A 134,604-nucleotide genomic window follows, 5' to 3' on the forward strand; every position below is an offset into this window, starting at 1 on the left:
GCACCTGAAGAGGCTTTGTAAAGACTACTGATGTGAATTTGTCTGTATGGGAAGTCTTCATATTGTCACTCCTCCTTCAGGTTATTTCACTGCAGTCAAGGCCATAGTTTTGCTGATCCTATTTATCAGCAACAACTAAAAAATCGTGCAAGAATGAAAGAGGATATGTGTGACGTAAGACTACTGCCCAGAGCGGCCTGGGAAGCTGGAAAGGCCAGCCTGTCTTCACCACCTTCCTAAAGCTACTCCCTGTTCAAGGCCTGACTAATTTAGATGTACTTCACAGTTAAGCAGAAGTCCTGAAATTATTTCTTAAAGCCTTGGCACTTGTATTCATGGGCTGCATGAATATCCACCTTCTTATGACCATGGAGGAAGTGTAAAAAAGTGGTCAAATACCAGAAATTTATAATTGTTTTCTAATCTTTAGGGGTTTTTGCACCAGTCTTCTGATTTTGGAAGCCTTATTTCATACAACTGTATGCTTGCTGTTGGCAGTACTGTACAGTGCAAGGAAACCTTGCAAATATTCGCTAGTGCTAGTCCTATTTTAAGTTAAATCTGCTTACTGTACTAGGGCATTATGTTTGGTCATGTTTGTAGAGTCAGACTCTAAAGATGTATCTTGCTCCTTGCCTGTCTTTGCTTGCTTCAAGTTTCCACTTCTCATTCAACTCAAGTCCCCTTTCGATAGGAAGATACTTAGACTGCCTTCCTAACTTTGCTGGTCTCCAGATATTCACAGGTTCTGCTTCTGCTCCATTTGCACCGTATTCACCACTGACTCTTGCATTGTGTATTGCTCTTCACCTCTGAGTATTTTGCCAGGTACGGGCCTTGCTTTGTGCTTTAACTGGACTGCTGCTATTCACAGTTCCAGCAAGAAGAGAACATGTTAAAGCCATTGTAAAATAATAAGCACCACATGAAATGGAGAAGGTGGGATCCAATAATCTGAAACCCAGATGGTCTCTGGCAGTGAGAAGTAGGAGAGCTGTCATGCTGAAAAGGACCCAGAAGTCAGCAAATGAGCTGAGTTAATGATGTGACACAAGAAAATGAAAGGCAGAGTGATTCTGAGCAATATATGTAGGAGTGTCCCACTCAAGAGATTGAACTCTCTGTATGTTATCTATGCCAGCATTCTCCACAGAGGTATTACAGCTATTGGGGCGGGAGCAATGATGGATACTAACTGTAAATTAACAAGGTGATAGATCTAGCAATGTTGAACCATCTCTCTGAGGAGAGATTATAAATTGGGATTAGCAAATATAATTGGACAACACTTTGCTGAGACTAGCATGCGTGTCAGATGGGAGGGGCTGAGGAAGCCTTATTTCTCTGTATGTGAAATAACAGTCATGTAAAATGTGAAATAACCTGTGGGCATATCATTGTTGGCTTTTTTCACCCTCCACAGGAATATGCTTGTAGAATCTGGGTGCTGGTCCTGAGTGCCTTGATTTCAAGTAGGAGCCCATGTACTCTTTGGACTCTGACAGGCTGGCTAGCTGTTGGTGTTGAACAACACTGCCTGCTCGACCAGTTAATGTTTATAATACATGTTGCAATGGTGGGGGTAGGCTTTTACTATTAAATGTCTGAGCTGGTATCATGTGACACTGAGTCACTGTCCTCTGAATATTCCCTGTGCTGCTACAGCAAATAAATTCACCAGCTTCCGTCTTAATAGCTTGCTTTAGAGCCAGTGTCACACTTGACACCCTATTCTGGACACTCTCCAACAAGTTAATGTCTTTCACTGAGGAAGGTGAGTAAAACTGATGAGAGTATCCTTAACTAAAGAGCCATAAAATTCTAATAGAGCAGTAATGTTCCCAGCGAGCCTGAAGGGAATCTGATCAATAGTTATGAAGTTGAGGCACAATTTATGACTTTAATTCATCAAGCATAGTCATTCTCCATTTTTGTACAGGATGCTTTTGTGGTTCCTGCTGAGCAAAGAAGTTTGCACAAGCCTTTTCTCTACAATTCCCCAGGCTTTGTCATTTAAGAAGAGGTGACTCTACAGAGGTAGTGATCAGGGTCCTATGATCTATTTGAAATCAATTTTTCATTGTATAGGACTGGGCTTGGAGTGGTTTCACAGTGAGTAAAAAAGGAAGCTATTTTGGGTCTCTTCAAAACTGCACACTGCAGTTACTCATTTGCCTGCAAACCACTCCATAATCAGGAACGGTTCAGTAGCACATTCTCCAAAAATCCTTTTACTGCCTTTTGTAGACCACTTGCAATAGAATTTACAAGGGGCAGATGGGGCTGGGCTATTTCTATGTTTCTAAGCTGCCTCTGTGGTAGAATGAAGTTTTCCCAGTGGCTCCTGACACAGGTTTGATCTCTTTAAGTTTCCAAAATGGTATATCAGCATAGAGGCAGACAATGGAATTTCATCCAAAGGTTTTATTAAAAACAGTTTTTTTTATTAAAACCTTTATGTAAAAAGTCAGACTTTTGGAAAGACTGAAGTAAAATGGAAGGTCAATGTAGCAGCCTCCCGCCAGTGGCACAAGCATGAATTAGACAGAAGCATTTCAAATAAAATGGAAAAACCTCGGTTAAAGTCATCTCGGTAATCTCTGTGTCTACTTGTCCTTCCTGCATACACAGGTCAGCAGAAGTAAGTTCTGAGTATCTGAAGTGACAGGAGTGTCTTGTCAGTATACAACAAAGTCCTAACTGGAGAGGGCTCTCAATTAACACCTGACCAAAAATGTTCTGTGACATTCATTCAGCTGTAATTTCTTAAGTATGCTTTTAAAATTACCGTCTCTCGCACCATGTACAGGCTAACAGCCTAGACCTGCACATGACCTTCAGTGTACAGATTCCTTCCTGCTTTGGCTCCCTGTCAGTGATTTTTAATGTGAACTACTCCCTGGTACAACCTCTGACTTTAAAGGATGCCTATAAATATTTCCACTGGTTGGGGAGGAAAAAAACCAAAAAGGTTGGACATTTTCAGAGAACCGTAAGAACTGCAGGGAGCTGCTTTCCTGGGAAGCCAGGGCGGCTGGCTGGTTTTCAGCCCTCGCTGAGGAGCAGCGCTTTGTCCCCATGCCCGCGCTGCGCAGGGAGGCAGAGGAGCTGGGGAAGGCCGTGCCGTTAGCCGAGCCGACAGCGACATCCAGGGCTTCCTTCGCACAGATAATCCAGCCCTTTGGTAACCCACTCCCCGCCGCCCGGGAAATTTTCCAAGGTTTAGCCCTTTTCTGTTCCTGAATGACTACACTGATTGAGAAAGAAACAATATTTTACTGTAGTAATCTTATCAATATAACTCCTGCACACTGGTGAACTGAGAGTAAATTATATCAGCCACAGGCACATCTATATTCAAGCTACTGCATTCACGTGATCTGGATTATACTTTTTCATCTCCATCAAAATAGTTAAGATGGTATCGTTTGCAGCTAAGGTCAAGACAGACAGCTTATACAACCTCCTATTGCTGTTTCCCCACAGCAGCAAAAAACTCACTGAGACCATAATGAAATTATTTTGGTAAGTTTTCGTTGAATAAAACTATAAACCAAGTCGAACAGTGCACTCAAGCAGTATGTTACCATCGAAATAATAGGTGCGGGTTCTACAACAGTGAACACTGAGTCAGACTTTTATTAAAATGACCCTGAACAACCCCCTGAAGACATATGCCTGAACAAACAGTGGTAAAATGATTAGAGAAGTAAGAGAGTACCAGGCATGAATGACTCTAGAAAAATATTCCAACAGAAGCAGAAAAACACCTCAGAATTTATCAGGAAGCAGGATGTACAGAGAACAACCCCAATTACACACCAGTTGTCTGTACTTTCCATTCCCAGAATGTGAAAGCTCTCTGGCAGTCACTGGGCTAGCGGCCGTGTCACCGGTGCACAGCCCGCACGGCTGCTGAGGTAGTTTCTTGTTTGCTTTTCAAGCCCAGGCTTGCTTCAGATCTGCAGCGGATACCTGTTCCTCTCTGCGGGGCAGGAGGCAGCTCAACTGAAAAAGCACCAGGCTGAGAGAGCAGCAAATGAAGTAGACCAGTGACCACAGTTTTACCACCAAGCAGACAAGTTGTGGCGGGGAAGGGGATGAATGAAGTTCAAGTTGAGAAGCTGAGGCTGAGTAGAAAACAAAGAAATGAAATCAGTGTTACACCAATTTAAAGCATAAAGGTGCAAAGCAGTGATTCTACTTTTAAACAGAGCATGGAAAGTTGCAGAGTTCAGAAAGCGCAGAAGTAATCCATGAACCCGATGGTCAGGCCAGGACATACATGAAAGTACACTTGGTCACTCCTGTGTGGTACCATGGGCTCTTTTTAAAAAAAACAACCATGGGCATCCTTCTCCAGCTGAAACAGACCTGTAAATAAGTAGTACTCCGAAAATCAGGACTAAAGTATCGGAAGCTGAGCATCCAAAATATGAACCATCTGTGATTCATTTAATTCTTCTGAAAATGTGTATCATAGTCCATAAAATAATTGGTCTTTCATACATTTGCTGGTTGTTTTCCACAGGTTTCCAGATTTAGTAGGATTTATACTGAAATAGTTACCTTTCTACCTGCTTTTTAAGAAAAGAGGAAGCAAACTTCTGTTTATTCCTGCCATGGTACAGCTGCAATTGGGATATTTAGAAAGCCAGCAACCCACACACTATGAACTTGAGACTGTTGCTACAGTCTGCAGCTCTATACCACTGGCTTTCCTTTGCACTTTTTTTTCCTTCAGAATTTGGCAAGAAAGGTTATCTAAAAACCAGTCTACATCTTGATAATCTTCAGGCCACCGCAAATACTGACTCCTTTGTAAAAAGTTTCGAATTGGTTTATGTTTCATCAGTTGATATTGAGAAAGTGACCCAACCACTACCATAATGAGGACATCTTTAAGATCACAAAAGTACCTGCTTTGGGCAAAATTAAAGGCTTCCACACACCACCCATCTTTGAGAAACTGCCTGGTCACAATGCAAATTGTTTTCCTGCTGTTGCAAATGGCATCACGAATATTGTTGATATGTTCTTCCCCAGGCAAGAAATCTCTTTCCTCAAAGCACAAGGTAAATCTGTTTTTATCAAAATACTGTGAATCCAGATGCTTTAGCAAAGAATTCTGGACCCATTCAAAGTCATTTTTGCTGTAGCACAAATATGCATCATATCTGTATTCACTTTTGTCTGCTACTTGTGGATGGCTGTCTATCATTTTTTTGATGATCGTTTTATACCAGACAAAACAAATCCCCCGACAGCGAGTAAAAATGACGACTGCCATCAGAAACATTAGAAGAGTGACAGAGGTGAAGATGAATACTGAGAACCTGAGTGTCTGCTGGAGTTCATCTTCACTGCAACCATCAAATGCCAGCGATGACAGCGGTACCCCTGCAAATGCAGGTGGGTATACGCAGTACCTGTCAGATTGTGAGCCAGCTAGAGTTACGTTGGTTTCATTTAGCCACACTAGCAGGCTCTTTAAGGTACAATCACAGACATACGTATTATGTGTTATATCCAGAATACTCAAAGTCATAAAGACTTCAGGCTCAGGGGAAAAAAGCTGGTTTCCAGATAAGTTTAGGTTTGTTAGGCTTTGTGGAAAAAGCCCAGGAGAAAGATGAGACAATAGGTTGGAAGCTAGATTAAGTCTTTTTAGAGATATTAGACCTTGAAAAATCTCCTGTGGAAGAGCAGTGAGGTAGTTGTTATTCAGATGTAGAACCTGAAGTTTGGAGAGTGCCCCGAACACATCCAAACACAAGTCTCTCTCCCACACAAGCTGTAACATATTTTCACCTAGATCCATATAGATTAACTGATTGTTTTCTATAACACTATCCCTTTTCACACAGTAAGATAAGCGATTCTGTTTTAAGAAGATATACTGCACATCTGGAACTTGGAAAAGAATATACAGGTCACCCAGGTTTGCCAGCCAATTTCTTTCCAATTCAAGGTGTGTAGCTGCTATTGTGGTGCCAACTACAGACATTAGCTTATTGTCTCCTAGAAAGGCAGAGGTCAGATGTGGAAAGGAAGGGAGTTTTTTAATGGCGTTGTCTCTGAGATCAATTATTTTCAGACTTACTAAATTACTGAATGATTTTTCACCAATCATCCCGATGTGGTTTTTCTGTAAATCAATATACATTACACTATGTAGGCCCTCAAAAGTATAATCATACAACTCACCTAAAAGATTACTTGAGAGATTGAGAATTTTTAGGTTTCCCAAGCCAAAAAATGCTTGCCTTTGGATTTGATTTATCTTGTTTTCGAAAAGGTTCAGTAATTCCAGATTACCAAGGCTTTGAAAGATTAAGGAATTGAGAGAGAAAATGTAACCATGTGAAATATCAAGCAAACGAAGATCACTTCTTGCTAGTCCTGCAAATGTATCATTATCTGGATTTTTTAAGTTATTAAAGCCAAATCCTGAACCCATTGTATGAGAACTAAATATTAAAGAACTGATTAGAGTCCCTTTAATGGCTCTGCAGAAATATTGGACTTTCTCTGTGCTCCAGCCATTTTCACTAAGGTCTAGTGAGTTAAACGTCATATTTCTGAAAGGATTTGGGCATTTGGCCCAGGCCATTTCATCTGTCTTGTACAAATTATTAGAGCTGAGGCTAAAAAATAAAAAGTGTTTTCCTCGGAAGCTAGTAAGATCGCTTTCACACAGGTTGGATATCTTGTTGAATTTCAGGTTCACAGTTTTCAAGACTGTCAGATTATAAAATAAGGGATGAGGCTGAAGTTTTGTGATTTCATTCCCTGAAAGATCCAATTCTTCTAATGAGCTCAAATCTTGAAAGTAATGTTCCTCCAGGATGGAATCTCCAAGGTAGTTCTGAAACAGACGGAGTACAGTCAGACTTGGCAAGCCCACGAAAGCATCAAGATCCAGTCGAAGAATCCTATTGTATCCCAAGTCTAAGACACGAAGGTTTGGCAGGTTCTTGAAAGCTCCTTTTCCTATGGTAACAGGATAGACATATTGCATTCCGATTTCCAACAACAGCAAGTGCTCCAGCAGTGGAAACGAAGTCGCAGTCACTTGACTGATATAGTTGAAAGTTAGCAAAAGCTTCACTGTATCCTTCGGCACAGGTGGAATATCTGTGAGGTTGCAGAAATAATACACGGAGACTTGGCCTTCTGAATAACAGCTTCTAGATGCAGCTATATCACTAGCTAGTGATATTCCAAAGACAAGTACTAGCTGTTGACGTAACATCACGAATCTGTGTAAAAAAAGTGAAAATAGTAAGCATTAATTCTGTAGTTGGCTATCTATGCAGTAAGCTTTTAACACTTGTAGAATAAAAGACCAATGTCACACTAAAAATTACTAGTGATTGGGATTTATCCTTTCTCTGAAGTCTAACAGTCATCATCTGATAGGCTGGCTGGTCAGAAGATGGGTCCCAAAGAGATGCAAGCACCTCCTACAACCTGGAAAGTAACCTCCCTTCACGTACCTTATGGGCAGCATCAAAATCCCACTAGGTAAGTGTGAAAATCTTGGCCTAGCTATTTAATTTCCATCATGGAACTCATAATGCTGGCGTATTAGCTTAATTCCTTGATCAGTTATTCAAACAGGTTTAAACAGTTTGGGTTACCAAAGGGAAATGCAGTCATCCAGTCATCTCAACAGAGCAGGCAAACGCTGCCCTTTGCCTGAGCGTTCTCCTGGTGAGGGCATTCACACTATTTGGAATTCAGATTGCTGTCACACAGAAGTGCCCAACAGCCATGAATTTTTAAAAGGGGGACTTCTTTAGGGCTCCTTGAGCCTCAGATTAACCCTGCAATGTGAAATTGTTCTTGAAAGGGTTGTAAAATAGTTTCAAAAGTATAGGCAGGAACAAGGCTAAAAGTGAATGAAAAGAAAAAAACACAGTAGTCAGAGTGTGTGCCGCAAGATTTCACATTTTGTGAAAAACTAAATTGCCTGAACTGCAAATCCCTAAGTTATACAAAAAGGTGCATAACATAATTTATGCAGCTCACGGATGAATCCATTTATTAATTTATTCCCACTCTGGATTTTCCTTGCATTACACCATCTGTCTGCCTGTCTCTGTTTATCTGAGACAAAAACCTCTTCAAAGCAAGGAAGGTCTTTTTTATTGAGCATGGTAAAGAACAGAGCAAATTATTAGCCCTAAAGTGGTTGTTTATGTACTGTAGTTTAAAAAAAACTTTTAACTAAGAATGCAACCATCTGCCTCCCCTTTAAAAAAGCATTTATTGAAATGAAATGACAACCCAATGGAAGAATTTTTTGTGACCTCCAGCACAATCTTCTTAAAAATTGGTAAGTGTAAATCCTTGTGGAACCGAATCCCCAATGGCCGTCTAATGGCTGCAAAGTAAATGCACTTCAGGGAGGAAAAAAGTTGGTCTTTGAGCCTGTAATTAAAAAGAGGTAAACCCCACTAATTATTATTATGATTCAAGCACACTGCTTCTTTCAAGCACAAGTACAAAATTCTATGCAGAATATTGCACTGAACTAAAATCATCTTATGCTTGTTGCCATCATACAAAGTGATTTCTGGGAAATGAAAAAGTATGTCAGTAGAAACCACTATGATATTCCCATTGCAAATGCCCAGTGAAAGAGCTAGCCATTTTTTAGAGACTATCTGCTAATTAGGAAGTACAAGGATATTACAGTACCATTGAATCTCATAAATGACACAATCTCACGGTACCTAACATTTTTGGTGACGTTCTCAAAGTCATCTGATTATACTAAAACCTCAACTTGTAACAACTGTGACTACCAGGGTGAGTCTGCAAATTTCCATCCTAGAGGCTCAAACACCAAGTGGGAAACACACACACCTTGCAACTTAAAATACTAATTTGCAACTAAAATACTAATTTGGGACTGGAACATCTCCCCTACGAGGAGAGGTTGAGGGAGCTGGGCTTCTTCAGCCTGAAGAAGAGAAGGCTGTGAGGGGACCTTATAAATGCTTACAAATATCTGAAGGGTGGGTGTCAGGAGGATGGGGCCAAGCTCTTTTCAGTGGTGCCCAGTGACAGGACAAGGGGCAATGGGCACAAACTGAGGCACAGGAAGTTCCAGCTGAACATGAGGAAGAACTTCTTCCCTCTGAGGGTGATGGAGCACTGGAACAGGCTGCCCAGGGAGGCTGTGGAGTCTCCTTCTCTGGAGATATTCAAGACCCGCCTGGACAAGGTCCTGTGCAGCTTGCTGTAGGTGACCCTGCTTCGGCAGGAGGGTTGGACTAGATGACCCACAGAGGTCCCTTCCAACCCCTACTATTCTGTGATTCTGTGATTCTTGTTGTGTTTTTTTCAGACAATTTCATGGTTTCAGGACAAGATCTGATTCTGGAAGGTAAAAGAGATTATGAATATAGGATAGAGTGCTGAATTCTGAAGTCCTGGTGTTCACATTTCATTCACATTTTGTCTCACTAAGGAATTTAGGATGTGTTGCAAAGAAAAGCAAATTGCAGGCAGTGAGTATCAAAATTCTGTTAACAGATTCTAACTGCATCTATGGGAAATAATCCTTAGTACTAGAAAATAATTGTGTTTTCTACCCTCTTTTCTTGACCTAGCACGCATTGTTAAAAGGAGACATTATAAACAGTAAACTATATAACATTTGTCTTTATGACTACAAAATGTTGTAGGTTATTAAAAAAGACACAACTAAACATACAGCAGATCATTCAAGATCTTGTTTACTTTTTACTTTTCTCTTTGCTTGAGCCATGAAAACAAAACACGAAGTTTCCCTTTTATTATTTCTTAACTATTACACTGGTTCTTGTTGACATCATAATATGTTTAGCACAAATAGTTCTAAATTACATTTATCTTTCAGACATTTTCTTTTCCATTCCTTGTATTTGCCCAAATGCTATGGCTGGTTTTTAAAGTAGGGGCAAAATCACAGCACCGCCAAAAGCAGTGACAAATAGAAAGTACTTTTAATAGATGTGTATCAACATACTACAAGAAAAAGCTCAAAATGTTTAGAGCTGAAGAATCAGAAAACATTCTTGTTGGTTTGGAATTTAAAACTGTAGTTTTATTTTTACTATTAGAATGTAAGAAAATGATGAAAAATTTCTAGCCATCTTTGCTTTTACACTTGTCTGTTTTTCCACATTCTTGTAAGTTAAAGAAGTCTCTAACAATCTTTTAACAGTTGTTACACTCCACCTCTGCTCTGGTTTGGTGACAGGGAAGGTTTTGTTTGTAAACTCTTTGTTCACTCAATTTTTTCTGCATAAAAGTTACTACCTTTTCCCCTGAATCTTGGCCCTCCATGAGTAGAAGGAGGATGCTGGCAGTAAGTAATGCCTCTTACCGCTCTCATGAGGACAGCAAAGATTTTTACTGTAACAGAATCCCTCCATGTAGCATTTTTATACAACCCTTCACCATTGTACATTAGCACCTAAAACCTTTTGGGAATAATATTCTTTCCACAAAATGACCATCATCCCATTCAGTTACATGCCTGTGCATGGGCATGGAGATGAAGGGATGTGTAAATGCTGCATTTGTTATTGCAAACTGGTGCAACGAAGTCTGGAGAAGCAGCGGTCAGTCTGTGCAATTTTGTTTCCTTCTACTGTGTTGATGTCAGAAGGGGTACACGGCAAAGGGAAGGGGAAAAGTAGGAGGGGGAGGAAAAACGCAGCCACTGCTTTTGGGATGGGAAGTCCTAAGCAGGGTATGTTTCTAAGCAATGGAAAGAACTTTTACTATTCTACCTGGATCTGAAGGTGGCAAGCGAGCGCATACAGACTGCAAATACCCTAGCTCTGGTCTCAGCCCCCTCAGGAAGCGTGCGTCTGGGTGAGGAAAGGCCAATGCAGATACTTTGAGTAGTCTGGAACTGACCTGCCCTGTTGTATTAATTTTTCTTAAAGCTCTGTTTTATTAACTCGGTTTTAAATCACCCAGAAACTTTCACTAGCACAGCAAAAAAGGAAGGGAACTGACAGTACCTGAGAGTGGATATTTTGGTAGTGCCTGTCCATCTCAGCACAGCGGCGTACACCTTAGGACATCCACAGAGGCTGTCAGTAAGCAGGGCCTGACGTACAGCTGAAGAGGAGGACTAAGACGGTCTCCTTTTCGCTGTACACAAGCCAGGAAAGAAGTCTGAGTAACAGCTCTCCCATAGAGAGTTAGTACAGGACTTGCCGTTCCCTTTTCCACACCCCCAACAAAAATGCACTGGAATCCATGTAAATAAAGAACGGGTTACATTCCCTACTTTTGTCCTTGCTGGTGGCCAAGAGTATTTGCTTGCTTTTTAAAAGAGTGATCTGAAAGGAAAACTTCGGTCTCAGAAGTGGTTTTGTGCAGCGTTCAGTAGCATGCTTACTCTCTTCAGCAGCCTCCCCTGCTTTGACCACAGAATCCAGGGTTAAATATGAACCAGCCCTCGCCCATGGAAGTGAAGAGACGGGTATCCTATCAGCTTATCAAAATGAGCAGGAGGCCTAAATGCTTCTCAGCTGTCAGCCATAGGTTTTGGGGAACCAACCAGCAGAGGCGCTGGCTGTCTGGGTGGACTCTAGAGAAGACCGGTCTGATACAATCATCAGCAAGATTTAAAGAGTTTAGAAATCTTTTCAATAATCTATCACAGTGACTATGATATCCTCATGAGGAGAATTTTCCTAGATGAAAACTCAAGTCAGTCAGAGGAATTGTGTGCTCAGCACAGGCACAGATTGCTTGAAATAATTCCACAAAGATGAAGTCCTGCGAACAAGAATACTGGTCATTTAGGTGTTTAAGATGTGGTCGGTGGATAAAAAGGTAAAGACAGAGGTAAAGCTGGTAAATTTTTCATTATCTGCACCAAAAAAAAAAAAAGTCAATTTTTTTCTCATGATAATTTTCACAAAAACATCCAGGCCATTTTCTGTAGGTGACTGAATCACAGATGAGTAGGGTATATATATAATAAAGGCAGCAGTATCTTTTCAGGAGTGTGTGAGAATCCCATCTCTAATTGCCGCAAGCCTGTTTTAGGATTAAGGATTAAGGGATAAACATTAATCCTACTGCCAAATTGGAAGGCTTTTTTCCCCTTTAGCTCCTTAGCTAAGGTCCTTGTTGTTTAGACAGCAAGATGCGAGAGCTCACTTGGAGCCTGCACGAGTGCTGCTGTTACCCTGATGTCTTTCTGTGAACACCACCAGTTGTCACAGGGAGCACAAAAGCTCCCCAGAGACAGGGAAGAAAGAAAGATAGGACTAAACAACTGCAGAGTGTGTTTCTTGCCTATAAAATCAATGCATAGAACATAGTCCTCTTTTCTCCCCCCTGTATGCAAAAAAATGAGGTACTGAAGAGACAAAGACCATCTTAATCGACCCTTACTGTTTTTTTCTATAGTGAGATAGGTTAGTGTGTAAAATTACACCAATTCAACTTAGACTTTGATATGTACACTGCTTTCATCATCAGTGTACAACTTCGCTTGCGAATGTTTTGAAAACATATTTAAGACAACTTCTATATGTATTTGTTCAGAGTCCAGCTAACTGAACAGAGACTCTTTTATATTCACCTACCTAAACTACACAGAGTTTGCATCAGTGTTTATGAATAAGCTTCTAGACAGACTGGTGCCACACTTCTTTCTGGCAAATTCTGAGATTTGAAAGAAGTCTCCAGTTTCAAATCTAATCAGCAATGGATGTTTCTGTGTAGAAACTCATACAATTTCAAATGTTTTGCTTCTGATTGTTAGATACAAATACATTCTTGCCAACTTTTGTCCCTCTCTTACATTCACCAGAGTAGCTGTCCTGACTGATAGGGATGGACACATTTACAGCTGTGATACAATGAATTGTGGTCCTGCCCATATAGAGCTTCTGAATTCCGCTTGAAGTAGCTATGCTCTTAGTATGAAATTGTTCTGCCATACTGTGCCTCTACTTGGCACCCAGCATTACTGACAAAGGTTGCCGTATGTCTTTCCCAGACCAGAAACAACAGTCAGTTGTTAAATCCTTTTGGGACAAGGGATTAATCAATTCCTAAAAGAGTTAGTTAACCCCAGATCTTTCTGTCAGAAGCTGGCAAAGGGCAGCACTCACAAACAGTATCAATAAAGAAATCAGCTGCAAGTATAAAGCACATGTGCGTGGAAGAGCCACTGGGAAAGGGAAACAATGAACAGGAAGCGTTTGGCCATGTCGCATACAAGGTGCTTGGAACGGCTTCCAGGAAAGGGGTTATGGCAGCTACAACAATCTATTACCACTCAGCCATGCTGCAGGACAAAGCTGAGCTGTGAGATACAACAAAGCACACATGCAGCTTGTTGGCAGTTAGGGCTGAAATGGTCTCTCCCAGTTCAGCAGCATGGGACAGCTGAGCCAACCCAGAAGTGCTGCAGAGCCCTGTGCAACACTCCTGACCTGAGACTCGAGATGTCTATGAATGATTTCAGTTCCCATCTCCATCTTCTTTTCTTCAGTCCCTTTCTCTTTTCACTGTATTTCAGCTTAGGCATGGACCAAGTGCACCAGTGTATAAAGCGGGTTTAACTCCTCCATTAGTCTGACCTACTGCATCTGTCCTCTTTCCACATTGCTATTTAGTCTGGATATCTGCCAAGGGAATTTTGCATGTTAGCTACCCACTCAGAAAAGTAACTCCCAATCAAAGTCCAGAATGAAGACGAGAAAACATGCACAAACCTAATGAAGCCCACACACAATTATGTACCCTATCCCTGGTACATGACTAGTGCAGCTCCTATCTTATTTGGATTGCATTGACCCTCATATGGAAACACCCAAACAGAATGAAGCAGACTTGGAGGGGAAAAAAAAAAGATAAGAATAACAAGCAAACCCCACTGCAAACACTGCAAACTTGTCTCTCGTTTTATGTATCATGGGGCTGAGACTTCCTCTAAAGTATGTAGAACAATTGGGCTGGTTACCTATGACTTGCAAGTTTTCTGAGAACGGGCCAAAGCTATTGAGGCTAGAGGCTGTACCTTTGGAAACTGGTACCTCAAAGTGGAGGAGATGCTAAAAGAAGAACTGAGGAGTTAACTATAGTTCTCCAATTCTGCAAAACTAGAGTAATTTTGACTGGATGCAACATCATGCCAGAGGCATGTACTGACAAAGGGAAGTAGAGGACAGTAACGTCAGTTGCTAATTCTGTACTCCGTGCTGGGCTTTAAAGATGAAGTCTGGTTATGGATTTTAGCTAAACTAGCGTTTTGGATTAACAACCGAAGTCAAGCAACCAATATTTTATTCCAAAATAATTCAAGGAGTTTATCTTCCAACCCCTGCTCAGCAAAAAAATCCTCACAACTCTTGCATTCTTGTTTGCACAGCCAAGCTTCTGCAGGAGGGATAAAACGTACTGTTACCTAACATACATGCTTACAGCCTCATGGTTAAAGCAGTTTCCTTGAGAGAGAACCACAGTGGAGCTTCTCAGACTGAGGAAGGGTAAGCACTCAGGTCTTCCAGTTCCTTTAATGGTCTAACTGGGTCATAAGATCAGAGACCTCTCCGTTCCATGGCTTAAGTGTGAAGGACAATATCCATGGCTAGTAAGTCCTGCGCTAGAACCAAAGCTGCTGTTCTGCTAGAAGTGCTTCATGCAGGCTCCCCCGAGGAGGCCTGCCTGGGGCCATATTCTTCATATTGATCTCCACAACATCTGCAATCGCTGTGCAAGGCTTCTCACCCCAGGGTGCTCCTGTGCAATGGCGTACACGTACTGGGAGCAGTAGCAGAAATGGTGGTGCCATGTGGGTTTTGACTGAAGGGCAAGCTTTTTGGATCAGATTTTGGGGACTTGGCTGCCTAAAATCTACTGAAATACACCTGAATAGTCAGATATGTCTTCATTTCTTTCTTCAATTCTTGTGTTCCTTCCTGCCATCCAAATGAAGGAGCATCGCTGTTCAGTGTTCCCTATATATTGACACATCACAATTCTGTAGGGAACTGAGAGTCATTCCTACTTCTTGGAGAAAGTGCAGAACAAGTAAAATATCCTCGTCTAATACTCTAATATCATTAGTCTTTTCTTCACTCACGGCAACAATTGTGGGCATCTTTCCCAGAGGCTGGTGATACACGCCGACTGTGAAGGACTATTTGTCTTTGGCACTTGGTAAAATTTCTCTGAAAAAAACCCCAAAGACCTTCAAAGAGCACCTTCTTTCTTTTAATCTAACAGAAAGCCTACTGACCAGGAGTTTGTTTGTAATATTTATCTAGGCCATAAGAAAGATCTTGGAAGATATATCATGAACAGTAAGCCTTTGTACTTGGGCTGGCCAGATAAAGGCCAGCTTCTCTTGTGAACATTTGTATTGCTGCTGTTACCTGATTAGATCAAATCTACTTACTGAAAGAACAATAAAGCTCCAAGCTTTTGCTCAGGCTCTAAGACATCATAATACATCCATTTGTGCTCATAAAAAGCTGTGCAGTGTAAACACACTTTTCTTCATGGGGCCCCTCTAGCCAATTACAGTCTAAAAATGAAACAATTTAATTCATCAGATGATTAATGAATGTGCCCCTTCCCACCCCCTCAGCCTCTCCCTTAAGTTGCTAGGATGCTTAACTCAAACACAGCATTTTCCAACTTAAAATCAGGAAGCATGTTACAAGGCAAGTGAGTGCTGTGACAGCTCCTATCACTGATGGGGAAAACCAAAGACAAAATAAGCCATTTAATGACCTGACAGAGCAGAAGGACTGTAAAAAAATAGCCACTGGTTTGGGTAATCAGAAGCTACCTATGAAATGTAATGATCTAGTTCCTGTTCATCATCTAGATTTATTTGTTTTGATATCCCCCCAGATTATATGACAAGATGCGGACACACAAAGACAGTGTGATTCCTCTATTATTGTCACAGTCCTTTAAAAGAAAGCGGTGTCCAGAAGCATGCAAAAATGAACTTGAAAGTATAGACTAAAACATGTTCTGGGCTATGTCTCTGGGGGACAGCATTAAACTGGATAGGCACAGGGAGGGTGCTGTAGCCCCAGGCTCCAAACTCTGGCCCCAGCTCAGCTGGGTTTAGCCACTAGCGCTGTTTCGAGCGTCTCCTTCCTGAGCAGAGCCAGCCTGCTCTTTTCCCTGCCCAAGCAGCCAGCTTGGCTGGTTGTTCCAGTGAAGTGCCCCAGTGCTGGGCACTGGTTCATCTGCCAGCCCCTGGCAGCCCAGGCTCCTCTGCCCTTGTGTCTGACAGGGGATGAGGAAGGCAGAGAGCGCCTCAGCTAGGCTTGAGAAGAGGACCAACAAGGCTTCTCATGGTCTTCCAGGTCCTAAGGAATTATCTTCTTGAGGCTTCAGGGAGGACAGTTAAGATTTCTGTGAGTTTTGTTTGTTTTTTTTTTTCTCCAGCACGGTGCTACAGCTGTTTCCCAGCAGAGACGCTTGTTCAAAGCTGCACAAACCACTTGCGGGCCGTCACAGTCACCGCTCAGGTATTCTTGCCTCACACCCTGAATCCATGTTGACTTTCTTTTTCTTTGAAAACTGTCATGTGATAAGTGCCTGGTCTAGACTAGAAGCCACTCCACAGCAGTAGCATTTCCCTCCTGTTAGTTTCCCCTCCTTCTTCACTATCATTTTGGACTGTGTTTTTCACAAAGCGGATTTAGCAAAATCAAAAAGGACAAAATACCCTTTTTTGTGCTTGCAGGATCATTAGAAGCAGCCAGGAGTAAAACTCTCACCTGCAAAAGATCAAAGTGATAATAGGAAACAGACTCTCAAGAATGACAGTCAAGTTTTCAACTTACAGCTATCACAGGTGGGACAGAAATTCTTGAGGAAGCAGCAGTAAGTGGAGAAGCAGCATTTAGACTGTAACTCCTCAGGTCACAAGCAGAGCTCTGTACAGGCTCACCTGCAAAGCTAACCTTTTTATAAAGCTCATCAGCACTGTCATGCCTGTGAACTAGTGGTCAGGCATAAAATAATGGTAATGGTTTGGTAGCTGAAGTCAGCAAGGATGACTAAATGGTGAGCCAGAGGGGAAACAGGATGGCTGGCACACCTGCACTCCTGGGACACAATCGTGGCACTTCGTTTATTACGGAACTATTAAAAGAGTATGGAGACAGTCGGCTAAATACGTAGAGCCAAACGGAACAACTGATAACAATCTTTGCTTTTACAAATATGCTGTTTGCATGTTCTAAGAAAAGCAATCAAAAGATAACAAGTGCAACTGCCCAGTGACAGAAGGACCATAAATACAGTACAAAAGAGAGACAGAGAGCCAATCTGCCCAACATTTAAATGAAGTTAGAAATCTGCTCCACTCTTCCCTGGAATGGAGACTTTGAAACGACACCTTCTGAATTTCCTTGAAATAGGCTTTGGATCAGAATAAATTTGAGTTAGCTCTAACTTGTTGGTGGAGGAGAAAAATTACACTCACAAGTATAGCTGACATAACTTTGTACTGCAGAACCTGTTGTGCAAAGGAGACCTAACAAGTGAAAAAGGTAGAAAAGCAGCTTGCAGCCTTTCTGAAAGAGTTCCTGCATGAGACTGTTAGTGAGTTAGCTATTTCATTGACTGACAGTATGCCAGTAAGAGTCCTGGGGCTCATGTGCATTTATATCCCAGGGTAAGTGCTTATCTACTGATTATCCTTACACAAGATGGTCCCAACCTGACCAAAATGACTAGCTGTCGCACAGGCTAACCTGCATGAAAGGCATTCAGAGTGGAAGCAGGAGACTGATACACTCCAGGCAGCGCCATGTAGAAAGATATGCACCTGATTTCTGAACCCATTAAAGACCTGCAGGCTGACACCTAGGGACTGCCAAACCAGAAATCCCCATGCAGGTTATGTTTTAAATTCTGTCCCTACCCAGCTGCTTCTGGAGAGAAAGCTAGAAATGTCTTTATTTAGCACATTAATCTATCAATCATCTAAAATAGCTACACTCAGTTCTGTTCTCTGCACAATGCAATACCAAACCCTTTCATCTCACAAATACCCATGAACTGTGGAAGCATTGGTTATTTTGGACTAGAGGCACTCTCCTCCTCTTCTGTTACAGCTCTTCCAACTGAGCAAATAACGTTCACGATTCACTAAATCAAAAACATGCTTCAGCCTAATGAGGGGTTGGGGGATGCTTTGCTTGGGGACCAAAGGAGGGGAGGGAGGAAATGTGCTCTGGGCAGTTTCCATATTCTGACTACCCACATGTTCAACCCAGAAACCATCCTTAGAGAACAGCTTGGAGGCCCTGCTTGCCCACCCCTCTACTTTGGCCTCTCACCATCTCAATCAACTTCTAGAAGTTCTTGCACAATGACACAGCTCCAGACCGAAGCTGCAGAGTGCCAGAAGGAGTTTGTGGCCAAGGAGGATGAAGATGTACGTCTCATTTGCCCTCAGGCAGACACTGGAGTTGCGTGAACTCTCCCATGACCTGGGTGAATGCGCCTAGCCATAAGCCACCAAATCAAAGGTGTACAGTAACAGTGCACCGCTCCATTTTAAAACAAAGCAGCAGCCGCTGCTGCCGTTTGGGCTGGGTCTGGGCGAGAAGCATGCCCACACCGCCGCGCCCGCGCACCTACCCGGGTCAGGCGCTGGCTGCTCAGCCCGGTCGGCCGCGGGCATTGCTGGTACCTGCAGAAAGGACACGTTTCGTGCTCAGACACCGAAGCGAGGGGTGGGGAACCTGGCGGACAACCCGCAGGCTGGACTCTTCCAAGACCAGGCGCGGCTGTGCCTCGCCAAGTCCCACCTCGTGTGTTCTTCTGCCTTTTATTAACTTTATACCCTACGTATCTATTTTTTTTCCCATAAAATGAGTGTCGCAATCCTCGCCTGCCTCGGGGTGAAGAAAAATGAATGCTAAACAACACGCTGCGATGAAAAGCATGAATTGCAGCCCAGGTGCCAGAAACTCTCCGGGGGGTCTCGTTCCTCGACGTGAGGAACGCGCCTTGCTCCGCAGCGGCTCGAAGAGCAAAGGCAGAGCCTGGCGGGAACGGAGGGAGAAGGTCGGCACAACGGGAGGCTGCCGGGGTCCCGGACGGAGCTGCCGCTCCGTTCTCGCCCGCTGCTCCGTCCCCCGGCCCCCGCCCGCAGCCCGGCGTCCCGCCGCCGCCCCTCGGGAAGCGCCGCAGCGGAGCCCCCCGCGCGCCGCCCCGCCGCCCGCGCTCACCTCCGCCGGCCCGGCCCGGCCCGGCCCGACCCCCGCCGCCGCTGAGGGCACCACGCCCCGGGGGCGGAGCGGCCGTTAACGGAAAACCGGCGGGCGGCGGGCCTGCCCCAGCGGCCGCGGGGGCGGCGCAGCGGGGGCGCGCGTAGCCGGGAGAGCAGCGACCCCCGGCCCCGTGCACCGGCTGAAGCGGGAGCCCGCGTGAAATGGTGGGGGTGCTGAGCGGGGCGCGGAGCCCGCCTGACGGACACCCCCTCACGGACCCCCCCTCACGGGGAGCGGCTGTCCGGCGGCCGGCAGCGAGAGTCGTGCCTAAGCGCAACGGTGCAACGCCAGGCCAGCACAGCGCAGGGGTAAAGAATGGCGGGAAACGGTGATGATGTGGATACGGAATGGAGGAGGATTCTACAAGAGGAAAGGTAAAGTCAGCAGCGAAGAGCCGCTGGCGGGTGCATCCCCCGGCAGGGTGGAAACCCTCCCCGGCTTTCCAAGACCGGCCGCTGCGCCCCGAGAAGGGTCAGGGCAGGGGAGAGCCGGGCTGAGGGGTGCAGCCGGGCCGCAGGAGCCAGCCTTCGCGGGCTGTGCTCGGTGTGAGGGTTGTAACCTGTGGAAGACGATCACATCGACTCAGCTGGGTCTAAGCGATATAAGGATTTGTGTGTGCTGGCCGCTTGGCGCTTGAGCTGTTCCTTCTGGTGTTCTGCAGGTGAAAAGAGCCGCCGGCTCGTCTGTGCCTCTTACGGGCAGCGTGGCTGACCCTCTGACACGCTTAATCCGACCCACGCTCACCGTCAGCGGCTGATCCTCTGCTCCCGTTCTTACCCTATTTCTGATGGTCATTATATTCCATTTTCTACATTACCTTATACTAAGTAGAACACTTGGGCTTGCTAAGGAAGTTAAGACTGATAGATAGATCAGTAGCTGAAGTGATTTATTTGCCTGTTACTGTAATTCTTAAAGAGGAATCCAGGAATGAAAAGGCACAGTAAAAGAGAGGACAGGGTAATTTTTATTTTAAAAAATTATAGTAATTTGAATTTTCATTTTGCATTTAAATACAATTCCTGGAAATGGATGCTGTTTGAAAAAGTGGGCACTTCTGAGCTAACTCTTCAGCACACTGCTGCCTGGCCATATCTGCAGCGGTGAGCTGGGGATTTAGTAACATTGCATGGGAGACATAGCTGCCCAAAGCATTGGATCTACAATCCGATCCGATCTACGTCATGTTAACCAAAGAATGACCTGATCTGGACAGTTGGAAATGCAGAACTGAAGGTCATGTCTTAAGTTTCATCTGTTAAATAAAATGAGGCTCCACTCTGCTGGGGTTGCGCAACTCTCAGCCTCTTTTGGAATCAAATCATAGAATGGTTTGGGTTGGCAGGGACCTTAAAGATCATCTAGTTCCAACCATGAGCAGGGACACCTTCCACTAGACCAGGTTGCTCAAAGCCCCATCCAACCTGGCCTTGAACAATTCCAGGGAGGGGGCAGCCACAGCTTCTCTGGGCAACCTGTGCCAGCGCCTCACCACCCTCATGGTGAAGAATTTCTCTCTTATATCTAATCTAAATCTTCCCTCTTTCAGCTTGAAGCCATTACCCTTTGTGCTATCACTGCATGCCCTTGTCAAAAGTCCCTCTCCAGCTTTCTTGTCAGCCCCGTTCAGGTACTGAAAGGCTGATGTAAGGTCTCCCTGCAGCCTTCTCTTCTCCAGGCCAAACAGCCCCAACTGTCTCAGCCTTTCCTCATAGAAGAGGTGCTCCAGCCTTCTGACCATTTTTGTGGCCTCCCCTGGACCTGCTTCAACAGGTCTATGTGTCTTCTGTGCTGGGGGCTACAGAGCTGGACACAGGACTCCAGGTGGGCTCTCACCAGAGCAGAGCAGAGGGGCAGAATCACCTCCCTCGACCTACTGGCCACGCTGCTTTTGATGCAGTGCAGGATACAGTTGGCTTTCTGGGCTGTGAGTGCATATTGCCAGGTCGTGTTGAGCTTACAGAATCACAGAGGGAAGAAGTTCTTCCTCATGTTCAGACAGGACTTCCTATGCTGCAGTTTGTGCCCATTGCCCCTTGTCCTGTCGCTGGGCACCAATGAAAAGAGTCTGGCCCCATCCTCCTGACACCCACCCTTCAGATATTTCTAGGCATATATTAGGTGCCCTCGCAGCCTTCTCTTCTTCAGGCTGAACAAGCCCAGCTCCCTCAGTCTCTCCTCGTAGCAGAGATGCTCCATTCCCCTCATCATCCTCGTAGCCCTCCACTGGACTGTCTCCAGTAGCTCTTCATCTTTCTTGAACTGGGGAGCCCAGAACTGGACAGAGTACTCCAGATGAGGCCTCACTAGGGCAGTGTAGAGGGGAAGGAGAACCTCCCTCGACCTGCTGGCCACACTCCTAATGCATCCTAGGATCCCATTAGCTTTCTTGGCAGCCAGGGCACACTGCTGGCTCATGGTCAACCTGTCGTCCACCAGGACGCCCAGGTCCCTCTCCACAGAGCTGCTCTCCAGAAATGTCCAAGGCAGCTCTTTCTTGCAACTCCCAGCAAGTTGACCCTTTTCCTATACCTCCATGCGATGGTCAGATCACTCCTTCCAGAGCCTAATAGGATCTGAACTCTGCTTCTGTCCCTGATGTCCCCCGACATCCCACCAGACTGTGAGAATATCTAGATAGAAAATTCTCACTCTTTCATGCTTAAGCTGTTCTGCTTTGTACGGAATCGGTGGTGCCAGAGGTGACACCAGAGTGCTTGCCTTCTTGCTAAAATGGGTTCTGTACCTTTAATTACTGACATGTCACTCTTGTATTAAGTACTTACAAGTGATTGCATATGTATGTGTTTTAATAGTATTAATGCACCTCTCTGGTCACCTGTGATATATTCTATTTACGTTAAATCAGGTGAGAGATTACAACACACTCAGGCACTGAAACAGCAGTTCTAAGGCCACTGAAAACCGGACCTGTGTATCTGGAGAGGAGTAATTTTACTAAATTTGGAATACTGTGTTTAAACAAAACATGGGGAATCAGACAAAGCCAAATAAACCACTTTAGGAAAAGTACTACAGAATTCTGTCAGGTCACATGAGATATTAAAGAAGTATCTGGAAGCACCTGTTCTGTGCAAATTTACAATGTGAGGAAATGGTTATGATACTTATGCTCAAATATGTAACACTTCTGTTTGGTCCTGCTTCTCTCTGTTACTTATAATTTAATAGATGGAACTGGATACCTGAAGTTCTAAATATTTTAAGGATTACTGTCAGCTGTTATTAGTAGGAAAAGACAGTAAGTCATAGCAAGTCTCATTTCTACTGAGCCTACCTCCACAGCACCTCTTTCCAGGTGGTGACAATAAGAACCAGCATCAGGATTTTGATATGTTTGCCCCCAGTTTACACAGGTCTCAACCTGTGTCTAATGTAGATACTTCACTTATAATCCTGTCGTTGTGGCTTGTTGATGCAGTAGGAAACGTCTAGGTTTTTGTGAATCCTGTCAGCTTGGGCTTCTGTTTGCCTGTATACGTAAAAGGCGGAGATATTTTATATTGAGGTTACTGAAGCAAGGCCCGGAACCCAGTGATAGTTTAGGTGCCAGCTAAGCCAGTTTCAGATTGTGAATAAAAACTTTATAAGTAGCTGAAGCAGCCAGTAAGCAGGACTGCTGTCCTTTCATGGCTGTAGTCTTTGAGCATCTTTTTGTTTAATATATGATGTACATTTCCTCATGGAAGCAAGGTATTCACTGCTGCTTGTTGTATGGTCAGTTGCTGCCAGCAAGTGGTCACAAATTTATGGAAGTGTTTTTTGCAAACGCTCTTGCCAAGTTATGGCTGAAAATCCAAGCTGGAACTTTTTTTAGTTCGGTGCATTGACTTTGATTTATCATCGAACAACGCTCACACACGATTATTACAACTGCAGACTTGCGTCTGGATGAAATCTTTTTGATTTGGCTATTAAAAACCTCCAAATTTAAAATGCATAAATAACAGGACTCTATAAAAGATGCCAATATATTCAGCTACTGTGCATGGTTAACTCAGAGAGAAAAGAAACAGCTAAGTTGTCTATTAATGCAGCCATAGTTTCTGTAGCACGGTGCTGACATCTTTTAGTGCCCTCTTGCACAGAGGAAGTAATGTAATTACAAATGATGCAGATGAGCACATTATATTTTGATGACAAAAGGCACACCTACACAACATCTCATGTTCTGTCACTTGTAAGAAATGATGGAAACTAAAACAAAAGTTGTCTTTCTGCCAAGGTGTCTGTGTTAAGCAGAGACATGTTTCACACTCCTCCATTGTCTTATGCGAGTCACATACTCACAGCGAGCTAGATGCCTAGCAGGCACCATAAGGGATTAGGACAGAGGGAAAAAGAAAAGATGTCTTCTCCACTGTACACATGAAAACACCAAAAATTAGGAACAATTACTTGCAGAATTTTACTGTGTCCTGCAGCTTCTTGAAATTAAGCACTGAGATACCTAATTTTAAGTATATTACTAATTTCAAGAAAATATCATATATGAAAGGTTATTTATAAAAGGTCAGTAAATGCTGTAACAGATTTTGCAACAAATAGTCATTTGTCTCATATTTTGATAATGACTGCAGCAGGTTAATAGGCTGTTTATTGCCATGGTTTATCACCAGCTATGATGTCTTCTACCGATGTGCTTGTAATATTTCCCGTGTATCCCACTCCGTTTTAAATGTGCTAATAAAATACATTAATAATGTGCAATCTTTATAAGCCCTCTTAAAATGCAACTAGGATATAATCTTTATTGAAATAAGACCCAAACAGGTGCTCTCTCTTGTATTTAATGGAGTGGATTTAATACTGGAAAAAATGTGCTTCCAGCCAAAGAACAGGCCCTTGTGTGTGCTGGTTGTGCAAACGACATTTGCCAGTTGTAATGAACTCAGACTATGAAATTCTAATAGCCACTGAAGGTTATCTATGGCGAATGACTAATACCTTCTAAATTAAGGTTTATGATTGCACTCTAGTGATTAATACATTAAATCACTGATTTCTTACATGTAAGACACTTACCAAATGTGTATCTTATTGTACCTCTGGGCTCACCTATAATGTACAATAGGCAGGTGAAATACATGGTCATTTCTCACAGGCTTCTTCTAAAGCAGGCTTCCACACACACAAGATCAATGCTGTAATAAGGTCATTATTTCTGGAGACGCACGTTTTCCTATCTTGCCTAGTTAATGACACTAAGTTCCTTTACCTTATGAGTCTCAGTTAGAATTATCATATTTAATACAAAGAATTTTTTGATTTTTTCCCACCTGGATTTCACAACAAGCATAGGAAAATCTGTGATCTTCTTAATAAACCTCCAGATTTAAAAAAAAAAAAAAAAAAAAAGCCAGTGTGCGTTGTGTTGATTGTTTGGGGAATTATTAGAGGGTTTTTAGAAAGCTTTTATCAAAGCAGTAAACTCAACAGTTTGTCCACAGAATGGGCAGAATAAAAAAAGAAAAATTTATACATGTACAAAGATAATTACTCTCCCTTTATGCGTATAGAAGGATCCAAAACGAGCCTCTGCAAGTGAATTTTTTTCCTGGTTTAGGCAGCATTGATTTTGATCTGATGTGCTTCTGTAAGCTTCATGTGAGACTGAAGACTTTGGAGAGACAGGTTTTTGCATTTATACGCCTTTATAGCCTTGGCTACCACAGAGTTCAATTACAAACATGACTGTGTTAATTTGAGCAAAGAAGAGAAAAGCGAGACCAGTAAAGTCTAACTGAGCAAAGTCTGATCAGTTGAAGAAAGTGCTCTATCAGTCGCACCATAAGAATAATTGAACATATTCCATTTTTGCTTGAAAATGCCAATATTTTCATTTTAACACATGCTGAAACCAAAGTTTCATCTGTTGAAATTAGTGTGCTCTGAGCTGTGCTTACTCTGCTTTGGATTCTTAAAAATAATGTAAAAACATGCAAAAGGGTAGCGTTTGAGGAATGGATTCAGGCCACTCCGCTTTTCCGCAAGGTCCAAGTAGGTTGTAGGAGAAAAATGTACTCTCACCCTTCAAATATATATATATGTATAAAAAATACAGCCCCGAATTGTCTGACCTCCACAGCTGTACAGGGCAAATCGCTGTTTTGGGCCCTGCTGCCAGGCCAGCCAGACGCAGCAGCGGCTTCCCCCGAGGCCACGCAGAGCAGAAGCAGACCTTTGTCCAGGCAGCGCCCGCCGGCGGGGCAGCTGTTCTCCATGTTCTGCAAAGAAAAGCTCACCGGAGCTGAAACCTGGTTTTATGCTAACCTAGATACCTTTCAAACATTGGGACTGTAGTAAATTGGCCTCTGGCAGATTTCTTGTTATTGAATTGTGTGGCATTTGTATATGAGTGTAGATATGCATGGAGCTGTGCAAGCTCAGGTCTCTGCCCACAGAAACCCCCCAGGAATCGCACAGTGCACGCAGTATCAGGTAAGACAGGAGAGAGCCCCAAGAAATAATTCCTGCAGTGTTAACAGAAAGGGAAGATGAAGGTAAAACAAAATCCACTGGTAACACCAAAAGAAATGTCCCGTGAAATTGAAAATTGTACGTGCTGACAACATGCCAAGTTTCTGCATGCAGTTGGGATTTAAAAGTCAGCACCTCCACGACAGCCTCATGACTCCTGTTGCACTTGAGACCTCTGTCCGTTAACAACAGCGTGTTCAGCTGAGATGGCTGTATTGCTCCATTCTCACCACTTCCCCAAATGTGAAAATGACAGATGAATGGCAACATGTCATGCTGTGCCACTCGGAAACACAAAGAGTGAGGAGAGTGTAAAAGCAGCACATCACTTGTTGTACTTCCAGGAACATTATTCCTTTAAAGATCTCCAAAGTGGTTTATTAGCAAAACACGTAATATCCTAGAGAAAAAGTCCCTAACACTTTTTTTTTTTCACCTGGAAGGATGTGTGCAGGCATCAGAATAATAATCTGAAGTCTCAATACTAAATCACATTTTTACAAAAATCAGAAGGAAGCCATCTTCCACCCAGATTCAAGAGGGAGGACCACCGGGCGGCCACGTTAGTTCCCAGGCTGGCCAGCAGCTCCTCTGCTGCTGCTGCTGCCTCTGGCACCCCAGGACCCGGAGACGGAGAGCCCCCAGAGCGGTGCCGATAGCGGGACCAGCGGACCACAGAGCCGTGCCGGAGGCCATGCTTCCCAGCAGCACCCTGCCACCGCAGCCCCTTCCGGGGAGGTGAGCTGCCACTCAGCCCCCTGCCCCGCCGCCGGCTGTCACATCGACCGGGGTCTCGCCTGCCAGGAGTTGTGCTGCACCTCGTTCCACCTCAGTCTGTGCCCAGATTAGCCAAGCTCCAACCAGTGCTGGTTGTGCTCCTGCTTTTACACCGATTGCAGCCACTGGCCAGGAGTAGCTGGAGAAAGTGCTTGGAGCAGGAGGTGACTCAGCACGTGTCACAACGCTTCTGACTTCACCCACATCTGAGAGTCCAACCTTTCCGACATGAAATGTGTTTCACATTTGTATGGTGCCTTCCTCTATTTTTCCTACATGTTTTGACTTGACAGCAGCTTCTGCTCATTTTGTGCTATCGGCACAAGCCCTAAAACAGTGCTCTTACCTACACCTGTCCCTACCATGGAAAGTGCTGCCTAAGGAAAAGAGAGACATGCAGAGGCTAAGCTGCTGTGACTCACTGCCTGTGAAGCAGTGTTTGCCTGAAAACAACATGCTTGCCATTTTCAGTAACCCCACAGATCACTGATATTTTCTATTTACTTTGTACATTTGAGAGAATTTTGTCTCTAGTCACCTTTGCTACTGGTTTTCCTGGCCAATGCACCAGTATTTGTACTGATGGAGCTGTGTGGGTCAAGGTCCAGTACAGATGGGCTACAACTGCATAAACTTGTGTCTCTTTCGCACTAGTGTATATGGGGCAAATCCAGAAACAGCCTTCAGCAGCGAACAGCTGGTGTTTTTAAGACAGCAGCATCAATTCTCCACGATCGTGCCAAGGGGTAAAGCAGTTGCTCAAGTAGCGCATCTCCCAGTTATCGCAAATTCGTGCTTGGGAATTTTTTTGCATTTCCTACCGTCTTAGAATTATATAGAAACAGTTGTGTTTGGCATCTGCACATCTGAGTCCATCTACATTTGGAATTTAAAATCTATCACAATCTGCTTGGCATGGGTTTCCCTGTAAGCTTTCAGCGTATACTTACTGCTCTCCACAGCCATTCTTCATTTCTTTCTCTGTGGCCCCACTAATTAAAGCCTCAGCTCATTTTCCTTCTGAGGTCCAAACTCTGTTCACTCTGTAAACAAGAAAAATACTAATCAAATGTCAAAGGTCTTCAAACTGTTGTATTTGTGTTCCAGCCTGTGATGATTACACAGGACTCTCTCTGACAGCAGCCTGGGGTATGTGCCTTTCTCATTCAGTAAACAAATCTCTTCCACAGAACTTAGATATGTAATTGCATGGCAGAGACTGTTTCTTTCCAGCAAAAGCACTTATGAACATGTCTTGCATTAAGCTTTGAGATTTTAATGCAATCATGGGCTACGATTTTTCTGGTTTACATGCTGGTTTTTCCTTCCAGGGTCCTAATTCTGAACATGAGATTTGGCTGCCTTGTTTTGAACTTCCTATTCTTCAAGTGCATGACTAATCTGAACAGAAAAATAGATGCACAGGGACAACACAACAATGAGGCTGCTCCTGAGCTTGAATTTTTTTGTTTAAGGCTTTTTTAATTTGTTTAGTTTTCAATGGCACTCACTTTGGAACTGATGTGACCTGAAAATACTCACTACCTCATACAGCTGGGCCTGAGAAACACGCTGATACAACAATCCGATAGTGCTGAATGCTGCTGATGCAAAAACCTAAGAGGACAAACCAAGGAAAAGCAATTACAAAGCACTGCCCCAGGGGGAGGCCTGTTCTGCCACGGACTGTAAATGTACCAGGTTCAGTGGGGGCTGCAGCGCCCAGCATACCCCAGCAAGTAGGAGCATCAACGTGGGCGGCACAAGACAGCATGGGGGGCAGAGCGCTACTTTCTCCCCATTGCGTGCAAAGGCTTTGGCCTCCCAGTTCTTGTGTCATCCACAGATGTGGCTACAGGATATGCAGATGTTATGTGCTGCAAAGACGGGTGCTCTCAGAGACCCAAGGCCCACTGTAATTTCTTGCTGATTATTTGGGAAAAAAAGTCTCCTTTCTACTTACTGCACGTTCAGCCTTGGAAGTAAAGTGCATGGGATTCAGTCTTCTCTTGAGATAATTAAATTATCATTTAATTTCTGAAATTGAGAAAGGATACCCACTACCTTTCCTTCTGAAGAAATCCAAAATCTAAATTTATCTTGGGTGTTGGGGTTTTTTTCTAAATTATGTATAGTTTTTAAACTACGTAGTGAAAAAGAAGCTTTTAGAAGATGAAAGAGTGGCAGGTTGTTGTTCTTGCCAGTGCTGGAAACAAACTGAAGCAATGCCCCTTGTGCTGAAAATCAACAGGCAGACCTGTGAGGATGAAATTGTATTTTAAAACTGAATTTGGAAGGCAGAAAATCCTCTCAAGAAAATCTGACTGCGTTAACGGATGGAAGTAATTTCCTGCCTTGTTAGATATTCTAGAGCAGGCAGATACTGATTTACATCTGCTGTCTCCTAGTGACATAAAATATGGTTTGGTGACACAGTCTCAATGAAGAAGCTGAAGGTCAGGGAACAATTCATCAGTTTCTCACTCATAATTTAATATGAAGATATTTAGGCCTATTTAGGACACTTAGGCATCCAAAGATGAAGACAGCACCGTGCAGGATTTAAAAAGTGTCTAAGAGGGAACTGTCTTGCTTTCACTCGCTTGTCAGTGCCTAGAGGAGCCAAAGGCTATTGATGACCCGTTGCACTGCCCTGTGTTGTGAAGGCTTAAATAAATGCAGAGTACCACAATGCACCCAGCCAGCCTCAGTCTGCTGCAAATAGTGTAATGCAGGTAAAATCAGAGAGCTGGGTGGAGTTTCCAGCGTCCCGTTTTGCTCTGAAGGAGTGTAATGTTAAACCCCACCTTGCCTTGGATGGAAGCACTTGGCCTTTCTTCTGCTTCTCGGAATCAGGAGATCGGGACTGCCGACTGCACAGTCAGAAAAAGTTTGTTGCTGAAAGAGGTCCCAGTTCCCATCCATTTCACTAGAAACTGAGAGCAGTGCATATATCCAGAGCCTTCTGTCTGTAACAGCTCCTAGATTCAAAATCTCAGGGAAGAGGAAACTGCCAGACCAGATAAAACTGACTGGAGAGGCATCGTTACCTTTAATGATGCTGCTTCTCGGCAATTTTCCCCCCACTTTTTCCATGAAACAGAAAGAACATTATCATCTGATCTTGTCGTAGGTATGTCTATCTCCAGCAAGATGTATTTGTGGCAGATCAGCCCAGCACTGTAAGCCCAATTGAAATGCTGGACTCTTTACAGCTGCCATGATGTCCTTTTTCATGCCAGGCTTCAGCACTTCTGAAGCTGTACCTATGCTGCACACTGCAGCAGTGTGAATGGCTGCGTAAGAACCTGGCAAGTTACTGTGGCAATTCTCTTCTCAAGTGGTTGCCCAGAATCCAATGGAAAACCAAGCAGTGGGTGTACAAGCAGACAGCTGACTTCACCAGTTGGACTAACCCTGATTTTTGCTTCAGCACTTCAGTAAAAGCCAATTATACCAAACTCCAGTAACGTCTGTATCAGTGACAGACTGCAGACATTTATAGCCTTCATCAATGAACAGGCTAAGCGAATCTAAATTGTTCTGCTAAACTTTTTAGTGAGTAATTAACCCTGAATTATCAACGACAGACAGCTATGGTAATGGTTATGAAAGAAATAAGAACCGGTTGCACAGTTATTAACACAAGAGCACCGAACAAGGCAGACGAACAGTGTGTGCTGCCATGGAATTAATAGAAGGGGCAACGGTGGCAAGTGCCATCTCCCACAGGGTGGTACGGTTCCAGGAGGCTGAGATAGCTGCTGAGAGACACTTACGTTGGCAAGAGCAGCATGTACTCAGCAGTAGATGGATGGAAGTCAGAAGCGGATGGTAATAAGGAGCATTAAAAATAAATCTAGTGTAATTAGGTTAAAAAAAAAAAGAGATGTGAACCTGACAGCTCAGCAACTGGCAACTGTTTAGTTCGAGCAGTTATCTTGGGGACAGGAAATTCATACTGGAGCACCAGCAAGCGGACAGATGAAGCGACCTGCTGTGCACCCTGTGCTCCCTAACTGGACCGTATCAGGGCCCATTTTCTGAAGCTGTGAGCATGCCAGTTTCAGAAAGGAGGGTGTCTTTAAAATGTCTTACCTTGAAACACCCTAAAATATTAGCTACTTCTTAAAAATCTTGGCTGCTGTGTTTGTATTGAAGCATTCATGTGCACCTGTGATTTCAGGGCCAGTGAAAGATCATGAGCTGATGGGCCTGGGACCAAGGCAGATAGATATGTCATGCATGTAGCAATGTGGGCTCCCCTCAGTGTCCCTCTCTAACCATTTCCACGGACCATTTGTCAGCAGAGTGAGGAGCTGCATGTCCCTTCTTGTCCTCTCTGCTGAGAATGTAAATGAGGAAGACAAGTAAGAGCAGCCTCTTACGAAAGGGAGGCCATGTCCTGCTGGGTACTGCACTGCAATTAAGCAACTTGTTTCACTTCCCAGCATGCCTGAGATGGCAGGATGAAACTGGAACAACAGTATTAGTTACAAAAAAAAGAAGGAGAAAGAGAGTAGAAGGATGAGCAGAGGGGAAATGGAAAGCAAACAGAGTAAAATGGAAGAAGTGGATCCAAACCAAAACTAAGGCCCTTATTCCAAGCAGAACCAGTTTGACCACTGAAATGCAGAGGTGATGGAAAAGAGGTGCTGGATCCCCTAACTAGGAAGTTTGTCTTCCCTCCCTGCCTCTTGCCTTTCTTTTGAACCAGTTGCATTAAGAAAACAGCTTCCTCTGTCCTTACTGGAGAACATGGGGAACTTATCCATGTAGCTCCTGGACTTTTATTAAAATTTAAGTGGCTTTTCTTCCTTCTCCAAGTTTCTGTTTGATATATTTTATCAGGTGAATCCAGTTTTCCTGGGTTACAAAACGTCCCCACGTAGCAGCTCCCTGTGCCCTGCAGGACAGTCCCTTTGCCTTGCTGAGGAAAGCTGCCTCAAGAATCCCAGTCAGCCTTATCCATCCAATTTCTGTATCGGGTCTATGTGAATTATTAAAAATCTACTCTGATGCCTGGACAGCAAATAATTTAATCTCAAGATAACACCCTTTCTGTTATTGTTAAATAACGTATCTTACTGTCCTGGAAAAGGCAGAGCTGGAAGAATGGGCTGTATGCTACTATATAATGGTGGTGACAAGAGAAATCTAGAAGGTATGAAGAAAGTTATATACATTATTCTGGGGGAGAAGGATTTGTCTGTCCATTCTGGCTACACACTCTGGCCTGGGAGAGCAATAGGCAAAGCAAAGCCTACCTCCCCCCTGCAGTAGTGCAATTACTTTGGGAACTGTGTCAAAGGGGCTGGATGTGCCCTTGACAATGTGAGATCCTCCTGGGTTTGGGGCAGATGTTTACTTGCTTTCTAGTTCTTCCTGCTCCCGAGTCCTTCCTGGGAATCCACTGGAGACGAAGAACAGGAGCTTGAGATGTGCTTCTCTCATCTGTGCTACTCTTCCTCTGACAGCTGATACGGTAAGCTGTGCTACCGTCTGCAGCACAGCACAGAGAGGAACAAACAGCTTCTGGGGCATGGGAAGCAAGTTTTGCATAACCATGACAATGGTCTCTGCGCTCCAGTGCCTGAGCTGCTGTTTTTCCTTGAACTCAGTAGGTGTCTCCAGATAATTGCTGAGAGAGGATTTATTTCACCTAGTGCACAGGGAGTAGTAGATGGGCTGCATTCATTTAACTGCTGAAGATAGACATAAAGACCAGAAAATCCCAAATTTGGATTTGTCACAGAACAAAATTGTGAAATCAATGTCACTCTAATGCAACAGGGTTTAATTCACAGGATTTTACTGGAGTTCAGCCCACGCTACATGAAAAGCTGTTGGTGGACTAGAGAGTATTTCTGGCTGTGATTTTGACGACTGCTGACCAGTTTGCCCAGTACCATTAGTTTGCAATTAGTCTATATAGGGAAAATCGTGCATCAGCCAAGTGTAGTTCTCATAAGCTGGGAATCACACAGAAAAAGAATGGGAGGGGGCCCCAGAGCTCACATAGTGCATCCCGGCCCAGTGTTTTCCTGTCCGCTATTTATTTAAGTCTTTAAAAAGCTCTCAGAGGTTTTTGACAGCTTCCTCAGATCATCTCTCCTTGCTTGTAACCATCACTGTGGCTAGAAGGTTTTTCCTAATAGCTAACCTAATTCTCTTAAGCTGCAATTAAGCCTATTATTCTTGTCCTACTTATATGGATAAATTCCTTCTTCTTTGCAAAATATGCTTCTTGCAGAAAACCAGATTTCTGTGTCCCCTTTGGTCTTCTGTTGTTCACACTGAATACAACATGCTCTCTAATGTGACCTGTGAGGACAGGCTCTTCCAAACTTCTAATAATTCTTGATTCTCTCTGCTTGGCTTCTCTCCAGCTACTTCACATTTCTCTTTGTGCTGGTTTTGGCTGGGGTAGATTTAGTTTTCTTCATAGTAGCTAGTATGAGGCTATGTTTTTGATTTGTGCTGAAAACAGTGTTGATAATACAGGGATTTTTTAGTTATTGCTGAGCAGTGCTTGCACAGAGTCAAGGCCTTTCCTGCTTCTCACCCCACCCCACCAGTGAGCAGACTGAGGTTACACAAGCTGTGAGCGGACGCGTGGGGACAGCTGACCCCAACTGACCAAAGGGATATCCCACACTGAACAATGCTGTGCTCAGCAATAAAGCTGGGGTAAGAAGAAGGAAGGGGGGGATGTTCGGAGTGATGGCATTTGTCTCCCCAAGTAACCGTTATGCGTGATGGAGCCCTGCTTTCCTGGAGGTGGCTGAACACCTGCCCGCCCGTGGGAAGTAGTGAATGAATTCCTTGCTTTGCTTTGCTTACGTGCGTGGCTTTTGCTTTACCTATTAAACTCTCTTTATCTCAACCCATGAGTTTTCTCACTGTAACTCTTTTGATTCTCTCCCCCATCCCACCAGGGATGGGAGTGAGCAAGTGGCTATATGGTGCTTAGTTGCCAGCTGGGATTAAACCACAACACCCTAGAAGAGGACAAAATGTCCTCAACATTTGGCACACTGCTCTAGCTGAGGCTATACTAGTGCTGAGTGGAGCTGAAGGATTGTTTCATGCATTTTAGAAGTTACAGTCCTGTATAAACATCCTCATATTGACATTTAACATTTTCACAACAGCCAGGTCCTGTTGACTCATGCTCAGGTTGTGATTCACACCCTGCAGAGCTGCTGTGAGACCTTGGATCCACACCCTTCTCCCAGCACTCTGCAGGTCAAGCCCTCATTCATAAATCAGTGTTGAAGGCTGACACATTGCTCATCTCTCCTCCTCCTTTTTCATTTTTAGGAATATTGGCAGGGTGAAGCCAGTTCTTGTTTTTCTTTCCTGGAGTTCTCAGCACGTACCCTTTGCTCCCTCTGCCAAAAGCACACAGCTTGTCCGTCTTCACTAAAATGCTGCTTCTCCCCTCACCAACAAGGGCTTTCCTGGGTTTGTTTTTATTCACATCCAGTTAGCTCAAGCGAAAACAGCTTATGATCTGCATAAGATGCGCTCATCCTCCCATCTGGTTTCATTTCTACGGCAAACATACTGCCATGATCTTACCAGCTCTCCAGTCTCTCGGGACCCTAAGAGCATCTGCGCTCCTGAAGGTTTGGCTGCTGGGGCTCCGGGAGTGCTCGAGGTTGACCTGAGGTCTTTGGCCACGGAGCTGTGGGGTTCTCCAGGCTGGCAAGGTGGCCAGGGAGCTGGGCAGGCGGGGGGGCACCTCAGCCCAGGGCATCAGCTTGTGGGTCAGGGCACGGGTGCGGATCCGGGGGTAGGCAGACTTCTCATGAGAATTCAAGCCATATGTGGGGAAAGAAAAAAAAGCAGCAGGAACAGTCCTTTCTTTCCCCCCAAATCTTCAAGCATCCAAAAATCCCAAACTCAACACAAGTAATCCCCCCAAAACACCCTTTCAGGAAGTCTTATGTATCATAAGCAAAAAATGCTAAAAAACTCTCTTTTACCTTTGCAAGTTATATTTAGTACTGTGCTATCAAAGGACTATCAAGCAATATTAATACATCAACTTTTTCTAGTGTATTTCCAGTTCTGCACTTTTTAAAATAAAAATGGTCTAATAAGCATAAATTTACATTTTTTCGTTACCCTGACTGGCTCCCTTAAAATAACCACAATACAATACATACAGCAGTGTAAATCTTAAAACCGTAGAGCTCCAAATATTAATCAGAAGCTTTCATAATAGAAATTAATAAATGAAAGTCCAGAAGTTTAATAAGGAATGAAATTTCACAAGCTGTTAAAAGACCAGCAAAGACAGATTTAATAATATTTTATAGTGCGTCTAAAGTAAGTTCAATACTTTTCAATGACATTATGAAACAAAAATCACTTAACTGACTGTAGGCTTGAGACATGCTCCAGTTCAAGGCTGGTGTTACAGCACTCGTCTTTTTTGCTGGGGTGACAATCCTGAACTTCAGTTGCTAGTGCAAACACCTCTGGAAAGCACATGACCTAAAAAGGAAGGGGTAGCAAAGACAGCACCAATACCTGACAGATAGGGCTCTGGGATAAACCTGAAGATACCATTGCAATTGAGACAATTTCAGCAGAAAAAAAATGCAAATCTTACAGAATTATAGAATCATTAAGGTTGGAAAAGACCTCTAAGATCATCAAGTCCAACCGTCCTATGTAAGAAAGAATGGAGGATAATGTGTATGTCTTATCTTTCAATACCAATCACTACGTTCTTATCAATGATACTGTAGAATAATTGAGATTATTGTAAGGATTACCACTCCATTACACATTTTTTTTGTCTCCATTTGCTTCTTGCTGTCACATACAGTTGCTGACAGGATGCTAATAAACACTTTCTTGAATGACTGCAGCACATCTCTCATTCTACTAGCCTGACTCATGAGTTGGGGCCACTGGATGCTACCACAGTTCAAATAAATAATGAAACAATCTTGAAAAAAATAACAGAGCAACTTGTAGCAATCCTCTGTTTAGGGCAATAGAGGTGTTACTGGTTTACTTTGTACATAAAATCAGAACTCAGTCTCATTTTTTCCTTTGGTTTGGATTAGCCCACATGATGGCAAGCTCTATTACTAACATGCGGTGAATTCTTCCTTCAGACACTGCCAGTTTAACATATGTTTCATTTGCTCAATCCCAAAAATAAGATGAGAAAATCCACTTGGTTTTCAATAACCATATGAAACAGCCAGGAATTTTCCTGACAAATGACGACTAGCCTGTAACACCACAAAGGTGAATCATTCACACAGGCTTTAGCACAATGCTCTGGCGTAACATGCAGAGGAGAGAAAAGCCTCTGCAGAAGCTGTGTAGCATCTACAGAAGCTGTGCCACTGCTGCACCCATTTCATGTGCTCTGCGTAACCAAGACCACTCGCTCCATTTGTAGCTGGATAAAGAACATGAAGCTGAAAATGCCACAGAGCAGGCATTCTGCTGCCATCTCAGCCTTCAGGTGGGAGCTAGTGAAAGAAGTGAGGGAGGGAAAAAAAGGCCAACTACACACAGCTGGATAAGTCAAAAGAACTGAAATGGAACTTTATTATTTTTTTAAAAAGTATTCTACAATAATGGCTCAGAATACTACCACAATGTACAGGGACAAGGCAGTGCTCTGGGCTATGACTGTAGATTACTCTAGTATCTATATATTTGTAAGAGCTTGAGAAAGGTTGAAGCAGGGCAGTTCAACATTTCTTAGGCACATATTTCTTAATTGTAACATTTTCTAGATCTCTCATATTATAGCAGGATTTATCAAATGCAATGTAGTCACGGAAGTCTTGCATAAATACAAATATCAATACTTTACCTTGAATATTGTATATGATATAAATTCTGCCTTACCTTTAAAAAAATCTCCAGATCATTAGGTGACCTGAGAGTCTTTCCTTTTCTTTCTCTTTAAGAGCTTTTAAATATATATATATATATATTTATATATATTTGCTATCATACATCAAAGTATATATGAATCCCATCGTTTCTGTTATATTTTCTGCAGACATGGTCTGAAACAAAATCACCAACAACTAAATCAAAAGCTTCCTGGTTATCACAGGAAAGCCAAAGAGGAACTTGTAAGGATTCTTCATAAACTAGAGGTCCATAGATCATTTAAAGCAGTCTTTATAAGCAAATTTACACACTTTGACATGCTTTTGTGAGGCAGTTAGTATCAAAATCCAATAGCATTTCTTACAGAACTATATGACTTTCTGCGATGCAGATATACATTTCATTTCTAAAAAGCCACAGTTCTTTTTCTACATCTGCTCTCATCAAATCCCCAGGATTCATTCATAAAACTGCTGCTGTTCCAAATGCTGATGCTGTTATCCCCGCTGTGGATTAAGATGTACACCCAATCTGGTGACATTATCGCGTGGAAGATTGGTAAGTAGGAAAATACCCTCCCCAAGTCTGCAGATAGTCTTTTCTATCTCTAAATCCTCATGATTCATGTCACCCAACAGTGCAATGCGACGAAGACACATCTCTGTGCAGGCTAAGGGTCTTCTGCCATCAAAGGAATCTCTAGGGGAAAAACAGAAATAGCATTGACTGCTGATTGTAACTTCCCTTTACACTTTCACAGAGTGTTAGCATTAGCAACTCTACAAAAATAGAAACGGACATTGCAAAAACCTGAACAAGACATACGGTATCGCCAATTCTAGACCCACTTACACTTTAACACCTCTAAGAAAATTAACCTACTAAAACTACCCAGATTTGCTAAAACAAGTTAGGCCCACAAAAACCTAAATGCAAACGTCCCTTCTACTACATTAATCACTGACGCAGCATTCAGAGTAGGCAGGGACTTTTACTGGCATTGTCATAATTTCTCCCTCCTCCTCCTCACTGTCTTCCCCTTGTGATACCGTTACAAGTTAGCCCCAACCCTATGAAGCAGGAAGACTTCCTCTACCCAGACCTTCACCCACGCTGAATTTAGGACACTGGGATTCAGCTGTTTGCCTACTGGCTCTCAGTGACTCTGGAGAGCAGGATCAGAGCCACTCCTTCTAAGTGTCTCCAAGGGAAGGTATCTAATTTCCTTAACATGCTGAGCAGCACACCATACAGCTCCACTGGAACTCAATGAAATGTTATCAGTGCATGCCTGTGTTTGATTTAGATGTAGACAATAATATATGGCAATCTCCCTTCTCATATGTGGTCCTGTAGGTATGTTCCCCTTATGCTGTGACTCCCATGTCCACAGCTTAATGTGTACATGCCTCAGACTGAATGGTTTGCGGTATGCACAGACACAATGAGTTTGTTAATAAAGGCTGCAAATTTTGGCTGAGTATGAAAACATGATTGGCTTTCCATTTTAAAGAGAAAATCCTGTTCTCTGCTGTGAAAGCCATGGCATGTGAGGGAGTTGTGAGCATAGGAGCTGAGGAGCAGATGAACAGACCAACACAGGCAAGATGATGGCTGGCTTCGCTGCTGTACAAAGGCACTTGCTGACATCCCTGCTGATGAGACTGCTGTTACGGGGTCTGGACAGGAAGCTTCTGGCCTGGGATTCAAATCCCTTCCACCACAGCTAGCAAGGACACATCACAGACATGAAGCTCTGTGACTACGAAGTAGTATGGTTTAAAAAATGTCCAAATTAAGATGTGGACAAAAACATAGAGAAAGTACGAGCAAGTCATCTGGGTTTGTTGCTGCTCTGACAGTGCAAACCAATGGTGGCTCGTGTTTACAGACTCACCTATTGCACCTGTGCAAAACTCACCATCTGCAATATCGATCTGTGGACTCGTGGACACAGCCTCCCCAGCAGTGCTACGGGATACGTCAGTTCGATCTGAGCAGGGAAGCGCTGCCGCTTGGCATGCCAGGGATGGGTACAAATTTTGGAGCAGTTCAGAGGAGACCAACCTACTGTCACAGGTCTCAAATTCACTAGGCAGCGTGTCTGTAATCCTGGGGCCGGGGTAAGCGGGAGGATTCTGATCTTCTGTCTGCAAAATATGCCCCTGGTCTGCGGTAGCTGAGTATCCAGGTGCCAGAGCAGTCAAGCCGCTGCTTACAGCTTCATCGTAGGAAGGCAGCATGACAGGAACGCCATCCACCACCACGAAGTCAGGGTCACCCATGGAGCCCTCCTGGTTGCCTCTATGGCAAACATACATGAGTTATCACAGAGAGCTGGAGCATGTCAGAAGAACCTCAGAGCAATCGCTGAACTTAAGTAAACACAGCACTTTCTAGTTATGCAAAATGAAGATACAGGGTCATTAACATTCACAGAAATGTTTGCTTCATGGGTTTACAAAACTCTGTTCAGGTTGACAGGTGGAATCTGTTACAATCAGAAAAATGAAACCACTAACACACAGAACAATTTCAAGAAGGGAAGGAAAACGGGTGCTTGGAAGAGATAAGGAGCACCATTTGCTGTGCTGTGGACAGTAGATATTGTGGATAGAAGATCACAGATGTAGTTCACCAGTCAAAAGCATCTGAACCCCTGGGAAGATGTGTGCTAGAGCACAAAAGTGTTTACAGCCCATGTACACAGGCACTGAGATGACTACTGCTACATGACAGGGCTTTGGTGGCCAGATCTGTGGCCTCCTTCAGGTCTTAATTTCAAAGGATGAAGGCTTCCTTAACCAGTACTAAGCTGGTTTCTTTCTTAAGCAAAACATTTGTATTAATTGGGAAGGTCTGCTAAACCCTAAAGTATCTGTTTAGTAGCCAATTAAACCACAGTATAGTCCTAGCGGGAGGGAATTGGTCGCAGGTACACTTGGGACATGAAAATGTCTGAAAAGGACAGAAAACCATTTTAATAAGTTAGACAAGTACGGGCTATAAAGCTGTCCATAGTACATCCCATTACCCCAAAGATCTTCCTAGTTGTATATGTATATGTATGTGTATGTGTATATGTATATGTATATGTATACGTATGTGTATGTGTATATGTATATGTATACGTATGTGTATGTGTATATGTATATGTATATGTATACTACTCCCCATATAATGTATATAAGCACATATATATATATTTACACATTACTTATATAACCTGTAGACTTTTATGTACACACATTTATTTAACATTAAGATCTCTCAGTCCTTTTTGCTACATTGGCATGGGGACATATTTACTGACATACAGCTTTTTCACCTCTCCTTTCTGCACGTGGTATAAAGAACAAGAAAAAACAAGTGCAGGAGAGGAGAAGTCACACAGCCAAGGTCCATAGCAAACTGAGCAGGCTGAAAACTATAAACAAATCTAAGCCCCAATACAGTACTAGCTTTGCCTAAAACGCAGCATGCCTGCCTTTTTTTTCCAGTTGTAAGGTGATAATGATAATAATAATAATACCGACCTACCTGTCTCATGAAGAGTGCTGTGAAAATCAATGACAAATGCTCATAGCTGCATGGTATTTTATGGAAATAAAGGAAGAGGTAGGAGATGTTTATGAATCATGATGAAAATAATGCTCAGGAGGGGAAAGCAAACTTTTAATATAAATTTGTCCATAGAGAAAAAAGAAATTATTTCTTAAAACTTACATTACTAAGTCTACAGTAGTTAAAAAACTAATTCCCTCAGCATCAGAAAATGGGTATTTAAAAATATTGTCAGCTATTTTTACATGCAGAAGCAGCAATTCTCAGTAGCAGAGCTGTAATTACTCCCAAAGCGAATCTGGAAAACCTGGCCTTGTATCTTAGTTGCAGAAAGGACTGCTGCGGGTTTGTGGGGGTGCCTTTCCACACCAGCGGTTCAGAGGTTTCTGCTCAGAGCAGAAGAAGGAGGTATCTGCGAGGCTCATGAGCCGCTCTGTGTCCTCAGCAAGGGGTGCTGAATGTGAAAACTGAATAAAGGCCCTCAGTTTTCAAAAGAAAAGAAAACAGTACAAACCTTGGAAGGAAGTGTGTCTTAAATTTGGTCTGGAACATCCTGGCTAAAATAACCAGTAGCAGTACCAATAAAACGCTGGTAGCAGTAAACGCCACTATTTTCCACGTAGTGAGGAGGGTCTCCTGTGTATTTGGCCAGGTTTGTTCTGTAACAAAAAGTCAATACAAGAGTTCTGCTTGATTATCACCACTGTTATTTTGTATTAATACTTACAATACTCAGAAGTGCCAGTTAGGACAAGACATCTTTTATAAGTATGTTGTAAAAACACACATGAACCCAATGCCATAGACAAAAAGCAGCCTTAACATGAAGCTGCCACAGAGGCTGGACCTTGCTTTTTCTCCTTGACTTTTATTTGTACATGCAATCATGACCTTAGCTTATATATACAAAAAAATATCCAGAAGATGTTAAAAAGTACATCTGAATAGCTAATGATTGAAATGGTTTAGTATCACTGAAGATCTTGGAAATGTACTATATTTAATAGCATCTTAAAATCAATGTTCATCACTTAACCATGAAACAGATGTTCACCAGGCTCTACAGACCAACAAATTTCCTCTAAAAAAGAGGGACTATAAGAGGATAGGAGTAATGCCATTGCTGCTCCCTTACCTGTTTTGACACAGTATACTTGGTAGGAGGGGAACCACTCTCCGTACTGGCAGGTGATGTACTTGTAGTCATTGGTGAGGGTGTACCCAGGATCACAGTAAAACTCCACCACCGTCCCATGGTTGTAACGCTCGCAAGGCCGTGGGTGGCAGATGTAGTCTCCATGACTCACCATTGGAGGTAGTGGACAAACTTGGGCAGATGAACAAAGAGAAAAGCAGAAAAACATTAATGCCGGCAACCCACTGCTGGGTAGCTTTAGTGTGTCAAAATGCACAGGGCAGGCTTCAGGCTCCCTTTCAGGCTCCCTGCAGTTTTGGGTTTGTCTCTGTGGTACCCGAGCACTGCTGCCGGGAGGCCAGCCACCCACCCACACTGGCGGATGGATGCACACACCTCCTGCGGGACATTGCTTTCGGCTCTTACCGACACCAGGGAGCTCTGCTGTCATCTGCTTGTTTAAAGGCCTGAGAGATGGGATCTTGGAAGCTTCCCATCCTCTGGGGGAAGGGGAGGGCAAGAGGAAGACAAAAGGGGACATCTATACCTATAAAATGGCTATATGGGTATGGAGGGGGACAGTCACAATAAGAAGAATCTCTCTCCTTATGAAGCATCTCAAATTCAGCTGTAACATCCTATTTATTGTTTCACTAACATAATTAAATGGTTATATGCACTAATTAAATTCCTAAATATTCACTTTTAAATATAAGTTTGCCATCAGCTGTGCTGCAAGAGGTGTACAGCACACAACGTTGCCAATGGTGACAGTTGGTAAAGCACTTACAGTCTGTACCACTGTAATAATATTAAGTTGAGCTTGAACTCTACCAGTGTTATTTGTGTTTTATTATCTCTGAACAGCCCATCTGATCTCAGTGGGACCGCTGGTGGAGTGAGTTCTTAATATAACACAAGCTGAGCCTGTGTTAATTAAGTACAGTGGTTTACATAGGGTAAGGTAAATAAGAGAGAATTGCAATAAAAACATGGGGAACTTTTACTGTAGGTCCTGAAACTAAAAGAAACGTCCTCTCACATGGCTGGGCAGATGAACTCAATGGAGAACCTAGTGAGCACTCTCTAGGGATGAGTGGCAGGCAAATCAGCTCGCAAGCAGTATTTTTGTACAAGAGGAAACTTTTCCACTGAGTAAGTGTTAGTTGATTACTATTTTCTTAAGTGATTCTAACGCAGAGGAAAAAAACCCCTACAAAGTGTAATGATGTCTCAAAAGGCTACATACTGACCCAAAAAGGGCTTAAATCGCTCGATGACCTGGTTTATTTCCCTTCAGAGGCTGCAACTAACTGGCTCAGTGCCCCATCTACAGGCTGTTCCCTTCACTTCATGCCTCCCTCATGCAGGCAAGACCATACTGCATTGATTTAAATAATGAAAATGCCATCTCTTGGAAGAAGAATCTTCCCAGAAATTACAATTCAACTGCTTCTCTCTGTGAATCTTGTTACATGAATAATGCATTTCATAAAAAAATACACAAGATATAAATGAATCTTCAAGAGAGGCTGATTACAATGTGCAGCAATGTCTGTTCCTCATCCCCTGGAGACATGGTTTTGTTTGCATTTTCACTGGCAAGGCTTAATAATAACTTGAAATCAGAGCAAGTAATTCATATAAAAATTCTAATCCTTAATACTCTGCATACTTTCAAAGTCTCTGGGCCCGTAAGAAAGAGGAATGCTTTACTGGGAAGGCAAGTCAAGATTGAAAACAATTTTTTTAAGACTAGGGCAAAGGTGTCAGACTTAAATAGTAGGAAAGCACTTTTTGTCTATATCAGGTACAATGCTTCTATTAGAAAGAAAATCATCAGTGAAAGAAATGATTCTGGCCTGCCGTAAGGAAACCTGGTATATTTTTATTACCTACGCTTAGAGCATGAGAACAAAGGACGACAGCCATTTAAGCCTCTTTGCAACTGAGTTTTGCAAGCTACCGCAGGCTGCAAGAGGTGTGTAGATGTCCAGTCCCTTTCTAGCAACCAGCAAGTAGAGCACACCTTATGACAAAGAGTAACACTCAGAGAAACAAGTTTTCCTCTTCAGCAATGTACCTGCTGCCTCATCCTTAACCTCTTACTGTCATTAGGAGCCAAAGCAGCCTGCTGAGTAAAAAAAGCCTCAGAGTTCGTGTCCCAGCAATGTGGATCAGCTCAGGAATGACACATTTCCATGCAGATTAAAAACAATACACTGTAGGGACAACCCAGATATGGAACCATCTGTCTGCTTACAAATAGAGATGTACTTTATACAACCTGAAACAAGAGCATCACTCTTTGTGTAGGATATGTCCCCAGTGCTAGAAAACAGTGCCACCCCTGCCACTGACATCCTCCATGTTTCAAAGGGAATGCTCATGTATTGGTGCTGCCTGGAAACTTCTGCAAACATTTCTTTAATGCACTGCTGAGCATTAGTCATGAAGTAGAGTCAAGTTTTAAGCTGTCGTACCTGCCAACAGCTCTTGCATTAAACACTCTTACAACCAGCAGATGCAATGAAGCGGGTCTGAAAATCAGGGCATTTAGGTCAATTGAAACAGTGCTTCATTCTTATGTCAACTGGACTGCCAGAGTCAGGGGTTCTCATTCACTTGGGGTATCCCTCACCACCTCCTGAGAAAAGGTGTTGATGTTCATCAACTTTCAGGATTGCTCAACATTTGCGTGGGCAAACTGGCCCCCATGTACAGTCAGTAACACTTAAGTTCAGAGCCTCTTTTTCCAAATGAGGACAAATGAGATACATCACAAACAACCAGAAATGAACTCTCTTTGAGCTCTGGGCAGGTAATCGTACACCCAGACCCTTTCTCAACTCGCTCTATTCCCATGAGCTTCCTGGCCCAAGATCCTTTAAAATCAGTGGAAGGACAGCCATGAAGTAGCCTTAGTTTTGATGACAGAAAAGCAAGATTATGGAAGTCTGGAGGGTGGCTGAACACTCTTGGCTCCCAGAGACAGAAGACTTTTAGTGCAGAGCTAGTTGTCTTATAGGGTCAGATCCCTTATTTATGCTGGATACCAGTGTACGATACTGGTTATACAGATTAAAGGAATGTGCCAGATCAAATATGGAGGAAAACTCAGATGGCAACCCTAAGCCCACTGAAGTTTTCTAGAAAAGTTAAAATTCTAGCATTCCTAGTGATCAACCCTAATTGTATTTGGAAATTACAGGTCAAGTGTAACTCTACTTCAGGAAGTTCTCACAGCTTAAAAAAAGCCCTAGGTGCTGTTCTTAAATATGACACCAAATCTTTACTACCAATAGCTCTGAGCATCTTCACCTCATAAGGCTTTTGAGACTTTAATGTGCTAATTACAACATCCAGCATGAATAATCCAGTAGGACCTTCTAATGACCAACATTAAAAAACCACATGCGTCTGTCCTTAACTTTGGAGCTTGTCAGAAGGATGCACATACTTCAGGCAGTGTCTGCTGGTGGTTCTGTAGCACATGATCCTGGGTCTCCAAAACTGTCTTTGTAGAGCAATTGGCCACAGACTGTAAGGGGACTTACAGGAACTTTACAGCTCAGCATTCTCAGCTGAAAAGCTGAATCGTTCATCAAAAAGAAAGAACAAGTGTGTTTATATGGCAGAGAAATCCCTTCTGGGATGCTCAGGACGCCTATTACTCAAGGAAGTTGAAGGGAGGAATTCCTAATTTGATTTGACGGACTTCCCCGCCTGCTCTTAGGAGCTGCTGGAGCTGAGGGCTCTCCTCTGAGATTAGCTATGGGCTTTCTGCTCTGATTTTTATGACAGATTAGTGCTCTCAGGAAGAGCTTAAAAAGAGGGGAGTCGAGCCTTGTGTTACAAACGCTGTCACATGCTGGCTTGGAGCAGAGGCACAGGCAGGTCGGCTCCATAGCGTGCCCCCTCCACTGTGCAACAGCTACATCCCTTGGACCAGGGTCACAGCGAGGGTGACACAGGCTGAGGGCGCTTACTGCCCAGACAATGAAGGAATAAATGGGGTTCACTCCATGATTTTTTCCTACCCATTACGGTCAAGAAGCTTTTTAAACTCTACCCAAAGGATGCTGTGGTAATTCTGCACTGTTGACACTGGAACTGTAGGAGGAAGGGAAGATTTTTTGGCATTAGCATATTTTCAATTAACATTGATGGCACAGAATAAAAATGTCACATCACTTTTTAAAAGGTAGAGAGATAACAGTGGAGTTACAGATATTTACAGTGCTCAGAACCATCTTTTTAGTCAATCAGTTCAATGGCTAGTTGGTTTAGTCTTTGGTCAAAGTAGGCGGGCGGTAAATTATTCAGGCTTTCCCCAGCTGTTGTACGTGAGCCAAAAAAAATAAAAGCAAAAATGTCTTGAAATACAGGGCACTTACTTATAGAAAAGGGATAGGAATAGCAAGAAGCTTATTTTCCGCCTTTGATTTTTTGCATAGTATGTTTTTTCTCTAGCTACTAATCTGTCTTTCATGTAGGCCATTAGTTGCTTGGTCAGCTGGGTTAGCAGAAAAACCCAGTGTAAGGCCAGCCATTTTCTGTTTGACACAAGGATGGACAGGGTTAGTGACATTTGCACCTAATCAAAAACAAACGCTTCTTCCACACATGCTGTGAATGCCTGCTCATGATGTAAAGAGTGGGAAAAGATTAAGATGAAACTTCATTGTGAGAAAGACACAGATAAAAACCTGCCAGTTCCAATGCGCGCAGAAAACGCTGGTGTTTCTCACTACATAGTAATCAGGGATGTGGACACACTATCTGGTTTGTGCACAAACTGGAAGAGAACAAGAGCTTCTCCTGACCCTGACTTGTCATTCCTGTACATATCAGGACACTAATTAACACCAGAAATCTGGACACCTGTCATCTGGCTACTGCATTCAAACGAATGTTTAATTCGAGCCATGACTTACTCCATGAGACCACAGCACTATATGTCCCAGCAAGTCTGACTCCATCTAGGTGGCCTGGTCCCCACCAGGCTTTACCGGCTGGCTTCTGGGGCCCCAGTAAACATCGTTTTCTATATACTGCCTACGTACAAACACATGTTTGGGTATGAAAAGCATGGGTATCTGAAAATTAATTTAATACAGGAACATAGAAGATGAAGATTATGTTTGTTCCTTTTCCTGCTTCTTTACAAACACTGTGCTAATAAAACTTGGTTCTTGGTTACTTCAGTGTCACCACTCTTCAGAATAAAAGAATAAAATAAATACTCAACCAGGAAGCCTTTCTCGCATATACCTCAACAATTCCTGTCCAGTTCACCTGACAGACCTGGCCATTTCCACAGGTATTACTCTGAATCATGTTTGCACTGCACAGTAGAGAGCCCTAATTTCAAGCTCCGCATCCTTTCACGTACACCTAATACACATACACATGGAGGGGGATGTAATGCTTATATCTTATATTCAGTTGATGGAACACCAGTATTAGCATCTTTCACAAAGGAAGATGTTTCTTAATAGTTATGAGTTTGTAAAAAACAACCAAAAAAAAAAAAGAAAATAAATCAGTGGTGTTTAAAAAAAAAGTAGCTGCTAGTTCTGGATTTTTAAACTCTAAAGTCACTATACTGTTCAGAGAATTTACCAATTTATTTGTTAGCCAAAAAGATCTCAAGACAAAAATGGGTAGACAAAAAATTGGTATTTCTAGTGCAATATCAAATAGGGAAATGCATGGGGGGGGTGAGAGTGGATGGCCAACAGGAAGAAAAGGAGGCAAAGGAAATTACTTCTGCACTTTAAATATTAAAAAAAGGATTTTTCTATTCTATACTTAGATTTGAATTTATAGTAATGTAAAAAAAGCAAAAAAAATTTCATTCTAAAATTGCAAAATAAAAATTCCCATTAAATTGTCCAGTATTGTAAGTAGGATGGAAGAAAAACCATTGGACTCAATCACTTGTATCCAGTTTAGAGCTTGAAGGAGAAATTATGAGGTTTGTAAATGGGAGTAGCAAACCCAGTTGCTTTAAAATAAGCCCTGTCGAAACATCTCAGTCTGGAATAGCTGCTTAATGAGAATTTACTTCTAATGACACTCTTCGTAAATGTAAGCAGAACAGGGATCACTACCAGAGTAACTTTTCATTTATCGTGAACATCAGCTTAACAATATCCTAACGATACATTCCTATAACAAATGGTGCCAGCATTGTGAAAGGAGACGTAGTGCATATTATAGCTGTACTGGTACAAGCGAGAAAAACTTTGAGGCTGTTGAATTTGTGATTTGAAAGTGAAGTCATGCTTTGACAAACTTTTCTGATTACTCATTCCCACAGCAAAACAATAGCACCAATAGTAATACCAGAATAGAAAGTTTAGTGGAAAAAACTAAGTGAGCACTAATATATAAAGTAACTCCTATTACGCCTGACAGTAGACATGACTTAAAGTAACGAAGATACAAGATGCTTATTTTGAACTCTGAAGTTGCCAGCAAATTTATTTCTTGAAAGCCTACAGCAAATATTATTTAAAATATTGTATTCTTAGCCAATAGTTTCCAAATTCTTTTCAGTCTTTACCTTTCCCAATTACTCAACCTTCATGTGTTTTTTTCTGAAAAGACACTTAACAGTTAAGCAACTTCTTCTCCACCATTCAGCAAGTCAATGTTCAAGCAGCTAGGTACGTACCCCAGGTCTCATGGCTCCAAGCTGCTTGCTCTACTCCTAGACAGTCACCCCCGGGTAATTCTGTGCCAGCTACAGTAGCAAGGTAAGCCTTTCAATGTACACACAGTGACAAGCACTTTTCACCTTCTATGAAACGTGAGATGAATTGAATAATTAAGTTTCTAATGAAAAGCTGCTTCTCCGGTCCAGCTTTGACAAAAACCATCTTGCTGAAAATTGCTGTCACTGACACCAGCTGTATGAGCCTAAATGAAACAGTATAAAACTAGTTTCAAACCTATTTTAATAATAGTTTAACATTAGCTAATTTCTAAATGAAAACAGAAGGGGATTTACAATCATTTATCAGACACAGAGCTTCCTTGTTCCTGGAGTTACAAATTACGGAGCCCGTTTTGCAGTTCCAGTCAGCTGAGCTCCTGCAGGAGCATCACCACAAATTCACACTCATCCTCAACAATCCTGCCATTCCCAGCACAGCAACCTGTGAAACATTGATCTTAATACCAAAGTCTTCAGTTTCAAATGCATTTCACAACTGATACGGGATGAAACACAACCCGAGTGATCTTTCTCCTATAAATTGTAAGTAAAAAAGTGCAATTTTCATTTAAACTACAAAAAAATTGACGACAAATTTGCAGCAATGGAGAGCTAGGAGTTCTTTTAGCAAGAGGCCCGTAATTATCTTTAAGGAAATATTTGCACTCCTTATTCACATGAGAGTGCTTAGAGCACCGTGGTCTCATTTACAGCAGATTGTGTCAGCTTTCTTCATCACTTGCTTCTAGTTTTGTTTCTTCCTTTTCTCACGAGTGGTTGACTTCATCATCAGTAACAGTCTTTTTAGAACTTTGAGAAGCAGATGCTGGGGACTGCATAGACACCAAACAGGAAGGAATCATAGAGCTTCAAAATAAGTCAAGGCTTAGGTATTTGACAGCTGTCACAGGATAACCACATGGAAAAGGTCAAAGAGCTTAGAAGTAGAATGGATGTGGAGGAGGGAGAGCGAGATGTTGGGAAACTGGCTAAGAAAACCAGACAGGTAAAAGCACCTGACAGGGATGTCTGAAGAAGCCAGTGCTCACTGTGAGCTGGACATTGCAGTGTTCTTATGTTATTTGAATCCCTCTTTCTTTAATAGATTTTTCCTCTTTGTTTATAAGCAAGAATCCCTTGAACATGTGTGGTGTCACCTACACCAGTCATGAAGGATTGATGGAGAGAAGGAGTTCTGGAATAGACTATCTGTATTCTGGGGCTTAGCTGAAGGCTAAGGAAATCAAGCTATACCACCTGGGAGAAGGAAAAGCACAAGGTCCTTTTCCCAATGGAGTGCTACCAGCAGGTGATCTGAGCACTGTGATACCACAAACCAGCTTACAAGACTAAGAAGGCACGGAAGAGTATCACTTTCTGTTATTTATGTTTAGTTATCAGGTGCCTGCCTACACTGATTGGTGAAATTGCCAGCCTTTAAATATTGTTTTTTATCTCTGGAAGTGAACAAACCTACACAGCGAGTAGACTTCCCAGTGCAGAGTCTGTAGCTACAGTTCCCTCCGTTTGTGGAGGATATTCTGTGATTGTACTGAATAGGCAAATTTAATGAACATGTTCATAAAGCCCAGAGATATTTGATTTCAAGACAGACAGTGTAGCATGCTGTTCCTTTCCTGCCAGATACAGTTAAAAATTAATATTATAACACAGCCCTCAAGGGGAAATTTTGTCTGCTTTCCCACACCCAATATTCAGCATATTTAAAGCACCATGGATAAAACACTACATGCATCTGGCAGCTAACGTGGAACTTCAGGTCAGAAATTATGGCTACATAAAACAGTTGGGATGTCTGGCTGATTCTGGAAATGCTAAGGAGTTTCTGAAAGGTACACAGGTGACAAAGCAGGTGTAAAACAATGATTTACTGTGACAGTCCTGTGCATCAAGTGGAAACAGAAGACATAAAAGAAACAGATTACAAGTTGTTTTTCTGTTGCTTTCTTGAAAAACTATGAACAGTGGAGAAGGCGTCTATTTCAAGCATAGCCAAGATCAAAGAAGATTTCTGCAATGCAAAAAAGGAGTAGTCACTTAGAAATATAGTGGTATTTATCTTCTTCAAACAATGTCTTCAACTTGGAAACTGTTCTCTAAACTTCTCATTCCTCATAACAAGAGCTGTGAAAAGCCCACTTTTGTGTATCACACTGTCTCGAAATGTGGTCTGGCTTTCCTTCTGTTTCACTGTGCAATCCACCTGCTGGAGTTAAGAGAGTGGGTGCTTATCAAGCAGCATGTCCACAGAAGAACATGATTTGTTGGCCTAGTATTTCATGTCACTGCTCTTCCTGAATTTAGTTCTTTTCCAACCTTCTTCAGCTGTGGGTAGAGGTGTAAGGATGAATTTCAGTGTTCTGCAAAGCACAGAAATCCTGATATTCCAAGTCACTATGAGTAGTTCCTAAAGTGTTCAACTTCCGCACTCATACAGAGTGTCCAGATGATTGTCACTTCTGCGCTGCTGAGTGGTAAACGAATTAACTGTCTACAGCGCAGAAACAAGTAGAATTATTGAATGACTTTTTTTAAAGAAAACTGTCATTTTAAACTTCATCACACTTGCTTTCTATGACTGAATCACCCCCAGGGTGAAACACTCAGCCTATTTCATCCTTTGGCCTTTCATCAGGCCAAAGGTGTCACCGGTGTAAAGGTGTTGCCTAAGTAAAGGTGTTTACAAATATTGTTGGCTGCTGCTATTTGAGCATTTACTATTGGTTGTCATTCCTGAATTGCAAGAAGTATTGCTGTAGGCAGTGAACTTATTCTGAAATGCCATTTCAGTCAGAGCTATTAAAAAACAAGGCTATAAATGCGTCTTATGTTAACATTAACGCAGTTAACTTGGATGACCTCTTTGGTACTTGAGCAATATTTAATTTATTCTCCCTCCTGCCTGCAAGCTGAGTAAGTGTAAACATAGAACAGAATCCTGGTATCTACCTCTCTTAATTTCTTAATAGCACAGTGCTTCACAACTTGCTTGCATTGCTGCCCTCTGCTCCTGCTACAGGATTTTCTTCTGTTGGAGATCTGCTGCGTCATTATCTTCCCTGAGGATACGCATCAGTCTGTCATGCTGGAATTTATCTAAAGCCTTCTCAGTGTCAACAAAGGAACACAGAGAGAAATCCATTCGCACCAATGTACAATATCTCAGGCTTAGGATTGCTTACTTTATTCTGGCTCCTCAACATAAACTGATTAAAGGCTGACTTGTATCTTTTTTCTCAGTGTATTGCTATATGTTCCATCAAGAATTTAAAATATTTTAAGCACATAGTTTATCAATGTATAGGTTGGTGTCAATCACTGTTTATGGCATTAGAAATTCTTATTTAAGAATAAAGATTTTTTTTTTAAGCTTTCCCTCAAAGTATCCTGTGTGTAATTGCTTAGAAAGTTTAAGCCACTTTGTTTTGAAATATTAAGCAGCTATGGCATTTCACCTGTAATATCACCCTCCCTCAGTGCTCTTTCACGCTCTTTACTTTCTAGTTTCCACAACAGAATAATCAGACCCTCTCTGTGACTGTCTGTCCTCACATTATTAGAAGAAAAATTTTAAAGCTGCGTCCTGTATTCTTGCCTGTCTTTCCAGAATATTTTTTTATTTGTAGAATACTTTTCTGGTTTTAATTTTCATATGACCAACCCCCTTTTGTTCTTCAGAAATATCCTGGTGCTCCAGGTAGGATTTTTTGGGTTCCCTTACACATCTTCTGTCTTTGTTGTGCAATTTTCTTAACTCCTTCCTTCTCCTATCTTTCTTTCATAGTTTCCATAATGTTCAAGAACCTTTCTGTAACTGATGGTTGCTTAGCATTGTATCTTTTCACCTCTCCTCACAATGAGGTGGTTTTATATACCAGAGTTCTGAAATGCCTTCAGTTTTGTTCTATGTTTTTCCTCTCGTCTGCTCATTAAATCTCCTCTTTGAAGTCTATTCCTCATGTTTGTTTCCTTTTAATTTTCGATCTACCTACAAAATTTTGAAAATTCTATTTTACATTCTTTCAAGCTTAACCTCAGCTAGAGAATCTGTTGATCCTATCATGCAGAATGAAGCTTTGATATTGCAGGATATCTGATTTCCTGCAGGACCCGCTTTTCTGTTCAGCTGGGATGATGCTGAAACCAGACATTCCACATAATAGGATCATATCTGTTGTTTGCAAATTCAGTCAACCTGTGTTCCCTTTTACTCTTCAATACAAAGCTGGGAATTCCCAATTACACTATGCACACAACTGCTTTATATTCTAGCATTACCACTAGAATAAAAGTCTTCCAGCCTTTCCTCTCTTTGCCTGCTCCCTGCCCCCACTTCTTTGTAAGAACTATTCCTTACATTTTCTTGGAAGTCTTCCAAAGGGCATGAAAGACTAAAATGTAGAGTCCAGATGGCAACGTGTGTAATCATATGCAGATCACATTCCCGAAGTACTAATGGCTAGGCTTTTTTTTTTTTTAATTTCTCCAAATTCTGTGTAATGTCTTTGTTCACCTTAAGTATCCTAGCATAAACACTTCCTAGTTCTATACATTTCATTTCATAGAGTTCCATACTGGTATGTTTTCAAGTGTTTGCTCTCCTCCAATGTTTTTGGAAGCCATCTGATTTTACAGTTAATGTTTATATGCCATGTGGGAATCTTCAATTTAAGCGTTTTTCCACCCAACTTTTGCCTATCTAATTTTACAGAAGGCAGTCGCTAACTTATACCAATTTCTACAGATGGACGATTAACCCCAAATTGGTAATTGAAAAATCATATAAATGAAAAAAGTTAACATTTTCCTTAGATTTTCATATATCCTTGGAAGTGTATAGCGAGTTTCAGTACAAAAGAAAGTTTGAAAATGTTCTGCATAATTATAGAATTCCGCTAGAAAAAAAGGATATTCAGAAAGTTAAAGATGTAAATTGAGGACTTAAAGGAGAAGAAAATTCAGCGTTAAGATGCTTCATCTTATCCTCTAAATGACTGTAAAATTTTCTAGCACTGGTAAAACACCACCATTTCCTCTATTGTCATTCTCAGATAGAGCTGAACCATTTCAGCTGAAGCTTCCCAAACGATTCAGCTTGAGGCAGACACTCAAAAAATCAATCCAAATGTTTAAAATTTGGCAAAAGTACAAGCATTTAAGAAGAGGATCTCTCACCAGTAAATACCTGGCAATCTGAGCTAGAGGCATCCTTATTTGCCTGAGCTGTAACAACTTCCCTGATCAGATGCCAACAGCTGTTTCTGAGAAGCCGCTGCATAAACTCTGCAGTGTTGGCTGCACTTCAGTACCAGGTACCACAATTTTTATGCACTGCTGTGACTAAAACAACAGTGATTTTAATGATCAGAAAAATCTTCTTCCCTATCAGCAAAAATTAGTCTCTTGCCAGAGTTAGTAGAAGCTCTGTGCTTGCCAAGACTGAGAATAAGACTGGACTGAGCATTAGAAAGCACGCTGTAGGATGGGAGCTGAGTGGTCCCTGGTGTTAACTGTTTCTTTAAATGGAGCTAGAAACCCTTCATTCAGAATTTACTTGGCCTAACAAAGAGGGAAAAATTAATGAGATTGACATACAGCCTTTGTGTGATTACACACACATCTAAGAAATTCTTTCTGTGAAGGCTTCAAGAAGAACATATATCAAAATGAGAAAGCTGTAATCAGGATTTCTTACAGCAGAGTAAAAGCTCTAAAATGGTTTACTACAGTTTCCTAAAAAACGTTTGCTTTTAATCACTACCATATTAAAATATTGAGCAGGAAAAGTTATTAAAATAAATTTTGAATTGACTGTGGAAATAAATAAATGGAATTAATTTGTTATTTGCAGATTTCCTTTGTGAAAAATACTGCTTGGCAAGATTATACCTCATCCATAAAAGGAATGCTGAAAAATGAGCTTGACATTGGTATGCAAGGTGTGGAATAAAAAATATGCAGGGAGGGAGTTTTGTCCACGAATTAAGAGTAGTGGATTGTCACAAGATTCCTGGAGTCTGGAACTCCTTGCATAAATCACTTTCAAACGAGGGCATCTCAGGTTGATTTACCCTGTCTGGATCTAATTTTGAAGTTTGCTGCATACCAACTGAAGCATCCCTACAACAGAGTTCACAAGGGGAGTTGTTAGGGTGACCTTTTAGTGCTGCTCCTCTCTCTTCCTCCCCAACAGAAGCACAGAGAGCCCCAAAGCTGAAGAGCAACTCTTGCAAGTGTTACGCTCTAGACTTCGGTCTCCTGTGGTTCACTCAACACATGCACAGATGGGACGCCAACGTGAAATCACCACGGCAAGTTTTAACATTTAAAGAGAGCAATAAGAAAGCGATTAAAAGGGAGACTGGTTCTAAAGGAAAACTCAGGAGGCCTCCCAGATGGTCTTGACCCAGCGCCTGGCACACACTGATCCCTGCATCACAGATCATCGTAGTTGACAGAGGATGGTAACTTTTGACATACTATTTAAAATGTAGAACTCTCAGGGCAACAGTTGTTTCCTCATGTTTTAAATTATGAAGAAAAAAGAGCCTCTCCATGGCTTTATAATACAAGCAATAAACAATGAGCACATGAGTTTTCTTGGGTATTTTGATAGAAGCTGCAATGCTCGCCTGTGTTAAGTGAGGGTAAGACACAACTTTTTCTGCTTCATACACTTGAGTTTCTGTATTTTAATGTTCTTATCTTCCTAACTAGTTATACTGTTTGGATTAAGCCTAACAGGGCCCTTATGATTTTTTAATGTTTTTTTCCATGCTATAAACATCTTCAAACAAATCTTCCAAATATGGCTTACATAGAACTGATTTGGGATAAATCTTTTATGGTGTGCTAAATTTAAAAAAAATATCATCTTGTTGTGTCATTCCAAAATTGCAAAGGCATTTTTGAATTTTGGAACTTGAATTGGCAGTTAAAAATAAGGATAATTTTATTATTTTTGTGCAGTGTATCTCTTTGTTGATGCTGTTGGCAAAGTTTTGCACTTTCAGAATGCTCAGCATTTAGCTCAGTGACATCAGCATCACATATGAACTCCTGTAATTGCTTTTAGCTAAATTCTACATATAGATAACTTCCTTACAGGCTTGAAATAGAGCAAAAATGTAGTCCTTTTAGGGGAATGAAATGTAGAGGATGTATTTGGATTCTGATGGCTTCCTAGGATGTTTCATTCAAGATGTGGTATGAAGATGGAGGAAGGTAGTTCACAAGGTTTTGACAGAGTGTGGAGCAATCCATTTGGTATGTTTGTTTTAAATGTGTGGGTTGCAAATATAAATGCATTACAGTATCCTCCATTCCAGCACTGCAGCTGTAGTCACAAATTATTCCTTTTGGATCGGTATGATTTACCTCCGTTTCACACTGACTGTTTTATTTTTGTTCCTAATCAGTAAATTAGCTCAGTAATTTTAGTTGCAAATCCTTCTTTAAGGTTAACTACTATGAGAGACAACACATATTCAAGCTAGTAGCATCGTGTAGCACAGAATGATGTCTGCAGCTGGCACAGCCCAAACTAAGGGTTTCTATGGAGTATTTTTTGTTTAGCATGGAAATCTATCCGTAGCTATAGAAACTCTGACCATATGCACATCAATGTGAATTCCATAACTTCCTCACTATTTTTACTAGAAAAGCTGCAAAGAGTTTACATTTCAAGGGCAAAGCAATCATTGCTACGAGCTTCCCCTCCCCCACTTTGGACACTGAGGGAGCAAACATTAATTAGGGAACACCAAGAGCTAGCTGTGCAGTGAACCACAACAGGTTGCCTGCAACAAAACCCAGATCCACGCTGCGTGGCCTGCGGAAACATTACACAATAGCGTAACCGTGCTTACAGCCCTGAGCTGCAATCCTATAGAGCATGCTGCTTTTGCGAAATTGAAAGACAAACGAACAAGAAGACATTTACCTTCCACATCAAGGCACCTAGGTGGGCTATCTGACCAGATAAGGTTATACATGCACTCAAGCAACTCTGCCCCTTCTAGTTTATATCCAGGAAAGCATTGATAATACACCACTGTTCCTATGGGGGAGGAGGACTCGAACTCAGATATATTAGTGTAACTATGAGGAAGAACCAATGGCCTCAGGCAACCTGCAAATTAAGAAGAGGGAGGTATCTTTTATTACAAGATGCTTATCTCAGTCATCTTCACACACCTTGGTTATAATTCCTAAACTGAAGCGTGCACTATTTTTCATCTTCTCTGCTATGAATGGCATGCCTGCGTGATCTCCCGCAGATACGTATGTCTCATTATCCTGTTTCAGACCCTTTCGTTGTTTAGCCCACACGCTTTGCTAGCGTGGGATTCATTTTCAGCAAATCCAGGAAAGGTTTACTGAAAATGACAGTATTTTGTTTCACAAACATGCACTGGTTTAGCAGATGGCAATTTCTTTTTGAGGTAGAATCTTTTAATACACAAAGATTGTCATTTATATAAACCATGAGCTTTATTCCTCCTCTTAACACTGACAGGCATGTAAACCATCTTTAATACTAGAACAGCTCCTGTGACAAAGTGCACACAACTGTGAAAGATTTGCAGACAGAATTAATGATTTTGAAATTCCAATTTGAGAAGGTCTGAAGGGACGTGACTTCCTATGAGCAGTCCCACGATAAACACTGAACGAGGTCTCAAATTAGGTTATCAAAAAGTTAAGGTACCTGTTATCACCAGAAATTGTAGATGTAGTCAGAGACTACGTTCTACTTCTGGAATTACTTCTGAGGGATTTGTACCATGGAGGGTACTGAACCGTGGCAGTTAAATGGTCACCAACCATATTTGGTGCAAGAAAGAGCAGTGAATTTAATAGGTGACATGACTTTATAACATGTCATTCACAATGATTCAGAGTCTGTTTTGAGCTGGTATTTAGATACAAGTTGTTATTAGAGAAAAAAAAATTCCTCATGGTCTTAGAAATGACCCTCTAGGTAATACTTAATACTGTTGATTTTTTAATTTGCAATAATATGGAGGAAAGATGATTAGTAACCAGGGAATGAAAAATAATATTATAAAGTTATAGGAGCTGCATTATGGCAATCCATAAATAGGTCTCTTGCCACTACTAGGAATTTGTGAAAGATGTTCATAGGACTCTCATAATTTTCAGCCTAAGGGGGAAACTAAAATCAGTCTGAGAACTTCTTGTAAGATGCTAGCATCTAGAAGAAAAAGCCTCAGCAGCACTTCAGGTGGTGATTTCCTTGCAATGGTCTTTTGAGGGAGAGGGACAAGAGCAAAAGAAAACAACAGAAAAAGCTTGAAAGCTTTTTACAGCATGCTGTAATACCAGAATGATGGTTTTGATAGCTGTGTTACTTGCTGGTCATCTCTCTGCTCAGATAAAGCTTCAAGCATCCTATCTACTGGCTACTGCTCGTACCCCTGATCAAGGACGCCCCACACACAACAAACCGGTTCCTGCAAACCGAGCAGCCCACTGAGCAGCACGACACAAACAGCCTCCAGTGGGACAGAGAGAAAGAGTGCAGGCTGCCTGCACAAGACCAAGCTTACTCTCCTCTGAACTGTATTAGGGCAGATTTTGTCCTGCTGGCTCAGAGTTTTAATGCTCATTGGGTTCCTTGTAATGCAGGGCAGAGATGTACTTGAATTTGTATGAAAGCCAAGTGTTTGTGAAAATGCCTAGATCTCCAAACACCCTGAGCTTCTTGAAAATTGCATTTTGACCTTTTTTTTTTTGCTAGGTAATTCACATCATTCCACATCAGTAATTATCATGATTTTCTCGTGGCAAAAATAGTTTGAGGTTGGATTCTTATATGCTCTACAATTCTTTCCCACTGCTCTGCCAGAAAAAAGGCATTTTAGCGTCGTGAGACTCCCCTGCCCGTTGTAATCAAAGAGCCCTAGAAATGTAATTGACAGCCTACCTAGCACAAGCAGACCACTGCTTTTGATATTATTAGTGCTTGACATAGCAAAAGAAAATCCCGGAGTCAATTTTGGAACAGGTGTATAGAATTTGGGAAAATATGGCAGATGCTTGGATCTGAATTGCCTGTTCTCTATTTCTCTGGTAGCTACAGCACTTTGCTCTTGTGCAATTGATTTCACAACTTTCATTAGCACTGCTTTTATTTTTAAAAGCAGTTAATAGCGAATATTGAGTAGCAGCAATTGATTATTTTTCACAGTACGAATACAGCAACAGAAGACAGCAACAAGCCAAGGGGTACTTTTGCTTACCCACTTAATACTGGCTTTCACAAAATTTCCACCTGGATCTTTGGCAAATACGGTACCTGCAAATTAATCTTTTGAGCATTCATCTCACTCAGCTGCAAGATTCTTAATCTACCTTAATAAGATTGAAGTGCACCCACTCCCAAAAATGGGCTGTATACTTCATACTGCCACACACCATGCCATTGCTGTTAAGATACCATAAAACTAGTGCCCACATTTTTATGGGTTTGTGAACACTCTGCTTTTCTGTTGTCCCTCTTCAGATACACTGAGCTCGGCCTAGCTTTCTACATTCCTGTAGCACAGTCTATGACAAGACCCTGAGACACAGTCTGATGTGCCCCAAACTGAGGGTCCTAGCCGTGGAGACCCATACAAACTAAGCTCCTGTAACTTCGGACTCCGGTGCCCATCAGTCTCATCTCTTTACAGCAGAAATACCAAGCCCTGACTTCTGTGTCTCACCCTGCCACTGTCACTCCCCAGCAGTGTCCCAGCTCCCCAGCCTGCCTGCCCCGGCTCTGCAAATTGATGTGACAGTGTAAGTGCCTACAGAGAACTGTCACCTTTAGGAGATGACAGAAGGGTTTGAGGAAGTCTAATACTAATGCAGTCGTCTCCTTAGCACAGACACTAAAAATCTCTTGATGCCATTCAACTGGGCCAGCTTGTTACCAAGACGTGAACTGCTTAAAACCAAGTCAATGGCACTAACATATGAGTGTTAGAAACGTAAACGGAACAGTAGCCCAGGGTTATTGAATTTCCACTCACTAAAGCTGGCTTTCCCCCAGCCAGTTCTTGCAGCCTAAGCAAAGCTAGAGTCCCGTGCTACCAATACTCCTAGTGCTATGGCTAATGGCTTTTCTGGCCAAAATTTTTCCTGTACACACCCTGAATTTTCAGTCAATACCTACGGGTTTTTTGGACTGTGAACATGATCAATGACTGCTGAAAACTCTGACAGAAGAACAGTTCCAGCTTCTCTACCCCTGCCTGCTGCACAAGGTAAAGAAAGGTGATTTGCAGTTAGAAGCTTAAATCTTTCAAAAAATTGATTGGTGCAAAAACGCCAGTTGCCCATCAGATCTTTTGATAAACTTCTGGCTGATTTAACCCTGAGTGTTTTTTAAATGCCATGTATCTGTGTCAGATTTTAGACTAGCAAACAAAAATTAATATTTAAAGTAGTATTTTAAGAGTGGGTATGTTTAGAAAGTGGCACATTCTTTCCTGCAGTGAGCAACAGGCAGAAGAAATAAAAAAAAAACTTAGCACTACTATTCAAATACTGTACAGTGGAGTTTATCAGATCACTGACATCGCTACAACTGTACAAAAAAATATCAGCAAACTATCACAAGGTGCATGAGCTATAAAACAGGATGTGCTGGTGTACTAAACCTTGACAAATGGGCAGATTATCCCATGTTCCATCGTCTTGACATATTGAAACCATGTTGTCTAAGTCAGGGTAACGGATCTGGAATCCTTCATGACAGCTGATTATTAACTTATCGCCAGTCCTGTATGTCTTGTTATGAATCTCTGCATCTTCAACAAGTGGAACAAGGCAATCTGTGACTTCATGAAAAAAAAAATAGTAACTTAATTAAAAAAACATGGCTACCTATTCAATAATCAAGCTCTTATGCAAAAGTCATCAGTTAATGTACGTGCTCTGCTTAAACCATTTGGAAAATACATGCATTTCAGTAAATATGCCCCTTCCCTAGTTCACCATTGGTTACAAAGTGTATAGTACTGTAGCAGAAGATGACATGCTATAATACTGGATCATTCCCCCAGAATTTTTAAACAAACAAAATTAAGAGCATTTAGGAAGACTGTTTTTAATTTTGTCCTTCCATTCATCATGTGTGCCAATTACACTGCACAGTCTGACTACCCCAAAGTCCCATGCGAAGGCAGACTCTTTGACAGCACCAAGGACAGGACAAAAGAAAAGGTAAAATACAGATATGGCATGAGGAACACAGAAAAACTGCAGTTTTAGCAGAGAGACAGACGAAAATCAGGTACATTTACAAGGGTTTATCCCGCTCCATTCCACAGAGTTAGTTATGAGAATGTCTTCACTTTCATCTCATTGATTCTGTTTTAAATCAGATAATTTTATGTGCCTGAATTCGTGTGCCTTTGGACAGCGTGATTTTTAAGGCCCTGAGCAGTGTCTCAAGTGCTTGCAGAAGACTCTCAACAAGGGAAGTGACTGCAAACCTCTAGTGAGGTACAGGCATGGGCTCTGTTACCTGTCTGTGCTATGTGTATTGAACAGTCTTCTATCTCATTGTATACACCAGTGCCAAAGACATCAAAATATAAAATAAAACCCAGAAGACTAAAATATGAAGGATGTCGTGAAAAGCAGAAGGAAAGGGTGAGGCAGGTTAAAAAACCTTCTGCTGATACCGAATAATTAAGAGACAAGCCAAGAGGATATGAAGGAATAGTCCAGGTGACTCAAAGCTCATCCTCCTCAAAAATGCAAAGTGAGATTTAACAGAACAGAGAAAAAGATTAAATATTGGGAAAATATAATCACAATTATCTGTTTGTATGCCAGCAGACAATCCATGACAGAGATGGTGATAAAAGTTTCCAGGCATCAAAACCCACAAAATATCTCAAATAAAAGCAAGACAGTAAAAATATTATATGCCTGTTTTATGCTGATCTTTTCCAACGCATCTACCACAAGACACAATTATAATAATTTAGGAATACAATATTTATTAAAACAAAAAGAATTTTCAGAAGTCCCTCGAGACTTGCATAAAACAGAAAGTTTCTGACATTTTCATGGGTAATTCTCACTATAGAGGAAGAGGCAACTCGAAATTTGTATTTAACAATTAATTGTGAGCATGCACAAAGTAAAGTGATAGCAACAGCTTGCTTGTTTCCTTAGAAGAGCAACTAGAAGCAAGATAAACTGTCACTTAGCATAGCAAACTATTATGAACAAATGTATTTCATAATGTATAAATTTATTTAGGCAAACTAGGGGATCTATTATTCTGAGACTCCATCGCTAAATTTTAACAATATGAAGTGGAAGAGTGTTGCTTCCCCAGTTAAAATGTATTTTCCTTTGTACCTTCCCATTGTAGGGATGTTTTATAAAATACAAACTACTTAGCTAACTTCTAGTACAGGGCATGGACATATTATTAGGCAAAAGATGTCCCCATTTCCCTTGTTACTTTTAGTACCTTGGCTGCTGCTGCAGGTACTTGCGGCTGCCTGTAATGGGAAGGGCTGGCAGTCTGCCAGGCGGTCTGAGAACCTGCAGCAAGATGTTTTGTTACAATTTATTCATTTATAAATGCCCATGTCTGGAAGGATGCATACCCTAACAGAAGGTTATAAAAATGCACTGGACTGAGGTTGCAGACATCGCTTTCAAAGACTGGACAATTTTCTCTCTCTCTCTCTCTCTGGCAAGCTAATGAGCAGAGGAGACAGCAGAGGATGCCCCATAAGAAATGTGTGATGCTAAGCCCTGAACACTGTCACGAAGAGGCTGCCCTGGGCATCCCCGAGGATGGGATAAGATAGATGGGGATCCCGCTCCGCAGCCACAAAGCAGCAGGTTGGAGATGGATGCCAGAAGATAACGTCAATGAACAGCTCACTCTCTTGACATAACAGCTTTCTGTTGCTATACAAATAAAAGAGGTGTGTATACATACACTGCAGTACAATATGAGATTTCACTTTCAAAGTGGGGGAAATTGATTCTGTAACAATGATCTATTGCAGCGACTTCATCCCCATTATTCCAAGTAACAGCTATAGATTGAATCATTTTAATCGGCTAGATGCTGGCAGAGAACAGTGACAAGCTGCTCGCTGTACCATCCTTCACCTGCAGCTTCCTGGCTGACGTTGATAACAGGCCCATTACGAGCCCTGGCTGAACGGGAGACCAATGGACCACAGTGTTACAGCTCTTTTTCCTGATGCCTTGCGAGCAAATGCTTTCCTGCTGGCTGAATTTGTATTGTTTAGCACTTAGCCAGGCATAAATTGCAGTAGCCACCTCTTTGCAAAAAAAATGGATTAGCTGGCACAAATTCTGCTTGGAAAAGCTGAGAATAAGTGACTGGATTTTAAAATCTCCTGTCCTAGAAAACAAACTGCTTTATTCTAAGCACTTTTCAGCAAATCAGTGGAAGCTACTAAACCATTTAAGGAAATACATGGTCTTTAACCAGTATCCAACAGCAATGGCTACGGCTTACACTCCTTTGTGGCAGTTTTAAATGATCTGCTTGTATCTACTGCATGAGTATTAAACCAGGCCAGCCAAATGAACTCCCTAGTTCGGAACACGTTTCTTAACTTGCAGAGGCACAAAGAGGTGGGGTGCAGCCAGCAGGCCTGGCAGCCTGCCTTGTGCAGTGGTTCATCTTGACCTAACTTTCATGAAGATACTGCTTTGCATATTAGCAGTTCTTGGCTGCAGCAAACCAAGTGTGTCCCCCATCACAGAAAGATTGGTCTGAAGAGTAAAATTTGTTAAACACTATAGTTATAGTGCTTTAGTTTATGTGTAAACCGTGCATTGTCTCTCAGAACTGTTTCTTCCAGCCCATGGGGAAGGAGGACCACCCTCCCTCCTCGCAAGAGCACCTGGACCATAAAGGCATCTCAGAAGGAAGGCATGACCTGGACACTATGGAGACAGCCATACCATCCATGGGTACCAGCTGGCTTGGCATGGCTTGTGTCTATTGCAGGTGAACTCTTATCCTCCAAAAATCATCCCTGGTCCATGCTAATCCAGAAGATGTTTGTAGGAATTGCTTGGGGACTACTACTTGACATTGGCCAAAACCATGTCAGGGACCTTTCTAACACTGTAACCGTATGTGCAATCGAAGAACAGTGCCCTGGCCCATGCTCTGGCACTGTTTTGTTTACTAGTCTGTAAGTAAACTCAGACGCAGAGGTCCAGTGCTCCTACGTATCTCACTGTGGAGCAGTCTCTGAATTAGCCTTGACTACATCTAGCCACAACACTGAGAGGCTGGAACGGAGAGGAACGGGGAGGAAGGATGAAAACAACATTATGAAGAATGGGTTGAATGCAGCGACAGGTCATCTGGACCCTGTGCTCTTAAAAGTAAACATTTAAGATCGATATTGTCTTGTATTTTTTTCTAGTGTTAAATCCATAGTACTGAGTTAGGACAGTTCTGTGGATGGCAAACACAGTATTTCAGTGCATATTAAGTAACACCTTCTCTTTATTGTCTTTGCTTATATTACAACAGTGCACAGAGACTTCGCCTAAGATCTGTGGTCATTGTGCTAAACATAGGTTACAAACATCATATAGTGCTTGGAACCAGGCTTAAGGATCGACAGACACTGGGCAAGAGAGATAAGAGATGGAGAAATAAAAATATTTCAGTCATCTCACAGATCCAAGGACAAAGGCAAAGAGAAACAAGTACTGAATGTCATACAGGAAAACGTTAGCCAAACTATGTATTAGTCCACTGCTTTCATTGCAAGTTTGTAATCCCTGTCAGTGGGAGCACGAGGCACCAAGGACATCTCGAAAGCGTCTGCCTTCAGAAGCACTGCGAGCGAAGGGCACAGCTCTTCGCTTGGTTGCCATCTCCATATAGACTGTAAATTTAGATTCAATCTTGTAGGAAAGAGGTAGCATTTGTTCCAAGTAGGGCAACAGTCTCAGCAGCGACATTATCACAGTGAGAGAAGATTAGATTAAAGTGTGAACAACATGACATATTGCTCTTAAACAGTAAATACAAAATTCCTGCCTTAGAGCTTTGGTATTTATGTGCATAACTGTATTAGAATTGATGGAAGTTACAGACACAACATGCTGTAGATCAACATGAGAACATAACTCAAAGCGCACAGATTTTTGACAGGGCATTTACTGGGCACCTAGTCATGCAACTTCGTTCTCATACTGACACTTAAAATCTCCTGCCTCTTAATGAGAAATGACAGGCCTATAAAATCAAATTGATTGGATGAAGAGCTCCAGGCGAATGTATTAGTTTTAAAATCAATTACATTCTGAAATGGGTTGCTTTGCTTCCCTTAGTAAATAACATTCATTTGTGATTAGAGATTGTTCTAGTAAACACATAAAGACAATTAAATATACATAACATACAGACATAAAATTATATGTAACCACCATTAGTGGAATCCAAACTTCTGAGATTAACTTAAAATGAACTGCAGTACTGAGTGTTTTTACTGTTCAAGCTCAGCTGGCAATATCTGACATTTACGTATACTGGGATGAGAGGCATGTATAGCATAAAATAGCAAACACGGCAATCAGCCCCTGCCTTAAATGGGTAAATGCAGTATAAAGTTCATTTTGCCTTGTGATAGCTAACGATGAATGGTAAAACATTAGCTTCTTACTTCTCCAGTAGTTGCTACAAATTTAAAATTTATTTTTATACATCATTACAGAATTTCTGCAGTGAAGGCTTTTACGTATGTCATTAGACAGCTGCGAATTACAAACCCTGTTATAATTCCTCCTTAACTGCTCTCCAGATGTGCCATGTTCCTACACTGCCCACCTCCCTGTTGCACTTGTCTCTCATGATTCTACTCCCGGTACACAAAAACATCACTCCAAAAACCACTTCATCAAATTCTTAGGTCTCATGGATTGCCACTGAACCTTTACATAGAATTCCTTCTGAATCAGTGGTTGTATTGTGCATTGGAAAGAATTCATTGTCATCTTATTTTTTTTCCTATTGCTAAACCCTAGAACTGTTTTAATAATACCTGAGGTATTATTACACCATTAATCAAGAAAGCACTTCCTTCACTAAATCCTAAATTGGGGTCCTACTCTTCAGTCCAAATAATAAAAAGCATTTTTGCATATGCCTAATTTTGAGCACAGAACTTTAACGGGACTAATCACATAATTACAGTTATGCTCAGGCTTAAGTGCTTTGCTTGATCTGAGCATTGGCTAGCAATCCTTTTTAAGTGCTCTGTGCTGTAAAGTAATTATTATCTCTTAAGCAACTGTTGTCACATCATCCATCACATACTCATCTTCCAGTTTCCTCCTTATTTGAAAACACCTGGCTTGAGTGTTGATCACACTGACATCAGTGGCACTTTTGCTGTTGCTGGCACTGTGATCAGAAACTTTCTCCACAGATTTCCACTGGACAGTGGGGCCTGGGAAGAAGTTTGAATATTCAGTAAAACATATTAATGCTTATTTTAACAGCTGCAATGGGTAATACAGGTACTATTTCAAAGATGGGCATCAAAATTCCTAGAAGCTACCTGTAATGGTTAAGAAAACAGTTTTTTCAAGCATTACCTCTTTTTTTGGTAGTTCAAATACCCACTTTAGACATATGCAGCTGTCACTCTACATGTATTTTTTCTTAAATAACCCTGAGATGAGAGACAAGGGCATTTCTGAAAGGTGGCTGTAACAGGAGGGGGAGAGAATGTCATACATACATTATTTTTAAAGGCATCAGATTGTTTCTTCGAAGCTGCCCCCTGTCATCATTATGACCAGGTGTTATTGGCCCCCATTGCCTTTATGTTCTACACATCCACTGTCTCAGTGCAGACCTCAAGACAGCTCACGACTGTGACCATCACAGCTCTGTAGCCTGTGGCCTCACACATGTCCAGAAGTCCACATTTTACCAAGACCTCTCCTGCCAACAGGGAAGCTACCTGAAAGCCCATGGACTACTTACCAGCTGCCTCTGGCTACTCTCTGCAATATCTCATGCACCACTTTCGCACAGACCACAGCTCAGGGTTGTTCCTTTCAGGTGTATCTCCTGAGCGTGGTCCTCCCAGGCCTCGCTTATTCCTATTGTGTCACATCCCTTCATGCACCCCTGTCCTGGCACAAGATTCTCCTACCCATCCGCCCATCAGCAGAAACAAGTGCTTGCAGCTTTTATACACGCTGAGTGATGTATGATCCTATGTGGTAAGTGTGTTTACGAGCCACATAAGTCTTCAACTGCTTTTGGACAAGTCCATATATTTATCTGATTTTAAATGATGGAAGGCCTCCTGAAATAGAATTTATCTTGCTCCACCTTGAAGACAATGAGGCAATGGCTATTGACTTCAGCGGAGAAGTCACACCACTAAAATATACATGCCTGATTTAACTAACACTTTTCATGTCTGTTGATTTTAATAGCTCTGTTGACCAAAAATAAATCAACAAAAAGAGCAAGTTATATCTTTATATACTCGGTGAAGTAAATTGTTTGTTCTGCTTGGATGTATTTTGGCCAAAATTTACACTTACAATATTCAAATTAATCCTGCCTCTATCTAACTCCTGGAAGAAGAAAGTAATTTAATGTCCTAATTATTTAAAACCAAATACAATTTGAAAAATGCAATATGATAAAAATAAATTGGTTTATGCCATAATAGTCTGAATTATCTCAAAGAAAACTTCTACTATGACTTTAAACTTCTGCAGCCCATACGTATTTGATTTTCCTACTTGAATCATGAACGCGTCATAAAAAATAATTGCTTAAACGCCTGATTAGCAGGAGCAGTAGCACTGGAAATTCATTACATTTTCCTAGTAAAATATTGCAGGAGTATTAAGGGGGCAGCTTTAATAAATAGTTACAAACAGGTTACTTATGCTGGAGATCATTTTTTCTCTCTGTATCAGTTTGTAACTAGTTAAAAGGAGAAATGTATTATCTTCCTTTTTCCTTCAGATTTCTTCATGTCCCTTTCAACACACATGTGTGCGCACACAGACGACCTCTCACAGTATAAATTTAACTGACAAATGGGGATTATGGATGGGGTAGATGGGAAACTAAAGTATGTATCAAATAAGACACAATGAAATGGACTCCAGTCTTCTGTGTTTTGTGCTGAGACACACAGACATGGTCCACGGACAAGTGAGAACTGACACTGGCGAGATATTTCAAGAAAACTGACTTACCTTCTTGTAGGCACACAGGTTTATCGCTTGGTTTCCAGCTCAGGGAGCCATTAAAGTGTCTCACACAAAGTTTTTTTGAAGTACCATTAAGCCTGTATCCTTCTTGGCAATGAAACCGGACTACCACACTTTCAAAGAAAACACCTGCACTGGGTGTCTTGTATCCATGTTCAGGGGCTCCAGGGTCAGCACAAGCATGTAGGTCATCAAACCCTATGTCAGACAAAGATACAGTCAAACTATGTTCACTTACACCTCGTGCAGCTGTAGTCATGCTTTTTCTAGGTTTTCCATTTGACATTTAATTTTCATGGGGGCTTCACATGATCCATTAATGATCACTAGCAACCCTACTTGGGTACCAGGTACTCCAGACTCAGGAGAGGACCGACCTCCACCTACAGCAGAAATACTCAGGTGACAGAAATAATCCCATCTTGTCGTGCAGCTACTGAGGAAGCAAAGTCAACCACACGCCTCAGTAGCTGACCTGTATAAAAATAAAGCACTTGACCCAACCCACCTGTGGGGGCTGCACAGTAATATATCTGTAATTACTCTTGGGGACTATAGGATTTTGAAGGTCTAGTACAGTCACTGGAAAGAATAATAAAGTGTCAGAAGCAGAAAGGAAGAGGAAATAAAGAAAAGGGCATGAAACCTAAGACATAGTGACTAAAACAGAATATGAGCTCCTACGTACAGGGAGATTTTGAGCTGGGAGGGAGCTCTACCACAGGGAAAAGATACACTGTGATGTTGGATGTATGTGATCCCTCTACCATGTTGGCTTTGTGGCCCCACCAAATTCTTAAAATGCTGTTATGGGAGCACTGTATTACTGCATTGACACCAGAAGGGAGTTTCTAAAGCCTTTTACTTCCACAAAATTAATTGTAAAATAACAAACAAAAACCCAACAGTTGCAATCATAAAATGTGACTGTTTATCATTTTATCAAACTCATTTCAATGTCATTTGCATAAACTGAAGCTTTTCTTTACTGCAAAGCAACAAAGGTTTAGTGCAGCACTGAGCAAGTACTGCATACTGAAAGAGCAAATAGCTTTGCAACAGGAACAGCAGGGTGGCAATTAATGCTGGTGGGAGGGATGCCTGAAAAATTTTAAAATCATCACATTCTAGCTTTAATGTTTTGAGTTTAAAAGAATAGTATCAGAGAGCCTCAGCTACTTCCTGCATGAGAAGCATGAAGTACCTCTGTGGTACAGTCAGAGAGAAGGAAGATATTACAGTAGATGACTTTTCAAAATAAAGCTCAGTTTCCCATCTATCCAAATCATTCCCTCCACTAAAGCACTCGCTGTGATGCTGTGGCAGCCAAATGGAGAGCACTGAAGGTGGTCAAGGGCTCTTGCATTTGAACACTGAATTTCTCCCTTCAATCTCCTGGCTGAAGGCTGCCAGTGGAGAACAGAAGCAGCACACGCTGAGCCACTGTTGTCATATGTCCAGTTACCTGCTCCTGCTAGCAGAGACAGGGCACGCCGTGGGGTCACCAGAGAGGATTGCATTTTCCTGACTCCATACATGACTGATTTTATGTGAGTCCAGGTCGCTGTGCTGAACTCCCCCACCAAGCTACAATTTCCAGGAGGTGACCTGATGGCCAGAACACAGCCTGAATAACTACCTGTGTGCTGGAGAGAGCCATCACATACACCCAGCCCCTGCCCCTCCGCAGTGCTCGGATACCCAGGGCACTTCACCTAAGGAGATTTCACTAGCGTCCCCTCTCTTTGCGCTGCTGAAGCAGCACAGGAGCAGCAGAGCATCTGCTCTTATGTGGTTTTACTCCTCTGTCCAGTGAAGTTTATCGTGAGAACTGAAGGGTCAGTGACTGCAGCCAAGTCAAACAAATCTCTGGACTTCACACCTGCTCATCTACCACATGGCTCAAGACCTCCGCTGCAAGTTGCCCAAGACTCTATCATTTGCTAACGTGATGAACAAGGAGAAATACAGTCATTATGTTCATGGGATTACACACTGTGGGCAATTCTTGATAATAGAGAAGGGCTGTCCGTTTTTACTGGAGATAAAAAAGAAGCTTCTTACACTTCAGAAAGCAAACCCACATCCTTCAATAAAGTCGGTGATGATCTTAATTATTTTCCATTAAACGGAGGGATAACATGACATTTAGCTCAATTTTGCTACTTTGGTAATCTGAGAATTTGCAGTCAGGCAAGGAAGATTATAACCCACCTTGAAATATCTGTCCTTTCTTACTAGCTGCATCAGGGAAAAGTACACAACTGCCTACTACTATGCCTCCGCAACAACAGAAAAAAGAAAGGTGCTGAGGTCACATACAATTTGCCTGGTGAAAAAATGAGCCAAGCTCATTTCCCAGTTTTCATTAAGTCAAAAATGCAAAGTTAGAGATTTTGTGACCATCAGCACAAAACCCAAAACAGAAGGCAAGGACCTTTTTTTCCCTGGTGCAGCCTAGTTCTGTGACCATACTGCCCCTTCTCTGGTGACCTTTCACAAGTAAAGATTTTCATTCCTCCTAGGGACTGTTTTGCAGCAAGTTGGTCTCTTTGGCTCTTTTTCTCAAGTGCAGTTTGTGAGCAAACAAATCTATCCCCAAGGGGAATTCCCAAGAAGGAACTGGAACATGAATGGAAAAACTGAATTATATACCCTCTATTTTCTACAAAGCCAGTGGCCAGCTGTTATTCAGCTACTCAATAAGAGATGACACGTGGAATCAGCAGAGGATCACTGCTTCCATACAGCATTTCCATTGCTTGTTCCTGAAGCAAGGAAGAAGGAAAAAGCCTCAGGAAACAGCCAGTTAGGTGAATTATACATGCAATACCATTACTTCTCATGGTAAGATCATAAAGGCAAAGCAAACAAAATCCCAGCCCCATCTTTTCTCCACAGATATCAAGAGTAGACTTGGCCCAAATCTTAGTCCTGCTAAAATCAGTGGAAGCCACTTCTATGGCAAGCTTCTTCCAGTGCACAGAGGGCACTGCAGGTTCTGTGAAGGAGCCATTACAACCTAGAGAAGCCAGGAACTGCTCTGATTTTCACGAGGGTTGCTCTGCTTCTGCACAAGAGGTGTGCTGAGTATTTCAACAGCTTATTTAGCTAAGAGCTAAGTCCATCAGTCTTTTCCAATTTATGTATGAAACTTCTCATACAATATTTAAGAACAACAATGCTGAAACATCCCTGAGAATTGCCATCTTCCAGCTTTCCTTAATGGTATCAGACTTGGACCCTTTACATAATAATCCTTTTCGTACAATCTCATCCAGTTAAGCTCCACCCTATCAAAAATGAGTAAATGTATGTCTTCAATGAAATACAGCTTGGTAAATTAAGTCTTTTTTCTCATGACCTTTAGTTTCTTTCCTTTTTCAACGCTATGCATTTAAGAACAGCTACTCAAAGTTATGACATAGTATTTTTATAGCGGCAGGAGTAATCGCACGATATACGTGGGACATCTTTTGCTTTGGTCCCTTTAGAACCAGATGAAACCGGCCAAAACAGTTTTCAGCGAGCGCCACAAGGTAAGTCTTTGGAAAGAACTGTAGAAGTTATGTAAATGGGAAAGCCAATCTTTTTGTTATAATAGAAAGGCATTATCCTGCAGGAAAGAGTACATTAAATAAGATTAAAAAAAACCTTAGAACTACAATGGATTCTGGTTTTTTTACACACCCTTCAATAAGTCTTTGGGGAAAGAATGAAATTTTACTACAACTGTCAGACTTTTTCTCATGGTTACAAAGAGGGAAGGAGGAATCATCAGCACCTACTAGTCACACACTTGTCAAATAAAGCAGTAAATTTCCATGTTACCTATACAGTAAAAATTTAGTAGCCATCATCATAATCAGCACTGCATCACTAGCAACAACTTTATGGGATGCTATTGTATGGTTTTAAATCCCTAAAGTAAAGACTACACAATTAGTGCTGGAACTGACTATTTCAGTAATTAAAACAGCTTAGTATTTAGTCTAAGTTGCAGACTTTCTGTATCATGGCACCTTTAAGGGATGCTCTGTAAAACATAATGAACAATAATACCTTCTGATAAGGTTAATGAGTACATAAGGTCATCATCACCAGTAAAACATGCCGCAGTTGATACAGAATATATTTTGGTGGTGGTATTTACCATACTTCTACTGTTGGACCAACAGGAGGTCATCAGAAAACAGCAATGCTCTGAACCTGGATAAAACACAAGCAGTTTATACGGGTTCCCATTTTACCTAAATTACTTGGGATTGTCAGTCAGATAAAAACAATGTCAAATTAATCAGAAGACTGAAAAATAAGCAGTGCCCTCTTTGGGGTGTAAAATGAACCATTATAATTCAATTGAATGGACTGTATTTATAGAATTCTGTGTTATATATTCTCAAACATACCATGATTCATCTTGTCCCCGATGAAAAGCTTGAAATATCGGAAGCCAGGGGAAAATTACGTATTTGTGATGACAAGAAATCATGATAGCCACAATTGAACTTCAGACATGCCTGAAAAAAGGCAGGAGGAAGAATCCCTCAGCTCTTCTGTCATTCTCTATTTCTCTGCATCTTTTTCTGTTTCCTCTTTTGTTTTCCTAATTTCCCTCTTCCCTCAGCTCCATATCTTACAGCTCCTTGTAAATTCATGGTGCTGGCAAGGTGATTTCTAATCTAGATTTGATGGACTTCTTTGGCTCCAAAACTGCTACACAGCATTTCACTGAAACACTGCTGATGCATGCTAGCTCAGAAATGGCTGCACTCATTCTTGAACAGAGACATCACTCTCATTCCAGTTTGTTACATACACACAGTGAAGGAAGAGGGACATAAAACGTGTAATAATATTAAAGATATAGAGTATTTTCAGTATTTGTCTTCAGTAGGATGAGGAATGGGCTTCTCATACAGCAACTCCTGCATTTGGGTTCACTAAATCAGCAAGTCCTTTCTATCTCAGTCAGTGCTAGAGAGAGGCAGAGGCTTTGCAGCCTGTGGCAGGACCAGACTGCCTGCATGCACATTTTATAAGGTGTCTGTAAACACTGCAGGAGCAGGTTATCTTAGGCCAGCTCTCAGTAAAAAGCCATGTAAGGACTAAAGCAGAAGGGCCACAAGTGCAAACACGCTGAGGACTTGCTTGTCTTGTAGAAAGGAAAAGTCATTTTCATCCCTTTAAGAGTTTCTGCCCTGTTTCTGTGAAAGCCACACAGGCACAGCATTTTGTGCCTTTGGCTGTTCATGCTTCCTCACTGCTGATGACATTAAGTGAGCTATCCACATACCCCCGTAACAAGAAGAGGAAGGATGTGCTTCGATTAGCATCTAGCCTTGGAAGTGAAATGAAATTATAAACCTGTGATTTGGTTAGTGAAATGCCTGCTAAAATCTAAACTCTCTTCAATCCCTTAAGGGTCACTAATGCTTAAGCTTCCCTGAGACTTCAGCAGCTTTGTATAACCCTGCCGTGTTTAAGATGTGAATCACAACCTCCCTCGCTACCCTTGCAGAACATACTCCCAGCTCCCAGCGCTGTTGGATATCCCTCCTCACTTGGCTGAACCTTATGCAGGGCAGCCTAACAAGCCACTGGAAGAAAGGGAGAAGTTCAAATTACTTTGTAGGACAAACAGAACAGCAAATAAGACCTCCAGGGGGTCGCTACTTTGCTTAAGCCACAAGCTGATCTATAAAATCAAGAACACCATTAAGCTTCATTCTCCTTCGTATAACCCAAGAGTGTCATAGCAGAAAAAGAAGAAAATCAGTGTGTAATGCAGTTCACGAGCACCAAAACCACCTGTCTGCAATAAAAAATAAGCATGCAAGCCCTGCACAAAGGGCAACACGCTCCGAGAGGCAACTGATCATTCAAAAGGCTGAAAGGTTGCCTCATTTGCAGTTCCCCATTTTTCTTATCTTTCGATTTCATGCCCTCTTCTCCCCCAACCCTGGCCTCCCACCTCCGTTCTCCATCCTCCTTCACCCCAACCCACACCACACCAACTCACCACCTGCTCTTGCACCCTCCTATTACGACCTCCATGCTCCCAAATCTTGCCCACCACCATGCTCATCACCTTGCTTTCTCCTCAGCATGCGCTTGAAAAGGAGCAGTCACTCAGAGATGCTCCTACGAGGGATGGCCAGCTGAACCTTAAAATCCCTACTCAGGCGTGACAAGTCCCTGGGCATTTCTGTGCTAAATCAAACTGACATCTCCCTGAAAAGCCTAAGGGTTGCTGGTCCCTTCAGAGCGGGCAGAAGGGAGGGAACGTGAAGAGCTGTAAGCAGGACAAAGAACCCATGGAGAGCAAAAGGGGTCTCCCAGGAGCCACACTGGAGCTGCTTCTGCCTGGGAACCTCACCAGGGAGAAATGGGGAAGAGCCGCAGTGTCAGCAGGGCAGGTGCCAGGGCCCTGCGTAGATGATTGCAGATGTAATAACAGCATCTTTATTTCAGGGGTCATGCCTCCAATTAGCTACTCCAATTACTGTTCTGCACTCGGGGTTGATAGCACACCCCAGCTGGTGCTTGAACAGTGTCATACAGCAGGGAGCAAGCTGAATTTTCTACCCATGGAGGTGATCAACATTTTTAATTTTGAGTGTGAACCTTGATACAAGGTTCTTTTATTGCCTCAACGTTAGGCTAATGTATGAGGAAAAACCACTTAAAATTATTGGAATAGGAAGATGGTTTAGAATACAATCAGCGGAGCACTTCAGTAAACCCACAGCAAACTAAAAAGATGCATTAATTTCTTCTCGAAAATGAGTTTCTTCTAATTAACATCTTAAACAGCACAGGCTTATCCCTTTAATCATAACTGCTCACAATTAATATAGCTATGTCCTCTTTGTAAATAAGCCATTTCATTTATAATGCAAGAAGCACTTGTTGCTTCCAGCCTTTTGTAATCCAACAAGTCTGACTGCATAATTTATGAACCCTTATGAAATGTCATACACTACTTGGTGATCCTCTGAACCTCCCATCACTCATGAAAAACAAAAGGCAGAAAGTAAATCTGCTGGTTATTCTGCTGACAGAGCTCCATTCTTCCATGTTATTATTACAGAAAGTTACCATGGCTATCCTGGGGTATGATTTAGGGTGAATAAAAGCCAATTTATCACACAAGAAATCCCAAAACTTCCTCCCAGTTCCTAAATATTTAAACTGGATATTTAGTTTTTGAACAAAGCCATTGAAAATGATAACACTTGCATCCTGAGGCCTAAATTGAGGCCATTTCAAATCAAGCACCAGACAGAAATTACCAAAAACCTGAAGCCAGAGTTTGTTCAGCGTTCTGCAAATATAAGGTAAATATTTTCTTCGTTTCCATTTATTCAGCTAGTTCAGTTTAATGTCTAGTTCTACTCAAGCTGCAAACTCTACCGGGAATTCAAAAAGTATAAAACTAGTTTTTCTTTTCTGTTCTGTGAAAAAGAAGCAGGTGAAAATGAATTACTTCTTCAATTTCCTTGTTACAGATATTTCACGTTTCTAAGTGAATTTGAAATATAAAATACACTTAAATAAGTTTATTTTTATGCATATTTATCATACTTAAGGTAATTTTAACTACTTTAAAATGGTTCTTCTTTAAAATGGTAGTTCCACACTTCCTGTCTGAACCCTAAGTATTTATGAACTCTAATTGCAGACAAACAAACTTTGACACAGATGATGAGAATTTGAAAAAATCTAATGATCAAAATAATGATCAAATGACATCTTTTACCACAATAAAAACAAGGAAGCCGTAAATGCACATTAAGCTCTGTATATGCTTCAATAAATGGGCAAATACCTAACACATCCTCCTATTCCTTACGCTGAGAAGGCACTGTAATAAAGATGGTATTTGCCAATATGTGCTTGTTGACTGGTGACCCATAAGAATCGTCACAAGGAATTAAATATGTAAAAATCCAAACCCCAAAATACTAATATATCACTTATGGAAAGATTTCCTCTTTTATTTAAATCAGCCAACCCCACTTATATATTCATCCTCTCATGTAACATTTTATATATTATATGTGTAAGGATTTCATTAGAGTTGCAATATTGTTGATGTGGGAATCCAGCCTTAGGTCACTAAACAGGATTAATAACAACACAGAAAGCTACTAATAAAGAAGTGCCAAATAAAATAAAACTATACTCCCATAATTTCAAGAATGTTATGGGCCTGCTGTGTTTTTAAAAAGCAGTATCTAAGTATTGTTGTTTATCTGTCCCATATTTTTAGCATTCTGGAAAAAATTAATTACCATCACCAAGAGTTAAACATTTTTAGTCTAGACAGGCACCCCTTAGGAAATATAGCAAAAAACACCCATAAAAAATGAATCATGAGCTAGTTACTATAGTAATATTTCTTCTAGGCCAATAGCATATAATATTATTCATCATAGCAAATCCAAAGTAATGAAATGTCACACTGTTCAGCTGCGATCTTTGTTTCTATAAGATGCACGAATCAAATACTCAGAGGTATGAGTTGGGAGTTTGATATTTATGCTCTAATCAACTACAGACTTCCCTAGATGATGCTGTATTTTTATTGCGCAGAACAGTATAGTAATCCAACAACTTTTGCTTTTCAGTTGTGCTCTAGAAATTGATTTTATACTTTCCCAAGAACAGGCAGAATGGGATATAGGGACAATCAGGATTAATGTGTAAATATTGTAATATTAAACTTTTAAATAAAGTGCACACTGGAGAAGACTGAGAGACAAGGGATTTAAAAAGCTGGGACATACTTAAAGCAGGAGAGCAGACAGACACCGTTTCCAGCTTTTGCCCTTGATTCCTTATCACAAATCCTCTGATGCTTCTGGATATTCTGAGAACTCCCATGCCCTACAGTGATTTTTCTCCATATGCACCTGCCCGTGAAATCGTGACCTTTCCTCTTAGATGGGGACCTCATCGCAGCCATCCGTTGTTCATTTGCCTTTTCCTCTGTGCATGTTTTGCTCGCTGGTACTTATTTGGTTAGACTTACAAAATTGGGACATTATTTACCTTCAGGTCTAGAAGATGTAAAGGAAGACGAGGTGGTTTTGCTGGTTCACCAGGTGTTTTCCACATGAGGACTGCCATTGCACCTTTCACGTTTGCTTCAGATCACACTGCAAAGCACTTCCACTCCAGTAAAGCTTTTAGAAAGCAAGCAGATAACATCCACTGGAAAAAAATACCCTGACTGATTTTGGTCCAAATCTGGACCCAAAGAGAACTTCTGATTTTCTTCTATATGAAAAGTGACTTTATGTTCCTATGTTCTGCTAGTACTATTAGCATTAAGCACAGGTTTTAGTCTGTTGTTTCCCTTCATGAGAATGCATTCACTGAAGAAAAATGAAACAAAGTTGGCTTATTATTTTCCAGGAATGAGACAAGCCCACAAAACTGTATAGAAAGGAAGCAGCTGGGCACTGACACTGATGCATTGCCATTATATCAAAATAATTTTTACTTAAATCACTCATTTAAAATGCTCTGTGCTGTGAGTTATTCTGTCCATACTGAAAAGACTGGAAAAAACAGTGGTAGGTTTCGATGATGCAGAAGCATATTTTTTTCCTTTGATTCATAACTGTGTTCAGTCTAATTCCTCAATACAGGGTAGAAACTCCCCTAAAATTCATTCTGTTTAAACAGCTGGTCAAGAGTGGGACTGTAACAGCAGATAATGCAGTTGCAAGGCTGCCTCCACTAAAAATCCTCGTGTGCCTATTTCCCTGGCACAGTCCTACGCGAGGACCTCCCCAGGGCTGGAAAGCGATGGCAGGCTGCTTACAGCATCAGAACAAGCAATTCAAGAGGCAAAGTCACAGAAGAGCTAGTGAGCAAGACGGAAACATTTATAATTAAAACGTTGTACCACTACAGAGCCATCACATCTAACCCCCTAAAAAAAAATCCAGGAAAATGTCAATGACAAATTTCATTGGCACACTCTCAGTTTCAGTAGCAGCATCAAAAAATCATTGGTGCATAAAGTTCCCTCTGGCCCAGTATTTCCCCCTTCAATCTGTTTCCTCTCTAGCCAGTTTCTTATCAATTCCACAACTCTTCTATTAATCCTCATCTTCAAGTATACTTTTCCTGGTGGCAGTTTACTGAAGTCAAGATAGACGATATCTGCTGCACTTCCCTTCTCTGGGAAACCAGCTGTCTTCTGAGGAGATTAACAGATTAGTCTGACACAATCTTTCTTTGATACATCTATGCTTCTTTTTACACCATACCTCCAAGAATTTTAATCCCTCTACCGTAAAAAAATTCCAAAATCTTGTGAATTACTGTTGAAGTGAGAGAACCAAGTCCCTGATTGCCCAAATCATGGAGGGTGTTTTTTTTTTTCTTTAATCTGTGGGTATTACAGATAGTGTTTTAGGGCACTACTGGAAGTTGCTTCCTTTCAGTTACGGATATGGCAGTGAATTTATGCAGAAGCGGAGGAAGCTGAGGACAGAAGAGAAACCGAAGAAACTGGAGCGGGAACAGCAGGCGCGACTTGGCAAAGGTACAGAGCTAGGATGTAGCAACATACAAAAATATGTTAGCCTGGAAGCTGACTGACAGCTGTTTGGAAGGTGATACCACTAGAAGATAAGAGAGGAGGAGATGGGAACACAAGAAGCAGCCCAACAGGATCCCCAGTAGGCTAAAATGGGGAGCTGGGGAGGAACAAGAGGGAAGAGAGGAGGAACCCTCAGTCACAGGCAGCACAGCTAAGAGGATGGACAGTGCCTGAAACAAGACAGGGCACCAATGCCAGGAAGATGCCCCGCAGGACAGTTTTGGAGGCTGGTAATACGCTATAAGAACCTTCCCAAGGGTTAATGGCCTATACTTTTGGACCAGAAGAACCTGATTTTGTTTTCTGCTGACACCTCTGAAAACTACAGACTCCATAATGTACTCTGCATTGACAACACTGAAGTTGAGACTGTCAGATGAAATCTAATACACTCTATATAATATATACACATCGCTATTAGTCAGTTGAAAGATTGAGAGTTATGGCATTCATGCGCACAGATAATAGGCAATGCTGAGCTACCCGAAGCTCAAAATATTTTCATAAAAGCCAATCTGAATATCACATATACTGGTTAAATTTAAAGACCATGGGTTTTTGTTCTTCAGAAAATATTCACATCCCTGCTTGTCAGGAAAATGGATTCTCATCATTTTCAAGGACTGGAGGAAGAGGAAGAATCAGATGTTATTAAATTTTTTATGGTACTTTAAGTTGATTAGCTGGGAGCTGGGACAGGTCTAGAACTAGCAAAGTGACTGTTCTTCATTCCTATTCAAGGGACAAGAGTTTTAACCACATAAACAAGTAATTTATTTAAAACTTATTTTTCTTAATAGATATTAATTTGAGAATTTCTGCAGCTTCTCTTTCACCAGAGTGTTAAATGGTTCTTTTCAGAGCAACAGCTGCAGCAAACCTAGTTAAAATAAAAAGCAGGCAGTACACAGATCCATACATATGCTTTGTGAGAAACAAGCATATCCAGATTTATATGTGTTCCAGTCCCCTAGGATGTCATAATTGTGTTTGTTCTTTTAATAACTTTAGGCTCCAGTGATCAGAATAAAAATTCTGTGCTGAAGCTAATGCTTCATCCTTAGTTCACCTCACTACCCTGAATTATCTGCTAAGCAGACTTAAATAAATGCAGGAGTCTGGCTCCCTCCTTACACCGTAGACTCTAGCCACGCACATAATGGGTTGCCTGATTTAATTCAAGGTCTCTCTTTTCAAATCTTACTTTGTTTTTACAAAATATTTGGCTCAGCCATTTCTTTTTATAACTGCACAGATTTTTTAGCCTGAGTTCCAGTGTTCAGTGAATTGCAGTCTCCACTGACAGAAGCAACACATCAAGCTTCCTGACTTGCAAGAGCAGTTGGGTTATTTAGACAATTATGTTCCTCCTAATTATTATATGTAGACTTTACATCTACAGCCTCTTTCTATAAATGTAGCCCAAACTACTGAGTTAGTTAAGTAGCTTATTAAGTAGGCATGGCCTTTCAGTAGCTATTGTGACTACAGCATGCCAGTACTAATCTTATGATTATAAATTATTTTTTACTCCTATAACCAGACTACAGATTACCCTATAATGAAGGCAGGCATATATATTACCAGTTTACACGAGGGGCACTGAAACTAACAGAAGCAGGTCATAAACAGCATGGGCTAATGGTGTAGTGGTGAGTAGAAAGCCAAACCGCAGTCAGCCAGTACCTTGTCGAATCTGCCTTACTACATTAAGGTTAAAAGTGAGCTGAATGTGCCTAAATATACCACCACTTTCAGTTTCTGACCACCTTGGAAAGATATTATTTCATAATCTCACACTGTCTTGAACCTCATTTGAGACTAGAGATGAACTGCTTTAGGAAGGTCAGACAATTCTAGCAGGCCTTGCTGGATTAGGCAAGACTAATAGCCTTGTTTTATTATGCACGAAATTCTTGGATATTTTTTGCTTAACTCAAAAGCAGTTTTGCAATAAAACTCTGAACTTGGCTGTTGATAACGCTAGTGGAAGAAGAACATTGATATGGTCCCTGCACCAGTTTCCCAGCCATTACACTCTCACCTCTTTGCTCTTCATTGTTACCAGTTTTACTGTCCTCCCGAGAACAGTAACAACCCTTTCTTTCCACATGTCCTCTGTCTTACCCAGCTTTCTTCTGTGGCCCTGTTGGGTGCCACTTTCCAAAAATCTCTCCTAAAATCCTTTCCTTTCTTGCATTCCATTCTACCTGATTGGAGTCACCCACCATGACTTGGCATCTAGTGTTTGGTGCCAAAACTGCCTTTCTAGAAATTGCCTTGAATCTCACATCTCCTCATTATTCCCAGTAATGTCTCTGCTCTGGTGTTAATCTCTGCCAGAACCCTGAGGGCATTGATCGGAACTCCCTGGAACCCCCACTCACATCCTCTGCCCATGGCCCAGGAGTTCCAGGTAGCTCAGTCCTGGGTTCCCAGACCTTGCCTGGCCTATGCTGTAGGAGTGCTTGTCTCCAGCCCTATCTCTGGCCCCGTCTTCTGGGTGGACCTTGGACCCATGTTGTAGCCCTGTCTCCTGCTGCTCTGGCCAGGTGGGCCCTGGACCTGGTTCATCCCCTGGCTGTGTCTAGGGCTGTCAATGGACCTCTTTACCAGCACCCAGCTCTGCTGAGACCTTGTGGGACTGTGCCGTGGTCGGTGAGGGCACAGCCCCAGTTCCCTTCACTGCATTCCTTTCCTTTCTTTGTGAAGTTCAAGCCCTTCATCCCCTTCTTCCTCACCATGTGTCCCTATTCTTGGTTCTTTCTGTGCCGTACCTTTCTTCTGTGTTCTCCCCAGGATATACTTTTGGCTGCTTTGTTTTTTCTCAGGCTTGAATTTATCTTTTATGACATCTCCCTATTCCCCCACTTTTCCCCACTTATGTCCAGTTGTCTTTTCAACCCCTGCTTAAAACCCCACTTATTTCATTTATACCTTGCCAGGCCCAGCTGCTTTCAGATTTGAGGGTTGTTCTCCATGAGGCCTTTGAGTTTAGGCTATAAAATCCAAAGACAAGAAAGCATCTTGCCACACTTGGTGGTGTCTTACATAGACCGCCCTAACCATGGCCTGAAAATATTCATCCTGGAAAAACCCCACAGGTACCCTCTGGAATTTCTTCACCTGCGACTAATTTTCTGTGAATATGTCACAGTACCTAAAAACAGAGAGACTGCCATTGATCTGATCTGTATTATTACAGAATCACAGGATCACAGAATGGTAAGGGTTGGAAGGGACCTCTGTGGGTCATCTAGTCCAAAAACCCCTGCCGAAGCAGGGTCTCCTACAGTAGGCTGCACAGAACCATGTCTAGGCGGATCTTGAATATCTGCAGAGAAGGAGACTCCACCACCTCCCTGGGCAGCCTGTTCCAGTGCTCCATCACCCTCAGAGGGAAGAAGTTCTTCCTCATGTTCAGACGGAACTTCCTGTGCTTCAGTTTGTGCCCATTGCCCCTTGTCCTGTCGCTGGGCACCAATGAAAAGAGTCTGGCCCCATCGTCCTGACACCCACCCTTGAGAGATTTATAAGCATTTATTAGGTCCCCTCACAGCCTTCTCTTCTTCAGGCTGAACAAGCCCAGCTCCCTCAGCCTTTCCTCATAGGAGAGATGTTCCAGTCCCCTCATCATCCTCGTAGCCCTCTGCTGGACTCTCTCCAGTAGCTCCTCATCTTTCTTGAACTGGGGAGCCCAGAAATGGACACAGGACTCCAGATGGGGCCTCACTAGGGCAGAGTAGAGGGGGAGAAGAACCTCCCTTGACCTGCTGGCCACAATCCCCTTAATGCACCCCAGGATCCCATTGGCTATCTTGGCAACCAGGGCACACTGCTGGCTCATGGTCAGCCTGTCGTCCACCAGCACACCCAGGTCCCTCTCCACAGAGCTGCTCTCCAGCAGGTCCGCCCCAAGCCTGTACTGGTGCATGGGGTTGTTCCTCCCCAGGTGCAGGATCCTGCACTTGCCCTTGTTGAATTTCATCAGGTTCCTCTCTGCCCAACTCTCCAGCCTGTCCAGGTCTCGCTGAATGGCAGCATTGTTAAGAAATACTTGTTTCCAGTATGAAAAGAAGTATCTCCGCTCCTGATTTCTAGCTCAAGCCATTTCGTAGCCCGCATGCTGCTCACCAAACACACATCAATCATCACACATCAGGCAGGAGTGATCTCTACACATAGTTATGACCTCCCACACTGAGATATCGTTATGTGGTGTGAAGCATACGGCTTGACCTAAAGATCTTTCCCACTCACAAAGCATGCCTGTCCTCCACGCGTTCAGACCTACTGCTCTCATAAAATGCAGCGTCTTGTGCCCTATCAGCATCATGTTGAAACTAGGCATGGTCACAGGAATGATAATTTCATACTGTTTTATTAAACTTATAATTAAGTGACAGGCTAAAGGACACATATACAATAGTGTAAAGGGATAAATGCCAACCTCATGTTCAGTAGCTGTCTTAACATGGGACAGCCAACTTTCCCCTTAGCCCAGATATTACTCAACCATTAAGAGAAGGAGCAATCTCATTTGTTATCCCTTGTCAAATGTGTATCCCAGAGGAGTAACCTGAATGTTTTGCTATGCTAGGATTAGGCTTGACTAGAAAGCACAGCTCTGCGTACTCCACGTGCCACTCAGAAAGGAGCTGTGATGAAGGACAGAGCCTACACATCACACACACATACGCATTCACATCCATAAACATACCCTGGGCTTTAGCTTCAATCAAAACAGAGAGTTGAAGGATTCTTCCAGGGACTTCACCATTCTTCCTGCCTAGCTAATTCATTTATATCGAAAGTTTAAACTTAACTTCTTAAACTGAGTTGAAAAGGAACATTCTCAGAAAAAAATGCCAACTAGGCAATGTTATCAATTGCGCCTGATTCTCTGAGGAAATAAAACGCTAAGTTCCTCTCGCATGTCCAGCACTTCATAAAACAATCCACTCTATCGCTTACTTGATGCCTTACTAGACATAATGCCTTATAACTCAGCTATCTTGATGAAAATAACTATATACACATATGTCCTTGTACATCTTAAAACTCAGCATGTTTCCTACTTCATAGGTACAATTACGCATGTAGTACACCGCATACCTAAGCCTAGTTGGAAATGGAGTGAAGATTGAGGTAAAACGACTACATTCCAAGGAAAAATTAAGAAAACTGCTACTTCTCAAAGCCTCTATATGCATTTCCGGCTTGAAACAGCTCAGCTTTCTCTTAGGTGGCAAGGGATGATGTCTCAACTTCATCAGCTGTTCTACATGGTATGGAGGAAGTACAAGAACAGATGCTCCAAATTGGGATGAATTCAGCATTTATTAAAATCAATCTAATTAGTAATCAGCTAAACTTAATCTGACACCGAAAACCACATCTTGCTACACTTACTTTTGAAATACAGCATATCCCAAACGAGGGAGGAAATTGTTTTAGTGTGATTTACAACAGTAAGGAAGAGTTATAGTCTTTTTGGTAATGACATTGTGCAAATCATTTTCTCTTTCGGGAGTAAGCTTCTGATGTATTTTAATCTGTCGCATCTACTGTTACAGGCTTCAGCAAAACTGAAATCTTCACGAGAATCAGGACTGTATATAAATCCAGTAATAACCCACAATCATTTCTCCATTTTGGTTGTATTTACATTGCAGATACCAGGCTTCTTCAAACTTCCACCAAACGGCAGAAATTTGCCAAATATATAACCCGGGGGCCATTTAAAGGGAATTTGCTGTAAATTATGAATTCTATGTCTGTGGGCAGCTTTCAGTACCAGAGCGTGGAAGGGGAGAGGTAGAATGTGAAGAGCGGAACTTTCAACCTGAAACCTTCCGAGTATTTGTTCATGACCTACAGAAAATAGATGAACTGGACAGCATAAGCTGTGTAGAAATGTGAATGGCACTGGTTAAAACCAGTTCTCGCTTTGGCAAATGGGGGGAGATGTCAGTTCTGTCTCAGGCTGGCAGAGGCTGTCTGGAGCCTTGGTTAAGCTGGGGTCTGTACAATCAAGCTATTGTGGCTTACCTACGTAGTCTGTGGCAGCTGAGCTGTGGCAAGACTGTGCACGCTCTTCGCCCATGAGATAAAATGCATTAGCTTTAATTTCTTGCATCCAGACTATTTGCCAGATGGATTCCTAACAAACAACAGAACTAAACTGCTTAATTATTTTACATTTGCTCACAAAGCTTGGGAAAAAATAAACACAAAAGAAGTAACTAGTGGGAACTGAGTGACGTGGTTTTGAATGCAACAGACTCCATCATTGTTCCACAAAACTTTTTACATTACAATTTGATTTTTTAAAAAATAAGTCAAAAGCCAAAGTAGTTTCCCATGCTAAGTGAGATAACATTTAATTTTTTAAATAATCAGAAAGAGAGGCTTTGTTTTCAGTCAGTAGATCTCAAGTCCTGTTCCCATCTGAGCATATTGCTCAATAGCAACGTTGTACGAATGCGTTAAACTAAAGTTCATATTGTGCTGCAAATCCTTCAGTTGTCCCTGCAAGAAACGATCTTTTCCCTCTTCAGTATGAACCTGCATTGCTGCTTCTGTACAACAGATGTGTTATTATTATTATTATTGTTTCTTTTAGTTTGGGCTTCCAGTCTTACAGGGTACTCTACTTTTTTCATCTTTCTTTTTAAAAAAAACAAAAGCCAAATTAAGTTAACACAGCCACCAGAGGGAGCCTCTGATATCTTTCTAGAGAGGAAAAAACTATTGAAAGTGACAGAGAAATTAATGAAAATAATTACAATTGGGAAACTGAGTTCCAAGAAGCAGCAGTTTTGCCTGAAGACCAAATTCTATTTCAGTGTAAGGTTTTGTAAAAAGATGTAATTTATGGCATAACTGACTCCCTTCAATGTGGAAAGCATGCAGAGGAAGGACAAGAATCAGACTGGGATGAGAACAACTTTGATTAACCGTTGCCTCATCTAAAAACGCAGCGACTCTTCAGTCTTGCTGAGCAGCTAGAAGCAATTCAGATTACTTGAGAGCCAGCCTTTTGCAACCAGATACTAATATATAAATACACTGAGGTAGCAGAATAGTATCTAATTTTCACTATCTAAGTATAAACTTTTCAACGGATTCTGCAAAAGAAAACATAAGCTTGTTTCCTATGTATGCAGCCTGTGCGTACACAGGTTTCAGCTGCACCATGGCTGCCTTGCCAAGCAGATGGATGAAAGCAGAGTTGTTCAGAAAAGACAGCAGAGCTTTCTCAGGCCTCTCAACATCTTGCACAATCCCCTCATGTTCCCCAGGCAGTTGACCTTCAAAACGTGATTAGAAATAGGCTACTATAGAGTAGCATCTGTGTTTTATAACCTATTTGTTCCGTGGTTCTTCAGAAGAAATCTGCCTTAAAGCATATATTGCTTAGAGGATGAAAAAGGATATAGTATGTTTGTATCTGGTATCTCCAGCAGTACGTGTACTGAAATACTCATCACTTGATCTAGTCCCTGAACTACTTCTGAATTGCTTACGCCGTTTTTGAGAAGATGCTTGCCATATGAAGACTTCATATGTTGTTATTCTTAACTATCATCCTTCTAACCAAGAAATTTTGCCAGAGGGGCTTTACTTCACAATGACGAGAACTTATGTTATAGTTTACTTAGGCTGTAACTGGGACAGTTTCCTTTCTCTTCCTGCTAATGGAGGAAAATGTTGCCAAGCAAATACCAGCCAGATTGCTAGATGATGCATGGTACTTACCATACTCTCCCAAGATGCTTCTCTTGTATGCTAGGGGACTTCAGTTCTGGATTTTTCTTCTCCATAACTGAAGTAAATATCCTAGAGGAACTGACACTGGTAACACTGATCATCTGAAGCAATCTTTCTTTTACATATCTGAAATAACTCTACACAGACAACCTGGGTTAAAATAAGTGACAGTCTTGAGAAAGACTACAAATGTCTATAATGGTCTTAGATATAAGAGGACTGGAAGAATGGCCTTAAGAGCAAGCCGAACTTCAGTATTTTGTAACCTGAGAGTTTTTGCAGCGCAATGTCCATTCAACCTCTTCTAGTATGTCTTCAACTGAGTATGACTTTAAGAATGCAAACTGATCATTTCCTTCATGTGGCTCTATTCTGACCAACACTCTTCTGGGAAAAGGGGTAGTTCCTTCCTCAGACTCAAGCCCAGTTACTCCTTCCCTTAGGTTACAAAGGGGAGGTTACACCTCTCTCCTGCAACCTGAAGCTCCAAATACATGGGGCAGGATAACATGCAGTGTAGGAATACTGAGATGCTTTTGCAAGCACTTAAATGCCTTTTGAACATTTGCAAACTCTGATAATTAATTAACGCAAAAAAGTAACATGTTTGGCACAATTTGGTATTGTTAAAATTTTGTTCTAACATTTCCTGAAATCTAAAGCTATAAAGCCAGAGATAAAACAAGCATGGAAAGATTCAGCTGAATGGCTATAAAGTTATAGGGCATTGAAAACAAGGATTCCTACTGACACAGCTTTAGCTACAGGCATCGCTACCAACTCCACCTTCCACAGCACAGCACAGCACAGCACAGCCCCTCTTGACTACACAGCTGCTCTTCACACCTAATATAATCACAGTTATATAACCAGCCCCAGCACAAGGCACTTGATATAAATGTTGATGTCATGGTGATTTTGAAAAACAACATTTCTATTAACATTCTGTCTCCAGCTTTCCCAGCTGGCTGACTGCAGACCATTTCCCAAGATGTTCCAGTTCCTCCCTGCAGAGCTCTCTTGTATCTTAATAATAATTCATAACATTTCTATTGCACCTTTTACTTTGACTCCCACTGACATATTCAGCTGTGATTTTCAGAGCATCAGTAATACTGTTGTAGTTGTGATTGCCTTCATGATACACCAAGGCAACATTTTTAGAGAAAAGAAATATATTTTGCTAGACCAATTAAGTTAATTACAAAAAATCAACCGTCTCAGAGTCACACAAGGCCTTCCTCACAAAGTCTGCTGTATTGTCTCTACTACAATTATGAACTAGAAAATATCCATTTAATGGCAAGCTGGCCAAAAGAGTCAATTGATTGGGAATATAACCTAGCAAGGTTGCAGGAGTTAAAAGTTTGCAAAGTTTTTATATTTAGAACCAGGAGCAAAATCTAATCAAACCAGAAATATATTTTTAAAAGTATCTTTCCTCTCCCTCTCGTCATTAGTCTCTTCACTGACCTCTTTCCCCTTTTGATATATATATATATGTATCGGTGACTAACTATTTAAGTTGTATACAGAAAATTAAGAGACCAAGAAATACATGTCAGAACAAAGAAAAGAATGTAGATCAATCCAATGCAAAAGCAATAAAGAAGAAAATGAGATAAAGTCACTTTGCAGATCTTTTCCTAGCAATTTTCTCCCCCCAGTTTCAGGAACAAGTACAGCAAGCAATCACATGCTGATATAAATTAGCCTACATCTAGTAGCATACATACAAGACCAGAACACAGTGAGGAAACATCAGTGAATATAGTCTAAAAAGCATAAAAGGGATTTTCCTTTTGGCATGGATGTAAAGTGCTAGAAAGTAAAATAACTGTATGCTTAGTGGAGGGGGATTGCAAATTTCTTCCATGGCCCCAGCAGCACCTCTCCAGCCCCACGTAGTTAACTTCTACAACCAAGCACAGTTCAGCTTCCAAGATCTCATCCAAAACTGTCATCTCTGCTGAGACTGTGAAAGGTCATGAGGAGACCATGTGTGATGCAGACACCTGAGCAACCGAAAAATCCACTTTACATTTGTGAGGTCATCTAATACCTAATTAGGTGGCAGCAATCTTTTGTCACTGTTAAACTAAGGTCACCGAATCAGGGGCTTAAAATATAATTGTTTCTTTATCCCTCTGTCCAGATTCAAGGTTTCAAGGCCATCGTGGCTTTTATGTCAGCAACCATGAGATGCTGCCAACAGAGCAATCATTTTATTGCTATATAACGAAAATGTCTCTACACATTCAGAATCAGATATGGGAAGAAATGTCTCAAAATATATCTATGAAATCAGTCATTTTGCATCTTACTTCTTAAAACTATCCCATTCATTTCTGTGTGGTATATGCTTCCCACACCTGAGAGACCTTTGATCCTATCTGTGCAATGGAGAAGTACACGTAGGATTGATTGTTAAACAACAACTAACTGTAATAGCCAGCATATTCCAATAAAAGCCAGTTCATATGACCTTCTGCATCTTTGTTTTAACCAAGCTGGGAACACTCCCGCTAAGCCATCTGTTCCTGTAATGAAAGCAGCAACACAAGGACACTGAAGAATGTGAGCTGTGCCCTAGCAGTTTGGTCCTACTTGCGCCAAGGCAGCATACGGTCATGTTGCGTGTTCGTAAAGACACCAATGCAACAAACTGTTCATAATTTAAGCTGAGCATAGTAGCCAGACTATGTTAAAAACAACTATGTCAGTCACAATAGCAACAACAGTGATGATAACAGTAATAACAGACCACAACAGCACTGCCATATATAATGTCTTTTTTTTATTATTATTTTGTAATGGGCATTCCTTTTACTTACATTGCACTATAGACCTTTAACTCTGTATTGAAAGGGTTTCTAAATTGTTTCACCTTGATCAAGTACTACATTCATTCTGAACTAAAGTTAGAAGAGATATGAAAGAAAGGAGAAGAAAGGTAGATTACATGCTGCCAGAATTAATTATTTCTTAGCCCATATTTTCAGGCTGGAATCATTCGGGCTCTTAAACATGAGCAAAAATGTCCACATGCGCATACTATACATACAAATCTTCATGGATACTCTTAAAAACTTCAAATTGCAGGTCTCAGATCTGCAGCTACTTCCCTGTGTTACAAACACTGCTTGCTGCAAGTCCATGTGCTTTGGACACAACCTGCACATCACATTCAGTCATTCCACAACTATATAATGTCTGTATAACAGAGTGTGTCTCACACATTTCCCACGTCCTTGACAGGACTGATAGACAAGTCTGATAGGGAGGCTTCTTCTGATGTGTGTTGATATGTGGCATATCACAGAATAACTGAACCATTGAGGTTGGAAGGGACCTTCTGATCGTCTGGTCCAATGCCTCAGCTCAAGCAGGGTCAGCTAGAGCAGGCTGCCCAGGACTGGCAGGTTCCAGTCAGGTTTTGAATCCAGTCAGGTTTTGAATATCTCCACAGAAGCAGATTCCACCACCTCTCTGGGCAAGCAGTGCTTGGTCACCCTCACCATGAAAAAGTCTTTTCTGATGTTCAGAGGGAACCTCCTCTGTTTCAGTGTGTGCCCATTGCCTCTTGTGTTGCCACTGGGCACCACTGGAAAGAGCCTGGCTTTGTCCTCTTTGTCCTCTCCCTTCAGGTTATTTTTATACAACAGTAAGACCTAACAGTCTCAGCTCTTTCAGCCTCTCCTCACAAGAAACATGCCCCAGTCTCTCTCTCATCCTAATGCATCCTAGGATGCTTTTGGCCACCTTTGCTGCAAGAGCACATTGCTGACTCATGGTCAGCTTGTTGTTCACCAGGACCCAAAGTTCCTTCTCTGCAGAGCTCCTTTCCATTCGGTCAGCCCTAGGCTTACTAACTGGATTTGTAAGCATCTGAAAATGAACTGTCCTTTAAAATGCATACCTGCATAACACCAGACTTGGACATAGATGCACAAATAGCAAAAAAAGGTACTTTAGACTAGGCCAGGCAGTGGAATTTGTTACAGCTGGTGACAGAAGTGTTGATGAGTCAAACACGAGACTTAAAATGAAGAACTCAGCTTGCACTACCCTGACTTAAAACATTCCTCTCAGACATTCACATAGGATCAGAACAGACAGCTAGTATTCTGCTTTGAAAACATCTCCCTGGTGTAGTTTATTAAGATTCAATTCTCTCCTGTACAACAAGAGAAGATAAATTTCCAGTGAACGCTGCGAGGTTTTATGTCTCCTATGAAACACAACTGAACCTCTACTTTGTACATCCATCATTTCAAACACACAGATGAAACTTTCCCTGAGCTATCTTGATTCCCAGGTCTGGCCGAGGAAGAAGTGAATCCTTGAAAAGGAAATTATTGTAAAGAATTTGCTATATTGTGAAGATTGCTTTCAATCAAAGGCAAGTGGTAGGTAGTCTGTTGCAGCCTGGCGTGTCTTCTAGATTCTTTACTTGATATCCACATGGCTTCTTCCACTGTTAAGTCACTTTTGACTTGAAGTCCTGGCCAAAGCACACTACATTTTTCTCCTCTTCTGGCTCAACTACCGTATCCCATTATACATGTAGACAGACAAGAAAGCTACAGAGTTTATAACTAAGAGAAAGAAGAACACATTCCCAATGACCCACCAAGCCACATCTGTTTCAGGACCCAAAATCAAATTGATCTTCCAAATCTCAAAGTGAGAAGGTTCCACCCTCTCCTGCAACTGCCCCTTTATGGCCACAGCAGCTGCTGTCTCTCAGTTCCTAGGACCGAGATGCCACAAGACCTGCAACTACAACAGATGTGGGTGACACAGGGTGTCAGAATTTCACCTCTTCTGGAGAGATCTCACATATGGAATAGGACTGTGAACTCAAAACTTAATGTAATCAGAATGAAACAAAAGGCTTATGTCACAATCTACGTTTTTTCTCAATGAGAACAAGTGGAAAAAGCATCAAGAAAAAATTTAGCTATGTTGCATTCTTGCTTAACGCACTGCAGAGGAAAGAGGTAATATGTATTGTCGGTGATTGCTTTTTTTACTTTTTTGCACAGAAAGCTCTAGTATTGGACGTTCACAGGTTAGACAGATGCACAATGGCAAATTGAGGCTAAAAATGTGAAAGCCAAAGTGCATGGTTCACATTACTTCTGCAATTCTCTCACAATGCAAAATTCTACTGAAAATCAGTCAGATTAATTATTTTGTTGGAAACTGAATGCAGGATTGATTGCCAATGACCTCAATGCATCCCAAAGGACTGTACCTAGTACCAGGACAGACTGGAAGTTACAAGTGATCAGATCCTCCTTCCAGGAGATTTAGAAGACAGTGATATAGAGAGAGTTAGTCTTCAAGAGGCACTCAAAGCAAATAATAGCTTGAGTCTTACATTTTGAGGATGTTTCTAAAGAAAAATGTGCTTTATTTCAGATATTTCACAATTTAAATCTTTAATATCTCATCAACTCCAGACCCATTATACAAGGCAGAACCTTCCAGAGTCAGAAACAGAGCAGAAAGAAACCAGATGTGTGAATGAGCATTTATGAAACCAAAATGTTGTATAAAATACACACAGGGCATTAAGGAAACTGAGGCAGGAGACCAGCTCCACTAATTTCTTTAGCCTACACAGACATATGCCCAAAGGATGAAACTATCGTCTTCTACATGTTATATCTATTCTGTACCATTATAATTTTGAAACACTCATATCTTTTGCCTAAGGAGCCTTCCCAGCAGGAAACATTAACACATCACTAAAAAATCATATATCCATTTCAAAACTAAATGGAAATACAATTTGGTAACAACTGCTTCAGCTATTTATTCCTCCAGATTTCAAATATAAAGCCACAGCTTTCCACCCTTGAAATAAACTCGTCCTGCAGGTGGGAGATGGTGGGGTGCTCACCACTGTGCGCACAGAGACATCTCAGCTGCTTCTGCATGACAAGTCCACCACGCAGCGGAATTGCAGTGGCTCAGCTCATTTGAGGTAGACTACGGACAGGCATTGCCTTTATTTCACACAGTAGCTTTACGATGTGGTCATATAAGCTGCAGAAAAAGACAAGGCCAGCACTATAGCTACTGATTCCAAGGGTACCTGTAGGCACAAGCAGTGCCTGAAGAAGCCACATGGCAAGGTGACAGCAGGGACAGTATCTGTGAGCAAGAGTGGTGACCACTTCGGAATGAGAGGAATGCTTTCCTGCACGTACAGAAGACACACTCACATAGTCTTTGAATGAGGGAGAGGTATTCATCCTGAATAATCGGTCTTAGGAACCATCACCTGCTCTGGTGGAGCGGATAGAAGATCCATGCTTGAACAAATATAACTTGTTTGATTTAAGAAATCATTGCCTCCAGCAAACATGTGAGTATGCATTTACATGAAGAACTGAAGAATGAGTAGGTAGAATACAATATTCCACTCCATTCCAAAAGTACCTTGCATGAAAACCACACAAACCCAAGCCGGGAGCAATGTTAATATTATTTAGTTGCCTACTAAAAACCTGCAATTTTGCTTTTAAACTTGACATTCAGAGCAAGATTCATTAATGGTCTAACAAGAGGTGAATCCACTCATACGGCGCATTTGTTTTCAGTAGCAAGGGATACATGACCTCACCCAAGAGGCTGTGATGGAGGTTCTCAGTTCAGGGTCAGCACCCAGAGGACAAAGCCAAGAGTCAGGAGCCAGACTCAAAAGCAAGAGGACAACATTAAGAGCCAGTACTGTTAAAAGAGCAAGACGATAATAGCAGTGCCTTGTTTAGCAGGCACCCAAGTCCGTGAGCAGTTTTGTAGACAGAATAAGCAGAACTAAACAGTGTAGCTGAAGACGAGTCCTCTCATGGGCTTGGCTAAGAGGATCAGACAGCAGCTCTGATGTGTAGTTCCAGTTCCAAAAATTTACCCATTTAGAAGCCTTTTTGTCTTTGTTCATTCAACTCGTAGTGTATACACCACTATATATTGACGAGTAACCTTTATAACATATAGGCATAGGAGAACATTTAATAACAAACTGTCAGACTTAATAATTTTCTGGTCGTAGCTGACTCATTATGCAACTTGAACTTTGTATTTAAATACAGCGTGTGTGCACAGTACGTCTCCTGGTATTTGCTTTGTTTTTTTCATATATGTTGTTAAGTGAAAAATGTTCTGCTGTACAAATCAAAGACATTGAACACAGTAAATTACTGTCAGTCTTAAAATACATACTAATTTTTCTAACTGCTACATTGCATAAATAGATATTTAGAGTCTGTTTAAAAGCAGATTATTTATATAACGGTTCATAATAAACCCTGTAGCAACAGTATCATTTTCATGTAAATTTGTACTGACTTTCAAAAATATATTCCTTTTGTCTAATATTCATATACAAAGGTAAAACAGTTCAGAAAACAAAGCGCTATTTAGCTATGTAGTTTTTCATCTACATAACTTATGATCAACACCAATTTTGTAATATAATGGGCCAAATTCAGCTGTGTTCTAATCCAGAGCTGTCAGAATATTCTGTAACTAATATATCCTGCCTTTGCAGAACATTGAGCAGATGGTCACGTTTTAAAGAGATTTCAGTGCAGCAGCCAGAAGTCATTCCCCACTAATGGTGCCATATGCCTAAGGTGTCTTAGGTCAGGATCCAGTTTCGAAAGATGGTACAAAATCACAACTTTCATGGACTTTTACTAGAAATCTGGGTAGATCGCCTCTGAAAATGAAGTCCTTTGATTAAACCAGTGGTCTCCAGTGCTTCTTTTTATGTTACTAACATTTGATCTTGGGATGCCACCTCATGTGTCAGGGCTGAGCCCCAGGCAAAGATTTTGCATTAAATGGGGAAATACATGCTTAGAGGACAAACTCTGGAACATAAAAGAAACACAAGCCATCAGTTGTCTATATAAACTGCAGTCACAACAGAGCCTTCAGAGAGACCAAGGGTCTCCCCTGCTCAGTTTTATAAGCTACAGGGTCAGATAGGGCAGAAAAATCTTGCTCTGTAGGTGTTAGCCTACTATAGCTGAAGTCTGTTGAACAGAGATATCAATTTCTAAATTGGCATTAAGATTAAGAAAATTGAAAAGTAAGCTAAATTTTATATTTTTAAATGCTTTCAATGTCTATACAGTATCTCTAGAAGTATGACCCTACATGGAAAATTTTGAAATTGAATTCATCTACTTAATTGTGACATTTTACTTTTGATGCAATCTAAAGCATAACTTCTGTGGTCTTCACTGAACCAGGTAACATCCAGAAAATACATAGGAGAGGCCACAAGTCACAGAGTGTGACAACTGGCTGCTAAATGTAAAACTTTCAGGGACAGGAGAATAATTCACTCCCTTTGCCTGCTCAGGACCAGTTTTTCCTTCAAAACTGACAGCAATTTTTAGGAATTAGTGTCAAGTGTCCCTGGGGGCTCTGAGACAGATAGGTACCCCGTAAAAGTACAGTAAGAGAAGGCCTTAAGGTGAAAGCAACTTCAGATTTGGAGCTAACAAGTGACGACCTATTGAAGGAAGAAGGATTGATGATCAAGCAAAAATCCCTGTTGTACTCATCCATCTTGAATACACAACCATTCAACATTCATATTTGATTTTTTTACAAATCAACTTTTCAAACCCCTGCTCCTATTTCTGGCTGCACAACTTTGCATTCTGTATTAGATGTGTACAAGTATATTTTTTCCTCAAGCAATGCATAAAGGAGTGGGCGTTCACATATGTGTAAGGCGTATGTTTGAGCATTCATCCATATTAACATTTTTAGTTCGTCAGTGGCTAGGTCTGTGTGCAAGTAATCAAAAGACAGGCTGAGACACAACAAGGAAATCTGTCCCATCTGCAAAATTGAATCAATCATGTGCTGTCAACAGAGATTTAGCTCACAAAGAGCTTGAGTCTTACAACATGTTATTGCCTTAAAGGCCATGCTGTTAAAGAAAACACTATAAATTAAGCCATTTCTCACCACAGTATTACATCCTTTATTTAAATGTCTAACAGAGGAACAAAGAAACAAAAAATGCAGCTGTCCAGAAATGTTAGCATCCAGGTCTGTAACTCAATGACCACTGCTAAAACCAAGGTGGCGGGGAGCCTTTCTGCAATCAGCCTTACGCGTCAGGGATACTGTCTGACTTTTTTTCCTGCCAGCTCAGATTTTTTGCATCCAAGCAGTCTCTTGCAGTTGACACAATTTCTTTTCTCCGAAGAGCAGAGAGAACAGAAGTCTTCTGAGTTTCACTTCTCTGCCTGCTCAGGGAATCTGAGAAAGCAGGGAGAACAGATGGCCAAAGTAGCTGGTGCAAAAGTATCTCTGAACCCAGCAAGTCACTCAACAGAAGACCTGGAAGGGACACTTCAGCTGTCACGTTCCCTAAGATATCAGATAATATTTTTGGTGCCATTTTTTTGTTGTGGTTGTTTTTTTTTTTTAATCACAGGCATTTTAATTTATTCAGCCTAAAATGAGAATATCTGTGGGACTTCTGGCATTGACAGTATTCTGTTAGTCCAAGAAACCAAAAGCTTCTGTCCACTGGCTCATGATTTACGACCTTCCAGAAAAGGGCTTGGATTCTGATGTGACTCCAGAACTGCCCAATTCTACTAACAGAAACCAGTACAATTAGCATGGGGAAGGTACAACCAAGCTGTTTTCCCACCATGGCACTTTATTTCCTGAGTCTGGGTAGCTTCTCTGAAGAAAAAGTATTTACATCCTAGCAGCATTTAACACCCACGGACCCTGACAGATTTAGCAAGAGGTACAGTGATTCAGTACACAGAAGATGGATTAAAAATAGTGACGTGGTGGCTAAATTGCCTCAAATGTGTCTTTAAACACCGACAGCCTCAAAGCAGCCACTTATGATACTTGAAAACTACCTGTGCAATTGCAATTGCGTGTCCACATGCAAAGGTCATGAAGCATCCCCTGCACATGAACGCAACAAGGCCAGGAAAAAGACAATCCGGCAAAAAAGCCTGATTGTGCAGGTAGTTACTGAACAAAACCAATATTTCCTATTCCATGCATTACAGCTTTAAAAGGGAATGAGTCAAAAAGGTAAGGAGAGAGAGGCATAGCATAAGCTCAGAGGCATCACTGTGCCCCAGGATATCATATAATGGATACAGAAGAGCTCAAATACACAGAGACACTGATTCTACTTCCACTACCTGCAGTCAGTATGTTTGTTCTGGGATAATACAAACATCCATAATCAATACTGAAGGAATGTTGGACTGTGCCTCACTCTTGATCAAGAAATAATTCATCCCTGTGCAAAGCTTACCCTTGTAAGTCTGCCAAGGTCAGTGCCACTTTAGGTTATCAGCTGTTGGAAGTGCTGCCTAAGTTTAAACTGCCTTGAGCAAGCTCTAAACTTACATAGCCGACTCCTTTGACAAAACGTCTGTGTCTTACTTGATCTGAGTTTGCAATCCCCTGATAACGCAAGGCACATTCTTTCCCCGTATTCCTTATTCCCTGCCCTTACTTTCCTTTTTGGCACCGATAAATCTTCCATATGTAGCAGAATGAGGCTTGATTACAGAGAACATACTAGTACCACCCAGTTGACATTCACTGTCATATGTCCCTCCCAAGAAATAGTTCAAATTAGATTTAAATACTGGTAAGGTTTTTTCCCAGGAAAAGGTTTCTGTATGTGCAGTTTCCCAATGTGGTTTAAAAAAAAAAAATATTTTCTTCAACTTAACGTACAAGCAGTAATCTCATTATTAAATATGCTGCATCACCATCATGAGCTACAGTCTCAGACCTAAACCCCATGGAAGCTGAACGCAGGTTTTTGCTTGGGTCATACTCTTAGGAAGTATCCCAAAGGCCTGTCCTGTACCTTCACAGTAGCTCAGGGCCTTTGTTTCACTGAAAGTTTACAGACTTCACATCTGCTTCAGTGCCTAAGCCAATTCTAAAGCAGTTCTTAACGTCCAAAGTCACCTAATTGCTTTTTTAAGGTGTGTTTTTTTTTTCTTACAAATCTGACAGTTATCACCACTCGCCTTTACCTAGAAATTCAGTGTTAGACACTGTAACTGCTTGGGTGCCACAGGGGATTTTAATGACCAGTTAATTTCCCAGGTAACCCTGGCAGGAACACAGAGGCCAGGCAATCTGCTAGGCTTTGCGGCACCTTACCAGACTAGGAGCAAAAGCTTTCAGAAATAAGTGCAATTTTCCAAACTGAACCGGGATCAGTTATCCTACAGGAAAATGTGATTCTTCCTTTATTCTATCAGTACTACCAAATGTTTCACCCCTGAAAATTATCCTTTAAACATAAAATAATTAGGATTCTGAAGGGAAATGGAGAAAATATTTATGCTTTGACTAGCACAAACCCAATCCAAAGAATTCTGTGTTGCTGTTTCAATTAAATCAGTCACCTTTTCTACTTCAGCTGTTTCTAGCAACAGTTCGAGCTGCGAAGTCTCTGTCCTTAGAAATACTGAGCCAGCACCTGTACCGTACAAGAACAGAGAGCCATTCTCTCCAGAAGTGAGCCTGTTGTGAAAAGAAACTCAACAGATGCATAACAATCTTGCAGAAGTCTGATGAAAAACAGAAAGATGAAGGTTAAACCTCTCAGCAATATCAGATTGTTCAACAAAAGATGCAGCTGGTATGGAAAGATGAACCTTTGCTCCACTGTCGCCTCTTCAGAGCTAAAAATAATAGTGAGTCATGCCAGCAGCAGTGTTGCTATTTAGCTTTACAAATTCAGGTCATTAGGCTTATATGTACAGAATCATTCCCTTCCTGCCACGGACTGTGAAATGATAGTGAGGACACGAGCACTCAGTAATTGGGCACCGACCAGTCCTTGGTTTCAAAACTCAGTAGGATAGTTCAGGAATAAACAAAATTAATACAGTCAAGCTCAATAAGAGAGTCAAGACTGAAAGTACCATTACAACTAGGAAGAAAAGGGAAGCTATACATAAACCTCTGAACAGTACATCCCTCGATCCCTTTTTTGTCCATCTAGCACATTCGTGTCTTTTTTTTTTTTTGTCTTTCTTTTGGTATTTCAGATCAACGCAAATGGATATAAAATGGTTGTGAAGAATTTTTTTAAAAGCTAGCTGATCTAGACAGATAGACCAGATGATCTGTAGAAGGCTGCATGAGAGTCAAATTACAAAAGAAACATACTAAGCATTTTTTCAGTGCCTTGTAGGTTCCCAGATAATCTCCTAGAAAATGCATCAGTCCACCTGTTTGTTTTATTTTCAGGTAAGTACTTTTGAAACTAGGTCAGAGGAGGAGATAACTATGGACAGACTAGGCTGTAAGGGAGCAAGAACGAGTGGTCTTCAGATGCTGAGAGGTTGTATACCCAACTAGAAGGACCAGCATCACCTTGTGTTCTAGAAATAGGAGATTTTCTTCATACCTACATGTAAGCTGAGGTGAGGCATTGTTTTAGAACTGTTTCATAAGGCCAAATCTCTTCATCTCATACAATCTCCATTGATGCCTATCTCCTTCATTCCCAAGGTCAAGTGTAGGAGACAGAACAGAGGATCCGAATTTGCTCGTGTAGGAATTTTGGCAGCGCTGCTGGTGATCAGAACCCCCATGGCCTGAACGACTGCCTCAGAGCGAGAAAGGAAATTCACAGGAGAAACAGAAAGCTGATGAATAGGAAAATCCCTGCATCATCCTGTTTTCAAAGATGTTTGGATCTGGGAAAAAACAGCAAACGGTATTTCCAAGCTAACAAATAGCAGTATCGTGTTAACATTCACAGTAAGCTACCAGTCTGGTTGGCTCCTGAAACGCTGATGCAGCTCCCCATACTGCTTTGGTTTTGTACTTCAGAGCAGATTTCATGATAACAGAATCATTTGAATGCAAAGACATAAAAAATCAGCATACGGAAAAAAATGTTTTCTGACAATATATGTATAGATGCACTATCAAAGCACTTTTTCCTCTCCATCAAAAGCACTGAAGAATTATGCCAAACAGTGACCATAAACAGCAATTGCTAAGATGACTACACAGTTGCAACTGGGAGGTGTTACATTGTTTCCTTGGAAAAAATAATTACCAGACTTCAGATCAGATTTGTAACTATTTCTTCTGAAAGTCTGCATTTTTAAATCACAGCTTTAAACAGGCCAGAACAGCAAAATGTAATGAATCATTTACCTGCGATACTAATGCACTGCGGCAAAAGCTCTTTAGCTGACAGAATCCTGAGCTACTTTAAATGAGAGTCCCCTTATATTTTTTAATATTCTAATAATGCTAGAATTCTAAAACAGTGTTTTAAAAACAATTTTTTTAAGTCTGCTTTATCAAGTTAGATCCCTGTAAACTTGGCCTGGCTGACATGTTACCTTTCTGAACCGCACAGATCTACTTGCTCTAAGTACAATGTTTCTCAGACAACCTGTTGAAAGAATCAACTCTACCACAGGCAGAACCCAGAGCTGACAAACGCACCCATTAGTAACATCCAGGAAACACACCTGCCGTCACATCAAGGCTACTGCAAAAAGGCATATTTCATCCTGGTTTTGACAAAATCCCTCTCCCCACAGTGAATGCAATTTATCTGATGGATTTCTCTTTGAATGAGGAATGAAGTCCTTCTCTGTAATGTTACTGTATATGAAATAAAAATGAAATAGAATCTAAATATACCCAACGCTGCTCTGTTCTCCATCCCTCACATGAATCCTATATCACTCTTGCACCAAAACAGAAGCATTAGAGGCAACACTCATCCATTCTGCACTGTAAAAAGCAAACTTGTAAATGCTAAGAACAAGCTTAAGAACCTTGAAATGAATGTCAATGAGAGTAGTGTATTTTTTACAATTTCATTCCTGGGATTTTTTTTAGTTTCTTACTTTTATCCATCATATATACATCTATCTATCTATCTATCTATCTATCTATCTATCTATCTATCTATCTATCCATCTCCACATAAGATTAATAAGGGCACACTGAAGTGCAGTAGACCATGGGCGCATACAGTGTTATGTACCCCTCCTTCATCTCTCCTTTATAACCAGATGCCCCTGCTAGTCCATGTGCCCTTTCCTGCATTTTCTTCCACTGCAGCTCTTGCAGCTGGTGTGCAGTGGTGTGTCTCGTTACGACCCAGTTTCAAAAAGATCATAGATATAACGGAGTTGCGCTTCATCTACACACATTTTGCAATAATTTGCATATTTTGTTTGGTGAATATTTTCACTGGGATTTTCACTTTGGACTAAAATGTTCTAGCTTCTAAAAACCAGCCTAGTGTTGACAAAATCAGTCCTAGCTGATACCTTCCTCGTGCTGGTCTCTAAGACACACGCACTAGGTAAGGGCAACAGCGACAGATGACGCACTGGTTATCAGCAGTGCATGGCTCTCTGCTAGATTTGAAAGATGGATTCTTCCATCTGGGCAACCACTTCTGAGTGTCATTCTTCAAAAACAGAAGGGGCTAAAGACTGAAACAACAACCCCGCTCTTTGGGATATGAATCATATAGCAGAGAGAGAGGCAGAGCTTTAAAAGGTGAGTACTGTGCTGGGAGAGGCATCTGAATGCTGTCAAAAGACTAGACTACAGCAGTATAACTTGCATAGGGGCACACAACACATACAAGAGGGGTGTAATCACAATAAGGTATGTAAATTAAGGATTTTGTTGCTTCTGATAAATCACCTTTGGTGCTTCTAGACAGAAGTAGGGCTTATTTGTTTTGTTTCTTGCCTGCCGCTGCGATGGAAGGGCTTGCTGAAGAGCTCAAAGGGAGGTGGGACACCAGATGGCTGCACCTCTGGACTAGATACAGCCAGGTAGGGTGAGAGGGCTGTGCTGCCTCAGCCATGTCGTACACTCCAGCTCACCCGTGTAACTCCTGGTGCTATTAACCTGGAGTTAGGTTTAACGAAAAGAGAGGCCGTATCCTCCACACTTCTCATAGAAGAACCTCAGGTCTCAGAGAAGAGAGCAAAAAAGGAGTGCAAAAATGAGAGCATGTGCTTGTACGAGTCAGCGATGGGAAGGACTGCCCAGGATGGTTATCTCTGAAGCTAAAGAGGGATAGAGCGGGAGTCAGTCTTGCAGGCAAGCAATGTGGTGCTCCCCCAGAACGGCTGTGACTGTACTTTTTAGAGGTCATGTTCCCCTTTCAGAGGAAAGAAGGATGTTCCGTATTTTACAAGACCAAAACAAATGTCTGTGTATTCTCATTTTTACTATTGCTCATGATAACGCAATTGTATCTTAATTCCTTCAAGATTATTGCAAAGATGGCAATTGCAATCAAGCTATTTTATAAGTCCAATTTACAGGAGACCAAATTATTTAGTATTTTCAGTTTTAAGTGCATCATTTGTGTTTTCTCTGAGTAATATGATGTGTACAAAATATCCCTAAAAATGTCAGCTAAGCGGAGAGATACAGAAAAATGACTGTCTGCCTCATAAGTACCCACGGCTTTCAGAATACAAATCATTATTACACAAACACAGGAAGAGCACGGTAGGTTTACACAGAGCATTAGAAATAGATAAAAGACGTACTCTGTGCCATGAAGTTCTTCTAGCTGAAAGATTTACTCAAGCAAGTAGCCCTGTTGACTTCAATCCCCACACTACTGCAGTCCTCCTCTTGCTAATTCAGCTCTTAGTGTTGCTCTAAACCTCTGCAGCTTCTCTTTTAGCCTAAAAACACAACTCTTCCCCACACACTCTCTAACATCCCCCACCTCTGCCCGTGCCACTCCAGATTCCTGAATGAGACAATCTTTCTGGATACCCACCATCAGCACCCATTTTACTGGGAATGGAAACTCAGACACTGGAGCTGACAGATATAAGTAGCTCCTTCTAAAAACTCCCATTTAAAATGTTTATTTGCAAACACACATGGAAGTCTTCAGCTATTGACTAGCTCTTGTGCGGATCTAATCTATTACTATGGGGCTATTCAGTATATACAACTTCACTCTGTCTACAGAAGTAAAATACAAATTCACTTGGGTGCAATTTAGTGTGAGAATAACCATATTGTTTACATCACGATCAAGTACAAAGAGTTGGTCTAATATCCCCAAGGAGATCAGACTGTCTAAACAAGCATCTTTATAAGAGGACTCTGAGATTTATTCCTGATTCTTTCCAATTGTGAATTTGGAAAATCCTTGCAAGCCCTTCCAGACTAGCAAGGCAAACCTGACCTTTTTGATAGCTGCTGGTAAGATATCTGCTCTCATCTTCAATACAAACTTAGCTGTGACCTTAACTAAACTAGAAAAACAGAAGTTCCACCCTGAAGAATCACAATGGCTCCTTCTGTGCTGGCAGCAACACATGAATGTAGTGCAGTTACAGCTAAATCTTGGCTCACAGACCGATAACTAATATCTAGCTTTTCAGAGATGCTTTGCTGGGCTGGAGCAGTCAGGAATCTTCCCACCCCGAGCCAGGGAAGTGGTAGCAGCAGTCAGGATGGCCAAAGACACAGCTCTGGCAGATTTGCACTGGCAGGCAGCACCATGGAGAAAGTCAACACCTGGGAATCCCACACTAGAGACATAAATCCTCAGTGTGTCCTATGTTACAGCAAAGAAGATTCGAACTAGACTTCAGAAAACCCTTTTTTAAGTGAGGGAAGCACTGATAGATAGTCTGGGAGGCTGTAGAGTTTCCAACGTAAAGTCTTGAATGGTAACTTCCCTGAGGTATGTATATGGGTCCTGTTCTGGGCAGGAGGATGAACTACAGGTGCTTCTGAGGTCTTTTCCAGTCCTATTTCTGTGACTCTGCTCTCAAGTCTATTGTCCCATCTCCAGAAAGATAGAAATTAATTTTTTGTTCCACAGTTTTTTTAGTGTATGCATTCCCTGGTGCTAATTACAGAAGTGAGAACAGGAAGTCACGTTTACAGGCTTCCACTTCTGAGGATCTTCTCCTCCCTCCCAGCATGTACGGGAGCTTTTCTCTTGAATCTGTATGGTGCTCTCCACTCTCCTTACAGATCAACAACCATGCGTGCTGCTGCCTTTCTGCAGTACCAAAAAAGAAGATCTGAAGGCTTTGCATTTTCAAAGATAACCTCTTCTTTTTAGCATATTCTCTAGATCTCCAGCATGGAAGTCCAGTGATACAATGATTCCCCTGATTCATGTGCATGCCGTATCCCGCTTTTTCTTTAGCAGCGTACAAGAGAGTTTATTTTTAGGACACTATCTCATGATATCCTTCATAACCCAGCTTCTACATAATCTAACTCTTAGTAACCTAACCTATTTTCTTCTTCAACCTATTGTAAGCCCTGTCTCCTCTTTCCAAACAAAATTTTTTTTTTCCTTCAGATTTTTGTAAATTTTTACTAGCTGCAGAATCTGGCTTTACACAGAAACTCTGCTGCACTGCTAGCCCCAGTACGCTTCCCAGCTCTGCATTTTGCACCACTTCACCACCTCTAGTAAGCAAATGAAAGAGCGAGGGACCAGGCACTCTACCTATTTCATCCTTCTATGTCCTTTACATTACAATTTATGTTTTCAGGAGCAAACAGTTGCAAGCTGAACTCATTTTTTACATTATATATCCACTGATTTCTAATCTGCAATGGGCAATGACACGCATGACACAGTCCGCACAGCGCTACCTGGTCATGCAATGCTCTTCTCCTCTCTAACCGCTCAAGTATGTTAGAATTATTTAACAATCACAGGCAATGTGTTTCTAATGTTGCCCTTTCATGTAAACTATGGTCACAAACCACAAGATTGAGCAAGGCAGAAATGCCATTCCTAGTAATATGTGCTTTAGACTACGAGAAACTGCACGATGCCATTTTTCAGTGCTCAACCTTAACTTAGAATATTTTCTTATATTTTTTATTATTCAGAATAAGATGTTTTCAGTGTCTGGAAAAATGCCATGTGCTATCTCAGACATAAAGGAGTAAGGCAAATAAACCACACTGGAAAAACTCCCTCTGTGATTTGCTTAAGTAGCAATTTATGTGAATAGGAAATCTGCTGCTCATTTCAGTTAGAAGAGAGTCACAGCCAAAAAAATCCTATTATAAAGGCCGTATCATATAAATCTGGATTAGGAATTTCCCTAAATTCTATTTAAAGAAGAAAGTGCTGGATGAGGATCCAGAAGATCTCTTCCCAGTCTGTGGCAAGATCTGTTTCTTACATGAAATGTGTCTTCACATATTTAATCTTTCTATTTTATTTTCCTGTTTATAAAGGGATATAATAAAACTTATTTCTCTTCATAATGTGCTATGAACTCTATGGATGAGAAGGGATATATTAAAAAAAGTCACATTTTATCACTATTGTTAAGATTAGCCTAACACAAGCCATATTTGTCCAAATATAGGTTTAATGACATATGCTTATCAAAAGCAAGTAGTGACACTGGCAGAAAAGCCCCATATACTACTTTCTAAAGTTGGTCATACTGGCAAAAACAGGACTCGTTTAATACAGAAATGTTCCTGATAAATTCTGGAACTTCCCTACAGATCAAAAGTTTTGTATAATCCCTGAATAATGAGCAGCAGAGCAGCCCAGGATGGACCCAGTTTAAAAGTTGATATGCTTCAGGGGTCACCCATCATGAGTGTCAAAACACGTCCGACACATTTTCCCCGCGGGAGCTCAGTGAGCACAGACGGCACCAACAACCTCTTCCACTGTTTTCAGTAGGTGGAGAAAGAAACACCCTGATTCAGATAAATCCCATCAACAGTCCAGTTGTTCAGGAAAAGCTGTCAGGACACCCCTCTGAAAAACATGCAGCCAAACTCGGCGTTCACAGAAGCAATGGGCTAGGATAGTCAGAAAGTAAGCGTGGAAGTTAAAAACTGCTGCTATAAACCGCGCCACTGTGAAATTTAGTAGATGTACAGCCTGTAATTGGTTTCATAACGCTCTGCTTGTGCCACGTCAAAGAAAGTTGCTGAGAAGATGTAAAACCAAGTGAGGAGATGTTGGTTTCACAGTCAAATTGCTAAATTTGGTAAGATACATGTACCTTCAGTCCCCTTAACATGTTAGCAAAGCTAATTTTTACACTCACTGAATCAAATTGTACACACTACACTGCTTTATCCCTCAAGCTCATGTGCTAAGTTATGTTCACTGCTAAATACAGCCCAGTTTTTCATTGAAGTTTGCACTGGCATATAGCAAATATGAATTCATGCCACACTTTGTTGTCCTTTTCATGCCTAAAACCTCACTGACATGCACAGTATGAGCGCAAGGTTTTCTACTTTTAATACTGTGTATTTTGTTGAGAAAAAGACAAATCACAATCAGAGGTAGGCAATATTTGGAAAAAAATTGAGTATATGATCAATGCTGGAGAAAAAAATCCATAAGAAGCTGTAAAAGTCAAAAAAGATAACACCTTCTAATTCTGGTAAGAATATTTAATTATTAATCCACACAACAACAACAACAAAAATTACAAATGTTAAAGAGCTACTTCTACTTTAGTAAACTTTAGTTTATACTTTGTTAAAATCCCTATTTCTCACTCCTATAACATTTTCTTTGGAAGGTTTTCCAACTACCTCATAACATGCTCGTGAAATACATCGCTTATCTACTTTACAGATGAGAAAATCAAGCAAGACGTAATTAATTCATTCTTCTAAAGTTGTAACCATCCCTAATAGAGAGATCAGAGATACTCTACTGTAATTCTGGGAGTAAGGGAGCAAAAAAGAGAAGCGAAGTTAACCTCTGTCTCTGAATCCCATGGCGAATCAGGAATGAATCTCCCTCCTTCAGGGTGCTAAGAAACCGATTTAAGATTAATCTATCAAAGATGGCCACCTCTCGCAAGACTGCAGGCAGAAGGACGTGCCACTAAGACAGATGATGAGCTGCCATCCTGTGATGTCGCTGGCCTTGCCACTTGCAATCAGAACAGCTAGAAAATGGTACTTAACTGCTAACTTACGTCTGCAGAGAGGGGAACAGAGGCTGTATTAGGCGGATTTGGGATTGAGAATCAGATTGTGTTATGGTGGGAAAAATTTGTTCCTTCCAAATTACTGAACTTCTCCAATAAGCTGGAGGTTAAAAACAATCCTGCAAAATAAGTGATGATTTCATCAAATGTACAGAGAACTCGAGGCTGAAATGTCTATTCTGCTTGACAAGCGAAGCAGACACACTGAGAGGGAGGGAGTAAAATACATTAACTACAGACCTAGCGAGAGGGTATCAGAAAACATTCTGATTATTCAGAAAGCCTTCCTTATAATATCAAGTGTATCCAGGCAGTTAGGGGGAATCTTTGGCTCCCATTTACTGCCAAAAACAACTGCAGATTGACAAAAAGTAAGCCCTATGGTGGGCCTACATCATCAGAACACAAGAAAACTTGTATGACCCCAAGGAAACAAGCCCACTATCCTCAGAAACCTGAGGGATTCTGGTTTTGGTAGCCACTACATCCAGAGGCGGTGGTTAGATACCATAACCAAAGCATAACCAAGACTTCAATCAAATGCAATAAAATCACAGAGCTGTAAAAATTCAGCTTTGGTCTAGAAATAAACCCATCACTATTCTGTGTGGTATCACTAACATTCAATATAATGTTTGAAAGCTTCAAAACATGCCAGATTTCTTTACCATCACACATGATGTGTAGTACTTCCCACCTCAAAAGCACCCACCAATGTGAAGGGATGTTGTCTGCAGGACATGCAACCAGGGAAACGCAGAAGATTGATTGCAACTTCAAAAAAGCAGTAAAATGGGATGAGAACAAGAGGCCAGGTGGCAGCCCTGCAGGAAGAAGCTGTAGCTCGCAGGGAATGAGAAGCTGAACATAAACCAGTGGCATCATATAATGACTGCAAAGGTACCCGGGATGCCTGCACAGGGCAGAGCCTCTCAGGCATGGGCAGCTATCCCTCAGCTCCGATCACTGCTGGCGAGGTTGCTGGGCAGTGTACTCCACGGCGACATGGCTCCATGGGAGCACGCTCATGGTCTGAATGACCAGCAATCTAGAAAGTATGGCAGATGCAGACCTAGGAAAAGTTTGGAGAAACTGAAGCCATCCAGTCTTTGGAGGAACTGGGGTCCACATTTCTGCAGCAGAAGACCAAAGAGATGGAACAGAACACGAAAGATAGCCAGAAAGCTGAGAAGCAGCAGCCCTGCTGACCGTCTGCTGTGAACAAGATGGGAAATAGCAGGCTCAAACAGCAGCAAGGATGCTTCAAGTTAGACCTTAGGAAAAAATGTCTAGCGTAAAGGATGATGAAGCACTGGCAGAGGGTGCTTAAAGGAGAGGTGGAGACTTTTAAAGAAGAAGATTAAACAAACATCATGCAAGCAGAACATGCGTTCACTTGACCCTGCTTGAGGCCAGGAGGCAAGAGAAGGTGACAGCCCAGGCCCTGTCCAAGTCTACAGAAATGCGTGTTGCAGCCCTGAGCCTCTCCATGGGGCCATGCAGAAGACACTGCAGAAGACCAGCGTGCAGCCAACTGACCTAGGACAATAAAGCAGACGTGTGCCTAGGAGATGTCCAGGTACAATGCCAAAATTCTAAGGCCACGTAACAAACCTCAAAACCAGAAGCTTACTGAACTCTTTTTCTCCCTCATATTTTAGATTTCCCTCCATCCACCATGATTTTAATATAATTGCAGGGATCTGAAATATATGTAAAAATATATTCTTACAGCTATTATCTCCATACTACAGGTTTAACAGTGAACTCTGTACAACACCTTAAAACTCAAAAATAACTTGTCATCAGCTCCATCCACTTGCGCGTTTCATTCATCCTCTTACTAGCCTTCCCATCCTGCTCCTACTTTCTTATTGTCTTTTTTTTTTTTACACTACGGAATTATAGCAAAAAGCAAGATAAACAAAAATGATTAGATGAAAGCCACAAGCTGAAGTATGAGATTTACTTTATCCTTGGTATCACCAGAGTTAAATACATCAGGGAGGAATGAGATATATTGATAGCTGAAAGGTTTGCTCATCTGAGTTCACTTCTACAGCAAATTTTCTGCTAGATCCACTTTTGAGAAAGTCAGAATGTAATAAACAGTTATTCTCTGTAGGGATATTGACAAGAAAAAAAAAGAGTTATAAGTAGTATTGATTGGGGGTGAAATGGTAGAACGTGACAATCAATAGAGCTTAGTCAGATATGAAATAGAAGGAGTCACACAAGTCATGACGGGATTATTACAGGAGCCAAATCCTGGTATCAGCAAAGGAAGGGAAGAAGCTATAAACGGGATCCAAAATGCAAGCTGTGGATTGCTTTATAGAAAAAATAACCCTAAACTATTCATTTTCATTTTTTAATATGTGAGATAGTTTTTATTTCAGCACATTGTCACTGCTGTTTTTCTCAAGCTTTTGAAACAAATTCTTTCCACCTCCATAGTATTTTCATTAAATGTCATCAAAGCTCTTTTCAAATCTCTAAGAGAAGTATGATTATCCTTATTTAACCGATAATGAGAAGATAGAAAGAGATTGGGGCTACATTTTCCAAAGCAGTCAGTAATGCCGGGTGCCTCCTGTCTGGATATGCAAATCCATAAAAGGAGAGTCCTACAGACACGAAATTTGCAAAGGTCCCGGGAAACCACAGCTTCAGTCGATGTCAACGGCTTCTTACAAGTTCTCACACCCGGGTCACAGGCTGGGGAGCCGAAAGCTGAGCCTTCACAGCAAGCTGTGTAAGCACAGTAAGCTCGCTCACAGATACAGCAGAGCCTAAAATAGGAGGAATCCTAATTTACAGTCCTCTGTTCTAATTACAAAGCTCATTATTTTTACTACCGGAATGACTCAGGGTGAAAAAAACCCCAACAACCATATATTCTGCCACATGAAAGAGCTGTACATTTATCGGTATTTATATAGCACCTAACTTACGAGCACAACCACACTGGAAAATAATAGCAGTAATAACTTCAGAACAGCAATGAATATTTTTCACAGGTTATTTTACCCATGCACAATTGTTCAGTGTATTGCCTTTTCCTAGATTTTGAATGAAAAACAAAAAATTCTTGAAAGATCCTGAAACGCCTTACAAATGTAATTTGATATAGAACTAGTTACTCTACCAAGGTGCAAGGCAGCAGTGTTAATAACGATCAACATCAGGCAAGAATTTATAGCAGGCTGTGATGAAAACTACTACGTTCAAGGGAGACATAAATCATATTTTGAAGATCCTCTTGCACTAATCAGCTAAATAAACGCCGACAATCAAACTGCAGGATATACACAGCCTCAGGGAGGAGGGGGCCTTGGATCAGTCTTATTTTTGTGAATGGAAGCGTAAGAAGGAGTTTAGAGAAGGACAGGAGCTCACACAACTCCAGTTGCGAGGAAGGCACAGGACAGGCAGAATGGCATCACCATGCTGAAACGCAAGCTGGCCAGGAAACCGAGGATAATGCAGTTGCAGAAAAAAAATGCCATTGATTTCTAAACATGGATTCGTAGAGACTGCAACAGTTTAAAAGCTTGTTTAGCTGGAATCACACTTGCAGTCACGGGATTTCTATTGGAAAATGGCATTATGGTCTCCAGATAGAAAATTAGGACTGAATCACACCAGGAGGCGGATGGACAAGCTGACCTTTTGAGGTCCTCCTCAGCTGTGTTTCTGTAAATCCATGCTCAGTGACAGAAAACACATCTGGATGGGAGCTGCTTGGGCTTCGGTGTTCAAGTTAGAAAATTTTGGCAAAAGTCTCTGGCATGAGAAGAAGCCCAGGAAATTTTTCTGTTGGACTCCGTCTGCCATTAGTGATGTGATTCAATCATAAAATGGCTTATTCCCCCAACACAAATATATGATACCATGCCGGAGTAGAAATGTGAGGCTGCTCTCACTATGACAGCTAAGTTCATTTTACAGCAAAGCAGTTTACTTTAAGACTTTTCCAGCAATCCAAGTCTAATTATGGAATCAATTTAAAGCAATTTTGTAATTAAATGTACCTGCTGAAAATATCTCACAGGCTCAATAATTTAAAATGATGGTGTAAAAATGTAATTAAGATGAAAAAGGCCCAATAAGGCTGGGTCGCTCCTCCACGAGGAGAGCGCTGAAGGACGTTGCATTTCCAGCCCCGAATCGCCTGCTTCATCCCCAAATCCCTGCCTTCCCCGGCCGCGTGGGGATTTAGCACTGAGGGTCACCCCGGAGATGTCCGAGCGGACCGCGGCAGGGGAAGGCTTGGTTTTTTTTTTCAATAAGAAAAAAATAATAAATAAATTAAAAATCACGCTGTTTCAAAACGCAGCTGTACTTACAGGGAGATCCTGCTCCCTAGCCGGGGCCGGGGGGAGGCTCTCTCCTCCCGAGGTCCCCACACCGGGTGCCGGAGGCTGCGCGCCCGGAGAGAGGGGCGGGGGGGGGGGGCAGGACGGAGCGGCGCTTCGCTCCCCTCGGAGGGCGCCGGGCGAGGAAGTTTCCCCGCTCCCCCCTCCCCGGGGCCGGGGCTGCGGGGGCGGCAGGGGAGGGGGTGTCTCGGCCCGGGGGCCGGACGGGGGAGGGGGGCCGGGGCCGCTCACTCACCGCCCGCCGCCGGCCCCGGGCCGAGGCTCAGCGCCAGCCGCAGCCACAGCGCCACGGCCAGCGCCCGCCGCCGCCGCGCCGCCGGGAGGGCTCCGCCGCCGCTCGCCTGCTTCCCATGACACATCTTCTGCCCGCCAAAGGCATCCGGTTCGCCGCCGCCTGCAACGAGAGACCCGCTCCGCCTCGCCCGCTGCCCCCGAGGCTCCGCGCCGGGCTCCGCGGGTCGCCCTCGCCGCCCCCGCAACCGCCTGCCCCGGCCCCGCCGCGCCCCCCGCCCCCGCCGCCGCTACCTGCGGGCCCCCCCCACCCCCCGCGCCGGCGGAGCACCGCTGCGGCTCGGCAGCCTGCCGGGGCCGGGCGGGCGCACGCACAGACAGGCAGACACGCACACACAGACACGCAGCCCGCGCAGGCACCCGCACACGCGGGCATGGCCGGCCCTACCTGGGAGGGGGGCGGCGGGCAGCCGCAGCGCTCACCTGCCCGGCCCGCCACGTCCGCGGCCGCGGAGCCGAGCCCGGCGCCGCCGCGGGGAGCCCTGCGCTGCGGGACCGCCGGCGCCCAGCGGCAGCGCGGGCAGCCCCGCCGCCGCCGCCGCCGCCGCCGCCGCGCACACGCGTGGCAGCCGCGGGCACGGCGCGGAGTCCCGCCGGGTGGCACCCGGGGCGGGGGGGGGGGCTGCCCCGCTCCAGGGATGCCCAAAGGGATGCCCCAGGGCAGAGAAAAGCCGAGTTAAGGCTCGCGCTGCTGGCGGTTTCTGATCGTTTTCACTCGGAAAGGGGGTTCAGGGCGGGCAGCTCTGGGGGAGCATCTTTAGGATGCTCTGCGCTTCACTGGGTGGGCGTAGCGTCCGGTACGGGATGCGGTTTATCGGTGCCGGTGCCAGTGCCGCATCCTTGACGGTTTCGGGGGGTGAGAAGGTGTCCCACGGGGCAAGGCAGCGCGCCCAGGCCTGCCGGATGCAGCGATATGCCTGTTAGGAAGCAGCACCCAGCTGGCTTTAGTCAATCTGCGAAATTCACTGCCGCGGGGCGTCCGACCGGAGACACGGCCTCGTGGCGTGGAACAGCTGTGGTGTAGCTCCGCGTTCGCCGGTGCCGTTCGCAGCGCGCCGAGTTAGGGGCGTTGCGCCCTTACCCTCAGCTGGGCGTTGCAGGCCTTCCCTTGCTCAGAGGTTGGCGGAGGTGTCCGCTAGCTGAGGAGGTTTCAGAGGTGGCGTTTGCGGAGCGGATTAAGGTCGTGCAGCAAGCTCCGGGGACACAGCGAGGGGAGGAGAACCGGGGACAAGAGGAGGCCCATTTGTGACAAAAACAGGCCTGGGCTCAGGGTGAAACCATAACCAAGGATACCTGGGGTCCTACCGACCGCGTGTGGAAACAGCACATCCTGACGCTTCGAAGTTAGTAGTCAATATTGGCAGAGGTATACGTGCAGCTGGAGGTGCTTTCCGGTGTCTCAGCTACCTGATGCTGTCACCTCCGAGTTAAAACTCATGGCTATTCAAGAGGGATTTTAGCTCAAATCGTGTGTCAGTTCAAAGAACAGTGTAGGCAGCATAGTTCTTTATGTCTTTACCTTCCCCTGGAGAAAACGGGCATCTGAGGGAAATACAGGTCTTCCATTAAGAAAGGAAAAGTATGTGGCCATTTATCAGCTAGAAGAGTGTTTTATCTCTGAGATACCTTTGCAGCTCCTTTTAAACAGGAAAATTTGGAAACTCTAGAGCCTTTTCACCCAAGCATCATTTCCTGACCAGACTTTCACCCCCCCAGTCCAGCCCAAAGAGGGAGTTCAGGTTAGTAATAGCTCTTCTAAGCCGAGCAAATACAACACAGGAGCAATTACATGATAGAGGTGGTTCTTCTGAGGCAATAAGCTGTTGGCTACTACAAGTGGCAGGACAGAGCAATAATACAGCAATTCCTATTATCTGTAATAGGATGATCTTTATTTTAATGTCACTGGTTTGATAGCTTTAATTTTTGAAATCAAAAGAGCAAAAGATAACGTCCCTAGAGAGCTAGCACTATTCCTGTTTTGCATCAAGTAAAATGCAAAGCGTTGGATGCAAACTCTGCCTTCAACGTGGATGGGGGCATTACACCCAGATACACACTGGCCTTCAGAGGAAGAAGGGGTGAAGGAAATAACGTCTGTCAGTGTTGACAGGTACTACTTAACCCTAGTTTCTGCCATTTGCTCCTATCCCCACATGTTTGTGGCCGTGCTCCTGACACTGTTCAGCCTGAGGAAGGACAACCGAGCACTCAGGGCATCTGTCAGCCACCCCAGGTGTGTGGCAGTACCGCTGCTCCAAACAGCACCAGGAAATCAGCGTTAGCTTGTGCAGCGGCTCTTCTTCAAAATCTTCACAAACTGTAAAAATTCACCTCTTGCCAAGAAGCGCGTGGATGTCAGATGTAAGACGGAGATGGCGGCCAAAGGGCTGGGGGGGCTGGCCCCAAGAGGATGAAGGAGTTCGGCGGGCATCCCTGTCAGCCAAGAGCGAGGAAGGACTCCTGCAGCCCAGGAAAGCCCAAACTGCATTAGGAGCAGCAAGAGGTGGAGGAGGAAGGAGCCTGAGGCAAGACTGACCGCAGAGAGGCAGACAGGAAGGAGCTGCTCTGCTTTGGCTTGGACTCGGTGTCTGGCAGGGGTAGATTGACTGGAGGGCTACAGCAGCTCAGTGACCAGAACTAACCTCTGTAATCAATTTTAGGGCATCACCCCGGGCTGAAGTGGGGCCAGAGCAGTGAACGATGGGCTGGACCTGAAGCTCTGAGCTGCTGTTACACAGCACAGACTGTACAATATGGTAGGATTTGTCCCCTGACGATCCCACCCCTGTGTTTCATAGCTGCAGATTTTGTGATTTTGTGCCTTTCTACACTTGGTTGCCCTTCTACTATTTATTTTAAGCAAGCTTACAGATGTGCCTCAAACCTCTAGGGATTAACCCTGAATTGCCTCCAGTGGGGATAACCCCTCACCAACACTGGGGCAGATGGGCTGGAAACAAGTTAGAGAGATGACGTGATGGGTTTTTTCTCTGTACGTCCTCATAGAGCAGACTCCATCTCCCCGCACCGCCTCCGTGGCTAAAATTGCCTCTCATTAGCAGCCATCCCCCAGAACGAAGACAAAAAGCGTCAGAGCTTATCTGCCCCCACCAAAAGCAGGTTCCTGTTGCTCAGGCACATAAACATCGAGGGGTTGCTGGTAGCTTCCTCGCGGCGGGTCGTGGGTGCTGCCATGTGGTGAGCGGCATGTACGGCCGGCTCCGCCCTCGGAGGGAAAGGGCTTCAGCTCCCCTCCAGCCGGTGCGCACAGCAGGCTCCTGGCCGCTGCTAGCAGGTGTAGGATGGGCATCCCAGCTAGATTTTGGCTGTTTGCAAGCTTACAGCTTATATTCTCCCACAGCTTCGTAATCTTCTTCATGAGTAAAACATTGTGCATATATTTGAAGTTACAGGACTTTATTTTTTTCTTGCCATACACACCCTTCTATTTAATTATCTTATTTTTATCTTCCCGTGCACACTCATTTATTTGATTCTCTTATTCTGAGATCCGTGCTGGATAAAAGGCTAGATTAAAAAATGCAGTTAAACGCATCCAACCCTGAAAGTGGTCCCTCAGTCCAGGCCAAGTGACAAGAACAGTCACATTGACTCTACTCAGGACTAAAGAACATGAAGATCATAACTGAGACAGCTATCTCTTAGCCTGGGACATGCCACAACTTACTAGGTTCTTCCCTTTTTACCTGAAGCCTTTGGACACCCACTACTGCAGTTACTCCCGTGGCGTCCCATGCCCAGCAGCTCAAGAGCCTGAGCCTGTCCAGGACCAGGAGACACAGCTGGGGCTGTGTGTGACCTGCACTGTCAGGGTGCTCCTCCATGCCAACCATCTCAGGCTTCCCACGAAGCAAACTAGGCAAGAGCAGTGTGGTTCTGCCCATGTTTGCTGGGCAATATAACAGTCAGAGCTCTCATCCAGGAACAGGGAAACCAAATTCCTTCCTCTGAAGGAGCTCAAACCTCTATCTCTTTGCTGTTGTCAGTGTACAGACGCTACAGACACTGAAGCTCCACCTACGTAAGTACCTTAAACAGTTCTAGGACACCAAATCTCATTTCTCTGTATTCTTACAATGTTATCACGCCATTAGCTTGGGCTACCTAACACTCTTCCAAGCCTGGTTCAGGAGATGCTACAGGGCAGAGACTATTCCCTGTAGGTGGTTTGTGTACAGCTTTTCAGTTTCAGAAAGCAAAGAACTTTAATGATACAGACATCAACCACCCTGTGCCGCTTGGCCTCACTGCGTGAGAGTGGTCATTGGCACCTCTAATTTGCTAGCAAAACTGTAACCCAAAATGTTGGGTACTGTGTCTTTGTGTGATTAAGTATTTTTAAGCCAAGGGTAAGGAGAGAATTTATTTGTGGCAGTGTGAGACACTAAAAAAGACATCAGGACAGGTTAGTTGCGGTTGAATGAGTATAGGGGTGGTCAGTCCATGGGGAAAAGAACAGCTTAACGCAGAAGTCTGCGATTAATTATTTCAAAATATAAAATGGAAATGACTAGGATTGAGATTTGGCTGGAAGAACATCATTCCAGGCTGTAAGTATGTATTGTTGCAATACATCCTCCAGAACTTCTGGCCACAGACCAGCTTCATTTTTCATCGACCGCAAGAAAGAATTATTGCTTCCCAGCACTGCAGCCCACAGGTATCATGTGTTTAAAGACAATTCTACATGTACAAATAAAAAAAATAATTCAAGCCTCATGCAATGAAATACAGGCATGTGCATGCCTGTCAGGCACAAAACTATTAAGGGCGAAGATTTAATAATGGCCTTGTCCTGTCCTCATGACAGATGATAGCCTAAGATATGTGATATTTCTTGTGTCCTTAACAGGCTCAAGTTTTCAAACATTTTTAAACAAACACATGACTCTGCTGATTTTACCCCCCTATGAAAGTGCAAAGTCATTCAGGCAATTTCTTCATATCTAGAGTATGCTATATTTCAGTTTTCAGTTAGAAATATTAATAAGCCTAGATTTCACAAAAATAAGGTGTACATGGGTGACCCAGGGAGGTGTACATTATAAAACCATGTAAGAATATGCAGATGCTTTTCAAAGAAAGGTTTCATCTTCTTAGGTGTTAATGGTGATGTCGTATTGTTAATATTCAGGAGCGAAAGAGTTGCTGACTGTTTTGCAATCTATTTCCAAGTACAGTTTGGTGTCTACCAGAGCGTGGCTGGAGACCCTCCTCTTCGTCCTGACATTGCCTTTGCTTGACTCTGCAAGAGGCTACCCCCACACCGCTCTGGGTAAATTAGTAGTGGAAATCTTGATTTCATCACTTCAGTTCATCTCTGTCTGAAAAGGCCAGATTTCTCACCTATGTTTGCCTGAAGAAAGTGATTGCCGTCCATTCAGTAATTGCAGGGATTGCAGGAAAGCAATTATTCTAAACAGAATACTTTAAGGTGATTGCTGAGAAGAGAGACTTGCCTCGTAAGTGTGCTTTCAAGAACAGGTATGCGATTAGGAGGATAATTATTTTGATAAATTCTGAACCACTAACAATTATGATGGCTCAAGAAAAGCAGCCCTAAAATAGTTGAGTCCTGATTCTGCAGATGCTAAGTGCTGGCTGCTTCCAACTCCTGCCGAATTCAAATGAGAGTTGAAGGCATTCAGCTTCTCACAAAGTCAGGATTTCAGAAGAGGCTTTCCCTTCCCCAAACATAATCACTTCTTTGAATGGGGGGGCACGCTGAAGAAAATGACAGGAATATGAAAGGAGAATTCTTTCTCCTTCACTGAGCCATTAGCACTGACAGCCATAAAACCACATCTGGGACCAATACACAAACATTAATAACCAGCCATCAGTGTAGTTTTACCAATTAGTGCTAATTACATTTCATTAGAAAAATTGGCAGCATAGGGAGGGTGGAGTTTGAACTACTTTTTTGTTTCTTTCTGACCTACATAGCTAAAGAAAAGTTTTAATTAACATAAAACTATACTTTGTTTTTATTTCCATCAACATAGTTTAGAGGAGATTAGAGGAAAAAATGATACCTGGCTAATTGGAGAACTGGATTACATACATCTCACTTACTGGGAGGTCTGTTCCTCAGCTCAATGCATGGAGATTTTTGTACTTTTCTGATTTTAGCCAAATTGTACTTGCCACTAGTCCTGTGACTACATTTGGCCCTTGCTTTCCATTGGACAGTGATTTCCAGCAGAAGAATGTGAAGTGAAACAATTTCAGGACCTGGAACAATTTAAATCGGTTCTGAGTGCTTTTCTTTTCATCCTCCTGGACAAAAAGAGGCTAACGAACACAAAGTGCAATATGCAGTGTTGGATTTACAACATCATTCTGAGCATGAATAGTATTCATTACCCTTAAGTATAAACTCACGATTAATTTTTCTATGCCCACGACACACTTGACACAGTTAATTTTCTTCATATTGTGATACCTGAAGTTCTGCATAAGAGGACCCGGTCATCTCCAGCTCACAAATTCATTACTCACTGAAGGTTGGTCTGCATAAATTAAGGTGCCCAGTCCCACCTATTTTCCCACTGGAAAAGTTCCCCAGTCACACTTTCTGGCCCTTTTCACTGGTTTGGCAGAGGCAGCCAAGAGCAGAAGGAGGAGGCGGCACACAGCCGACTGCCACCGCACCGATGGGGTGGGCAGCACAGCCCGTTACAGAGGGAACCGCACAGGGACAGCAAAGCACAAATTCCTTCCTACCACTGCCTGAACTCACTGCTACAAGCAAGTCCTTTGAGCTCAGCTCCCCCAAAGAGCGCTCAAATTCAAAATGGCAATCTCCAGACCCCTGCTCAGCTGCATTTTACTTCAAAGGCACTTCACTATTTCTTGGAAAAGTTTCCCAGTGGCTTGGTGGTGTGTTTGTGGGTGGGGGCTCAACCTCCACAGCAGGGATCTTGTGCTTGCCTAGGAAGTGATGTACCTCTGTGTGCTGGATTGACAGGAGCGTGTCATCTAGCAAGATGCTTCCGATAAGAAGGGTCTGTTTCAAATCAGGAGGGATGTGCCTTCGCTTGTCCAAACCAAGCAGCTGAGTTTTCCACCCAGGTGCAGAAGAAATCTGCTTCCACGGCCCAGGGGGGTTCAGGCCTTTGTGTCTCATGTCTCTGCAGGATTTGTGTAGACACAGTGTGTTTGCCTAGGAGCATTTAATTAACCATGTAGAAAAGTAAAAAAAAAGTGCGCTACCTTTTTCCTCGCATAAAGAGCAGCTTTATATGTTCCTTCAGGACACAAGGAAAGAAGAAGGAGGAATCGGAGTGGAGTCCCCATGAGAGAGCAGAATAAAAGAGCTGAAGCGGATGTGTTCACACATATTCTTTAAAAGGCTATGGCATGAATAGAGCTGCTGTTTGAGAACCCTTCCAGTGCAAATACCTGTACCTTTGCAATCCTGAAAGCAGAATAACAGAAAAAGGTAAAATGTCCTAATTTCATAGCACTACTTAATGGCTAAGTTGTTGAGATTTTTTATGTTGGGAACTCACCAAATGCCACGCAAAACCTTAACTTCATAACATGTGGTCAAGCATGAATTCAGTAAGAACTTACTTACATGCATCTTACATATTCCATACATACCCATTTTTATGTTTCTTGATCAAGATACAGCGATTTGTGTTAATTTCATTTCATAGCAAGGCCATGCAAAAGCTACAAAAGGATAGTTGTGTGATTGTTGCACTAGAATTTTTGTAACTTTCTTCAGCATCTGTTCTGATGCACATATTAAAAACCACAGTATCACGTTGCATAACTTTTAGAAAAATCCACAATATAAAGCAACAGCCATATAGCGTGAATTAGTGCAGCCAGAAGAAAGGGACCAGAAACAAAAACCTGCTAGGCAGCGCTCAGCATTAGCAGACTTTGAAGAAGAAGATGTTTGGATCTGATCTGTTCTCATCTCTAATTTCCATGTTTATTTTCTACTTTTTGCATGTAGCCACAAAAATAACTCGATTCAGCTATAGCCACATTAACACTGAGTTGTGCCAATTGCATCAGCTGTTCATTTGGCTCTTAGTACAGGCAACAGCTCAGGTTCATGCAGGTTTCTCCCTGCATGTGATCCTTTTTTCCTTTTTGGTGCAGCATTTTTGTAGTTGAATATCTGTGAGCTCTGATCAGGTGAGATGAGAACAAATCTAAAGCTGTCCAGAAAAACTGTGATCACCATGACTGCATACTGTTGCCATCCTGAAATTTGTAGCAACAACAGGATTAGCTTGAACTGAAGAGAAGACTAAACTAGATTATGTTGGATTAGCTATTCTCCTTTAGCAAAATAAACCCCAAACAAAACAAAACAAAACAAACAAACAAAACCCAAAAAGAATCTCAACAGTTCTTAAATGGGGGGGTGCAAGAAGGTCAGGATAAGTCCACACCAGCCCTGCTAGTACGTGCCAGTATGTGCAACTGTGGTGGCAGTCCCTGCCCTCTGCAGTCCACAGAAGGGAAGCTGCTGGTCCAGAGGCACTGGGCACCCAAAGACAGGAGAGCAGGGTGAGAAGAAAGAGCATGGTGAAAATTGGGTTGAGTTACCTTGCAACAATCTGTGTGGGAATAGAAGACATGAGAGAGAGAGAAAGCCCTCTATATCTGGAGAAGGAGAGGGTGGCAGTCTGCCAGTGACACTTTGCAAGTGGCAACAGCGTGGATTGGAAAAGCCTCAGAAACGATGCTGCCTTCCTCTTCATGTTCCTGCCTTCTCCACATAAGGTCTACTGCACCCTCCACGGACAACAGCTCTGTAGAGCAAGGGCTGAAACCCTACTTAGCTACACAGAGGAGACAGTTCTGTCTTTTTCCTGAGTAAGATCACTTTGAGTTATTTAGAACGCCATGGGAGTTGTCTAATTCTTCACACTTGCTAATGAAAGCGAATCCATCCATGTCTAGTCTTCATCAACAGGTTAATTGTCATAATATTAATTATTCCTTCTTATTAAGTTTAGTGCCATTTAAAAGATTTGCCCTTCTTTGTAATTAGGTGTTAAGTTTATATTATTTATACTAGGCGATTGCTTTCTTTAAAGTGTAGAACACAAACTGAAACATAAATTTGCCTGGTATAGCAATGTCAACACACTTTTGGTGCATAAACCATGAAGTATTATATACCTGGATAGGATCATGTACGGTGGTGATGTTGGCAAGAGGTTCAGATAGCAGGCTTTCAAAATCTAATGCTAATTAGATCTTTATCTGATCAGACCTTCTATGTGTCCCCGATCATTAAATTTCTTTCAGTTGCCCCAGTATATTCCGTGTGCTGAAGCGTATTAGTGTTTAGTTAAACCTAAGTTTCCAGAAGGGCATCCAGATGTCTTGTGGCAGTTTGTTCAAACAATTAGTTACTTTCCATGCGAAAATAAGATCCCCAACTATCCAACTTGAATTTGTCAACTTCAGCTCCTAAACAATGATTTCTCAGAGCCTTTTCCATCTGGACTTAAGAGTCACTTCATAACTGCATTTCTTCCTGTGAAAATACTTCAACACCATGTTCGAACCACTTCACAAGATTCTTTAAGGCAAGCTTGGCAGACTGAGCTCTTTACATTTCTCACTCCAACAGTGTTAAACAGGAGCTTGTTTGTGCAGCTCCAGGGCCAGCTGGCACACAGGGAGGCTGAGCAGGGGCAGGACCTCCAGGTGACAGGGACATGCCAGGCCACCTGATCCCAGCTGCCTGAGCCAGTGGTCCACGTGAGCTGGACCTACGCAAGCCATCACTGTGCTCCCTGCTGCTGCTGCAGTGAAGGAAAAGCACTGCTGAGCAGAGACAGCCTCGGCTAAACGAAATCCTGCCCGTGAGCAGCAAGGAGGTGACAGAATCACAGAATCACAGAATAGTAGGGGTTGGAAGGGACCTCTGTGGGTCATCTAGTCCAACCCCCCTGCCGAAGCAGGGTCACCTACAGCAGGCTGCACAGGACCTTGTCCAGGCGGGTCTTGAATATCTCCAGAGAAGGAGACTCCACAACCTCCCTGGGCAGCCTGTTCCAGTGCTCCGTCACCCTCAGAGGGAAGAAGTTCTTCCTCATGTTCAGACGGAACTTCCTATGCTTCAGTTTGTGCCCATTGCCCCTTGCCCTGTCACTGGGCACCACTGAAAAGAGCTTGGATGGGGGCTTTTAAGTTGCCACCTTTGCTAGCCAATGCCACCGGCTCGGCTCTGCTGAGCTCCTGTGCAAGGGAGCCCGTGCTTGGGTGGAAAAGGCTTTACTTAGTCCTGGGAGAAAAAGGCAGTCCTCTTGTGGAAGGTGGTTCCTTCTCTTCTTTGGAGCAACAAACTTCAGGCTTACTTTCACTCTTGAGAAGCTCATAGTAGCCCATGACACTTTTCAAAGGGATTACTCTATGCTGGGTAATGACAGCCGCCAACCCCAATGCTGGCTTTGTAGGGAGCTACTGCTGTCCTGTGCAGTGGTAGCTCCCTACAAAGCTCCCAATGAAATGCCCAAACTGCCTTGTGCCCAGACAGAAAGGAACTGAAAGAGTTCACTGTCATGTCTTCTTGTCCCCTCTCCATTACCCACTCTACACAAATTCTCATCTATCAATGATTGTTATATGTTACACTTCTTTATTGATCGTACATCACTGCTTATTCCTAATTGCTGCTTTCATTTCTTCAGAGTCTGGATGGTGTGTCAGGCAATGCTGTCATCTTTCTTGGCACTGGAATCACAGCTTATTTGGCTATTTAATGAGCTCTTCTTGAAAGAGCTCACAGTTCTCCATTACATTTGCTCCTTCTGATTTTTTTTTGTTTCTCACTATCAATCTCATCGGTTTTTCTTCATATTTGGGAAAATAGTCCTCCTGAAACATTAGAAATGTATAGAAATGTGTTCTCTTTTTGCCCATGTTGAATATTAGCAAGCAGTGAATACCGTTCCCTGGTTGACCGCTTTGCTTTGCCTGTGACAGAAGGGTCCAGAACAGATTTGGGTGTTCCAGGTTAGGAAGTTTCCTTTGTAGCTTTTAGAAAAAGATCCTTTAAAATAGGATTGTCTGAGGATATTGCAGTTCTTTCCATACACATATCTTGTGCAGAGAAGAGAAATTGCATATGTGAAATTCTGTTGCAGCTGGTTTGAATCCAGGAGTTCTGGTTTGGTCCATCATAGTCAAGTCAGAAATTATTTTCCTAACATTTGAGACTCTTTCAGTAGCAGGTTGTATTTCAGCTGATGATTTATTTATGAATCTGAGGAGAAAGATTATTTATGGCTGCAAATGTGGGATAAATAGTAAAATTTTACCTATGCCCAAAACTGAATCACAAAACTGCAGCCTATATTTTATTAACAAGCTTCCTTCCTAATATATTATTTAGCAAACATAACATTATCTCATTACATGTGGTCTTTGCCCGAAAGAGTTTGCAGGCTCCTTCAGACACCAAAGATTTTTTTAGCAGAGGAGAGCATAATGAAGTAATTAGTTTTGAAATAAACAGACATCAGTTTAGATTAGAGAGGATGCACTTTAATTAAGGCATCATCCAGAAACTTTCATCTGCAAGGCACATGTTCTGCACCAGCGATGGAAAAGACGTTATGCGAAGGACTCCACTGGAAGCAGAAATGGGTCCTTTTAGATTATGACAGTGAAATAATTTTATCTATGTCTAGGTCATAGGTCCATCAACAAAACACAAAGGACAGCAATTTCAAAAGCCACATGGTATTTGTAACTCTACTTACAATATACTGAGCGCACCCTCCCTGCAGTTTGATTTTGCTGGGAAATGAAACTGCTGCGGAGCATGGTCCTCAGGCAGAGTTACAGCACTGAGAATTATTCCACCACAGTTCAGTGCAATTTACCATGTCTCATAATGCTGGAATACAGACAGCCCATGAATGTAAATGGGAAGAAGAATTTCATTAAATTATTTTTATAACTGCATAATTTTAGTAATTAAAACCTTTACTTACACCAATTCAGGAGCGAGCAGAATATTATACTAATGCATGGCACTTATTCAATTTTTAAGGCTGACTAGTAAATTTGTGGGCGAGGCAAGCCATAGTTACAAAGCTTTGAGGAGAAAAATGGTCAAATAGCATTTTGATTAGTACAAATATATTTATGAGAATTGCCTCCCCACATTCAGTTTGGTGGGAACAGATGGGCTTTTTCACATACCTGGTTCTATGGCTTTTTTGCTGTGCTTCAGATGTTTCTGAGGCACAGGTGTTTCTAGGCAACATTTACCAAACTCCCTGAGGAAAAATATCAGCATAGGAGAAGAAAAACTAAAAGCTGCCTGACTCAAGAGCTGTGCTGAGTTCACCCATTGTCTAGTCCTTCAGTTATTCAAGGCCAAAGAAATGTGCTTATTTATTTCTTCGGGCTTTGGGTCAAGATTTTAGGTTATGATCTGCAAAAACAGTGAGAAACCCAAACTGAGCAAAGCCCGAGGGATACAAAAGGGAGCACTGAAAACAAGTTGCTCATCAAATACTGATAATCATCCAGTCATCTCCATAAGCACGCACAGGACATGGAAAACAAATGCAACAAAGCACATGCATTACATGAAAAGCCTGAATTTATACATATTTTATCCTGCCAAAACCCCTGCATATCACACAAAAAATACACATAAGGGAGCTGTGCTCTGTACTGATTTAATCACAGTGTCTGGTCCCAGGTTAGCTTAAATGAAAGAGAGAGAAGTCACCTCACCTTTCATAATTCATTAGAAACCTAAGTTAGACACTACAATTGACTCAGAAGAGTACATGACACTTTTTTCATTGCCTCTTCTATATTTCTCTGCCAGAAAGCTCTTATATCTCAGCTTCTTACAAGATTGTTAAATTACTAGTCAGAAGAACAAACCTTTCAAAAGATTTAGAGGTTTTACCTTCTGGATTATATACTGTGGTGATTTAATGCTAACATGCTGTGATGCGGACTAGGGCAATTTCATTCATAAGAAGTTGCGGGCTACTCAGAGTATATCCTGAATGGTGATTATCATTAATTGACAAGGTGTTCTGCGAGTAGAGGGACTGATGTTGCCCCCTCCCACCCCAGGCATCCCATCTCTGCCTCCTTCTGCAGCCCCTGGCTATGGCTGGAGCAGAGATGCAAACGTCCCGCCATTGCCGCCAGTCCCACACAAAACCTGCAATGGATTTTGCGTGCCAAACCAACGTGCACAAAAGAAGAAACAACTGGTTAATTGTCCTGGTAGAGAGAGGTTTTCTTCTCCTGATGCCTTCAGAAGTCTGTTCATTCTCATTGTTATCCAAGCAGAGACAGTTTTGCCACGACAGGTTTAGGCACCTGCTGGAGACCAAGACCACAGGCCCTTTGTAATTCATGGGGACTTGCCTTTGACCTCAGTATTTAAAGCATCATTACTGAAACCTTTTGGCTTTCTGCTTGCTCCTGTTTGTACTTGCATAGGTCATGTGGATGATTACACCTCCTGTGCCTGATCACAGGTAAGTACACACAGCAGCATTACAAACAGACAAGTCCCAGCTGAGGATATACAATTTACAGTTTCACCTTATCTGAGCTCTGCTGTGACTATGAGGTAAAAAATCGTAAAGAAAAAGACATGACAACAAAAAAGGGAGTATAGTAGGGCAAAATTCCATTTTCTCACCTTGGAATCTCTCTCTGGAGATATGCAGCTGAAGCAAGTGTATTTACACTCAAGTAGATTAGAGCAGATTTAGTTCCCAGACTGTCACCACTATGTGCCTCTTATCTCAGCATTGTCATGGTTGCACTATACTGTTTAAAAATGTTGAGGAATGATACCTCCATTTAACACTGCCCACAGATCTGTAATTTCAACTATACAACAGCGAGCTTTTAGCTGCTGCTGAATTTGGTCTCTACTTTGATTCTTTAAGAAAAAAGATATTCATAGCCCTAGAATTTTCCTAAGCAGCATCCGTAGGGCTGCTCACTCACATCATTAGCACTAATTTCATTTCACTTCAACTCTGATCAAGCAACATCTTGAATGGCTTTGAAGAGGGAGACATAGAAAGCTGCTTCTGATCTTTCTAATAGCAGAGCAGATCAGGAACCTCCCCACAAGTGGTCAGAGTTACTCCAGTGGAAAACTGCCATTAAGCCAACTCCTGAGATGAGAAACTAGCTAATTGGACACTACTGATGGGAAAGAGGATGATCTCACACACCTGCATGTTGCTGCTAGCAATCATAGAAAATAGGCCTGGAAAGAACCCCAAGGAGTTTGCTGCAATGTTTCTGGATCACTGATATGTGATTCTGTGCTTTCGCACTGAAGCTCGTGCTGTTCACTGTGGATGTGGAAAACAGATTAGTTCCACCATCTTTGCAGCTGCTGTCTATGTAGTAACTGAAGACTGTCATGATGTCTTACTTCAGTCTTCTCCAGAGTAACATCCCCAGTTCCTTCAGTATTTTCTTATACGTCATTTTTTTTCTAGATCTTTGATTATGGTTTATTGTCTTTGCCTTCTTCTAAGCTCTCACCAGCCGGTGTAGACCTGTTCAAACTATGGTGCAAGAAGCTGAACACAGAAACTTGAAAGCAAAATGCCAATGTACCCTACTGGGTGTGACTGCCCTTGTAGGGAGCATGGTGCTAGGCACAAGTCTGCAAGACAGCATAACAGGTCTCCTGAAGTAAGCAGCTTTCTTTTCAGCCTCTGCAGTATCTCTGTCACCTCTGTTACATTACACATGCACCTGTGATAATTACTCTGGAGTCATCATAAGCTCTAATTTGATGGTTTTCAGGTGCTATTTTTTTCAGTGATTCTATAATAGAAGAGTTCTTGCACTCAGAGAAGCTAACCTGGTTAATGAACTGAGACTGACTCTCTCTTTTTAGATGAGTTCTCTTGGTATTTAGGCTGGCCTGCTCTCCACTAGAAAGTTGGCTGCTGGCTTTGTTTATCAGAGACTGCAATAATTAATTTCCTATCACTTTCCTGTGACGATAGATTAACCTATTTAAGGACATGAGGGAAGACTCCAGCTGTGAAGACAAAAGCAGAACCACAGCGGGCATTGCCATCACAAGCACCAAGGAAGTCCGAGAGTCTGCTGTCTGCTCAGAGAATCCACAAGTGGTCATTTCCATGTAAAGTGCATCTAAACACCAAGGCTTCACGCCACGCTCAGTTGTCGAGACTTACAGACTGGAAACTTACAGGCTGTGCATAGCCACCAGTAAAACAGAAGTTTCAGTGCATAGCAGAATAAATACTTGACCACTGTACAGTATTTCTAGGAGAAATAATCTGCAGTCCCGTTCAAACTGCAGAAGGAGAAAATCCATTAAAAACAAATCACATTATAGTGTTTATGCTTATGTCTTGCAGATGTGTCTTGCTCTCTGTATTCACTCTGATGAGAAGGAAACCTGTGGGAGGAATGATTATGTGCTTATTTTCATAGAAATGATCCACCAGTTTCTGATGAAAACAACACAGAAGCATACTTGCAAGATACCAGCTCTGACATCAGCTTGCTACACTCATTTTCTTCTGCAAATACCAAAGTCTTGAGATAAATCTGAAAGTGCTTTAATCTCATAGAAAAACGAACAAACTCAATTGTGGAATGGTAAATTTGATATCAAAAACTCAACAAGCGACAGAATGGCATCCTTTTGTGGCAATATTTGGGTTGATATCTTGTTTGGGGTATGGTCACTGAATAATCTGATCTGTCTCAGCAAAGTGAATATATCATCCTCTACCAAGCAGTCTGACATGCATTCATTGTAAGAGAGAAGCCAGCAACCTGCTGATTCTCTCTCTTCACTCTCTCCCCACTATCTAAAACACATAATAGCAAAAAAAACCAACCCAAGCATCAAAACTAAACAAAATAGCGATGTAGTTCTACATTTAACTTAGTTAAGGATTTGTTTAAAACCTTACAAGCTGTTGTATCCAGCAGCACTAAAAAGCCTAAAGCAGAAAACACATTAAAAAGAAGTCGTAACTCACATCCAGGTACAAAAGGATGCCGTTCAGCATGTGCAGTTCACTAACACTTATTCAAATAACTTCTGGAAACACTGCCCCACATTCTACTGGGAATCCCAGTACAAGGAGTAAAAAGGTTAATTCATATATATCTCAACATTCTCATCTAGTTGGGCTTGAAGAGAATAAGATATTTTCTAGGTATCTTGGGCAGAATATCCAAAATTTAAATTCTTACAGGGTCATTAGGCATCTTGGAAAATTTGAACTTTTTCTTTCTTCATCTTTAATATTTTGTCTACAGTGAACAATGAAGATCACCTCCTCCTAACGCTGAGATCTTGGTCTTCTCCTAGATAATGCCCTGCAGATTTGCTGGACTGGGAGATAAGTATCCAGCTTCTTATGGTGTGTATCACTGTTCCCACTGCTATGAGGATACTCACTGTGTATGTAAATGTTTTTCTGTGTTGTAGCAGGGACACTGAATAGCTCAGTACTAAGACCCTTTATTTCCTTTCAAAATCTATATGGCTGAATTTTATGGCATAGAACAGATCTTTTATATTTAAATAGAGCAAACAGGCAATGCCACAGTGGCTACTGTGAAGTGAGTTTGGTTTTGTAACAGGAACGTTGTTTGTTACAACCATTTCAATAAAAAGGTAACTGGATGAGCTTGCATGTTATTAATTTCTTTTCATTGTGGAATATCCTAGTGTATCAAGTGACAATGTATTTTACTTCGCTTTTATATAATGAGCTTGAGTTTTCTTTAGTCTAATCCCTAAGCAGCAGGGTAACTCAGTTCAACTGAACTGACCATGCTGAATCACAACAATTCGAAAGTTGAGCAGGCAGAAAACTAATTCTGCCCTGTGCCTCACCATAGATCAGGTCTCTCTGGGAAAAGGTTGGTGGCTATGACTAAGTGACAGTGGAAACCTTCTCCATTCAAATTCTTCCAGCTACTTACTGCTCTAGAGGGATCAAGTAATAGTCCCAAATTCCAGTTTTCACATTGCCTGCAGCAATTTCAAAGTAACCAGATGTAATCGGAACAGGTATCATTTTTACGTCATGGCATTGTGCAAATTACATCTGCTTTATACAAGAATTTTGCAGCCAAGAGGAACCGTACTTAAAACTATCAAATTAGTGTGGCTGCATCTTCAGGAGCCATGTAGCTCACATGCAAGGCAAATTAGGTCAGCGGAGCAGTTCACTGTAAACCAAATACTTTGAAGTGCTCACGCCTCCCTTGCGGGTGTTCAACAGGTGGGATCAGGATTGTCTGCAGAAATCCTCTCTCCTCTGTCTTCAAGGCTGATCATCAGACCTGGCATGCAACCCAGCACTTATAGCAAGACTGATGTACTTCCAACTGCTTGCTTGTGGTCTGGACACTTCTGCAAGCAAAACCCTAAGCAAAAGAATCCCTGACCTTGAGAAACTTCAGACCCTGTGGTTGACAGCTTTGGAAGATGTGGAGTGAGATGCAGCTTTGAGCAGAGTCTGGGAATGCAGTCAAGTAAAACATCCTCTGAACTACTCTTTATTATGTTGGCCTATTCAAGAGGACATGTGGCTGTTTCTAAAGGTGGGAGGCTTGGGTCACATCACTCAGCGTGGCAGCCTAGATGCTGCCTCTGTCACATAAAAGAGCAGAGCAGAGCACCAGCAGCTATGGAGAATGCCCTGGTGTACTGGGAGAGGTCTGTGCAGTACATCTCTGCAGTCCTCACTTAGGCAGGAGTGAACCCACTCTACACATGCTCCAAGCTAGCACAGAGACATAGTGTTATCTCTCAATAGAATTTCATAATACAGGCCTATTTCATTAACTCAGGCTTCCAGACAGGTCTGAACACCAGAGAAGTTGTCTCATACCCACCCACACAAGAACAAGTAGACATATCTTGGCCACATCAAACACAAGGAAAATGCAAACTCCCTCTGAATAAGGACCTTGAGCCAACCCACTTATTTACTACAGAAACTAGTGGTAGCTTCCTGGGCATCTGGGGCTTCACTAGGAGTCTGGCTCAGGAAGTAGCCAAGAACTGCTCTTCACTTGCGCATGTAATGACAAGAGATCATGACAAAACGATATAAACATCTTCAGAAGAGGAGCTAAAGCTGTTGCTTACTAACAGTAGTGCAGCATTTGTCTGCAAACTGATTTTGTGCTCACATCTAAGACACACAGGCATATGGAAACACTAGAGGATTAGCAAGCTCATCACTCAGACCTAACGGTTTCAGGAAGCTCAGCGCAGAAGAGTAATTTTTGTGACTGAAATTTCAGATGTCACAAAATGGAAGTATGTGAGCAAGAAAAGAAAAACATAAGATTAAAAACTTCATCCTGCTTAGCTATCTCATCAGATTCCTCACTGTTTAACCTTTAGTTGATTAGCTCATCATGGGTGTCCTGGGACAAGTAAGGCTAGAGGATAGATTTGGAGACTCTGATCAATCTACACTGGGGACCATCCAAGCATCCTGATGTGGTTTGCTGAAGGTCTGAGAAGGTGTTAAGATCCTTGAGAGAAAAGCAGATAAACAACATTTCATTTCTGGAGTAGATAGCTGAGATCTAATTAGAAAAATGTCCCACCTCAGAAAAAGGTATTTTCCAACACTCCAGCAGTTTCCTAAGATATCTACAATGTCTGGCATAGTAGATAGATTGCTATGTCTTGCTCCTAAAGGTCAGTTAATTAAAATTGCACTGTACACCCAACTTTTGAAGGATGTCTCCTCAGCTTGCCATCTGGAAGGTTAATATTGGACAGATTTGCAATGGACTCGAATCCAACGATGAATTTCAAACACTTCTGACTGCCGCAGCTGTTCAGATCTGCATTTTGAGATGGTTCATAGAGAAAGGGCCCCTTCTGAAAGTTTGGATTCTGTATGAAGGCTTTAACAGGGACTGATTCCAGTGCTGAGACACTAATGTTAACGACTCTAATGCTGGGTACATAAAGAACAACCAAGGGTAATGTGAAAGGGTAATAAGGAACTCTCTGTGGCCATTTGGGTGGAGAGTGAAACTGAGTCTCCTGGATGGACATCACCCAAAGCAACTTTTGGCAAGAAAACAGCTTCAGCCAGTATTTGCTGCCATCTTCCCTTGCACGACGTTGAGCCTCAGGCCTGGAATTCAGGTACAAGTAATAACACAGGCAGGTTACAGCTTCTCTTTTAACATCAGAAAGAGAAAGATTAGCAAAAGCTTCCTGGACAATGAACTTCTATAGCTGCTGTGTGACTCTTTTGAATGTTTTGGGGGAATTGCTGGTGCTACATTCACAGCTATGACCCTGGAAATGCATAATCCCTGGGATGGCATTCATAAGCATGCTTAACCCAAACTCCTTTGATGGTCTCAGCTCTCTCTTTTCCAAAGAACATCGCACTTCGTTATGCCTTTTAGCATTAAATAACTGGTGTTTACTTGTGCCTGCCATTTGCCAGGTCTCAGAACCCACAAAGCCTGTGCTTTAATACTGGTGTGCGGCTTTGGCTTCCTCTTATGACCTCAACTAATTTAACCATTCTTTACATCCAGGTCATTGCATGAGAGGTGTGGAGGAGCACAATGTCATATAACCCAGGAATGCTGTTCATGCTTGGAAAATAAAGTTGCATTCTGCACCATGTAACCCAATGTAGGGCTGTAGTCTTTTACCACACAGATCATCAGCCAGTGAAGGACAAACACACTTGATCAAGCTGAGCTGTCCCATATGCATGGAGTCTTGTTTCCTGGTAACATGTTGCAGCCCATATAATAGAAAAACAGCATCCAGAACTGTAGGCAGTGTCCCCTGGAGAGGAAAAATTTGCAGTTAGAGAAAAGGCTGTTATTTGGTACAATATTCTGGGACTGCTTAGTATTTTGATCTAGTTCTGTTTGGCAAGACATCTCATGATGGAGAATGTCTCACCTTATCAGTGATGGACTGCAGCTGCAGCACAGGGACAGGAGGTCTGTAGGTGATCAGCTGCACTGGGAACAATTTGAAGATATGAGAGTCAATTAGCTCAGGGTAAACCAAGAAGGTATCTGATTAGTCAGAGTACTAAAAGCCAATTACTTCCAGAGCACAGCTAAATGGCTTTGTAAGTCTAAGAAAAGAGAGCATCTGATAGTTTTTCCAACTCATGAGTTCTGATCACTAAAAAACTGACCTCTTCTTGGCCTCCCCCCGAAAATTTAGTTCTGGATGAAGGCGGATTTGTGAGGGGGTTTGTATTTTTTAAATAAATAATTTCTGCAGGGGCTTGTAAGATTCCCAGCTATTCAAGAGCAGGCTTTAATGTGGAGAAAAACTCATCACCATGAAGCGGGATTTTTTTGAGAACCACTACTAGAAGCAAACTGATCTTTGCAAAGTCAAGCTGTCCTGTCCTCATGTGGGGTTTGCTCTTGGACAATACGGCTACCCTGGGAACAGCATCAGGTCAGCCTCCCACCACCTCGTCCCTTCTTCTCTGACAAGAAGAGACTGTCCCTTACAGAACTAAGAACCTGATGATTTGCTTCCCATGGGCTGCACATTAAAATATCTAAGAACTCTGCTTGTGATCTTAGCCTGTAGCTGAAACATGAAGTGCATTTCTGATCATTCAAACGCATTCACTAGCTTGCTGAAAACTTATATAGAAATGAAAGGATGCTCAAGGCAGGCAAAGCTAAGAGTGTGATTAAGAAGTGAACCATCTGTGGGCTGGTGTGTGGCTGCCTCTGTGGCTGCTAACAATTCCAGCTGGACCTGTCAGCTCCTTTCTTGTAAGCATGCTGTCAATGCAAATTGACAGGAATCCCCGGGATTCGAGCCCCAGAACGTATTCCCTTATGCAGCGCTAATTGTTCACAACAGGACAGATAACGCAGAAGAGGATGTTTGACTAATTGCATACCAAATTGCACCCAAGCCAAAAAACAGTCACTGAAGAGAGAGTATGTAATTTCAGATAGGATGAAATGGGATCATGTGAATGCATGAACTCAACCACTTAGGTTCTGCTTAAATTCTCGCTGTAAATATTCAGCAGAATTTACAAGGCCATAAGCTGATGCTCTGCATGAATGTGAATAGCATCCATAGCATGTATGGAATTGTGTCTTGTATAATTCAGGAGAATAGCCACACAGGGTCATACCAAAGGTTTGTTTAGCTCGGCATTCTGTCTGTGAGTCTGAACCAAGAAAGATATGTGGGAAAAAAGCATAAGAAATGGGATACGCATAGCATGATCCTTCCTCTACTGTACCCTATCTACTGACTTTCACTACTTTAAGGATTTCTGGAGGCTGTTCCTGCTTCCTCGAGCTTAATGGCCCATGAGACACCTTTCTTCCCTGATTCTGTCTAGGTGCTTCTTCAGCCCATTTATGCTTGTGATATCCAAAACATCTTTTGGCAAGCAGGCGCACAATGTAATTATGTATTGTGTGCAGATGATCTTCCTTTCATTGATTGTGATTAACAATTTCATGTGTTCCCTGCTAATTCCTGTATTATAAGAAAGAGTGAACAACCTTTTCTTCCTCATGTTTGCAATTTTCGCTTCCTTTTGTAGACTGAGCCATATTATTTGCAGAAAATTAAACCTTGAATTGATTAATCTCAAATATTAAGGTGACAAGAGATCACATTTATTTGCTAACTTCCAGCTGCATCTGTACAGCAAGCCTGTTCAGAATTCCAGGTACAAGAAGTGGTCTCTCCGTAGTGTTCAGCCTCTGAATACAAATTACAGCATGAAGCCTCCTCCAGCGTTATTATCCATTGGGCTACAGGGATTTAGAAATTCTTTGTATCTTGTCTAGTTACTATGGCCATTCTCAAAGTCTGTTATTTGTATGCTTTTTACCAGATGTGTAAGTATGAGGCTATGCTTTGGGCTGTCTTCAAAGGTATACAGCATTTCAATGAAAATCCCGCCGTGTTCAGACACAGAGGCTTCAGCAGAGCCCCTCATGTGAAGACCAAAAAGAATCCAAAACCCTTGGGTCTAAAAGAAAAACAGCCGTGTCTCCCCTTTCTCCTTGTCTTCACACGGAACACTGTGCAAAATGCTACTATGAAGCTCTCCCTCTGCACCTGTCATTGGCTTCTCCATCTTGTTCAGAGTCTCACATGTATCTAGTCTCCTTTCATCCCATGTACCCATCTCCAAAAAATGTACCAGATGCATCCTCCTTATTGCTTGCCATTGGCAACAGTAATTTTTCTCAAGGGAAAGTCGTGTCATCACTTCTCACCCTTCACGCCAGAGACTCTCTCCCTTGCTTCTACTTTTCAAAGGCCCACGTACAAAATGCCCACTGGGTACAAAATGACAGAAAATCAGAGCACCTGTAATTTACATTCATCTGGCACTAGCATGAGCAGCTGTGCAAAAGCACAGGCCTAGAATTTTGAGGTCCCCAGCTCTCAGTACCCTAGCAGATCGGTTTCTGCTACATACTATTTTACCCTTCCATGTCTGAATTTGAACACAACAGCCTGTGAGCAAAACAGTTACCTCCGGACAGCCAGAGCGCTCATCCTCCCTGCTCCATCAGGGTGTGGGCGTCCCCTCTATCTCACCGCCAGGCCCGAAAGCCTCAGCAGCCCGGCTGCTGTTGCAGCCGCTTCAGCAGCTTTTGGGCTCAGCCGGCGCGGTCATACTGCCCAGCGTGGAAGTCTATTTCCACCATTGCCATGAGTCAGAGGGGTCTGAGGGAACTGCCCGAGAATCCGTGGGCAAGGACACGGCCCCGGGGGACAGCAAGCTGCAGCTGACGCTGGCTGTATGAGGACCTTTAGCCCCTTCTGGCCACCGGGCCCTGCCTGCATCTTGCCCTCGCTTTGACCTCATGGCGCTTCTCCTAGGATATGGCCAAATCTCAGCAGGACACAGGTCTGGGCAACCTGCTGTAGGCGAGCCTGCCTGAGCAGGTGTTGGACCAGATGACCTCCACAGGGCCCTGCAAACCTCTACCCTCCTGCGTGACTCTGTGCTTTGGCTTTCCTCCCAAAGCACCTCAACCCAGCCCTGATGCCCGCTGCAACGGGTGCTGGGACAAAGCACGATCCCAAACTCCTCCCCGAGGATTCCTCCCAAAACAACACCTCCCCACTCCACAATATCCCATGGCAGACACCGTCAGCAGAGAGAAAAGATCATTTTTATTGTGGACATCAATTGTGGGGGCCCAGGACTCACAGCGGATCAGCCGGTGAAAAGAAATCAGCACCTGCAAGGGCAGAGTGACAAAGCTCTGATCAATCCGTCAAGGCGGGAAGAGACAGAACGTTCTTCCCCTTTCTTTGGGCAACACTGTTTAGGAGGAGTTGTTCATGGCCCAGAGAGAGCTGTTGCTGGCATTGACTACGAGATGGCTCGGGCACCTGATCCCCTTGGGGAATGCCCTTAGAGACCTGTCCGTGTGCAGAGACGCAACGTACCCCCATGCCCTGCAGCGGGGCTCTGTCTGTTGGAAAGACGGGCAGCAGAGCCGGGCAGCAGAGCCTGGTACACACCTGTGCTTCCTGACCGTCTGCGCCTTCCCACATCGTTTCATGGGTCTGTCCCCCAAAACTTTTTCTCTTTTCATATTCTTCTTTTCTGAACAGCTTTCACTCTCCCCTCCCCAGGCCTGTTTTCTTTTTCGGTTTCTCTTCTTCTTCTTGTCCTGTGGAGAGCCTGCAAAACTTTCCATCCTACAGTGCTATGAGATGGGGAAAGCCACAGTCCACTGGAGTCAGTTCTGATTTTAACCAAAGCCAGTTCATTTCACCTGCTGTCCTCCGAAAGGCTCGCCACATCTTCTGGGCGCCCCAGGGAGTCTGTGGCACTCTGGTGGGTTTTCAGAGGCAAAGCTGGAGGTGCCTACAAGAGAAATGGCATTGTTAACTTTTGGCACTAGATGATCTGGAGCAGCAAGCGACTACCTGCCAAACCGCTACCTTAGCTCTCCAGAGGAGATCCCTTTGGCTGCTTTGCATCAGCCACATCTCGTGCAGTCCCACCGACCACCCCAAAAAACACTGGATCAAGCTCTGACAAAGTCCGACCTGAGCAAAACCCCTCTGAAGCTGACAGCTGCTAGCTCCCTCTGTTTTCCTGTAGGGATTTTGTGGGCGTTTGGTACATGAAGCACATGCCCAGTGCATTGGAGAAACCACCTGGCTGGGTTTAATTACAATGTATCCTGCCCAGAGCGGTGGAGCACTAACCCAAACACACAGCAGCTGTAAGACGGGGCAGAGGCACAGCAGTGACTTGGCCCCATCAGAAA

General features: G+C 42.3%; 2 protein-coding genes and 1 long non-coding RNA gene across 9 annotated transcripts; 1 reads left to right on the forward strand and 2 right to left on the reverse strand.

The window, feature by feature from the left end:
* Positions 1-2,474: 2,474 nt before the first annotated feature.
* On the reverse strand, positions 2,475-36,899 carry TLR5 (toll like receptor 5). 4 transcript variants are annotated; one of them, XM_075413059.1, is made up of 4 exons: positions 34,149-36,899; positions 27,515-27,607; positions 6,208-7,262; positions 2,475-4,130 (listed from the first exon to the last, which is right to left on the reverse strand). In XM_075413059.1, exons 2-4 carry the CDS (start codon positions 27,535-27,537, stop codon positions 3,940-3,942), a joined length of 1,269 nt encoding a protein of 422 aa, XP_075269174.1. In that variant the 5' UTR covers positions 27,538-27,607; positions 34,149-36,899; the 3' UTR covers positions 2,475-3,939. The 4 variants fall into 4 exon arrangements, with proteins under 4 accessions (XP_075269174.1, XP_075269171.1, XP_075269172.1 ...); XM_075413056.1 differs by having other exon boundaries at positions 4,051-7,262; XM_075413057.1 differs by lacking the exons at positions 27,515-27,607; positions 34,149-36,899 and adding exons at positions 18,652-18,703; positions 19,245-19,295 and having other exon boundaries at positions 4,051-7,262.
* LOC142360479 (uncharacterized) lies at positions 19,367-51,261 on the forward strand. The gene is made up of 3 exons (XR_012763092.1): positions 19,367-19,660; positions 36,899-37,001; positions 50,907-51,261. It is a non-coding gene; the product is annotated as an uncharacterized LOC142360479 (long non-coding RNA).
* On the reverse strand, positions 37,018-110,743 carry SUSD4 (sushi domain containing 4). 4 transcript variants are annotated; one of them, XM_075413060.1, is made up of 9 exons: positions 110,666-110,743; positions 110,222-110,380; positions 67,166-67,378; positions 59,557-59,736; positions 55,830-56,018; positions 41,143-41,334; positions 40,522-40,666; positions 38,365-38,747; positions 37,018-37,142 (listed from the first exon to the last, which is right to left on the reverse strand). In XM_075413060.1, the coding sequence occupies exons 2-9, from the start codon at positions 110,343-110,345 to the stop codon at positions 37,114-37,116; spliced, it is 1,455 nt and encodes a 484-aa protein (XP_075269175.1). In that variant the 5' UTR covers positions 110,346-110,380; positions 110,666-110,743; the 3' UTR covers positions 37,018-37,113. The 4 variants fall into 4 exon arrangements, with proteins under 4 accessions (XP_075269175.1, XP_075269176.1, XP_075269178.1 ...); XM_075413061.1 differs by lacking the exon at positions 110,666-110,743 and adding an exon at positions 110,611-110,630; XM_075413063.1 differs by lacking the exon at positions 55,830-56,018.
* Positions 110,744-134,604: the final 23,861 nt, after the last annotated feature.

The sequence above is a fragment of the Opisthocomus hoazin genome, chromosome 2 (assembly GCF_030867145.1).
Source record: "Opisthocomus hoazin isolate bOpiHoa1 chromosome 2, bOpiHoa1.hap1, whole genome shotgun sequence".
In the NCBI taxonomy this organism is placed as follows: Eukaryota; Metazoa; Chordata; class Aves; order Opisthocomiformes; family Opisthocomidae; genus Opisthocomus; species Opisthocomus hoazin.

What these genes read in the sequence shown, in the direction of transcription:
- TLR5 (XM_075413056.1), bottom strand. Translation starts at nt 27,537, where the DNA reads ATGAAGAATGGCTGTGGAGAGCA. An exon ending in AAGAATGGCTGTGGAGAGCA is followed by an intron (nt 7,263 to 27,514) that starts GTAAGTATACGC and finishes TTTTTTACACAG; the next exon opens with ATTCGTGATGTTACGTCAAC.
- SUSD4 (XM_075413060.1), bottom strand. Translation starts at nt 110,345, where the DNA reads ATGTGTCATGGGAAGCAGGCGAGCGGCGGCGGAGCCCTCCCGGCGGCG. An exon ending in TAATCTGCCCATTTGTCAAG is followed by an intron (nt 56,019 to 59,556) that starts GTTTAGTACACC and finishes CTTAATTTGCAG; the next exon opens with GTTGCCTGAGGCCATTGGTT. An exon ending in ACAGATCGATATTGCAGATG is followed by an intron (nt 37,143 to 38,364) that starts GTGAGTTTTGCA and finishes TTTTTCCCCTAG; the next exon opens with AGATTCCTTTGATGGCAGAA.